Source organism: Barbus barbus (genome assembly GCF_936440315.1).
Source record: "Barbus barbus genome assembly, chromosome: 24".
Lineage (NCBI taxonomy): Eukaryota > Metazoa > Chordata > Actinopteri > Cypriniformes > Cyprinidae > Barbus > Barbus barbus.
In genome coordinates this window covers 15,367,297-15,511,475 of record NC_136752.1, presented here as the reverse complement: position 1 = coordinate 15,511,475, position 144,179 = coordinate 15,367,297, and the positions used below count along the sequence as shown (strand labels likewise).

General features: G+C 37.0%; 2 protein-coding genes across 6 annotated transcripts; both read left to right on the top strand.

Moving 5' to 3' along the window:
• Positions 1–26,039: 26,039 nt before the first annotated feature.
• LOC306844343 (mitogen-activated protein kinase kinase kinase 7-like) lies at positions 26,040–43,926 on the top strand. 2 transcript variants are annotated; one of them, XM_079376397.1, is made up of 17 exons: positions 26,046–26,833; positions 27,223–27,333; positions 27,472–27,537; positions 27,682–27,727; positions 28,971–29,109; positions 30,534–30,658; positions 31,824–31,952; positions 32,034–32,164; positions 32,273–32,354; positions 33,456–33,562; positions 33,648–33,798; positions 34,435–34,515; positions 38,350–38,417; positions 39,531–39,594; positions 40,189–40,250; positions 40,775–40,890; positions 42,011–43,926. In XM_079376397.1, the coding sequence occupies exons 1-17, from the start codon at positions 26,747–26,749 to the stop codon at positions 42,189–42,191; spliced, it is 1,746 nt and encodes a 581-aa protein (XP_079232523.1). In that variant the 5' UTR covers positions 26,046–26,746; the 3' UTR covers positions 42,192–43,926. The 2 variants fall into 2 exon arrangements, with proteins under 2 accessions (XP_079232524.1, XP_079232523.1); XM_079376398.1 differs by lacking the exon at positions 34,435–34,515 and having other exon boundaries at positions 26,040–26,833.
• A 10,977-nt stretch (positions 43,927–54,903) lies between these two features.
• LOC306844206 (transcription regulator protein BACH2-like) lies at positions 54,904–143,206 on the top strand. 4 transcript variants are annotated; one of them, XM_079376169.1, is made up of 5 exons: positions 54,904–55,188; positions 117,280–117,534; positions 131,410–132,897; positions 140,133–140,339; positions 142,180–143,206. In XM_079376169.1, exons 2-5 carry the CDS (start codon positions 117,292–117,294, stop codon positions 142,630–142,632), a joined length of 2,391 nt encoding a protein of 796 aa, XP_079232295.1. In that variant the 5' UTR covers positions 54,904–55,188; positions 117,280–117,291; the 3' UTR covers positions 142,633–143,206. The 4 variants fall into 4 exon arrangements, with proteins under 4 accessions (XP_079232295.1, XP_079232293.1, XP_079232296.1 ...); XM_079376167.1 differs by lacking the exon at positions 54,904–55,188 and adding an exon at positions 68,442–68,715; XM_079376170.1 differs by lacking the exon at positions 54,904–55,188 and adding an exon at positions 102,862–103,138.
• The last annotated feature ends 973 nt before the right edge of the window (positions 143,207–144,179 follow it).

The window sequence follows — 144,179 nt, the reverse complement described above, 5'->3', positions numbered from 1 at the left end:
CTCAGCTTTCAAATTTTGTGAATTTTATAATGAAATTCAAACAAATAAATGTGGTTTTGAGTGGCGTGACAACTAGATTCCTGTAGCTGCCTCAATTAAAAAAAAACTGCATTTAATTAAATAAATTAAATGTTAAATGTATTATTAATGTATATATTTTTAAATATATAAATTAGATCATTAAAAAAATATTTTTATTTAAAAAATAAATAAAATGATGATTGAATAAAATTTATTTTCCGTTTAGTTTTTTTGGCTAAATTAACATTTTAATTTCAGCTTCAGTAAAAAAAAAAATTCAGTGCATCAATAAAATAAATTTGCACAAATTGTAGATTTAGTAGGGTCTGTGCTAACTTTAGATCTGTAAAAATATTTTCTAGCAGCTGGTGTGGTTCAAATCCAAACTTTTTTTTTCCTTGGTATCCATGTGTTTTTGCATTACTTTGCCCCGCTGATGGTCAATAATATGCCAAATGAGCAGAAAAAGTCTGTGGTAGTGCGTTCCAAACAGGTCATTTATGAAGTTGCATGATGGTTAAGATGCATCTTTAGCGAGGCAGCTCATTAGGTTGTGAAGCAGAGCTAAGATATACAGCTGCTTGACAGCAAGGCAACACATTTATCAAATCTTGCAATGCATGTCAATTCATTTAATTTAGTGATGTTATTAATCTTTGGAGCATGACAAACAGCTTAATCTATCACATAGCTTGTATTTATAGATGCCTTGGATGGTCGCACCCATAGATGATATAATGATTCTCCAGGTCATAATGTTCGCATAATACCCATCTCAATGTGACAGATAAACTTTCCATGACATCTAGTGGAAAGTAATTACTTAGAATAATGCTAAAACAACTGAGTTTGCCGTTTTTGTTTAGAATTGATGCAGAATTGATGCGTTCACAGGTATGCCGCACGGTATTGTGGGATATGCACATTCCATGGGAAAGTGGCTGTTCCCAAGACAGACCTGAAATTTTAATTAGCATTGGTTTCAGTTTGGGTCGCTAACACAGACATCTATATGTGTGTGCTCAATATTTAATTAAATGGCTCTTGCTTTACAGCATCCTGCAACCCAACACCCAATTCCCACACAACACCTTTACAGCCAAAAGGCTTCTTCATTAATCAACCCAAATTAACGAGAGAGCCGCAATCAAACTCACTCTAAACAATGCTGTAAAAGAGATTTTATTAACCGCAAAGATTATTCAAATCACATTTGCATTTGTGAGAGGACCATTTGTATCACTGCAAATTACTACTTGTACTTCACAATACACTCTCTCTTTTATGGGGTCTTTACTTACCTATATAGATCATTCAATAACCAGAAGGCCAAGCAGATACAAAATTAACAAAACTTTCTAGACACACTTACCTGCACAAATTACGTTTTCTGCACTTCAACATCAATGTTATATTTATTTTAGTATCGTTTATGCTATTATATACTATTATTAATATTTTGAATATTATAATTAAATTCATTGAAATAATGAAATTATAATTAAATAGTAATTATTTGAATTTGAATTTATTTCTACACTCTAAAAAAAATGGTGCTATATAGCACTAAAATGGTTCTTTGGCTCGAAATCATAGGGGAACCACTTTTGGTGCTATATATTACCAAATCTTGGTGCTTCAGTGCTTCTTCAGCAGGTCTTCAGCGGTTCTTTGGCATGACTGAGGGCTATATAGCACCACTACCATATACAGAGCCGGTTAAACTCCGGTATGGTTCTTCAGTGGTTCTTTTGGGTGATTAAGGTGCTATATAGCACCACTGCTGTACAAAGAACCTGTTAAGCCCCTTTAAAGTTTCTTTACGAAGCAAAGAACCACTGTTGGTGCTGTTTAGCACCATTTTTGTTGAAGAAATACAATGCAATATGGCACCTCTTATGGTTCTACATAGCACCATTTGACAAAGATAATGATATGGTCTTTAAAGATATGGTGCTATATAGCACCAAAAGTGGTTCCCCTATGATTAGGACTCAAGAACCACTTTTAGTGCTATATAGCACCATTTTGTTAAGAGTGTTTTTTATAGTGTACAGTTTCAATTGCCATTGTAATTTAAGATTTTTTTTTATATGAGAATGTCCTTAGTTTTTTTTTAATATAATTTGTATTTCACTTTTAGTTTTAGATACTTCAGCTTAAACAAAAAAAATGTCATTAATTATATTTCAATTAATGAAAACATTTTAGTTTAGTATAAGTTAAATTTATGATATGTGACTGATTTATTTTTATTTATTTATTTATTTGTTTATTTATTTGTTTTTGCATTTAGCTTTTTTTATCATTTTAGTACTTAAATTTTATTTTAGTTAGTTGTCAAGACAATGCTTTATTCCCCGGTTTCACAGACAAGGCTTAAGCCTAGTCCCACACTAAAATGCAAATCTGAGCTGTTTCAATTCAAATAAACTTGCACTGACTGATCTTAATATACACTATATTGATGAGTTTTTGGCTCAAGTCTGCATTTAAAGTCACACCAGAGGTGTTCAGCTGGGATCAGGACTTGGCTTTCTGCAGACCAGTCAAGTTCTTCCACAATGACTGAATCAATCATGTCTTTTTGAACCTTGCCTTATACACAGAGGCACTGTCATGTTAGAATAGAAAAGGGTCCTGTCCAAACTGTTGCTATAAAATTAGAAGCACACAATTCCTTAGAATATCATTATATGCTTAAAAATTAAGATTTGAACTCATGGAAATTACTAAAGTAGTCAAACATGTTCATTAGAAAGGGGTGACCCAATACTTTTGGCAATACAGTGTATATCAGTGCCTTTGTGTTGTCTCAAGATGCACCCCAGTAATGTTTTTTTCTAAGCATGTTTATAAAAATTACTTAAATGTCCTAATTGAACTATGGCCTAATCCTGGCTTAGTCTAAGCCCTGTCTGTTAAACCGGGCCTATAAATCTTGTTTAAGCTTTTAAGATTTACCACCTAATATTAATATTTCAATTTAATTATAATAAATTTTTTTAGTCTAGTACAATAACAACACTGTTACAAATTACTTAACAGATTAAGAAACATTAGGGAAATAAGGTAAATAATAATAATAATAATACAGTTTTAAATAGATAATAATACAAGAAATACATTTTAGGATCAATTTAATCTTTTTCTTTCACAAATATATTTATTTATGGATCTAGCTATAGATATTTAATAATTCCCCAAAACATATTGAATTTTTTCTTGTGTTTTATCCAAAAGATGCCCTTACTCAGTAAGAAAGAGAGGTTTCTGTGAACATGTCTTGCGGTCAAGATTAGTGGATTCAAAATCCCACCAAGAATTGTATGATTCCTGCAGCCATATGATAAGGACCGCACACATAAACATAAACAGAGTATGGATGATGACTTCTGCTCAGGTTTGACAAGGACATCCAAGGAGAGCCATAAGTGTACATGTCACATTTCTGCATGCTCTTCAAAGCCTGTGTAGGAGAGCATGACCTGGATCCGGATCTTCTTTTGTGTTCCACTGCAAAGAATTACAGCATGCAAGTATAAAAATGAAAGAATTGTTATTTTTGAATGACTACAGTATTCCTTTAACAGATCACAATCCCATTACCTATCAGTTCAAACCACAGATAACACCCACTGTTTCTCTAAATGGACTACTTTCAGTTTTTCATGTCACAGGAAGGTGGGCTACTTTTATTGCAATGGATTTGGAAACACAACCGCTCTCTCTCCTCTGGAGCCGACCATGTTTCCGGTAAATTAAACCATCAGAAGTAGAAGCGCTTGAATTTCAACACTTTCAACTGCATCACCACAGTTTCTGTCTGACAGACCTGAAGCACGATGGTGACCGCAGGCCGAACCAGGAAGAAGCAAAGAGGAGAGGAGAGATTTGGGGGAAGGGATGCTCATGTAATAATGTTAACTTCTTAGATTTTCATCTAAGCTATGAAAATTTATACACTCAATTGGCCTTGACATGAGGTGCAGAGGATATGGATCTCCCAAACCATTAATATTAATTCCCACAATGACTGTGGATTATTATATTTATAGGAGGAAGGTGTGAATTTGTGTCATTATCACTTAGCGATCAATGTAATGTAAAAAATCAAATGTAAAATACTGTGCAGTCATACAGACAAAAAAAGGACAGTAAACTGTTATTATCAAAAACAATCAGTTGAGTTGTAAAAATGTAGTATAATACAATTACCAATAGTATATATTAATGTAGGCTATATATTTTGTATATATTAATCTTGTAAGCTTTTTTCAGTTCCCTTCCATAGTCCTGCATTAGTAAAATAATAATAATAATATTTTAATAAAATAAAAATGTAATATTTATCTAATTATTAATATTGTATTATTTTTTTAGTTTACTGTTATTTTCATTTAACAAATAATAATGATTAACTTAATATGAAAAAAAATATTTTAATACCACAACATTACATGCAGAGTCTCAAAACTGCATGATAAATACACAGGAATCTGATTTTGTTAAAAAAAAAAAATAACTTTAAAATAAAGTTAACTATACCATATCACATAGCAGGATAATACAAAAAAATAAATAATTTGCATATGCATGTTTACAGTCAGTAAGATATTATTGTTGTTGTTTTTGAAAGAAATTAATGTATTTTTCAGTATTAAATTGATATATCAAATTTATCAAAAGTTTATCAGCATATTAGAATGATTTCTGAAAGATCATGTGACACTGAAGACTGGAGTAACGATGCTGGAAAATTCAGCTTTGCATCACATATCATATATTAGAACATGAAAACGGTTGAAATAATATTACTGAATTTACAGTATTTTTGATCAAATAAATTTTGTGAACATAAGACTTTTTTTTTTCTTTTTCTTTTTTAACATTAAAAAACAGTAAAATTACAACCCAAACTTTAGTGTCTATTTATCTGGTCTGTAAACAGAGACTCTGCTGTCTTGCATCTCTCTTAGCTTTGCAGGCTTAAATAATATTGCTAGGCTTGAATGGGCTTGGTTCAGTGTACGACAGGGACCGAGCTGAGAGGGGCTGTCGTCCCATCCTCAATTACGAGGAATTCATCTCAGCAAGATGGAGGAAGCGCACCCGAGCTCACTATGTCTCCCTCCAGTCGGCCGCTATTCAAAGACACAACATCTGCTCTCGCTAACAGAAACGTTCTCCCTGCTTGTGTACTTTCATTTCAGGAAAATAAGACACTTTGCTGTCTTCCTGCTCTGTCAAAACACTACATAATTACTCTGAATAAGGCTCTGCAAAGCAGAAAAAGGAGAAGATGTTTGTTGCTATCTTTAAAGCCACAGCTGCACTTGTTCATGTTTTGTAAGTGTTTGAATTCGGATAGTTTCGCTAACGAAGATGCTTGCGGAACGGGTGGAAGCGAGAAAGCGTAATCTTAGTCTTGATTGGTTTTAACAGCTCTCTCTTCATCACTGAAGTGTGCAGAAAGTGGAGGTGTCTATTTTCGACTCTTGTGTAATGGAGGACTTCGATGCACATACTTTTAATCAGCTTCCTCTGTGCAAATGATGCTAGGGAGGGAGTCTATTTTCCCTGGCGTTGAGGAACATAAAGACCTCAGGGAATAGTTTGGTTATAAGATACACAAATTAAAACAGGAAATTACACCAAAAACAAACAGTTTGTGCTTTTGCTATGCTGTTTATCTGTTTGAACGTTAGCATGAAAGCTAAATTGTAATTGTAGATTAAATGGCTTTTAGTTTGTTATTTGTATACAAGAAACACAGCGGCAAGTTTTTTTTTATATATTGAATATAGGCTATATATTTTTTCAGCAAAGACGCATTAAACTAATCAAAAGTGAAAATAAAGGCATTTATAATGTTACAAAAGATTTCTATTTTAAAAAATGCAGTTTTTTTTCTATTCATCAAAGAATCCTGAAAAAAAAATGAGAATGAGAAAAATTCTGGAGGATCATGTGACACTGAAGACTGCACAAATGGCTACTGAAAATTCAACTTTGCCATCACAAGAATAAATTAATAATGGTTCTATTAAATCAGAATATTAAATCAGAAAATAGGTATCCTAAAGTGTGGTAATATTTTGCAATATTAATATTTTTACTGTATTTTTGATCAAATAAATGTAGCCTTTGTGAGCAAAAAAGACTTTCAAAAACAAAGAAAAATTAATTGTATGGAACTGTAGTGTATCATTTAATATACACAAACATATTCAATAGAAAATAATGTTTAATAAAATACTTGATTGTTTCTCTTGCTTGAAAAGAGAAATAGAGTTAGCTGTTGAATCACTGGAAAACGTTTTTGGAGTCTATAAATGGGTTTCCTTTAATCGACTTCAGTGGATATGATTTCCTTTTCATCAGAGGAAAAATGGCTACAGGTTTCCATGAGAAACTCTCTGATTTAGTCCCAAAATCTTTTCAATTAGAAAGTGCACTGCACTCCTTTTGTATCGCATTTCACACAGAGGAAGCAGCTAAGATCTGTTTCCTGTCCTCTAATCTCAAGTATCTCTTTACTGCCAGCCACATGATAGATGTTGGCTGGATCAGTGCAGTCTGTGGCTTTGAGAATTACCCAGGCCTGGCCCATGGTTCCCACCCCCAACCCACAAAAAAGTTGAGCAATCATGTCGCAAGAGCCCTTGCCATTTTTCACGGAGATAGTGTTTTGATTGCCTGGGAAGAAAATAATACCATTTACTTCTCTAAATTGCCAGGCTGGATTCCCATTGGCTGAGAAGGAAGCCCTAGTGTAAACACGACTCTCTCCTTGGCCTTTCACTTCCTCTCCTCCTCATCCAGGTGAAGCTCTATTTAGCCAAAGAGTGCTTGAAAGCTGAGATCTCTGGGCCTGAAAAACAGTCTTTAGGGCTAAAGGACTCCCGGATAGACGGGCACAGCGGAGTGCTCGCAAACAGCAGGTGTTTACAGATGTGCGTTGTGAAATGAGACTCTCCCTCCAGGATGAACTGAACAATGTCTGAGGAGGTTTAAAGGTTAAACTTAAACGTGACTTCAAATTTACTGTGCTTTCTGAATGCACCTTCGCATGTCTTGGCATGTGTATAGTAGCACAGGTTTTAAATTCCATCCTTCTTTTGCATTGACACTGGATTACAACAGGTTTATTTTAAGTAGTCAGTAATTAAAGGCTTTACCTTGCACAAGTACACAGAAGTTGCTTAGAAATAAGTTTTCACTCAACAGATGGACAGAGAAACCATACTAAACAAAGTGCCTTTAAAAAGTTATACTTAGAGAAAATGAAAAGTCTCTCATCATATTCTTTTGTATTCTGAAAGTCATACAGCTTTGGAGTGGCATAAGGATGAGTAAATGAACTCTACATTTAAAAAAATACATATCTTTTCATTTCCTATGTTGCCAAATAATATTTTGACTTCAGATTTAACACATTTTCAGGTTTCCTTACCATTTTTACACTGCATTCGCTACGAGCTTAATCACCGAGATTTCCTCTAGCAGCTCTGTGTTTTGTCAGTTCTGGTTCAGGGTCAAAGATTAGGTGGTCTTGTCAGAATAAGTGACACTGAGAAACTTTGGGGTCAAATAGCTATAAACAAACATCTCTCTTCTAGGTTCTTTCTGTGATAAAATGTGAAACATTCCATGTTCATTTTTGAGTTATTTAACAAAATATTTATCCGGTGTCATACTGCAACTCAATGCAAGCCTTGCAAAGTTAAAGGTGCACTCAGAATTTGTTCTTCATTACAAGGTCTTACACATACAAAATGAATATTGCTTTCGAACAAAAATGTTCACCCAGTTAAGATGAAGACTTCAGTCGTATCAGTAGCCTAATAAAAGGTGATCTATTTTACATGGAGCAGGTCGCCTCATGAGAGCGCCATGTTGAGTTCACACTATTCGCTCTCAGGAAACCCCTGTTTCCAGACACTGTGAAGAAATTAATAATTACTGAATGCTCATTGAATTGCTCATTTCTACGATGGCATCTGAGTTTTAGTGTGATTCTGCCTCCACACCAATAGGTGTCAGTACAACACAACTTCCATATAATATATACAAAAAATGGCTTCGAAAATGTTTCAACTACAATTTTTTTAACAAACCAATTAAGAGTAAAAAACCGCCCTGGAGCCAGTTTCATTGGTCATACTATGTCTGGTTATTTTAACCTAATGTCATTTTTTAAAACACAAACAAAATCCCACCTTTAAGCTCAATGTTAAAGGAACAGTCGACTCCAGAATGAAAACTGTGCCTTTGACTTCCTTGCATCTGCAGAATCCAAAAGAAGATGTTTTGAACAACTGTTTTTTTTCTAATGAAAGTCAAAGAGGTCCAAAACAACACTGCCCCGAAATTATTTCATTGTATGGACAGAAAAACACTAAGATATTTGAAAATGCACGCCATGAAGCAAGCCACATAATTGAAAATTACTTGATTTAATTCATATTTTATATCAGGGAAAACATATTTTACATTCGGCTCTGCGTGCTTTTCTATGCTTTTATCTGCATTCTGGCACTTGCCTTTCCTAAATTATAGCTCCTATCATTTTACAATGCCTGCAAACCAAATGAAAACAATATGATTCAATCACAGTTGTTCTTTTCCACAACATATTACGATATCGGTAATGAAATTGGTGCCAGTCTGGTCTGTCACAGTCATAAGCCCATGAGTGTGATCATATTTCATCCTGTAATTAGAATGTGCTCTGTCAAAAGGTTCCAGCAATTACCATCCAATCACCTACTTTAATAATCAATATCAATAAAGTTTGGAACAACCTTCCTGCTCCCACATCTCTGGTGAAGCTCCTCTTCCACTTAACATTCCACCCATGGAAATCAACCGGTAATTAATTCCTAATAAGTGTTAGAAAATGCCTAATTGCTTCTCGTGCCCATTCTAGTCAGCTGTAGCGAGGAAATGAGCTTGGTGCTAATGATGCATTGCCTCTCAACTATACGGCACAGTCGCTGGCTTTAGCCACTGTCTTTTAATTAAATAGCATGTGTAGAGCAACATCTTCTGCCACCACTGGCTCCTCTGCTCCCCACAGGTTTGGGGCCCCTAACAGCATGTGCTATCCCCCTCTGAGCCAAATTAATTCAAATATGTGGCCTGCTTCGAACCGGAGAATGTTACCGCTTCTGAGAGAGAGAGAGAGAGAGGAAAGCATTTCTTCCATCTGGCTTGATTACATTATTCAAAGCTCACAAATTTGTAAATGGTTTTGTATCAGCTAAAAGAAGCAGATGAGATAAGAGACGTCTGTGGTAAAAGCCTTTCAGGTTATCTCCCATGCTGCTCTAGACAGTACGACCGCGTTTAAACGTCACATATTGTTCAACATGTCAGGAATCACATCCTCTTTCTTTTGTCTCCTTCAACAAATCAACATGGAGCAGAATATTGATGACAGGTTGAGCAGTAATCCACCAGACTTGAACATTTTATTCATGATGGTTTACGATCCTTTATTATACTTATGTGAGAAATGATTTGGCCCTTCAGTGTATAACACAAACCATCTAAAATAAAAGAGAAAAAATGAAAATGAAAATCGCAGAAGGCAAAGTTTGCATTGTGTAATTTAAACACAATTGGCAATAAAACGCAGGTTTGGGGGTTAAAAACACTGAGAAAAATAGGACAAAAGTTTCTGTATGTGTGTTTTGCTGTCAAAAAAGATGAACTTACAATCCTTAGATGCTGGAGGTCTTCAATTGTTGAGCGTTTCAAACCACATCCACTTCAGTTACTGTCTTTTATTTCTGTTGACCAGTCTTTGCCTTGGATGTGGCGGCTCTTTAACTCCATTTATCTCTTTGACTCTCTTCTTCTCTCATCCAGCCATTCACCCAGCTCCAATATAATGAGAAGTGCTGTGAAATGTGAAGCGCAACAAACAAAAATGGCAGCCTTGCTGGGGTTTCTGTTATTATTATTTCACCAGCAAATAGACAGGACAAAGGCAGGGTTATGTTTTAAGATTTAGATTTAAACCACAGTATTTTCTCTTATTTTTGATATAATCCCATGAGAGATTTCTCTCTCTCTCACTGTTTGGCATCCTTAAATTTTCTTTGGAGCATAAAAACTCTTCTCTTTCACTTGCTGTGCTCAAACTTCAGTGTCTATATGGGTAATGTCAGCATACTTTAATGTAACCTATTGTGCAGAGCTAAAATTTTCCAGATTGAGGAAGGAATGTAAATGTCAGCTTTTAAAACAAGCAATTTACATTTCTCATTTCCAGTGCTGTACTATATATTGGGAAATTAATAAGTGTTTTGAGGCAATCAGAAAAGAGGCAATATCTGTTTGTGGACCTCATCTCAACAGTCTAGCAGCTAAAGGTGCAAACCACTGCACATTCATACTTGACTTTAATGTATAGAATTATCAAGGGATAGCATTACCAACCCCATAAGCTATTATCACCAGTATCAACCCCACAGGCCATTATCACCTATCACTCTGCTCTTTCTACATGTTTTTAACATTTATATATAACAAACATGTGGTTGGAATGTGAAATGTGTGAAACATTTATCTTGGTTGTAAGCCAAAATACATTATTGGACCATTCAACATGTAAGATATTTAACAAGGGTCAATAACATATAGGTTATTGACCCATATACAGAAAGATACAATTTTACCTCCAAAATACTTTAAGAACATTGCTAGTCATTGGATATGGGCATATTACAACACATTAAATGAAGATTCTGCTTGTTTTGTTTCCATTTCATTTGCATTACATAAAACCCTTCTGCAAGTTTTGGGGAAAGTCCAATAATCATGCATCAACTTTACTGTGCAGCACTATAATCCCTCCTTCACTTTTGGCTTCTAGCAGGTGAGGAGACTTTTTCATGGGCAGACAGTCAGGCAGCAGCAGCAGACGTAAGAGGGGGTGGTGGGAAGGAAGGAAAGCGCAGGGAGCTGCTCAGAAAAAGTTACCTGCAAGGACACGACTCATTTTTAGTGAGTGGGCACAATCCCTTAAAACTGCAGCGAATAAGAGATAGAGTTGTGAAGAGTTTGGCGGTTGCCTATACCACTTATATTATGATCTGCTTTCAACAAGACTTTTAAATCAAATCACATGGCTAACAGGCTTCTGTAATGATATTTTTTATATACAGATGGTCGTATGAGGTGTTTAGATTTTTTAAAGGGACAGAACAGCCAAATAACACATCAGTTTCTTTATACACTCCAAATATCTTATTTTGTATTCCACAAAAGAAAGAAAGTCGTACAGATTTCGGAACTACATGGGTGGAGGAAATTTAGCATTACATCATTTGCTCACCAATGGACCCTCTGCAGTGAATGGGTGGCATCAGAATGAGAGTCCAAGCAGTTATAAAACTACACAATAATCCACAAGTAATCCACACGACTCTAGTCCATCAATTAACATTTTGTGAAGTGAAAAGCTGTGTTTGTAAGTAACAAATCCATCATCAATGCATTTTAACATTAAACCATCACTTCTGGCCAAAATGCCAGTCCATAATCCATAATAACACTTCCTCCAGTGAAAATGTTCATCCCCTGTTGTCCTCTCACATCAAAACCCAGTGATGTATTTATTTAGAACTTGTAATCGGTGCTTGATCTGTGCATATTTCTCTCCTGATTCAGAAAAAAATGACTTTTTAACTGAAGAAAGCAATATTATCGATAGAAGGGTCTTAATGATGAACTTGTTTATTTCAAATGGAGCTTGTGGATTACTTATATTACTTGTGGATTATTGTGATGTTTTTATCAGCTATTTGGACTCTCATTCTGACGGCACCCATTCACTTCAAAGCATCCATTGCTGTGCAAGTGATGTAATGCTACATGTTTTCAAATATTTTCCACTGAAGAAACAAACTCATCTACATCTTGGATGACCTGAGGGTGAGAACATTTTCATTTTTGAGGTGAACTATTCCTTTAATTTCACCACTACTACAAAATATAAGTATTTTTTCTCTCTCATGGGGGTCCCAAATACCCCACTCATTTTGAACACTGCTAACTGGAAGATTCCTCTATTCGGGAGAGGTGTGATTGACTGCTGCTGCATTGCCCTGATTGTGATGTTCCACACATGTCTGGATGCAGAATTCAGAGTGACTGACAAGCTTCCTGGATAGGTCCCCACAGCAGAATATATTAAGACACTCTCCAAGAATGCAGAGAATGAAATCATCAGCAAAGATGGCAGTCAGTCAATCTACTTGTCATCATCACTGATGAAGAGGAAGAGAAGTTATTTTTCTCAGTTGCCTCACAAAAACACTACATGATATCACCAGTGTCAAAGTACCACCTGTCAATCACAGATGGTAAACTTAAATAATTAAATAATTGTTATGGATATTGGTTTCATAATTTGGATTCAATCCTTAAAGAATTAATTAAAAAAATATTCAGTTTATCCAATAGGATTCTTTTTTTATTCATTATTTGTTATTTGACACCACTAAGATTTCTTTAGAACTGGTTTCAAATATTTTAGAAATTCCATTCATTTATTCATTCATTTATTATTTAGATGCCAAACTTATCAATTGTTCTTATTTAAAACAAATGTATTACATTTTTCACACAGCCACAACATTAAAATGCATCTGCAATAAATACAAATAATGAATATTTACTTATTTGTTTGTTTGTTTATATTTATTTATGAATATTTATTCATTTGTTTATTATGTAGATGTCAAACTTATTTTTTCTTAAATAAAGGAAATATATTACATTTTTACACAGCCACATCACTGGAACAAATCTGCAATAAACAAACAAACAATTAAATAAAGTAGTTTTTTTTATGAATTTTATTTTTTATCTATTATGTATATGTAAAACTTAACAACTGTTAATTTGTAAAAAAATATAAAACAAATATGTTTAACACTGCCACATCACTGAAATGCATTTGCAATAAATATTAATAAGTAAATAAATAAATAAATAAAAATGAAAGATGGACTAAGTCACATTCATGTGCATGGAAGCAGACCTATTATGGCTCGATGTAACATAAAAGTGTGCTAAGTACAAACAATTAACGGCATCAAACGTGGCAACCATGGGCGGACTCTGAAATAAAATCAATTGACTTTTGTCTCTCTAGGTTGTACTTCAAGCAGATGACAAAAATTGGCTGAAATTAGAGCGACGCTCTGAAGTCTGTGACCTGAAGACGCATTCAGGATAGAACACTTCACAGATCCATCTGTGCTAATTGACATTTATTTTCCGTTAGCAGCAGGGTGAGATCTAATGCTGATGAAGCGGCCATATTGCCGCAATATCGCCTGTCTGTCAGGTTTATGTGTCAACGCCAGCACATATGGGACCCTGGGGAGGTTCATGCCGCAAACTCCTCTTGTTCTAAATGAGATTCATTGGCCTAATCTAATACAAAAACAGCTTTTTGACCAAATTACTCTGTCCTTAGTCTCCAGACAATCTTGGCGATCTTCTGGAGAATCAGCAGTGAGCTAGCTGCACTCTCGAAATCAATTAGTTGCCTACCAGGTTCACTGATGTGATTGAACCTGTGTGTAATGGAAAATTCAAGCTAATTAAATTGGCAAAGAAGAAATGAGGGTAAAGAGAAGAAAGGGCGAGAGAGATTTAGAGACTTTAGCATTTTAGTGAGATTGTGCCTCGCGGCGGCTTGTGCTGCGTATTGGCATTTTAAAACTGAGAATTATGCCAGCCATTTGAAACAAGTAAATTAGAGAAAGCCCATCGCAAAACACCACCATCCAGCACCGAGACCTTCACCGCACATTGCGAAACAATAAAACTGAGGATCTATAAAGCATGTGACTTCCGAACAGGGTGGATCTCTGCTAAATACCTGTCATGCATTTTTCAAAAGCACAGTAGCTCAATCGATTTGCTCTTTGCTCAGTTATCACAGTCATGTTTCTCCATGTTTGAAAGGGAGACGTAATATATTGACTAATAATATAATAATAGTAATAATATAATAATATATTGACTTTGTTACAGACTCCGTGTGCTGCCGATCTGACAGCTTCTTCTGAAGCGGCTGATTTATGGCTTGTGCAAATAGGGGGGAAATTCACATTACACCGGCCGCACTGGGAATGATGCATCTGGGTGAAGAACAAAAATAAGCAGTTCTGAATTACGCTCTGGCCACCCGAACATCGGCTTTCCCTTTATTTGACCTCTGTTTGGCAGTTTTGCTGATGTGTAAGCTGGCGCTGGCAGGTATAAATGAATCTCAATTTCCTTTATTAATTTTCCATGTCACTACAAACTTGTTTCTGAAGAGACCTCTCCAGGCGTTTATGCTTGGTGGAGTCGAAAGTCTATTACAAGTTTCTACATGAGTAATTTTTGAGCATTCATGTGCGTAGCAACTACTGTACTTCAACTTTTAACAGCAGCCTTTTTTCTATTAGTGAATGTATTCACTCTAACAAAGCTCTTCTGTAAAGCGTGTATCATCAGTCTGACAAATTCTTTAGTTTTTTTGGTTAAACTTCCAAAGCCAACAAAATATGATGCTAACCTCTGCATCAGCAATTTTTAAGTATTTGATCACTTCACAAAACATGACTTAGTACTTGGTGGCAAAACCCTTGTTGGCAATCACAGAGGTCATACGTTTCTTGTAGTTGGCCACCAGGTTTGCACACATCTCAGGAGGGATTTTGTCGCACTCTTCTTTTAAAGATCCTCTCCAAGTCATTAAGGTTTCGAGGCTGACGTTTTGCAACTCGAACCTTCAGCTCCCTTCACAGATTTTCTATGGGACTTAGGTCTGGAGACTGGCTAGCCCACTCCAGGACCTTAATGTGCTTCTTCTTGAGCCACTCCTTTGTTGCCTTGGCCGTGTGTTTTGGGTCACAGTCATGCTGGAATACCCATCCACGACCCATTTTCAATGCCCTGACTGGGTTCAATGCCCTGGCCCTGACGGTACATGGCCCCGTTCATCGTCCCTTTGATGCGGTGCAGTTGTCCTGTCCCCTTAGCAGAAACACACCCCCAAAGCATAATGTTTCCACCTTCATGTTTGACGGTGGGGATGGTGTTCTTGGGGTCATAGGCAGCATTCCTCCTCCTCCAAACACGGCGAGTTGAGTTGATGCCAAAGAGCTCGATTTTGGTCTCATCTGACCACAACACTTTCACCCAGTTCTCCTCTGAATCATTGGCAAACTTCAGACGGGCCTGTACATGTGCTTTCTTGAGCAGGGGGACATTGTGGGCGCTGCAGGATTTCCGTCCTTCATGGCATAGTGTGTTACCAATTGTTTTCTTGGTGACTATGGTCCCAGCTTCCTTGAGATCATTGACATGATCCTCCTGTGTAGTTCTGGGCTGACTCATGATCATTGAAACTCCACGAGGTGAGATCTTGCATGGAGTCCCAGTCCGAGGGAGACAGTTATTTTGTGTCTCTTCCATTTGCAAATAATCGCACCAACTGTTGCCATCTTCTCACCAAGCTGCTTGGCGATGGTCTTGTATAGCCCATTCCACCCTTGTGTACAGTAGGTCTACAATCTTGTCCCTGATATCCTTGGACAGCTCTTTGGTCTTGGCCATGGCCACTCCCTTTAAGAGTGTGCTCCTAATCTCAGCTCCTTACCTGTATAAAAGACACCTGGGAGCCAGAAATCTTGCAGATTGATAGGGGATAAAATACTTAGTTGACTCATTAAAACGCAAATCAATTTATAACTTTTTTGAAATTAGTTTTTCTGGATTTTTCTTTTTTTTTTTTTTTTTATTCTGTCTCTCACTGTTCTAATAAACCTACCATTAAAATTATAGACTGATCATTTCTTTGTCAGTGGGCAAATCAGCAGGGGATCTGTACTTAAAGAGTTAGTTCACCCAAAAAAGAAAATTCTTTCATTAATTACTCACCCTCTTGTCATTCCAACCCCGTAAGACTTTTGTTCATCTTTGCAACACAAATTAAGATATTTTTGTTGGCATCCGAGAGCTTTCTGACCTTCCATAGACAGCAATGCAACTGACACGTTCAAGGCCCAGAAAGGTAGTAAGGACTTTGTTAAAATAGTCCATGGTGGCATCAGTGGTTCAACCTTAATTTAATTAAGCTATGAGAATATGTAATAATAATAATGACTTTATTCAAAAAATTCTTCTCTTCCGTGTCAGTCTTCGACATGAGTTCACAATGGTTGCAGTTGCATTGCTATCTATCGAGGGTCAGAAAGCTCTCAGATTTTATCAAAAATATTCAGAAGATGAACAAAGCTCTTACGGGTTTGGAATGATATTAGGGAGAGTAATTAATGACAGAATTTTCATTTTCGGGTGAACTATCCCTTTAAACAATGGTTTTCTGAGCTCCCTACCTTTTTCTGTTCCAAAATCAGCATTAAATCAGCATATTAAAATAATTTCTGAAGGATCACATCACATTGAAGACTGGAATAATGGCTGCTGAAAATTCAGATTTGCCATCACACAAATTAATGGCATTTTAAATATTTAAATATATTAAAATTGATACAGTTATTTTAAATTGTAATAATATTTCACAATATTACTTTTTTTGTAGACATTTAAAAAATCTCGACCCTAAACAGCAGTGTACCCGCCGGTACTGCAATTATGGTTAAACTGCAGTACCTCAAATTTTTTACAGCAGTTATGGTTACTCTAATTATGAGCGTAATCACATTAACATAATTACAGTATTCTGCTTACACAAGCTTCAACTTAATCATAGTACTTCCTTAATCGCATTATGGCCCATGTAAACGTATCCACTTTCAGGTGTGCTTTCTTCATCAGATGATGAGTTTATGTATATTCCACAGATGTTTAGTGTGTCCTCCCATATTGCCGTGCGCTGTGTACCTGCATCTAGAAGCATCCGCTGTCACGCCTGCCTCCTTTGAGGGTTTTGTTAGCATCTGGTGTCAAACATGCTAACTGACTTTCATACTCAAACCGGGCATGCATTTTAATCTAGGTGCAATGCAAACACACCTGTTTACAAACAAACAAATAAACGAGGCTATGATAAGCAACCCTAGCGTTAGCCTGTGGCATCTGACGAGAAAATGCAGCGCGTAAGTGAGTGAGTGAGTGAAAGAGAGAGAGAAAGAGACAGGAGGAGAATAACTTTATTTGAGATATGATGGCATGTGTCCCTCAAGCAAGCAGGCTGCTCATTACAGGCACTTTCTTTGACTGGCTGCTCAGATGTCAGCTGTCCCAGTTCATCATGGTGTGCTGAGGTGAAGAAAAAACAAACAGCTGCCATCTCTCCCTTGGCAGGAACCATGCAGGTAAACAGTGAATAATAGTCAATTCCCCTTCACTGATGTGAGACTCCACAGATCCAAATACCTCCACACTGCATTGACTCCATTATTTTAAGAAATGAAATGCTTTTCAGAAAGGGAAAAAATCAAGCAGTAAGCGTTCCCTTGGCACAACGGTGCAGTTCAGAACAGAAACTGAGCTTTTCCTCAAAATGGTGGACAACAAATGTGAGGAAATGAGGAATCACTATCTGCACTTAAAACACTGTCTTAGAGAAGAAGTCTTTGGTTATCCTGCTGGGGATCCGCCAAAACCGTTTTTGTGGAAAAAAATGAAAAACAATATTAAGTTAACTTTAACCACTGCTAACAATAAAAAGCTTAAGTGCAGCTAAATGCTTCATTGCCCCTTTCATATTAAAATGCATTCAATGTACTGTACAAGTGTACCTCCAATATACACTCAATAATTATTATTTTTAATGATCTGCAATGTAAGCATCATAACATACGTATGTATAGTGCATATATTTAAAGACCAGGCTTAAAATGCAACACTACACTTTTTTGTCATGCAAGATCCTATCCCAGTTTCCCAATGCCTAACCAAAGGCTAACTGAAAGCAGAAAAGGAAATATTTATTTTGATGTTTGTAAACTGCAGCATAGTATCATGTGAATATATGATATGTAATAAAAGGAATACCATTCAAATGTTTACTGTTTGTAAGAATTTTTTAATGTTTTTGAAATCTCTTATGCTCAGTAAGGTTGCATTTATTTGATCTAATATACAGTAATATTGTCAAATATTATTACAATTTAAAATAACTTTTTTCTATTTGAATATATATTCAAATGTAATTTATTCCTGTGATGCAAAGCTGATTTTTCAGAAGTCATTACTCCAGCCTTTAGTATCTCATGGTCCTTCAGAAATCATTCTTTTATGTTGATCTGCGGCTTAAGAAACATTTCTTTATTAAAACGTTTGGTGAACATTTTTGTCAAACCATGATATCTTTCTTGATGAATAGAAAGTTCAAAGGAACACCATTTATTTGAAACAGAAATCTTTTAAACCTCCTAACAACAAAATTTGATCAATTTAATGTGTCCTTGCTGAATAAAAGTATTAAAATCTTTCAAAAGAAAAACATATTTTGAACAGTAGTGTGTATTTTCATGTTTAAGAATACGCAGTTTTCAGACATCAAATAAAATACTAATAAAAACTTGTGAAGAGGATAGGATCTTGTGTGATACCAGCTCTCCTCCAAGGTCTCCTTGGCCTAAAAAAGGCTGAAAAACCTTCATTATGGCATTTATTTGCTCAACCAAAAAAAAAGAGGTTAGAAGTAGAATAAATCAGAGCCTTTATATCACGTCCCAGCTGACAATCTTAGAAACAACCTTCAAACTCGGACTGACTGACAGAAAAAGCCTGATTCCCATTGATCACACCCAAACACCAAAGGCCAAGCTTTACCTCCAATACGTTAAACTCAGTGGTCAGCTGTATGGACTGAGAGCTAACGGGGTGGTCCTAATCCCAGCAAATCCCCAGTTTCCTCCACACCTGACCCAGTGGCATTGAAGAGAATTGAGCTGTCCTACTCTGCACTGATGTCTTCAGCCATATCCTGCCCCACAGAAAGCTCCTCTTAAAATCTCCTTTGAATCGCCTGCCTTTTTTATCACTCCAATCCTCTACAGAAAGCAGGAGAGGAGATAGCAGGAGGAATAATCGCAAATAACAAGAATGTCCTTTATCCCTGTCTGTCTGGTGCAGCAGACAGCCTATGGAGTATGTGAGAGCTCTTCCCCTCTCTCTTTCCCTCATAGCAGGGGGTTCTGCAGCAGATGCAGACATTAACCGACAGACTCTCCTTTCTCCAGAAAAGCCAGACACGACTCTCCTCTACTTCTCTCCACAATTTTTATTGCAGTTTTCTCCGGTGAGTGCTCTTACCCTCATTACGAATGCTCCTCTCTTCTCATCACAGAAATGGACCAATGCCTGAATAAAGTGCCAGGCCTTGGCAGAAGGACGCATTTCGGGCCACTCTGACTCCGATGTGCCTGGGTTTGACGGACAGCATAATGAGGGAGAAAGAATGTCATGGAGAAAAGCGGACAGTGGCACATTAGTGCTTGGATTTTTGTCTTCCATTTCTTCACATTGATAAACTTCAGACAGGCACATTTTGAAGATGTTTTGCATAGGTTTCATTAGTGTTTGGTCAGTATTTAAAGGGATAGTTCTCCCAGAAATTACAGTTATGTCGTTATTTACACACCCTCATTTTGTTCTGACACTAAAGAACATCTGAAGAAGATTTTATTGAATTTTTTCCATAAGATGAAAGTTAATGGTGTCCAACAGTTTCAAGCTCCAAACTTGGAGATAGTGTATTGTAATGTAATCCACAAAGCTCCAGTGGTTTAATCCAAGTCTTCGGAAGTGATTTGATAAACAATGAAAGTTAAGTAGCCTAGTTATTCATTCTCAAATCAAAATATTGCTCAACTAGGCTAAAGGCTTAAACATGGTTATTTAAAAATAAGTTGAAATAATGCAGGCTGATGGCTTTAACAAAAGCATATACTCCTGACTACCAACCTTGTAACTCACAGTAACCCTGTTTTTAAAGGTTTATAAGTTATCATTAAAAATCAGTTCCCCTATGGAGAAAATGAATGGGGTTTTCGCTTCCAGAAACTGAATGTTGCACTGTGTTGGTTCTTTTGTGTCAAAGTCATGAGGGCATCACCAGTGAGGCTTCAGAAGACTTTGATTAAACCATCAAAGTTGGATTGGTTACTTTTACGCTACGTTTATGTCCTTGGACCCTGTTTACTTACATTGTATGGACAAAAACAGCTGAAATGTGTGTTCTCCAGAAGAAAGAATCCCAGTTCAGAAGTGAGTAAAAAAAAGACAGAATTTTCATTTTGGCTGAAATATTCCTTTAATTAGTTATTCCAGAAATCACAGCAAATACTGAGCCACACGGAGTCAGAGAGGTTAGGTAAGTGCCTCGGCCACAAATCGTTTTATTCGAAGCTACTGCAGCCCTTATGCCACAATCACAATGAGTCATTTATTCAGAGACGTGTGACCCTGAAAAAAGAAAATGGCTGACCTCGGGGTCCCAAAAAAGCGAGTGTTTACTGGGCTGAATTCCTTGGAGACTGCTTTAAAGAGCTAATCTACTGCTCTGGACACCGTCCACATGGCATAAATCACTTTTTAAAATGATTGATTCTCTTTGAAATAAGATGTAGGCACTGCATAACAAATGGAGTGAAGCTAAGACAGAAAATAAGCAAAAGTGTGTCATAAAGAACAGAACACCGTGACTCTCAGATATTCAGCAGGCCTCTTTCTGTAGCACTGCTGATAATGGTACAGCTCTGGCCCCTAGAGCTCATTACCAGACAAATACCACTCCTTTGGTGCACAGCGTTCGTCTATATTCATGCTCTCATGAGATCATTGTTATTATTTTGTTTATTTTTGCACTTTTCCATTGCATCATTATGAGGTAGAGTTGCAGGACTTATACCTTGATTTCTCAAATGCAAATCTTTTAGCCTTTGGCTATAAATTCCAATGAAAATTCTCCATTAAAGGGTAGATTTAGTCTGCAAGGTTGTTGTTTTTGAAGATAAATGTAATTACACTTTAGCCAATTTTACATTACTTATTTCCTGAGAGAAAACATTTTGCGCTTAATAATGTTTCTTTTTTTTTTACCACGGACTGCTGTGAAATTCACATGACATTGTTGCGTCAGATAAGAAGTGGTACTCGCTCCATTTCTTCAGATAAAAACGTTTGAGATAGTCATAAACCAGGGCACTTGAGGATAATGGTTTCATCTACTTATATGAATCTTTTAAAGATTAATAAAGTCTGACGCCTTTGATAGAAAGCCCTGATTCTAAAGTGGCGATGCAGCAGCCACAACAGACAGAAAAGGTCATTTACTGCGCTTGTTTCCATCCTCTTTAAACTTTGACTGACAAATTATAACAGGAGTGAGACAATAGAGGTCTTATCACTGGGATCTGCTTGGTCTGAGCGAGGCGCTGGTGCGCTGCGGTACAGTCTCGGCCCCTGACGACCCCCCTTCTCGCTTGGCACTACTTATCAAGCGCAATGTCCCCCAGCTCGAGTGGAACAATTCGGAAAGGTCAGTCTCAGCTGGTCCCCATGCTCAGCAGTTGGTCTCTTTGGCTGTGCAGCTAGGCTCCAGCTGAGAGCAGCTGCAGTAACTCTGTCACCCAACACCCTGCAGGGACAGCCGAGCTCAAATTATGCTTTACGAAGAGAGAACAGGACATTTATTCAAATGCTGTTATGAGGCATTCAAATAACTAAGTTCGGTGTGAAACAGCAATATCATGTATTATGTGATATATCATAGTTTAGCTCACACTGTAAAAAATGTTCTTTCATAAAATAAATGTTTGGTATCATTTTCTTCAGCCAACATCACTACAACAGTACAGTAGGTGTCGGTAATTGACTGTCTTTAGAAGTAAGTAATTTGAATCATTCCTTCAATTGATTCTTTCAAAACATGACTCATTCAGGAATTAAACAAGTGACTTTTTATGTGTGAATCGCTGAATCAATCATTCAAGCAATTTGTTCAGAAGCACTGTTTTGTTCATTCTGTAACATAAAAAAAGACTGCCTTTAGGAGTAAGAAACTGAATAATTCACTCAGGAATTAAAATAAAAAAACTATTCTTTAAAAATGAATCACTGAATCATTCATTAAAACTATTTGTTCAAAAGCACTGACTCAATCGGGAACCAAAAATGACTGCTTTTATGAATGAGAAAAATAGTGTAAATAACAACACCCCTGCCATCCTATGATTGGCTGGTATGATATTGCATAGGGAGTGGTACTTGAGTAAGTAATTACTCTGTGATTGTTAAAGTATGTTCTAAGTATGTTCTATGTAGTATGAATCTTTGTAATATGAAAAATATTCATGCGGCTGTTCACAAATCCTCTCCCGTGTCCTCAAGTGTCCATTGGATGTGCACTTCAGATTCTTATCTGGAGTAGTAAAACATCCAAGTACTTAATTCAAACAGCACTTCTCTTCACATACTGTAGAGTATTTCAGATTTATGCTGTATAAAACGTATAAAATGCAGGAACAGCACTCAGTGAGCGTAGCAATATCTCACAGGGCTGTTGTATGTGGGTGCTCACTTTTACAGCAGCAGCAGTAGACTAGTACTAATCAGCTGGTTGGGTTTATTCTTCAGCTGATTTATTTTAAGTGTCACATAAATCCAGAGCAAATGAATGGAACATTTAGATAGAGTTCAAATTCTTTAATAAAATGACTGCACACAGTCCCCTGATGCTCTCTCTCTGTTTTGCTTGTCTGGCTGCAGCAGAGGGAATTGTTCTATTTACACAAAATGATCTGCATGAATATTTACAAAGAACAGCCTTTTCTTGCACCCCCTACCCCACACGCATACACACTCTTCCTACTCCAATTAAACATTGTTTGCCTTATTTGGGACATGGATATTCATAATGCCAAGCTTAAGAGCTTACGGCATCTAAAAAGCCATAAACGAAAGACAAATGTTTGTCAGCTGCAGAAACATTATGCAATCAATCAACTTATTAGAGGCAAAAGATTATTTCCACTCCAACAGAGTGCTGATACCGGCGTAAGGAAATTAATGAATTTATTCTAATTGTATCACAGCAATGCATATGGACCTACGATGTGTTCTGTGGCTGCTTCAACACTTTATCATATTGAAGGTAATGGAGCGCTTCCTCCTAGTGATGCAAACGTGATAGAGCACCAGTGCCACCATGTGGTGCGCCGACAAAGTCAAGGAGACTGCTTTTCACTTCTTTCTGTTATTAGTCCTTCAAAGAAGCCACCTATAGAGTTAGTAATAAGGCTCAAAATCGTGGCTGTGTTGATGGCAAAGTGCGCTGATGAACTCTCACCAAGGTTCTTGTTAGACAGAATGATGCCTGTTCCCACGCCGTACAAAATAACAAGCAGACGAGGGCAATGTTGTGTGTCTAAGGGCATTCTGCATGAAGACAGCCTAGCAACACAAGGTAAGCAAATATCATCTGTTCAGAGCGCAGATCCCACACCATATGCCTACCCTTGTACTCGTCTCAGACGAACGTGGATGAGCATTCTAATGAGCCATTTGGATTTATCATTAAGCCTAATTATTACATTGGGATATAAATGGTACCTGTGTGGCCGCAATTCAATATATCCGCTCAGCTTAATTACTATCACTGCATCATCAGAATGGCATTATGTTTAAGGGAATTGATTGCATTCATTAGAATGTACTGAAAAGTATATTTTGGATATTTATGAGGAATATTTATTGATTTTTAGATCTATTTTTTAGTTCTGTATTCTTCTAAAAACGTCCATAAGCAAGTTTTTTAATAACAGTTTTGCTGTGTATTTAATTGTTTTGTGCTTTTGTGTCATAATTGTATATGAAGAGCTCATTTACAAAAACAGATCATTTTCAAAAATCATGTTTTTTCATTGTGCATTCCAATTAATCTAAATCAAACTGCAATTGGGTTATTTTGATTAGGTTAAAAATACAGCCAACTAACAAAAAAACATGATTTTTTTTTAGTTATCTGTTTTTGCAAATAAACTCATATATTATATTGTAATCTATTAAATTATCAGAGCATCTAAATTATATAAAGGAGACATAACATCATTACTGAAAAGTCTATATATTTTGATATTTATGAAAAGTTTTCTATTTATTGATTTGGCTAAATTTACAAAACCTCCATAAGAAAGGCCTCGAGAAGAAGTATGAAGATTAGTGTTTAGGGGAAACCGGGGCTACATCTGCCTAACTAAGGGTTTGAATCAATATTTATTTATATTTCATAATTGTTTAAATTTTGCTGAAATAAATTACACAGATGTGTATCTTTTGGGGGGAATAATAGGGGATAATATTGATTTATTTACTATACACAAATTGTAGACAAATCAATGATAAATATATCCTAGCCCCGATCTCCCCCACTTCCTGCCAATAGTACTATCCAAATGAAATTAAATAGACAGACCTGCACCATTATTACTCGTTCCATGAAACCCAGAGTGGAAATGATGTCACCAGTTCCCCAGAGAGGACAGTGCACCGCTGGAAAGGTTACTTCATCTCAGTAACCTTGTTTGCATATGAACGAATGTTGTTTATAGTTTTCCAGTGTTTCTTTCCAATGATGAATAGGGATCATTTTCAGCTGTTATGAAATGATGGTTGAAATTCTGGGTTTATATTTAGCCTACCGAGGGCATGTGACCAGGTTGCTCAGCAAATCTGATTTGTTGATCAGTTTGATGTCATTCCAGTTAATGACACAACACTGTACAAATAGACTTGGATAGGTATGGATCACAAATGCTTTTTAGACAGGTGCAAGTAACAAAATGACTAAAAACATTTTAATGTACTGAATTCTTTCAAAACTCATTTTAGTGCAGCAATATAAAATTCTGGCTTTGGACAATTTAAGGTAAATGTTCAGCAGTGTTTGAGACTTATAGTCACTTACCTATACAATTATTTTCACTCAAGCCAGTAATTGAAGTCCAGTGGTGAAGTCTGATCAAAACATTTTCCTTATAGTAACCTATTCATAGAAAAGAACCTCATTAATGACATTACTGGTAAATTAAGCATCACGATGGTTTACCACACCTATTAATAATTTCTAGGTCTGTGTTTTTCCAGTGGTTGAACAAGGAGCAGACAAGGGCTGTTTGCCAACCACTAACTCACAATGAGAGATCTTCAATATTATGTTCTGGAAAAAAGAAAAAAAAAAAGTTTTAAACATCACTGCTGTGCCATACATGTTGTTTACACTGTTAGAAATGGGGTTGTTACACTGTTAGTTGTACACGGGATGGGAAAAATAATAAGCTTTTGCTTCATCCTGCTCCTTTTCGGATATTTTGTCATTTATAACGTCTTATGGGCATGTTTTTTCTTTGGTGTTGAAACACATTTTTGTGTTTGTATGTTTTGTTTTATATTGTGCTTTGTTCAAAATAAAAGAGAAAAAAGATAGGCCTACATTTATGAAATCTGGAAATAGTTAGCTTTTTCCATATTTCACCTGCTATGATTTCAAATGTCACATATGCTTTGATATATTTTATATTTATACTATAATTTCAAGTAATTGTGCTTATATTTTCTGTCACAACCCTGACATTTATCTCTGTAACATTATTTTATATAATCCCCATCGTTTTAACATATTATCTAATGTGCTGTGGTGACAATGGAGTTGAAAATCAGTTTGGAAATTCATGCAAGTAAATTCTACAAAGGTGAATGTTGCACAGATTAATAAATATATACTCCCTGTTTGTCCCAATACTCAAGAAGTTCTATGTAAGATATGTTTTAGCAGTTTGCTTAAATAAGACATTTTTTGTAGGCCTCCGTGCATGATGTTACCTGGTGCAGTAAAGATGCTTCTCAGTAATTAAATGTATCTTTTTTTCTTCTTCTCATTAGAAACACACCTCCAGATAAATATTATAACATGCCGAATCCCCTGATATAACGACTGGAAATGATTTTGGCAGGCCTTGCTTGACTCCAATCTTGAAGACGTTTCAGTTGGCATGGACTAGAGGGGGCATAATACAAGAGAGCGCACACTTCCTGGAGCCTAAACAACCCCCGCAGAAAACAAGAAAAACAAACGAGCCCATGGAGGCGAGTGCTGTAAAGTTCTAGTCCCGCGTCCGATGGCTCGGATGGTTTGTCCTGGTTAACGGAACACGTAAAAGCAGGTTTTATCGAGCGGCATCATCGGGTACATAGAAAGGCCGATGTGCGGAGCGGCAGAGGCGGTGTGGAGTGAGCGCTGCGCGGAGGAGAGATCCATCGACCGCACCAGCGCGAGCCAACAAGCGGCCTAGCGCTAACACGCAACAGCCGGCGCTTTTATGTCGATGGGATACCCTTAAGTGTACTTCACAGAGACCCTAGGGCGTATTCCCCCCCTTCTGGATGACATCAATTTTCCGTCGTTTGGCATGTCTGACATACTTTAATCTGGTTCGGAGCCTTTTAGCCGCCTGGCTAACGGATTAGATTGACAGGTTAGCTCGTTAGCCGCTAAACAAGTTTTTAAAGTGACTTATCATACACGTATATCTGTGTAATGCAGACCGTGTCGAGAAAAGAGGCTCTCCAGCTTCCGTATTTATTCTAAAACCGTTCGGTTGTGAAGTCTGAAGAGTTTTAGGACTATAAAGTCTGTTGTTTGTGTATTAATGATTAGCTGGCTAACGAGCTAGCGATGTCTATGTTCTCCGCCGAAATGCTGGAAACGCCACCTGTGTACCCGTTTGAGGAGATAGACTATGCTGATATTGAGGTGGAAGAGGTGAGTGGCATGATAAGCAGGTGATAAAGTTAATAAACATACTGTCAGGAAATGTCCTGCAAACGTTCCCTCTATAGCTAATACTATCAGTGGGACATTTGACATTGTAAATCAGTAACGTTATACATAACCTAATATTTAACTTAATTTGTTATGTTTTTCATAGTTTTTGTTAAGGCACACTGTGTTTGAAGTACTAATACGTGTGTTCTGTTGAATTATGTCTTTGCAGTTTGTTTTATGAAACACATTTACACTGTTGTAGGTGTTATTCTGTGTTATGTTTTCCTATGGACTTTTTTTGTGCCAAGTTTGTTTAGAGAAGTTCTGCACTGCTGTGAGTTTGTGAATTTGTGCTTTCATTCAGTGCAATGTTCTCTGTTGTGTAGGTTGTGGGCAGAGGGGCATTTGGTGTTGTGTGCAAGGCCAAGTGGAAAGGTAGAGATGTGGCCATCAAGACTATAGAGAGTGAATCGGAGAGAAATGCCTTCATTGTTGAGGTACTATCATATTCTGTTTCGCTTGTTCACATTAGTGACTGTAGTCAGAAACAATAAATTGTGCATTTGGATGGAACAGACATTTGGTCTATTTTATTTCAAAAATTGATTGAGTCTTCTGTATTCTCTCTTCTCCAGCTTCGCCAGTTGTCCCGTGTAAATCATCCCAACATTGTGAAGCTGTATGGTTCCTGCAGTAGCCCCGTAAGTCTCTACAAGTTTAGTAGATTTTGATCATGAGATCATGAAACTTGATGTTGAAGTGTTTGCTATAGTCAGACAAGTTGTATATATTTTTTGCTCTTGTGAAAAGAAGCTTGAAATAAGATTGTTGATCTTTTACTGCAGGTATGTCTGGTGATGGAATATGCAGAGGGGGGTTCATTGTACAATGGTGAGTAAGTTTTTAGTAAATTATTTGCAACATTTTATTCACACAGTAGCTTTACAAGATCTTTTGAAAACGTGCACAGAATTATTTATATCAAAATCAGCTAGAAGGGTAGTAAATATGAAAAAAAAATCTATATTTGTCAATGTACGTACTCTATCATTCTTAAGTTTGGAGTTAATAAGGTTTTTTTTTATATTTATGATTTAAATTGATCAAAAGTGACCGTAAAGATATTATGAAAAATAAGTATAAAAAATTATCATAAATGCTTTTTCTTTGACATTTATATTCATCAAATAAGCTGTTAAACATTGTATAATATTCTCTACAAACATATTAAGCAACACAAATGTTTTCAACATTGGTAATAAGAAGAAATGTTTCTTGAGCTCCAAATCGGCATATTAGAAAGATTTCGAAGGATCATGTGACATAGAAGACTGGAGTAATTACTGCTGAAAATACAGCCTTGTCATGGCAGAAATAAAATATATTAGAATAGAAAATGTATTTTTAGTTCTAATAATATTTCACAATATTACAGTTTTTACTGTATTTTTAATAAATGGTGAGCATGAGAGAAAGAAAGAACCGACCCCAAACTTATTACATTTACATTACATTTAGTCATTTAGCAGATGCTTTTATTCAAAGCGACTTACAAACGAGGACATTAGAAGCAATCAGAAACTTATGAATGGTTTTCAGTCAGGGTCTTGGGTCTTGGCAAACACTTTTTGGCTTATTAAAAATCATGCTTACTATTTTTGAAGGTCTTTTTTGGCTGCCATATTAGGTTTGCCTTTATAAAGGAACATAAAGGGAGTAAATCAAATTAAAATTGTCACTTAAAAACTCTGCATCTAATTTTGTATTTGAACAAATCAGATCATATTTAGTTTGTTCTGTTGTAGTATTAATTTGCATTGTTGTGCAAAATACTCTTTGCTGTTTATTTACAAATTTGCATACATGCTCAAAGAAGCTTAAGAGTCATGTCCTATACCTAAATATTTAAAAAATAGTTGGTTCGAAATTGCTCCCTAACCCCAGGCCTATAGTAATAGCAGCTGCTAAAGTTCTTTTCAGTGTCCAAGCACATGAGGCTGTTCCACAACTGAGTGAGTGAATGTTTTAGCATACATGCTAAACTCACTCAGTTGTGGAACAGCCTCATGTGCTTGGACACTGAAAGCATGAGTTTGAGTTTGTGCTTGTGTTTATGACTATTCTGTATTGACAGTGCTGCACGGTGCAGAGCCCCTTCCTCACTACACTGCATCTCATGCCATGAGCTGGTGCCTGCAGTGTTCTGAGGGGGTCTCGTATCTCCACGGCATGAAACCAAAGGCTCTCATTCACAGGGACCTCAAACCTCCCAAGTATGCACCTTCATCATTTCTCTCTCATTACACTGTCTTGTGTCATGTCACTGGAAATTGAAAATTCCTTTTTCTCCTCACCTGTATGCTTGTTACCGTTAGTTCTTGTTGTGTAAGGTCTCCATGTCCATAACTATTTGTTTTTGCTATTATTCAAGGGTCTTAAACACACCTGATTACATTGAGTCTTGCCTGACCCACTTGTGATCAAATCACCTGAGATTAATACCAGGTGTAAACAGACCGTTTGTTTTCACTCTACATGTGTTGATGTGTTTTTTTGACTGTGATGGAAACATTACTGGATCATTCAGGGCTGCCGTTAATCATAAATGCTGTCCGGTCCAGGTGTCAGAGGGTGTATGTTCTGGAGTCTTACGCTGCATCACTTACATCATGGCAGCGTATGGTGTTGTCCAGGCCAGGGCTGGTTATTTATGAGGCTCTGTTTGTAAAAAGCCCTGGCAGCACACCATGGAAATGGTCAGCTGGCTTCTCTCCCAGACACTGAGAATGAAGTTCTCAGGAAGAACTTCAGGTTATTACTAACATTTGATATATTACAGCTCACTAAATCTGGCATCAAACCCCCATGAACCGTTCCGAAGTGCTTAAACTGCGTTTAATAGGACTAAAGCACAGTTGGTGACTTTTTAACTGCCATCTGTATACCTCCATTTCTACTCAAAATATTGTAGCAGTTTCTAAATGAAGTATATTTCTTAAAATATGTGGTTAATATTTGTTCCTGTGCTGGACATTTGGGGATGAGAACTTTTTTTTTTTTTTTCCTCCCCAATTGAGATAATAGAAGGTTTCTGAAGGATCGTGTGATGCTGATGATTCGAGTAATAACTGCTGAAAATCACAGGAACAACACAGAAACTAATTACAAAAATATACATCTTAAGTATATATTCAAACATTAAATGGTTATTTTAAGTTGTATTAATAATTCACAATTACTATTTTTACAGTGTTTTTTAATCAAATGAATTCAGCTGTGGCGAGCATCTTTTAAGAGATGTTTCTTTCATAAACAACGCATACAAAAAAAATAAAAATCTAACCAACCACAAACATTTGAACTAGAGGGTATGAATTCTGTTAATGATAATCGTTTTTCCAAAGCAACTTACAAATTACGGGAATTGCAAGAAATGTATAATATAAAAACTGACAATATTAACAATGCCAGAAAATAAAGATGTTAGTAATCAGGTTGCACACTTTATTGCAACTGGCATTGCAATGAATGGGAATGGAAACAACTGAATAGACTAATAAGCAAAAAAAAGTTGCAGAATTTGGTAAATTAATCTAAAACCACTTTTGCCATAGTATTCCCATGTTCACTACATGTTTTTCTTCTTCCTGGAGATCCTTCCTCTGATTATATCTTTTGTATATTTTTTTGCTTCTAGTCTGCTCCTGGTCGCTGGAGGTACTGTGCTGAAGATCTGTGACTTCGGGACAGCATGTGACATCCAGACACACATGACTAATAACAAGGGAAGCGCAGCCTGGATGGCCCCAGAGGTGTTTGAAGGCAAGATTCAGGAACTATCCAAGAACTTTTGTTCAGTTTTGTACAGCCATTGGCTTATAAATGGGCTGTTTTTTTATTTATTTTATTTATTTTATTTTTTATTTTTTTCAGATGTTTTTAATGGCAAAACGTACTTGTACTTATTTTCACTTTTTTTCCTGTTTCTCATTAATTGACTTCTCATAGGCCATTCAGTCTTCACTATCACTCATACAAATATTTCCCCAAAACCAGAGTTGGTGGACGTTCCTGGTCTAGATGATGGATGAAACCATTATAATTTAATGCATGCTTTCGCAATCAACTGGTAATGGGTTTCAATTTTACCAAACACGTTCAGGGGCACTCGGTTGTCAGGGGGGTCGGAGGAAACATCAATTAGGAGCAAGTTGTTATCTTGTTTGTTTGGGGAGGAGCAGAAATCCCATGTTATTACTCCACTAGCAATGCCAGCAGAGGAGATGCAGCACTGCTCATTTGCCGCACTGACAACAGTATTATCAGAAGACCAGAGCAAGGCAGCTAAAGACAGACTAGCGTGAGGCGCTGTAATTTAAGAATAATAAGAGCAGCAATTAAGGCTCTCCAGGGCAGCATGAGAGGAAATTAGCTCATCTGTTCAAAAAGGGCCGACAAGATAAAGGCTTCCCCACCCAGGATGGCAGAAAATGAGCTTATGTGAAATAGCTTTCATTCTTTGTTGTATGGGACCATTTGCATCAATAATATTTTGGGCAGCTTGACGCAAATGTCAACCATACCATAAAATAATTAATTTACCATAGGAGCCAGACCCCTTGAAAGTAGTTCATTTAGTTCTTTACTGTGTTCAACATCTATAATTGCTAAAAATTAAATGTAATAAATGTAAGGAAATTTCATTGTTCATCTCGTGCTCAACAAGACTACATTTTATTTGATCGAACAGCATTCATTAGAAATCTTATTTATAATGTTACAAAATCTTTTGTAACATTATAAATATCTTAACTGTCTTATCTTAACTTTTGATCCATATAATGCATCCATACTGAATTTAAGTGTCAATTTCTTTCAGAAAAAATCTTACAGACCTTAAACTTTTGTACAGTAGTGACAAATAACTTGCTGTACTCATCCATGTCAATGTAATCCTTTATTTACTTTCTGTATTATTGTGCTGCAGGCAGTAACTACAGTGAGAAGTGTGACGTGTTCAGTTGGGGTATTATTCTCTGGGAGGTGATCACACGACGGAAGCCCTTTGATGAAATCGGTGGCCCTGCTTTCCGCATCATGTGGGCTGTGCACCGTGGTAAGTTTTACATTTGCCCCATCTAAGACACTTTGTCTTTTGGTTCAAGATTAGAAGCTTCAATCATCTTTCTTTCTGTAGGCACACGTCCACCTCTCATTAAGAACCTACCGAAGCCCATAGAGAGTCTGATGACTCGTTGCTGGTCCAAAGACCCATCGCAGCGGCCTTCCATGGAGGAGATACTGAAGATTATGAGCCACCTTATGAGGGTAACACCACACCGCCAGCATGTCTGGCAAATCATCCCAGTGTTCCTGACTGTCTATTCTGCATCTTATTCAGCCTCTTCAGCCTGATCCCTCTCTCCCTCTCTCTAGTATTTCCCAGGATCAGAAGAGCCTCTTCAGTACCCTTATCAGTATTCAGATGAAGGCCAGAGTAACTCTGCCGCCAGCACAGGTACAGAATAACATGATGGGTTTGAATAATAAATACTTGTTCATGGCTATTTCATTTTATTTTGTTCAAATCATTTTCGGGTGGTGTGGGTGAGAAAATAAATGGTTTCGATGATTTGACTAAATTCTTCCAGGCTGTTACACTACCATTCAAAAGTTTGAGGTCAGTAAGTTATTTATTTTAAATAGAACATTTATTGAATTTATTCAGCCAGAATGCAATAAATTGATCAAAAGGAACAGTATAAGCTTTTACATTGTTACAAATTATTTTTATTTCAAATAAATGCTGTTATTTTGTGTTTCATTAAGGAGTACAACTGTTCTCCATTAAATAGAACAACTCAAATGCGGTTGGAAATTTTTCCAAATTAGCATATTAGAAAGATATCTGAAGGTCAATGTGACACTAAAGACTAGAGAAATGGCTGCTGAAATAAAGTCTAAAATATATTAAAATAGAAAAGTCATTTTAAATTGTAATACTATTTGTGACCCTGGACCACAAAACCAGTCATAAGGGTCAATTTTTTTAAAATCAAGATTTAAATCATCCACCGAATAAATAAGCTTTCCATTGATGTATGGTTTGGTAGGATAGGGCAATATTTAGCCGAGATACAATTATTTGAATAGCTGGAATCTGAGGGTGCAAAAAAATCAAAATATTGAGAAAATCGCCTCCAAACGAAGTTCTTAGCAATGCATATTCCTAATCAAAAATTAAGTTTTGATATATTTATGGTAGGAAATTTACCATATATCTTTATGGAACATGATCTTTACTTAATATCCTAGTGAATTTTGGCATAAAAGGAAAATCTATAATTTTGACCCATACAGTGTATTGTTGGCTATTGCTACAAATATACCCATGCTACTTATGACTGCTTTTGTGGACCAGGGTCACATTTCACAATATTTGTACTGTATTTTTGATCAAAAAAAGCCTAAGAAACAACTTTAAAAAATCTTACTGCCCCAAAACTTTTTAATCGCAGTGTACTGTATATAGGTTTGTTGTTGTTTTGGATCATTTTAGAAGGGCACTGAAGTCAAACTTAAAGTTTGTACATTTAAATAACACATCTCTCTAATCCAGGCTCATATATAGACTACACATGTACCAGCAACAAGAACGATATCAACATGGAGCACACCAACTCCCCTGGCAGCAACGACACCATCAAGTTCCCATATAAACCAAAGGTACATCAATAGTCTACATAACCACACAAAGACAGTGTCCTCTTAGAAAGCTCAGAAGTTGAATTAGTATTTGTGTATGTTTCAGGGCGACCCGTTAAGGCCTGGTCACCCTCTCTCCAGAGGGGGCAGTGTAGAGAGTCTTTCTGGCAGACCACATTGTCTGGCTTCCTCCGACAGCAAACGAATGAGCACCGATCTCTCCGAACTGGAGCACAGATTGCCCTTTGCTCCCGCAGGTAACATTTGCCTCCTCCGTGCTAAAGCTTCATTCCTTGCCAGAAATTCTTTGAGACAATGACATTTTACAGTTCATACATACAAGTCAGTTTTATTTACCATTGATTTATTAATGTGGAGTTTTTTTCTCTTTTGCAGTAGACACAAATATTGATATATTGAGAGAAACTCCACACCTTTCTATTCCTGTTATCAATTTTGTCCTCAGGTTGACATGTTAACAAAGAACACACACCACTAACAGTGTCCCTTTTATAGACATTGGCCTCACTTTTCTGTATTTGCACTGGCTGAATAGTGCATACACTAGTACCCAGTGTACCGCTGAGCTCAGCCAGTGCGCCCAAACACACATCAGACACAAAGAGCTGCATGGCATCTCCATTCCTCCTTTGATCTGTCCTTCTGCAGTCACTCGTTCCAGCAGGCTTCCCGCCTCTGCACGGATATATGTGCTTTGTGTACATGTTTGTATGTGTGTTGCATGTATGTTCTGATGCAGCTGAAGAATGGAGCAACATCCCTTAACCAGTCTGCCTTGCTGTCTGCACCACCCTCTCTCTGTCTCAGTACACAACATTGTCTGCATGCCTGTGTTCGTCGCTACATGCGCGTGTCTATGTGTGTTTTTGCAGCACGTCCACAATTTAAGCGAGGTCACCGTAAAACGGCATCACATGGCACCATTCTGGACATTCCCAAGATCATCGTCACAGGTACCGGGAGTCCAGGCGCTCCCAACAAACAGCTTCTGATCAGAGAAGGGCGTCACTGTGACGCACAAGCAGGCATTGGTTGTTACTCCAGAGTGTCTCATATCCCCCATCACTTTTGACTTTGTGGAAAAGAGTAGAAAAAGTAAAGAACATTAACGTATGATCATTATCCAAATACTTGCATACACATGCATTTGTGCTATGGAGATGCATGTTGCAGTAATGCATAATTACTACTGTGGTAGAAACTCTTGATCAGGGTCATAACCTTATGGTTAGTTTAAACCGTATTGAAGCCATATACTCCAGTTGATCCACTGAAAAAATAAGTTTGCTATCCAGTGGATTGTGCAGTACCATATGCTACTTAATTATTTCAAACAATTTAAGGTTACACTTTATTTTAAGGTGTTCTTGTTACAGTAATTATACATGTAAGTACTGAGTAATGTTAATTAACTACATGTACTTACTATTTGGTTAGGTTTAGGATTAGGGTTTAAATTAAATTTGATCCTAAATTTTAAATCTGTATGCAGTCATCACATATGTCTTGAAATTCAGTAGTCAGAAAGTGTGGCGTAAATAATACAGAACTAATTGGCTTGATTTGTGCATGCTGGGAAATAATCCAGTGTGATCAATTAAAAATGAGTCAAAACGGTTTCATGACCCCTGCTCTAAATGATTATTAGATTAGTGTTTGATTCTGTGTGTCTTTGTATTTAAATCCAAAAGCATTCGGCTACATTTTCAATATTGATCTTATATCCAGCAAATATTTTCAGCTAATCTTTCCAACAAGTATGTTTTGTGTCAGATTTGATGGCGTATAGTGATCCTGGAGTAACAACCATTCCAATATCTTCTTTCTCTCTCTCTTTGCTCTTTTTGATTGTAGTGAACTGCAGGCAATGATTGTCACACCCCATTCTCATGACTGCTTCTGCCTCTTAGCACAAGAAGCACCTTGTTAATGCAATTTTTTTTTTTTTATCAAGAAAATCCCATAAGCAGTGATTTTAAAGTGATTCACTTGATCAGCAGGTGTGGTAAATGAGATGGGGATTGATTGGCTGCCTCAGTCTTCCTGTTTGGCTTTGTAGCAGGTGAAAGAGGATCAGCCAGCGTGTGTGTGTGTGTGTGTCTCTCTCTCAGTGGTCGTACACTAGCTCGCCCTTGTCTCGCCTGCAGAAAGGACATCGCCAAATGCTCTGCTTTTTGTTCTTCCCTTCTCCATACACACACGTTCATTAACTCGTTCATTAATTCTGTGGATGTGGTTGTGATAAATCTCCTTCATGATGAGGGTCATCGCTATTATTATCTTCATCATCCCTAATAAAGCTGAAGGAAATGGGGACATTGAAGGATTGCAGAGTAGGGGAAAAGGAGTTGCATGATGAAGAGGTTATTAATTTGGTGTAACAATGAGAGAATCTGATTTGCATCAGAATTGTATCCCTCCTGCATGCAAGCTCTTAACCTGTCAATCATTTTTGTTATTCTCATAATCATTTTGACATGGAATTGACCTCATCAGTGACAATCATTATTAATAATAGTGTTAAGGGCATATTAATTATAGAGTATTAATTTTTGTTGTAATATTAAATTTTTAATTGAGTTCTTCAATGGGCTGATATCATTGCTTAAGAGAGATTACATCTGTATTAAAGCAATATTACTGGTTAAATGCAAATTAGGGTCTATCAGCAGTATCTGTGGCATATAGCTGATGAATACAGACAATCGTTTTGACTCATCTTTCAGGTTTTAAAATGCATTTAAAGTGATAATCTTACAAGCCATGCAGAACCTGGAAGCCTTTTTAGTATTTTAAGTTATTGTTTTAATTGGCTTAATATTATATTTTATATAATATATGTGACCCTGGACCACAAAACCAGTCTTAAGTTGCTGGGGTATATTTGTAGCAATAGCCAAAAATGCATTGTATGGGTCAAAATTAACGATTTTTCTTGTGTGCCAAAAATCATTAGGATATTAAGTAAAGATCATGTTCCATGAAGATATTTTGTAAATTTCCTACTGTAAATATATCTAAACTTAATTTTTTGATTAGTAATATGCATTGCTAAGAACTTCATTTGGACAACTTTAAAGGTGATTTTTCTCAATATTATTTTTTTTTTTGTTTTGTTTTTTGTTTTTTTGCACCCTCAGACTCCAGATTTTCAAACAGTTGTATCTTAGCCAAATATTGTCCTATGCTAACAAACTATAAATCAATAGAAAGCTTACTCAGCTTTGCGGTCCATGGTCACATATATAAGATTCAGATTCGTCATAAAGGTTAACGATGCGATGCATCAATTTAAAAAAGTGTGCATCAGATAGAAGTTGACATTTGTAACGCAATGCATCATTTCCAACATATTTGCATTGGTAAAAACTGTTTGTTTATATATAATTATTAGTAGATGTGCTATATTATTTAGAAAATGACCAATAATTTGTGATCAATATTTTATTTGTAGATTGAATTCTCCTTTCTAAACTGTTTCTCAAGCGCCACTGCTGCTATATGGATATGACGTATCGCTACTGAGACCGAGGCGTTAGAAGTCAGAAGGCATTTAAGTTAATTTGTGAATTTCTGTCTGTCTGAACCAAAGAAATAAAAGCAAACTAGCTGTACCATATTGAATTGCATAGCATTATATTTTTTCCATTGCATCGTATTGAGTTAAAATCGAATGGGATCGCCCTGCATAGTAATAGGGGTGAAACGTACCGCATCAAATTGGTAGCTGCTTCATATTTATCATTAATGTATCACATTGGCTATGCATCACGATGCATATCACATCAGCCTTAGTTATGGAGATGCACATTAGATAAATATAGATATATTGTATGGATAGTTTTCTAGGTGGTTACCAACATATCTGCCTTGGGTGGCGTTTTGCTTTTTACAGATAGTTAAATCACATTCCTTCACTGTATCATTGGGAGAATATAAAGTGAAAGTAACGGTATACTTTTTTAAGGTTGGCATAACTTTAGTTGAAAGGTTGGATGCCACTTTGCATAGATCAGGTTAGTAAACGACTGTCACACCTGTCTTATGCTAACTTGTAAGACTATAGTTAAACTTTTAAAACCGTGAATTTAAAATTTTATTTACTTCATTTATTTACTTCATCACGAGCCTTAATTGGTTTCCTTACACTGCAGGATGAATTTATTTTTTAATCAGTCAACCTGCCGCAGATGTTTGTAGAGCTAAACATTTGCATCATGTATTTTTCTGTAATCATATTTAGTAAGTCACAGTCCATCATTAATGGTTATATTTCATTTCTGCTGGTACTATTCTAAATGTTCTATCTGAATTATAGTTTGCTTACCGCAAGATTTGTTTGTGTTTGTTTATAGGCTTTAGTAAACTTGTGTAATCTTCTAATAGTCATAATTGAGAGTACAGCTCCTATCATCATTGCTGCTTCATGTTCTATAAATACAAACTTATTAACTTCCAAACCAAAAAAACAAACAAAACAGTCTTCACTCTATGATAGGAGCTGTCCAAACATTGCAGGCCAAGTTGCTGTGTGATTCTGTTGGTGTGGTCTACTGATTTTGGGGTAAGGTTTGTGTGTGTTTTGCTGGGATGGCCTTGTGAGGGGTTTGGTCACGTGAAGGCCACATTAGAGGAGATGCTGTCATGGTAGTGAGTTGGGGATTTAGTCAGTGCAGCTGTCTGAGTGTCACATCCCTCTTGCTCCAGCCCTGGGGAGAGGGCTCATGCACTACAAATAAAACTTAACAGATTCTTCTTTTTCTTTCTTTCGTCTCTTTTTTTTGCAGCAACCTTTGAGCCTCATAGACGCAGTTCAGTGCAGGATCTTCCTGCCATTGGTACGGAGTCCAGTCAGGTAGGAGGCTTCAATTTTACACTTTCAGTGGTGCAATGTTTAAGGAAATGGGAAGAGTTTAGATACGACTAACAATCTTTACAATAGCGTTTTTGCAGCCAGGTAACTAGACGCTGTTCCATGTCTTCTGTGAAATATGCGCTCTCACATCTGATTATGCACTGGGAGGACACATTAGTTTATCAAATAAAAAAGAATGTAAGATCTGCTTTGTAAGAGAAGACCACGGAGGAGTTGTGGGTCTAGATTTTCCCCAGGGTGCTTTTGAACGGTCAAATCCTAACATCATCTAGCTCTCTTTCTTCACACTTGTCCTCAGTAGTCTTGAGAAAGCAGTGGAGTTGATGGTTGGATTACATAATTTACTAGTAATAATACAGTGTAACACTGTAGATAATACATTTTAATGCTTTTAAAAGGGTTTTTATCTCAAAGGCTATATTTATTTAATCAAAAATATTATTTTGTAAAATATTACAGTAAAAACAGCAATATTGTGAAATATTTTTACAATTTAAAATAACTGTTTTCTAGTTTAATATATTTTAAAATGCCATTTATTCCTGTGATGGCAAAGCTGAATTTTCAGCAGCCATTACTCTAGTTATATTATTGTCAATGTTGAAAACAGTAGTGCTGCTTTATTTTTTTTATGGCATGATTTTTCCAAGGATGAATAGAATGTTCAAAGGAACAGCGTAATTATTTGAAATAGAAATCATGTGTAACATTATAAAAGTCTTTGCTGTCACTTTTGATCATTTTAAATGGATCCTTGAATTAAATTTGATTTCAACTTGAATACTAAGAAATATTAATGTAAGATATAATTTCCTCTCTGAGTGTGTGAGAGCAATTAAAATCCCAGGTAAGACCCTCAGTAGTAGACCTTAGATTTTTAAATGAATTGTAAGGATGATGCACACATGATCGCATGATTGTAAATGGGTATATTGCTTCCTTAAGGTGACCATCATATGCACACTTTAATAAGGGCCTTTTATGAAAGGATCCGTAGCATCTTCTTGCAGTGCTCTTCAAGAGCCATTGGAATCTACAACATTTTATTGTCTATATATATGTATAGCTGACATATTGTTTGACCAATTACAGGATAGTAGGAACAACAGCAGATCATCCAGTCCCAGTGTGAGGATGATTACGCCAGACAGGACAGGTAGAGTCTACAGTTTTCCTCCTAACCATCAAACACACACACATCTACGTTTAAAAATGGATTGTATATACGTTTAATAACTGGTAATCATCTGGGGTTATAGTTGATACATTATTATATATGACAGCTTTCTGCATGTTTGAAATTACATCATTGCAGATTGTGACATTTTGTAAAGATATTTCTGAACACGCTGCTTATGTTCCCTCGGTGTGACCTCACAGTTCATGTCCTCGGTGTGTTTGTGTGTGTAAATCAGTATCTGTGACAGTAAACGGCTCAGGCAGAGCAGCAGACGTTACGTAAGCGTCATCAATGATTTAAGACGCTTTTCTGTCTGACAGTCACAGTCCTGGACTGAGATGAGACTCGGCTATTTATTGCTGAACTCTCACTCTCTTTCTGTGGATTACCAGAGTTTACTATCAGCAGAGTTTACTATTACACAACAAACTAAAAAACACTTATGGTTACGAATTTGGTAGGAGGGCTGCTTCAGGTCTACTTCAGGTCCAAATATTATTAATAACTAGATGAACTAAATCAGATCTTCCGGCCTCGATTCATGCTTTTGATGTTTCCTCATTCTTGTAGACACCAATGGCTCAGATAACTCCATCCCCATGGCTTACCTGACCCTGGACCATCAGTTACAGGTACACACTTCTAGGTTGAGGTATCAGAGAGAAAATTATAGATGTGAACGATATGATATACAGAATATGGTATGATTTTGGTAAAATTCTGAAATACTACACTGTAAAATGTAGTTTTCTGCTTCAGTTTTCAGCCCAGTCTGTCCAGAATTTACATTTTGATTTTCAGACAGGAATTTTCATTTTGGTGCATCACTAATTGTGAAGTATGACTGCACATGCATGGAAGCTGTTTAGTTTAGTCTGGATGGTTTTGTTTCCAGGGTGCTGTGGTATCCCTCCTCTCAGAAAAAAAATCCCAACATGTAAAAACAGCCCTCTAATTGAATCAAGTCTGGATTAAAGTTTTAATGCTATTTATATGGTGTAATTTAGTTATAAATACATGGCAGCTAATTGAAAGTGAGGCATTTTGATATTTTTGGAGTTCAGGCTATGACTGGTATAAATATATCTCTCTTGCATTTCAGATTAATTAGGCAAAAGCAGTGACATTTGATGAATGAATCTGTGTTTGTTTGCAGCCTCTAGCCCCGTGTCCAAACTCCAAAGAATCAATGGCAGTGTTTGAGCAGCACTGTAAGATGGCACAGGAGTACCTGAAGGTGCAGACAGAGATCGCTCTTCTCATACAGAGGAAGTGAGTGAGCAATCTGAATCAAGTCAAGTCATTAGTTTGTACAATATGAACCTGGGTTCCTTGGGGTTGTTATTGTTAACTAAAACTATTAAACACGTCTTAATAAATAAAATATAAATATTAGATTGTTTGAGTTGAGCACTGAAATTATTAATGGGAAATAACTAAAAAAAACTCAAATAGTAACAAAAATCTGTACAAATGTACATAACAAAACTTAATTAAAAGTACATTGAAAATAACAGCTTTTTTAAATATAAACTTTAATAGTATATAAATAATTATTCTGTATATCAGTGAAATTTTGCAATATTTGATACTAATTCTAATATCGCAGCAAAAATTAATACATGTAAAATGTTACACTGTTGTTTTAGAAAGTTAAATATGTAATCTATTAAATATTCAAATAATTCATAGAATTATTTACATATTTATACTCGTAATAATAATTCTTATTCAGTTTCTTAAATATTTAAAAATTTTAATCAAATTATTTATATAATTTGTTTCAAATATGGTGAAATGCATTATTAATTTATGTTTTGAGTTGTATAATGTAGTTTGATTTCGCTCCTCCTAAAACTAAATCGTTCCAAACCTGTATGAATTTCTTTCACACAACACAAAAGAATATATTTTGAAGAATGTTGGTAACCAAACATTTTTTGTTCCCATTGATTTCCATATTCATACCATTTGAGTTCAGTGGGAACCGAAACTGTTTAAATAAAGGGATGGTCCAACCAAACAAATAAAAGAGAAAACAGGGTTGATACAAATAGCCTAAAACAATTGAATAAAGATACTCATCTTTGGCCTTAGAAGCATTGCAAGTATCTAACAGATGTTTCAATTTTTCAAGTAGGCATTCAAAATGACATACAGAGCTATCATGCTAAATGAAGCTGTTGTATTATATTACACTAGAGTTATGGTCATTGCAACAGTTGTTGTTCAAACTCTTAGTTACTGTTAAATGCTGTGTGTGGTAAAGCAGAATTTAGCCTTTACTACAGATACTAAAACAACAATACCAGTATAATCTACGGCTGCACGATTAATCGCATCCCTACTATAAACTAGATACCAGAGTCTTATCTAATGTATATCTCTACAGGAAAGAGCTGATAGACGAGCTGGACCAGGATGAGAAGGATCAGCAGAATGCGTGTCGCCTCGCTCAGGAGCACAAGAAGCTCCTAGAGGAGAACAAGAGCCTATCTACCTACTACCAGCAGTGCAAAAAGCAACTGGAGCTGATCCGAGCGCAGCAGCAAAAGAGACAGGGCACCTCATGAACCCCTTTCATTAGGAAACCGAGCTAGACTGACTCTATAATCGCAGTCCCCGTTATCTTATCCTCCCCGATCAAAACATTGGGGTGGTTTATATCTATAGTTTGGCCCAGAAACCCCTGAAATCTGTCTGTTAACGCACCCCACCCCGGGCACCCATGAAACCTGTGAAGATGATAACCGTATGAAATGTGCTCCACAGTTCAAGCGACCATGGGTCATTTCCCTGCGCTCAACTGCACAAGCATGCTGCATTGCATGTGCCCGTGAATCCAACAGGATATGCAATAGCAGGGCCACAATTAAAGCCAGGTGGGTGTAAAACAGACTGTTGGCCGCTGATAAACACACGCAGTTCTTCAGAGATCTACAAGTCTAAACGAGCCAGCAAACGCATTTTATTTTCAAAAGAGGGCTTTTAAGTATAGAGATGTTTAAAAGGAGGATGTAAAATGAGGTCTTTTGGAATGTCACGTTTTTCCCCTTCCTCGAACATCCCAGAATTCTCTGTGGGGGTTGCCTCGTTCCCCTCGATTAGGTGTTGGTCCTTGAGAATGTGAAAGCAAAGTTACATACAAACGCTAATTATATCATTTTAAATTTAGATTTTTATTTCTTGCTTTCACTTTGCGTGTACGTTCATTTTAACCCCTTTTTTATGCAAAAAAAAAGTGCTGTAGATGTTTCCTCCTCTTGATTTGTCTGCCCTAAAAAGTGTTATAATGTATCGATTGAAATCGGGGGATGTATCTTACATATGCCTTGCATGTCAACCTTGTGTTTATGGACAAACAAGGGACGATCTGTGTGTATGTGCGGCCAATCCGCTTCCTTTAACATCCCGTTTGAAAACCATCGCTCCAAAAGAACGAAACAATGGACTTGAGTGTATGTGATTGTGAGTACAAACATTTTAATCATGACTTCAGTATTCTTGTGTTTCTTTGCTTTATCTAACTGTATGGTAATTTATCCAGATCCGCTTCATAGTCTTTGTTGCAAGTGTGGGAAAGTCGCTCTTTCTCTGAGCTTGATTTATGTATTTTTAGTTCACATGATGCCTTAGAGTTGAATCGTTTGCATTTTACTTGACTTTTGTTGCTTTACAGCATCGAGACCGCTCACACATGGCACGCTTAATACAATTAGGAGTTTAGAAACGTGAGTGAGAGTTTTAAAAGGCTTGCGAAGGCAACATGAATGAAATCGAGAGCGGCCAGATTGTGGTCTTGTCTGAATGATCTTGTCAATATGCTGCAGAAATCATGAAATTATGATGAGGGCAGTTGACCCACTCTGGTTCCTTGTAGTTCAGTTCCTTGTTCCTACCACTAGTTTTACATCCCTGTACTTCATTTAAGAGAAATCAGAGCCGTATTGTTACATTAGGTTTGAGTTTTTTAGATGTCACACTTTGTTTACTTTTTTGCCCCAGCACAACTCAACCCACATTTTTGCACAATCCCACCATGACTGGTTCTTGAAGAATGCTCACTGTACCGTGAAAGTCTTGAGCAGGGTAAAGACATTTGGATGTTCAAGTGAGTTCTCTGCTAATCTTTTTAAGAAGTGAAGTGGTGTATTTTTTTTTTTTTTCTTCGAGTTTAATGTTCATAAGTTTCTGTACTGTGTGCTGTAAATAAGATGTCTGATTTCTTAAGCTGTTGGGAACGGGAATACACAGGTGAAGGTCGCATCTTGAAATAAATCAAACAGGTAAACATGCCTCGGGACTGTCCGTGCTGTTTCTGGTCTTCACTTCAACGCTTTTATAAACAAGATGTTGTTCACAAACATTCATACATGTATACAAACATATATTTGACCTTGGACCACAAAACCAGTCATAAGTAGCACTGATATATTTGTAGCAATAGCCAACAATACATTGTATAGGTCAAAATTAATATGCCAAAAATCATTAGGATATCAAGTAAAGATCATGTTCCATTTAATATATTTTGTAAATTCCGTACCTTAAATATTTCAAAACTTAACTTTTGATTTGAAATATGCATTGCTGATAACTTCATTCGGACAACTTTAAAGGTGATTTTCTCAATATTTAGATTTTTTTAACCCTCAGACTTTCCAATAGTTGTATCTCGGCCAAATATTATCCTATCCTAACAAACCATTCATCAATGAAAAGCTTATTTATTCAGCTTTCATGTGATAAATTCAATAGTACATTGTGTTTATAATAAAATTGTACATATAAAAATATTATAATGTAACTATAAATCACTCAAATGGCAGTCGTGGCCTATATAGAGAGTTGGACTTGGAACCCGAAGGTCGTGTGTTCGAGTCTCAGGTCCGGCAGGGATTGTAGGTGGGGGGAGTGAATAACCAACACTCTCTCTACCCTCAATACCACAACTGAGGTGAGACCCTTGAGCAAGGCACTGAACCCCCAACTGCTCCCCGGGCGCCGCTGCATTGGCTGCCCACTGCTCCGGGTGTGTGTTCACTACTGTGTGTACACTTGGATGGGTTACATGCAGAGCACACATTCAGAGTATGGGTCATCATACTTGGCCACACACCACTTCCCTCTCCCTTTCCCCTTTCAAATTTAGAGGATGTATACAATGTATAAAATATATTTTGATATAAAGAAATAAGTTTGGTGTTCTGCAGTTACTGAATATGCTGTTTGATGGTTAAACTGTGTAACATAAGTTTTTAATAATTTTAAAGCAAGATGATGTAGGATTATAGTGTTTATATAAATTAAAAGGCTACTGTGTACATTATATGTACACTACTATCATACTATACTGGCAACTGGGTTTTATAATACATATTTCAGTAGTCATATTAAGAGTGGCAGGAGGATCCTTAAAAGGAATTCCATTCAATAGTTGTAAATATACAAAATCTAAATTAAAGATAATTTGATAATTTAAAATATTTTTAACAATATTTAAATTATATATTTAATAATATTTAAGGTTCAGTAGATAAAGTGCATTAAAGGGATAGTTCACCCAAAAATGATAATTTTGTCATCATTTACTCACCCTCGTGTTGTTCCAAACCTCTATGAGTACCTTTTTTATGTTGAACAGAAGATATATAACAGTTGATGGTTCCCATTGACTTCCATAGTATTTCTTTCCCTGCTATGGAAGTCAAAGGGGACCAACAACTGTTCTTCAAATTATCATCTTTTGTGTTCAAAGTAAGAAAGAAACATACAGGTTTGGAATGGCATGAGGGTAAGTAAATGATGACAAAATGACATTTTTGGGTGAAGTATTCTTTTAAGTTAATTACCACAAAAATGTTTTTTTTTTTTTTAAATAAATGCATAATTGTAAAGGTTTTATAAAGCAATAAAATTATTCTGTTAAAACCTGTGTATTATTTGCGCTGTAAAGCTGTTTAAATATTTTAGGATCATATTAGGATTGATGGTTACGTTGTCATGGCAATTAAAGGGATAGTTAAGCCAAAAAAATGAAAATTGTGTCATCGTTTAAGTTGTTCCAAACCAGAATTATGAGATTCTTTGTTCTGTAGAACACAAAAGATGTTCTGAAGAATGTCGGAAACAAAACAGTTGATGGTAGCCATTCCATAGTATGGGAACCAGCAACAGTTAATGACAGAATTTTCATTTTTGGTGAACTGTCCCTTTAAGAAAAAATGTAATTTCACAGATAATGTTGGTAAAAGGTTTCTTCACGTTAAAATTAATATTGTTTATGTCTTTGGCTTTTCTTTAGAAAGTGTGTGAATTGTAGTTTCTCAGTGCCTTATGGTAGCCGAGAATTTGACATTATTTAAAGGAAAAGGAAGGACAAGTGGAAATGATTTCTTGCGCATTTCTTGTAATCAACACTTTTCCGACGATAGAGTTTACCTTAGAATATTCCTTTCATGTTTTGACGATGTAATGCTTAATTCAACCAGAAGAGGCCGATAGAGCTCAAGCCATTAATTCCTCTTCGTCCGAAACAAAGGAATCTGTTGTGATGCTGATGAGACCTGTACTGATTAAAACACAAACACATGACAATGACAAACACAACAACGCACAACAAGTATTTCTTCAAAAATATATGAACCATAATTTCTTAAGTTCAAGAAGTAGTAAATTAAAACAAAATAATTAGCAAAAGAACTAGCCAATATCTTCATATAAAGAAACTTGAGGGAGGTGGTGTGTATTACAGCCTAGAATAACAAGTATTGTGCAAATTAGGTTTAAATGTTACCTGCGATGTACAGTTGTTGTCACGCCATGTGCTTGAGGTTGGAATGACTTGAATCAAACTCATTCAATCCACATGATGTCATTTCTCTCTCTTTTGGTGAAGTATTGTGTGTTGTATCTTCTCTGGCCAGTGTTAAGTGTTCAGGAGGTTGAGAAGGGGACTGGGGGTATTGTTTAGGGGCCGTCGGATGAGATGCTGTCATCCTGGCCTTTTGTTTTTTGTTGTTCAGAGCAATGGCGAGAAGTGACAAACAGACTATGGAGGGTTTAGGGTGACCGGAGAAACCCTGGGCTTCGATGAGGTCATTAGGAAGAGTTACACATTACAGAAACTGCAGGGTGGTCATGACATTTCTGTATCATTGTGTACCGGGTTACAGTTTGTGAATCAAATGTGATCGAAACTGATGCAGTAAAATCACACGAGTTGTTAATAGCTATTCCCCAGACAGCAAACTTTTTTTTTAATGTTTTGCACGCTTTATTAGCGGCGTTCCTTGGAAATGCTTGTCATTTTTAACGCATCATCATTCTCTTTTTTGTTGGTGACAAAGTTTCTCTGAAATTTGTATTAGATCTCTCTCTCTTTCTCATCCTCTCCCCCTCTCTTTCTCTCCCTGTAACCATGGTAACTGCCTGGAAATAGGCTAGGAATGGTAGAGGTGGTTGCAGTTTTTAGTAATGGCCAGAATTTGGGTCATAATATCTGTATATCAGTCTATAAATTCCACAGTGTTCCAGATAACTTATTTCATTAATCAGAATGATTCCCTGGCCAGCCCTTTTCAAATGTGGCTATGGGCGATTCTTTGCATGCTTGCGAGCACAGCTCCTCCGAGACCCTTCAGAGGAGACAAAGAGATCTTACTGCTGCTGATGCACCAGTCTGAGGTCTTTGATTTGCTTTTTTCCTCCAGCACCTAAAGGATGGAGCACATTCAAATGATCTTCTGGTATAATGTGAATAGTTTGCCACTGAAGTAAATTGGTAAATGGTTTATGTTTGCTGATACAATGCTTTAGATCTATTTAAAGAGCTACATGTTCCCTCTCACTCAAATCAGCACGTTTAAGATGTGAGATGACGGCCTAATTTTACCAGTGTCATTTTCACACATTGCAATTGTTGAAACTGTGAGTCCCTGTTGTTGATTTGAGGGAGCCTGTGACTTAAAAACCATACTGAGCAGGTTTCACTAAATAATTTACATATTCCCAGTGTCTTCAAGTACAAGACAACAAATATATGAACATTAAGAATCAGTTTTGTTGGAGCTTTTTGGCTCTCTCTGTATGACACAGTTTCCTCAGTGTAATATATGTGACCTTGTGCTTGTAAAAGGCACTTTGAAAGACTGACAGTGATGAACAATACTGAGCTACAAGTAAGAGTGCTGTAAAAGGTGGTAATTTGTTGGACACTTTACTTTTTTTCAAATTTAAATGTACGTACTTGTGATTTAGGATGTACCGGCAATAATTTGTTTTTCTTTTCTGGATGAATCAGTGTTGCTGAGTGAATTGATTGGCGGTGATTCAAATGACCTTTTTTTGCTAAATGAATTAGTGCTATTGAACAAATCAGTTGAGTAACTGATTCAATGCCTCACTCATAAACACAGTAATTTGTTGGATGCTTTACTGTCCCATGAGGCTGTTGGAGAGGATTAATGAATGGCAGTGAAGCAGGTTACGTGATAGTAATGACATGGCGGATGTAATACGTCTGAATTTCATTCATACTACTCATATTTACACTACTTTTTTAACAGTCAGGAAGTAAGTTCAAATTCAAATGTAATACCTACTCGGACAATACATGATTTAGGACGCATTGGTGATCATTTGTTTTTCATTCAGTACTTTAATTGGTTGACTGAATGATTGAATGACTCGCTCATAGTTCAAATGTTATTGAACGATTGGTTTGGGTAATAATTCAATGAGTTACTCATAAAGACAGTCATTTGTTTAATTCCTGAATAAATCTGGTTTGAAAGAATCGGTTGAGTTAAGGAGTTAATGATTCAAAGAAACTCCCTCTTTCAAAAAATAAAAAACAGTCACTTGTTTCATCCCCGAAAGAATCAGTATTAAAACAAATTTGTTGGCTGAATGATTAAAATGACTCACTCATAAAGGCAACCACTTGTTGCTATCCTCCAGCATAAAAACCTGCAGAAAGCCTTTGAAAAATCCCCACCACTAATGAAATGCTTGTTTGAAATGCTCAGACACCGAAAGACTGATGCAAACAGTGAAAAGTCCCATTCTGCTAGACTCAAATTAGAGAAGCAGATGACTACACAATTATGCTAAACAGTAAACACAAGAAATTAAGATCATCGTGGCTGTTTTATTATTCACAACCATAAATTCAGTGGACGAAAATGTAGGTGAGAGAGAATCTAAATGATCAAAAGATAATATGACCGTGAGAGAGAGATGGAGAGACAAACCGCAACCAGCTATTGTTGTGATCGCCTGTGTGTGAGTGGGTGACATGGCGTGGGTGGAAAGGTATGAACATCTCCCTGCACAACACAGGAGCTTCAGACTCTCAGCTTTAAAACTGATGAGTCATCTCGCACGCCCTGTTTGTTTCGTTTCAGTCAGACATGGCCCAGAGAGCGAACGGTAGCTGCTCACCTACAGAAATCTAATTAGAGAGTCTGGATGTACAGAATTTCATCCGTTTAATCCAGCTAACAGGGGCTGAATGCACACAGACACTACTACACGGTGAAAAACAAACCACATGGGGAAAAATGATAGCCTGAGTGCATTACTGCGTAGTCTTATCATCTTCAGGCATTATGAGCAAACAGGATGTTAATTTATGCACTTAGACAATCTCAAGGGCCTCTAACTTTTTAAAGGAACATGTTTGCTGTGGCAGAGGCGTTGATACTTTTAATTTGAGATTGAGTGTACGATTCATAATTGCCACAGCTCGTAGGGTGTCAGCGGTATCACAACACCACCTTTGAACAGCGACACTCTCACATGCCTCAGTGGTGAGGTGTTTTCAAGCTTTGTTTTCAACATCAGTGCTAATTCCTGTGGTTCTTCTTGTGCTAACTCATCAATTATAGGCATTTAGTGTATTTAGACATAGATATGCTTGCGCTTTCAGCTTTCAGAGCAAAAGCAGTTTAGTTTACATATTATTATTTTATAAACCGCACAAAGGATTTGCTTCAATGGCCAGCCTTTGCAACTCAGTCTCTGCACAAGTTGTTTTATGTGTACAATTGGATTAGATCTATTGTTATGCTGATCTTAGTACACTCATGTGCTGTAATTATTTATAGAATGCCGATCTGTTTCTTAATACGTCTATTAAGCAAGTGCACACATTTTGGAAGTGTTCTCCATTTTGAAGATTATTTTGATATCAAGATTCAAAGGGATTTTTCTCATGATTCATCACTGATAAAGGTGCTACAACTGTCGTTTCCTTTTTCGTACACTATCACTTTTCATCACTACGGTAAATAAGGCAGTAAACACGGCGCTGTTATTGTTTGACTGGTTTGCTCTCAGTACAAGATGTGGCTGATCAAGAAATGCAGTGTTTCTACTGCCAAGAACAAAACTATTGGTTTGGCTCAGGTTTGAACTCTAAAACAATCTGTAATCACCCACACATACACACATATACATGCATAAACTCCCACACTTGTCTTCAGCAGACAAATGCAAAGTAACAACCTGTCAAATGTGGAAGTTCTGTCTTTCATCTCAAAGTCTAAAGATGGTCTGCAAAGTAACAACTTTCTGTCCAAAATTTTAAGGAGAGGTCTGCCAAAAATGGAGCATAAAGGATTAGTTCAAACAAATATGACGGTTCTGTCATCGTTCACTCACCCTCGTGTCATTCCAAACCTCTATGACTTGCTTTCTTCTGAAATTTTTCAAGAATGTGCTGATCGTTCTTTTCCGTGCAGTCACAATGAATGGGGACTGAGGCTTTAAAGCTTCAAAACAAACACAAACGTATCATTAAAGTGTCTTAAAAGTTATTATGACCATTATAATTATAATTTCCCCTTCTAGTAAGCTGTTAACCACTGAAATCCGATCAAGTTGGTGAGTCAGTGTTGTTTTTGTTAACTAAAAAAATTAAAAATTGTAATTGTAAACTGTAATTGAAATAAAGACTAAATAAAATATAAAGTGAAAAACTGAAATGCGTTTAAATTGGAGTACTAAAATGACAAAGTAAAATATTTAAACTCAAATATAAATATTAAAATAAATTAGTATATGACAAAAGCACATACTAAAACAAAACTGAAAAATATAAAAATAAAAGCTAATTTAATAAATACTATAATAGTGTATAAATTACATAATAGAGTTAAACTCAAGGACTGAACTGAACAAATCAGTCAGACCAGTTATTCAAAGCATCTGACTCAAAATACTTCTGCAGACATCAATACTTCTTTTATGAACATGCCAATAAGAACTGACGCAGAGATCAAGATATCCAATTAAAAGTGCATTACATATCTCACAAAACTATTGTATGACTTGTGAAGATTCCGAAAATAGTGCATATGAATCAATTTTATTTTACTTTTGTGGCTATTTTGCAGCAGTCTTCATTGAAAAGAGTGGCCAAGATATTCTTCAAAAATTATCTCTTTGTGCTACACAGAAGTCAGTCATATGGGTTGTAAATGTAACCCATATGACAAAAAAAAAAATGAAGTTGAGTAAATTTGGGCTGAATTATCCTTTCAACAATTGATTGTTATGTCTTACCATTTTCAGTTCTAAAGCAAGTACACTCTCTTTTATTTATCTTTTTTGTAATGTGTGCAATACTCTTTAATCCTGCATGTGCATGCATGAGTGAGAGTGTGGGTGAAAGTGTACAGACCTGTGTGCACAGAGGTGTGCAGAGTTCTCAGGGGGGAAGTGTTACCTGTCCTGTAGGTAACCTGAGCCGTTGTTAGTATCTGTGTGGTGTCTGTGTTGTGAATGGCGGTTAGCCTGCTCCCCGAGGCTCTGCTGGGGAAGCAGCAATTGACGTAATCAAAGCATTTGGCTTGAAATGCAACGTTGGCTGGCCTCTGAGCATACGGCTGTGTTTACGTCTTTGTGCCTCTGTCGGGGCTTGTCTCGCACCTTAGCGAGCCAGTATATGGATGTCATTTGGCACCGTGTTGCACTGCAGCGACCGCAAAGTCAATTAATCTCCTTCGAAATGAGTCATCAAGTGTAGCCGACTGTTGTGCCTTTGACTGGTTCAGGGGGCCTGTTTTGATTTTACACCAGTCCTTACTGTTATGACTCATACCTTTCGGCAGCTTGCGGGATTTGACATGTCGTCTGATATTGCGCTGTGCTTCGATGAGCTTCAACCCAGAACAATAAAATCATTTATTTGGCCATTTTTGTGCAGCTGTTTTGCAATTTTCATATTTTTTCTTTTCCAGTATACAGTTCAGAACCTTTTTGCAAACTCTAATCTTGCCTTTCTATTTTTGGTGCTGGTCAGAGGTTTGCATCTTGCTGTGTAGCATCTGTAATTCTGTGTCAAAGTCTCCTGAGGACAGTAGATTGTCAGAGCATCACCCCAGCTTTCTGGAAGTTGTTGGTGATTTTACAGACACGTCTTTTAGGGTTCATTTTCACAGCTTTTATGATTTGTCTGTAATCAACTACTGTTGTTTTCTCAGTCAATCAGGTAGTTGTTGGTTGCTGGTGTCGCTGGTGGTTTCCAAACTCTTGATTTCTCCATGCCCTTTGTTTTTGCTATAGCTCTAACTGACTTCCTCTTTTCTTTTAGCATCCAAATTGCTTGCTTTTCTCTCAAAGTCAGCTCCCTCATCTTCATCCTGGTTTGTGTGTGTCATCATCGAATGCAAGATTCAGAATACAGAAGTAATGGATATAACTGATACGACACATTCCCTGATTTTAATATCTGAAGAATTAATGCAACAGGACACAGCTGATCACTTAGAAAGACCTGTGAGGCAACTGTTCCAATACTTATGCTCACATCAGATAGGGGGAGGAAACTCTAAAAGTGCTAAACTTCTTAGCTGGTAAAACATCTATGTGTTGAATCACCCAATAATAAAATGTGACATTCTGTATTTTTGTCTCATATTCATCTTTTAATCATATTTGACTCCACAGCCAACAGAGCAATTTTGTCTTTACTGTTCCAATAGTTTTGGAAGGCACTTTATATGCATGTATGAAGATATGCTTTCTAACGTATATGCATACGTATACGTGTCAGTACTTGTCCACTGTCTTGCTGAACGAGGTTCAGAGAAATTCATTCCACAAATGCTCTGTTTGAGCCTTAGATATGACAATGTGTTGAAGTGGTAATTGCAGAGGGATGTTTTTGGGCTTTTTGTTTGTTTAAGATACAGTGGGGCCACTTTCTCTCATTTGTAGGTTAGTTAGTAAAATATTGGTCCCGTCCAAAATGCAAAGTCTATTTTATATCTCACTTGTTCTCTCTATCTATCTACACATCTGTTTGTCCACTAGAATGGTGGTGGGAATCAGAAGTCCCATGACTTTGATGATCTGCCTTAAATCACTCAGTCACTCAATCCGATGGCACGGTGGGGCCCCTGAGAGAAGACCACAGGGAAAGGTCAGCGAGTGCAGGAATGCCTCTTGAACTCCTTGGCTTTTCATATGTGGACATTGAGTCCTTGCGAATGTTTCTTGTGCAACAGTCAACACCATAAATGACTGTTCTGATCCTTCAGTAAAAGCCAAATGAGCGTGATTTATATGCATATAAACTGGAACAGTGTAAGAAATTATTTTTAAATTATTTTGCATGTGACTCACTATAATAACCGTAATATTCTTCAGAACACTAGATATTGTTTTTAAGGTGTAAATAAAATATTTCATATTTTTCATATTTCATAGAAGTAGCAAAATTTGTTTGTTTTTTTATTTAATACATTTCTATATTTTCAAATTGCAGATTTGCTATGACTCTACTGGACTGTTTCTTGTATACACTTAATCCCACATTGAAACAGGGAGCCCTGAATTATAAAATAAGAAAAACAAATTAACTGTCTGTGGCTGCTAGATAATTCATAATTACATGCATGTTCCCGAGGGGAAGGATTCTACACTAGAAATGAGAATATTTTCAGCTGATGCTCTCTTGTGCAAACAGTAAGTAGGATGGTTTGGCACAAAGCTTGCTGAAATTAGGAGCTGTGTTCCCCAGGTAGGCTGCTTACACAACGTCATCTCAGCACTCTAGCTGCCTGCAAGTACTTAGTTATTTAAAACAATCAGTATAGCTTATTATTTTTGTTATTATTCATAATAATATTGCATTAAAATGACTATTAATGCAATATTATATATTTAAAAAAAAAGAATTATTATTATTATTATTATTATTTTGATGTTTTGAACACCTACTGTAGTTCAAAACCTGCAGTCCCCCAGATTAAAATATTAGTATTTTCATAAATGTGTACATGCAATAAAGTCACACAAACCATACATTAATTCAAAAATCAACTGTATAATTAAGGTTGATAACTGACAAGTGCATTTTTCATAAATGGCAGGACAAGTCACATTTGCTTTATCTTAATGTTTTGATTATATTTGTTGGCCAAAATATGTATTTAATGTTTTCAAATTTTTGTAAGTACATTCTTTTAGTTGCATGGTTTATTTCTGCTTTTTTAAAATCAAAAGTGTGTTTACTGGCAATTTTGCCAACACTTTAAGGTAGCCTATGTGTCAATATATTAATTAACTTTCAAAAAACTAAACCTACACTGAGAAATATTAAATTTCATGCAACTTTTTAAAAATAAAAAAAATAAGATTTTCTGAATAAGCTAATTTTATATTACAAAAATAAAAAACAATCACAACATAGTAAAACGGTATGTGCCTATACAGAATCTGACAAATATTTTTGTAAATGTGTAAAAAAAATTATAGAAACAAATTAAAAATAGCAACTTTAAACAGTGACATCAAAATCACAGCATAGTAGTCATATATAATTTGACTTAAAATTAACCTACACTGAGAAATATGTAAATAAGAAAAATACAAATATAAAATATTTTTGAATAAACTATTTTGATATTACTAAAAGTGAAACTGCAGCATTGTAGAAAACGATGTAATGTTCATACTAAACAGGTCAGTAGCCTGTTCGGTTCCACACACTTCAAACGGCCATTCAATTACAATCGGTATGTATTGTCTTTAAAAGTTTTGTCAAGACGTGGGTCTGAGTCGTCGAACATGGCCTGTGCTCGTGAAAGTGGGTTCGGAACACGCATCGGCTGTCCCCGCTACTCTAATTCGCGAACCGCGGCTGCGCACATATTTGGAGTAAGGTGCCTAGCCACTGGAGGCAGTAACGCAATGCGCAGCTCGCGCTATGTTGTGAATGAGAGATGGGATGACGTCAGCGCGCGAATGTCAACAATGTAGCGATTGAGAGTAGGCGTTTCATTCGAGTGTAACAAACAGAGGAGACGGAGCCGCACGCTGCAGAGATCCCCACACACACATTTACACACACATACATTTCTAGAAACATTTTCACAACCATAAACGTGCTTTTTTCCCAAAAGAGAAAGAAATATTGAAAGAGTGCACCGCAAAACGTGATCTCCCTGCAGCCCGGGGGCTTTAGGAGTCTGCAAGGAAGTCATCATGTGAAAAAAAAACATTATTTGCGAAACGGACAAAAGGGCTGGATCATAAGGAAGAAAAAAAACTAGGCTGAAGGTGAGTTGCATGATTATTTTTGCTCTATGCGTCCTGTGCCTTACATGTGATTCGTCTATCGTAAATAGAAATGGAGCGGCAAACTTGTGTTTTTGAGTGGGCTATTTCACAGCTACCAGGTGCTGGAGGCTTTGTGTCACAAAATATTGGCAAATACCACCGAAAGGGAAAAAAACTCGACCGCATACCTGGTTGGGTACACTTCAGCTGAAAACACACTCCCTTTTAAACGCACGGCCACCACATCCTGTTGTGCAGCAGTGACAATAGTTTGAGTGTTTGCTAGAAGTGGGATGCACTGCTATCCCGGGGGGAGGAGGGGTCAGGCATGGCTTGTTTTCGCTTAAAGAAAAGAAGTTGTCACTCGGCCTTGACCGATCATAACAACGACGGAGACCCCCGATGTAGATTCCCGCCTCCTTTTCTTCCTATTGAATGGATAGAGCGGGTCGCAATAGTTTAATCATTTTCGCAGCGGTTAATATTATTAAGGTCATATGATTTTTGCCGTAACGAATACTCATAATTAATATGGTTTATATAAATAAGCACGAGGGTTTAATCTAGAGAGCAGGGGCTGCAGATCAGCTCATCGCTGTTTCAAAGAGCAATCGGATAAAAATACACGGCAGGTCGGAAAAGGTGCTTACTGCAGTGGGTTGTAAAAATGGGAAGCAAGCTGTCTTTGTTCTGCGCAGCACATCTCTGATGTAAACCATAGCCATTGCATTACACACTCTGATTAATCCCCATAAAATCAGCAGAATATTTGCTGTGTAAGGGACGGCGAGCCTTATTTGGTTCAGCAGCCAACGCAAACTCTCGACTACCATTTAAAGGAACGAAGACAGTTTTCAGCGCGCGCTGGAATGCTGGATCGCTGGTCTTCATATAACACCGATGAACTTCCCTCAATGATGCAGGTGTTTTGCATTAAGTTCTGCGTTGAATAATATGACTAATTTAACGGACACCAGTAGATATGGATGTATAAGCTCGGGCGCGAGCGTTCGGGAATATGACGTTACCGTATTTTAGAGAGACATCCGTTAATAAATATTGGAGATTTGTAAACGTGATTTACTATAGCATATTTTTGGTAGCTATAGAAGTTTGTGGATAGGTTAGAAGTTGTTATGCATGACTTGGCTGTTTTATTTCGCAGAATTTTAAACTTTTTGTCCCGCTTATACATTAAAAAACACCTAATGATGATGGAATACTATAGCCTATATATATATTGGGTGATTTTGTGCTGGGAATACCAGACAATACTAATATATATGTACATATGCATATATTCTTCCTTTCGGGCATGATTCCCAGCAGTTAGTTCATTTAATTAATGTAGCCTATTAATTAATGAATTCCGGTAATTCAGTGAGTGAGCTGACAGGCGTCTGAATGAATCAATGTTATGAGGGCATTTGAAATGAGGTGATGCAGCAGTTTGAGCTGCGCTTGCATTCCTTTGTCTGCGGCGCTACAGAACCATCCAGGATATCTTTCCTTTGCCCCAGATACATGACAGACTGAAATGTTCAACCATCACCATATCGTTGCTGCGTATTTTTCCATTCATTTCGAATTAGAAATTAATTTCCTGTTGCCCTAATCGCCTATTCATAGAGTCGCTTTTTAAACACTTGTCCTTTTATGAAACTGTTTACTCTTGCCTCCTGTCCCTTCTATGCGTTTAAGGTAGACTGTAGCGAACCACAGCTAACAAAACCCACGTTATTGTCTTATTTGAAAAGATTGCGATTTTAGGTTTGTAAATCGATTTGAATGTATAGACACACGTGTATGATCTCGTGTTGCAGATATGACGCCATTGTTTTTATTTTTTTACAGTCTCGTGCGTTCAAACTCAACACTGTCCCTCCCCTGAAGGAGATCACAGATATACATTTTGCATCAGCAGATGCCTTAAAGTGACAGTTCTTTAAATGAATGAACATTTATTAACTGTCATCATTTACTCATATTATTCACTTTCTATCTTTCGTGGAACACAAAAGGAGGTGTTAGGAAGAATGACAGCCGCAGTCACCATTCATATCGTTGCATCTTTTTGCATCATACAATGAAAGTACATGGTGACCCAGGCTGTCATTGTGTCTAACATCTTCTTTTGTGTCTCAAAGAAGGAAGTCCTATGGGTTTTGATTGCATGTAAATGATGCAAGCTGAACCTTAACAAACCTAACTTTAGTAAATGTAATAAATATTTGTGTTGCCCTATATAGGTCTGTGGTTTAAGGTAATATCCCTAAAGTGTATATGCAGTCTATTAGAACTTATTTGCATGAATAGAAATAGGTGTGCTTTTTATTGTTTCTTTTAAAGCAGGGGTTTTCAATCTTTTAGATGTCACAGACCTCCAAATATGATTATCCTTTTTGCAAAATGTAATTAGCTACTGAATATGTTTTGATGAATAAAGCCCCAATTTATACTGTGAAAAATCAATATTATAAATTTGTGGAAAAATGACATTATTACATTGCATTATTATGTTTTTTTTCTACTTGTTGTAATACTGTACTGTTAGATGTTTTATTTATTCAAATTATTCAAATGTGACCCTGGACCAGTCCAGTCTTAAGTCGCTGGAGTATATTTGTAGCAATAGCCAAAAATACATTGTATGGATCAAAATTGTTGATTTTTCTTTTACACCGAAAATCATTAGGACATTAAGTACAGATCATGTTCCTTGAAGATATTTTGTAAATTTCTTACTGTAAATATATCAAAACTTAATTTTTGATTAGTAATATGCATTGCTAAGAGCTTCATTTGGACAACTTTAAAGGCGATTTATTTGAACAGTTTTACAGTATTTTTTTTCTAAAGCTTTTCATGGACCCCCAAACGCTATACAGCCAGACCCCAGACCCTATTCTGAAAACCCCTGTTACCATACATAAATCTCCTCCTATCCCATGTAATGTAAGCTGTCTTGATGAATTTGAACAGATGTACATTTTCTTTTATAGAAAGAAAAGGAGTGCAAAAAAAGCCCGTCAGCACTCATAATAAAATCATAATTTCAGGGAGGATGAGTCTGTCTGACCTGAGTCTGCAGCACAATTAACAGCTTCATTAAGATCCCCCTCATTACTAATATTCCACCCTCAGCGTGTTCTCTCTGTAAGTCAGTCTCTCATGATTTACTATCTTGCTCACAACTGATCAGCTAAATTTATTACAGAATTAGAATTAATTATTCATCACATGCAAATTCCGTAAATTAATGAATTGTATTTTATTTTTCTATTACCTTTTAAGAAAATGACCAAATATACTCCGTTCAAGATCATGTAACAGTTTAACAGCATTTTTTTTTTTTCTGTCCAGGCGTTCTCATGCTGATGATTCATGAACTGACAGGTATTACGAATAATTTTTCTAAAGAGCCAATCCCATTGTCGTTGATTGTTTTGGATGGCATTGAGTAACTAGAGTAGGAAAATATACCTATATTTCACATCAACCTCATTAATGCCTAATGATTGATATTGGATTAAGTAGATTTCAAACTCTCATGCATCATAGTACTGGAACAGCAGTGTTCTGGTACATTTAAGATTTTACAAGTTTTAGCATTTCTTCTCTCCCTCCTGTTTGAATAAGCCCACCAGTAAAGCTCTTTGCAGAGAATAAGAGCCTTGGGTATGAAAACATGTTCCCATAGCCGTCCCACGTCAGCACTAAGGCATGTTTGACCGAGTTCCAGCCTCTGAGAGGGAGAAAAAGGAAAAGAGCGAGAGATTGAGAGAGCAAGCTGAGCCATTTAAGTTCAGACAGCGCTTTTTTCTCTTCTCACATGGCATTTGGGTGGCAATAAGTGATTGGCATCGTCAGTCATTTCGTAGTGATGGCACACAAACCCTCAGACAGTAGAGGGAATCTCTCTGTGTGTTCGCCCTCATCTGTGTTTGTGCCAAGGCTAATCTCATTGGCTGTTGCCACAGGCCAAATCCTGATTGGACTGTTTTGTTCTTGGATTTTTGGGATTGCCTGCTTGTGTTACCTTAGTCAGACTATAAAGCACTACAGCCCAGTGAAATTGTCTCATTTGAAAGTTTTGACTCATCACTGTCATCCAGTGCTCTTAAACGGTGTTAAAATGCAAATAAACAAATAAATAAAAATGACTGACAGGCCGGTTCACATCTGGCCTGAATTGAGCTCCAGTTAAAAACAACAAGCGCAAGCACGCAGGAAGTTTATGGGTTGAATAGTGGAAGCGTTCGACTCAATGGAAGCCCATAAAAACCACACCAGGAATTCCGTAACAGTCAACAGTCTCTCCGCCCCACAGCAGCGTGCAGAAAGAGATTTCCACTCGGAGCGCTGAATTAACACAATTACAGTCACATTCGGATCATTGCTTTTTAAACTCCTTCTTCGTGGGAGTTCTGTTTTAAGCTGAATCGAGGGATTAATGTGTGGTTATTAATGGATGACGTGTGTCTGTCGGATTTTCAGTGCTTCCTACTGGCGGTGTCGGCTCTGAGCGAGCAGTAAACACACGGCACAGCTGCTGTTTTGATACTGTCAGTCTCTCGCACATAGGAAACCTCTCAAATTTGACTCTCTTTCTCATTGATCATTTTCTCAATGCACGCTACAGTTCAAAAGTATAGGGTCAGTAAGTTTTTTTTTTAAATGAATTAATACTTTAACTGAGCATGGATGAATTGATCAAGTGACATTTAGTAAGATTTCTATTTCAGATAAATGCTGAACTTTTTATCCGTCAAAGAATCCTGAAAAATGTATCGCCACACAAATAATAAGCAGTTCTGTTTTTAATTTTGATAATAATAAAAAGGTTTCTTGAGCAGCAAATCAGCATATTAGAATGATTTCTGAAGGATCATGTGACACAGAAGACTGGAGTCAATGCTGCTGAAAATTCAGCTTTGTTATGTAATCATTTGTAATAGCATTTCACAATATTATCTGAAGTTTGAATCAAATAAATGCAGCCTCTCTGAGCATAAGAAACTTATATGAACTTGTATGAAATGGTGTATATAAGTTGTTCTGAGACTCAAATAAAGTGACATTTGTCATAATCAGTGTTTTTATATTTAAGTCATGAACTGTTTCCTAATTTAGTATTGTGGCAATGTAGAAGCGGTTTTAGTGTTATTCTAACTATGTCAAGAGAAAAATGGAAACTAGCCATACCCGTTTAAATAACAATGAGGGGTGAAATGCAGTTTCATGTATTTTCTTTTTTAGATCAAGCTGATAAGTGTCATAGTTTACTCAGCTGTCGCTCTTTGTATTTACAGCGCACATCATCTGCAGCCATTTATTATTTTTTTCCTGTTTCTGTGGCAGGTATTTACCACAAAGTTGTTTGCCATTGTGAAACTATACTGTTTCAATTTACGGCAAGTTTGGTTTCACCGTTTGAGTGTGTTGCCCTGTAGGATGTAGATTGTGTGTGTGTGTGTGTGTGTGTGTGTATGCACACACTTACAGTATGTACATGTTTGATACTACTTCAAATGAAATTTTTTCCACTTGTCAGAATTTCCATATAAAAATGATTTGTATCTTTTGAAATTAAGTAGCAATTATTTTAGCTAAAAGAAGTTCTAGTTTGTGGCCGAAATCATGCAATCACATGTCCAATTGAGTCACACCTTTGGCAGAATATTTGCTTTAAAAAGAATGTCTGTCATCATCTACCCATCCTTATGTCTCTCCAAACCGGTATGACTTTGTCCTGTGAAAGAAAATTTCAAAGCTGCTTTTTGCTTACAGCAAATGGTGATCACTATATATTATTACAATTTAAAACATTTTAATATATTATAAAACGTAATTTATTCTTGTGATTGCAAAGCTGAATTTTCAGCAGACATTACTCCAGTGTCACATGATCCCTCAGAAATCATTCTAATATGCTGTTTTAGTGCTCAGGATATATTTCTTATAGTTTTGCTGCTTAATATTTTTAAATAAACAGTGATACATTTTCTTATGGTTGTTTGATGAACACAGACTTAAAAAGAACAGCGTTCATTTGAAATGGAAATCTTTTGTAACATTATAAATGTCTCAGCTGTCACTTTTGCTCAATTTAATGCATCATTTAATGTATCCTTGCTCAATAAAGGTATTACTTTCTTTCTGCCCCTATAAGTCTAAAACTAAATGCATCTCCTCTTGGAGATTTCTGTGGATGACTCGTCCTGTGTGCATTGGGTGTGTGTGTGTGTGTGTGTGTTTGTTCTGCGGTTAAATTTGGATCTGTCATCCCTGTCAGAATATTCATGCCTGCAGCTGCTGAGTCACATGTGCACTGCAACTGGAGAACCCTGGAGAACGGCAGACCACTATCACGCTCTTTTTCCATCTTTCAGACTTGTTTGGTTACTTTCACTGCCCTGCGCACACTAAATTCATGTAACTGCGCTTTATTCTGCAGTCTGCAACTCATTCATTCTCACATTCTCCATGTGCCAGACATCTCTCTCCTCTCCTCATCTCCTCTGCGTTCCCCTTAGAGTGGGAGTTGAAACCAATAGAAAGTTTAGATCGAAGTGAGGCTGACTCAGTCTGTCCTGTTTGATAGAGCAGTTTGGCGCAACATAGCTCATACTGTGCTGACTCACCGGCGATAGAGCGAATAGGTCCAACAGGTGGCTAGCTGCCATTAGAGCTATTATGTTCAACTGGTAGCCCTCAATGATTCCATATCATAGGAAGCGTATATGTTCAGTCTGAAAGACACTGCAACCGACACAGGAAACAAGTCTACATCTATCGCAAGGGGGAAATTTACTCACCAAACTTTGCACACAACCTACACAAAGTGCTACGCAATGTTTGGCTGGAGTAAATCTGGTGAAAACGAGTTGAGGGTCTAGTGTTTTTTTTTAATTAATTTATTAATTTTTTATCTCTATGCATTGTTTGGGGATATGAAGCCCTAGAGATGTGACTGTTACAATGATACATACATATTATAAATTAAACAAATTGTTTGACATGACAGTCATTTGTAATTTTTATTGATTCTTTGACAATTTATATTAATTATATTATTTTTTAATTATATTAAAATATTAACATTTTATTTTATTATATATCATCTTATTGTAGCACACAGATTTATATTAAGAATGTATATTTAATTACATTTAATTTTAAATGTTACATTTTGATATATATTTAAATGCATATTTTATATACATATATATATATATATATATATATGTACTACCATTCAAAAGATTGAGTTTGCAAGATTTTTTAAATGTGTTTGAAAGAAGTCTCTTATGCTCACCAAGGCTGCATTTATTTCATCAAAAAAACAATAATATTGTGAAAAATTGATACATTTTACAATGTTTTCTATTTTAATATATTATAAAAATTATAATAGTTTCGCAAAGCTGAATTTTCAGCAGCCATTACTCAGTCTTCAGTGTTACACAATCCTTCATAAATCATTCTAATATGCTGAATTGATGCTGAATAAAAAACAAAATCTTATTATTTGCTAAAACAGTTGTGCTGCTAAATATTTTTGAGTAAACCGTAATGTTTTTTTATTCTATGATGAAAAAATTTTTTTGTAAAAGTAAAAATTTTTTTAACAGTTTAAGAGATTTACTTTACTTTTTTATCAATTAAATACATCCTTACAGATTAATAGTCTTAAGTAATTAAATTGATTAATTTCTCTCAAAAGTCTTACTGACCCCAAACTTTTGAATAGAAGTATTTTTATATTATATATTGAAAAGTATATATTTTTTAACATTATATTAAACATGGCAGGCTATTCCAAATGAACACATTTTATCTAGTAGCGGTAACTTCTACAGTTTTCCCCTGGAAAGTATGCGGGGACGCAGTGTACACTAGCAGGCAAATCAGCTTGTGCAGTGTCACTGGATCTCCATTTGCAACTCTCCCTCTCTTTCTCACACTCTTAACTGTTCCAGCATTATTTATGCACTGATGTGCTGCTGTCTGCAGAAATCTCCAGGCCACCTTATCAATGCTTGGCTGCTCCGAAGCCTTAAGCTCAGAGTACTTGAGCGCTACTCTCTCCAGACACGACAAACAGGCAATCAGTGACCAGAGTGAAGCAGGCAGGACTGTCTTTACTGCCTGCAAAACAGCCACTCCAAGTGCTGCAGTGAATGTGGGACAGGCACAGACTCCGGCAATTACACAGACACACACTCATATATATATACATTACTGTATATACATGGACGCACTGTCGCGCGGTTTCACACCACAAAAGGACTAAGGAAACGTGCACAGGAGGGCAGGGGTATCACTGGCCTGTGTCGGTTCGGATGAGTCATATGCCGTGTGCTGTCAATATTGATGCTCAGTCTAAATATTACCTACACACCATACCTCAAAACTTACTAAAGCACATACACACACACTAATGCCGCCCAGCCTGGAAAATGTGTTTTTTTTTTTGTCTTTTTGTTTTTTTTTTTCATTTTTCCCCCATCTGTCAGGATGACGCTGTTGAATGCTTTCCTGCATATTTTAGCATATATGAAAAATCAAGCTTTCCAGGGAAGATGTTGCTATGAATGTTTCATGCCATGTTTACCCTTAAACAATTATGTGAATGATTCAGAATTGGGTATGTGTGCCCAGAAGTCTGATTTATACAAGTGTCAATGTTTTTTCTCCGCTCCGTAAGTGCGTCATTGGATGCTCTGTCGAGGCTTATCCCAGGTGAACATACCACAGCTATGCTGTCAAAACCTCCGCTTCACACTCTTCGTCAGAGAAATGGTTTTGAGCTGGACTGAAAAAAACAAAAAAAGACTGTTCCTGTACCTTGGCGACTTCATTTTCGGATTCCTTAGATTTGCAGCCAACCATAACTTGCAGAAAAATGTGGATGTTTTTTACCTTTCTCTCTTTCTTTTTCTCCATTACTCCATATTAAATTGCTGCATGGGACAGCTGTAATTTAAAACAATGTCGGCTGAGAGCCTGAATGAACTGTGTCTCAGGCATGCTAGATACTAAACTTCCTGCCAAGGTCAATTTCTTCCCCTTATGGCATTTTTTCCTTTTTTCTGGATGGGAAAAAGTGACTTGAGTCCGCAAAAGTGGAAGGTATTTAAAACAATCAGCGGATTCCTGGTAAGTGGGTGAGATCATTGTTTTAGAGAGAGAGAGCTAGTAAAAAGAGATGGGGAGCGAGGGATGGAGGGCATCGGGGGTGACCCCTGTGCGGCGAGTTTTCCGTTTGCCAGAGCGACTCGGCAGGCAGAGTGCAGTCGGAGGGAACGCTGGCTCTGGCAAAGGTCAGAATTCCTCCCAGACGGATTTATTTGTATTGCTTTGCACTTCAGAACGAAGAACAAAACAGTGCCATTGTGTGCGTGGAGGTTGTTTTACACCGCAGTCTATTGGAAACATCTGTGGATGATGAACGCTTGTATGAATAATCATGAATAAATAATAATCTTTCAGCAGAGGTCAGTGCAAACAAGTCAGCGGTGTTTAACACTCTAGTGATGGGTAGATTAACCTCAGCTTGAACAGCTTTCGTCACTGTTTTTGGTTTTAATACAATGTTAATTTCATATTTTGTGTGTGTATGAAATTGAAAACATTTAAATATTCAACATATCATTTCTTGGATTTACTACTTAACACTAGAATTGGCAAACAGATTCAACAGTTTAAAAACAGGGACAACCTCTGATTTTTTTAAGTTGTAAATTTCACATTTTAATGTTACTTGCCATTTCTTTGCAGTTTTTGTGAAATGTACTAGTGATTTCTGAGTGAAAATAGTTTTTACATCAGTCTGTTTTCAGTTTAACACCACAGATCTGGGGGGAAACCACGTATAACATATTGCAATTCTTTTTTTATGTATTTCAAACTGATCCTTGTAACTAATGAAAGTAAATGAGCCTGTGTCTGAGTACTTTATTAAACAGAAACATTTAATAATAAAAAAAAGAAATGTATGTTAACACAATTAGTTCAGTCTCATTTATTTATTAATCAGTTTGTTGATTCGGTTAAATATGTTGGTTGATGGTGTTTCTTTTTTTTTGCCAGTTAAGATAATATTTAGAAAAATGACTAATTTGATTAACGCTTTTAAAAATGTAATATTATTATTAATATTATTTTGTATAGTGTAATTAGTAACTGTCTTTTTGCTCATCATTTTTATAAATCAATAATAAAATAGATTTATAGAGAGTTTTTACTTTTTGAACTTCTTAATAATAATAATAATAAATATTATTAAGGGGTTTGTGTTATGTGATTTATGTATATGTTGATGGTATATGTATGTTTATATGAATGGTGAAGACTGTTATGTGAAAACAGACAATAAGTAATAAAGTATTTGAATATTTAAGAACGAGTGGTTTAACTCTATTATCTTGCAGTCCACACTTGCTTTCATTCGTTTCAGAATTGTATTGTTTTTGTCACATTATGATTTTAATACGCATCAGCGACTGTTAACTTAGTAATAGCTTTCAAAACAAGAGTTTATTGTCTGAGAGGCATTTTACGGTCTCTGGAGTGAATTAATGATTTGTGGGGCACTGAGGTGTGAATGAATAAAAACAAGTATGATATGTGGTTTTAATCTTTGTGCAGCTGGAGGTGTGTAAGTGTGTGTGCATCCTGTGAGACTCGCACAGGTGGTGAGGGGGAGGGGTAAGAGGCGGGCGTGGAGCAGCAGGGGTGGTGTGACCGCTTCCTGTCTCTATTGTACAGTAAATCGGTCTTGTCTTTACCAAATCAACACCGTGCACCGGTGGTGCCTTTACGCTGCCTGGCAGAACCCTCTTATTGGTTGAGCTCTTGCAGTGTGGCTTGCAGAACGCGACAGCTTTGCTTTGTTCTGTCTTTAATTGGGTAGAGATGTTTTCACAATGTCTTAAAGGAGAATGATAACAACAGTGCATCATTTGAGACAGAAAAAATATTTTACAGCAAAGGTTAGAAACCCTACACAAGCACACAAAAACACATTTGACATCTTTTTGCCGAATGTTGCAGCGGTAAACAAAAGCCTAAGGTCAAAGAAAATGATGTTTCTGCAGAATGGAAAAGATTAAACATGGTATTTGAGAGTTCGCCATCATGTCGAGGAGTTTGACGTATGGAATGCTGCTTTGACTCGCCTGAGGTGGGAAGTTTGACAGAATTACAGTTTCTTAAGCTGAGAGTGCAATGGTCATGACCACAGACCTCAAAAACTTTGAATGTTGTATACACCTTATAATACCGCTGTTAAGAATGCATTGATCCATAAATGGATCTCTCTCTGCACGCCGCTCAGAGTCAGGCTCCATTTATCAGGTAGCTGATAGAAGCCCGTCCACCCACCCACCGTTAGCTACGGACAGATTTATGGCCCTGCAGTCAATAGCTGTGACCTTAACTTACAGTCAACAGGTTTAAGTGCCAAGGGTCAATGAGTCCGAGATCCGCTCATTCCAATGATGAGTGTCTTGAAAGAAAACATGCTGCAGCCTTCAATTGTCTAGCTAGGACTCCACAAAGAATCTTGAGACTGCTGTAAGTGTTATAGGTGCTATCTTTGACTTTGTGCATATTATTTATATGCCTAAAATGTTTATGTGGACATTTAAAGAAATTGTCCGGATCTGCGTGATGTACTGTGAAATGATTGATATGATGATATGATTATTTTTTTGATTGTTGACTAGTAAGTAATCATTTATAATAATAATAAACTTAAGTATTTTCAATGCTTTTTTTTGTTTTTTTCAAAATACTAAATTATTCAAATTGTTAAATTGTTTTTGGTTAGTTAGACGATTTGTTTTAAGAACAAAGAAAGAAGCAACATTAATTTACAAATTTAAAAAAAACTGAAACTGTTTCAAAAATGCTTATAGACAATAGTTTCTGGATATTCTGGATTATTTCTGTTATGAATGTGGATCTAATTTTATATAATTTTTTTTTTAAACCTTTTAATTTTAATCTTATTTTAGGTTATAGCCTTTTTATTGTAACCTTTTTTTATTTTCTCAGTAATTTGTGGTTCTTGTTCTGTTTGGGATGTAGGTGTTTGTGTTATATTTTTATATGTGTTTTATATATGTTTGAAGGAATATTTGTAATACACATATTTGTACAGTTTGATGCAGGCAGTGGAACAGTTATTTGCAGATGCACGGAAGCCTGAGATAACTAGTCAGGGTTGTTTGTCTTCTCAAACCGACATAGACATAGACAGGGAAGGTCTTGAAGAACACGGCTCCACCTTTGCCTATAGGCAAATGCTTACAGCAAATAAAAAATAAAAAAAAAGGAAAAAGAAGCCAAAAATGTGGGGTGTTGTAAGATTTCTACAGTCTGACACATACCTACGTGGTTTTTAACATTTAAAAATGTTTCCATGAAACATGTTCTAAGCAATAGAAACAAGCATATATTATCACATGACCCTAACAATCTTTGTTTTTTAGTGATTTTCTGTTTTTATAATAAATGTACTAATTCTAAATAATATTTTAGATGTATGTAATAATGGAATGTAACCGTTACATGGTTTTATTTTATGCTTATTTTATGTTTAGATTGTTGTCTTTATATATTGTTCTTATATCTTTAACCATGACATTTTTTTACAATACAATCAATGCAAATTTATTTTACTGGTATATACATTTATCACAAACTGTGAAGATCTAGAATATACAGAAAAAACACTTTTACAGCAAAAATAGTTTTACAGCTAAATAGTATTAGACTTTAGTAAAACCTTTATTGAAACCTCAATTAAAGCTGACCAAAGAAATTTAAATAAAAAAGAAATAACAAAAAAAAAGACACAATAATAACAAAATAATTAGTGCAGAAATCAAGAATGTTCAAAAAGTCATGCCTTTTTTGATAATTTAATGTCAGAGATGGTGATGAATGTATGCACAGGGGAAATAAACCACTTGTAATATTTATTAAAGTTTAAAAAGATGTTACATCCATTGAAAGTTAACAAGTTTCCAACACCAGATCAAATGACAGCCAAATAAGGTCACAAGTGATTCTGCTTTCGTTCTGGCAGAAGATCATTACATTAATCATGTAGAATAAGCGCAATCTAAAACAGGTGCCTAAACCTGTCGGTTTTGCCTCAAAAGATGTAGACCGACATTGTTGTTGTGATTATCTGAGAAAGATGTGATGTATGATAATAAGAAATTCACTGTTCATTACAGGAAAGGAAGTATGACTGAGGTTTACAGTCAATGAAGTCCGAGGGGCGTGTGTTAGCGTGACAGAGGTGGAGCTTACTCCACACAGAGAGACGTTCCTCTATTAGGAGGCCTGTGCTGTCAACCCCGAAAAACCCAGCTGAAAACTGTTGCTGGCGCTGTACCACAACATGCGTCTCAATCCCACAGTCACACAGGAGCATCTCAGCGCATGCTAACACGCGGAGCTGTCATTGTCACCTCCTGTCAGAGCAGACAAACAATGGAACAGACCACTGTGAGTGATCAAATTTGAGTTGAATTTCATGGCTTTTGCTTTTACACCTGAATGCATATGCATAAAAGATGGGCGCCTTGGCTTGTTCTGTCAGGCTGTATCACCGGGTTTGGGAATTGCTATCTTGTTTTGTTGGATGTGTTTGCAAATCAGACTTGATTTAAGACGTTGTCAGATTTTATATAGACCCAAAGATCATAGAAGTGGATCACGTTCACACAGGTATCAGGTCAGTTGTGGGGCGGGTAAATGTTTGACAGGTGTCCTCAAACATCCCTACAAATGTCTGGTGGTCCCCTTTGAGAACTTGAATGAAACCACCTGCAACTTGCAAAAGATCTCCATTAAACATTGCGTATCTAGTGTTTAGTTTCAGTTAGGAAGTCTGCCATTTTGAAGAGAAGGCACTTCGGGTGCAAATTCGCACCAATAAAAAAAACTGATTTTTTTTTTTTTTTTAAAGTTTTGTTTTTCTCCTCTAGTTTACATACTTACATTTCTGAAGTTTCTTGCAAAGGAAATAAAGCTTCCTTTTCACAGTTTCCTCTCCAGGTGCTGCAAATATCAACTGTATAAATAAATATTGAGCCGCAAAGTGACTGCAATGTTAACTCTATATAGAAAAACAACAATTATGACAGCATCATAGTACCTTGTCGGATCCATTTTCTCTTTCTTTCCCTGAACGTTCAGTCATACATTCCAGTTTAATTTTTAATATGTTGAAGCGGATTTTGCTGCTGTCTGTGAGAGGAAAAGATTTGATCATTCTGAAATCCTCGAGTGAACGGCCTCACATGCATCTTATGTGTATGTAAAGTCCCGTCTTCAGTGGAGGACTATTAAAAAGGACAAAAGAAAGCTCTGTCTCAGAGTCATTAGACTCACTCACAGGCTTACATGTAAAGCTGCTGGTTGTTCAGCCTAGAAAGTTATTAAGCATGACATGTCGGAAAGCAGATTTTTGGGCATAATGCAGGCCAGAAAGGACAATCCCATGATTTTTGCTCGAGGAGAAGAATTTATGTAGATCTCCTGATCTTGTCAATTTCAGCCATGCCACACCTGACTATTATGTCTAAGTGTAATCCAAATGTCTGAGACTGCTAGTGAAAATGCTTCTGTTTTGCATTTTTCTAATTAAATACAAAATGTTTCATTCATATATTATCAGTATAACAATTTGAGTGAAAAGTTGTATTTAAAACATTAAGACAAATATGTTGTAGCTTTTGGTTCCACCCTCTTTTGCTTTCATGAGCTGCATGAACACAAGTTTGTCAATCCTAATGATGATCATGTTCTTCGGCATGATTTGTGATGATCCAAAGAACATCTTTTGCTGCAGTGGAAGAACATCTGACCATCTGTACAAAGAGCCACATGATCCATGTCTTTGATTGGTGACCTAGAAATACTACACGATCATTGTCATCTTTTTATGGCATTTTATGTCTTTGTTTAAAGTCACGATGAAACTGAAGTAGAGGCAAATCTTTTCTTCTGTATTATGACACGCATCCAATTGCAATAGATTTTTGAAAAAGAAAAACTGTAGGATGGGGACTTTATTTTAACCATCAGTTCTTGATTGGATTATAAAATGTGGGCATTGCTTGCAAGCTTACAGGGTCAAGGTTTAAGCGGAATAAATGATTGGAGAAGTCTGGTGTTTTCACAGAAAGGCCCAGCTATGACATTTTGATTCAAATTTACGAGGGCAAATTAGTTTAAAAATATGAAATGTATATATGGATGAAATGTTCACAATAAGATCCATATCCTTTTCTTGATCCCACCCCCTACCTCTCTCCCACTTCGATTCCTGTCAGTTCTGATCTGTCCTGTCATCATAAAGGCAAAAATGCAAATCTTTAAAGGGGTAATATGACGCGATTTCATGTTTTCCTTTGTCTTTGGAGTGTTACAAGCTGTTCGTGCATAAAAGATCTGTAAAGTCGCGAAGATAAAGTCTCAAACCCAAAGAGACAGTGAGTTAAGACTCATTCACACCTTCCTAAAACACCTCATTCAAACACACCCCCACAAGTCTACGTCACTATGTGGGAAGATTTCCATAACACCACCCAATTGCTGATATTCCTAATATGGTAAGGGGCATAACTTTTCTGTCACATGCCACCACATTGAGGTATTCAATCACAATGCACTAGATAGTTGGCCAATCAGAGCACACCGTGCTTTTAAGAACGATGAGCTTTGTAAAAATCGATGGGGCAGAGAGAAGAAACCGTAATGTACGGTATGTGGAAAATAATGCTTTTTTTTTTTTTTTTCTTAAACTGCGTAAACACATTGCATTACAACAAATACACAAAATAATGTTCTTTTTTAGCAACGTCATATGACCCCTTTAAAAAAACTAAAACTTTCCCGTTTTAAATGAGATTTCCATTCTCAGTATGCTAGCTCAGATTTTACAATGTCATGTAAAACACGTTGGCTTTAAAGTACATAGATTGATTTTGTGCATCTAAAGTTATCTCATGCAATCTTTTTTCGGCATATTCATAAACTGATCATTTACAATGTCTTAATAAAAAAAGTCGGTATTCAGTGACATGGCAAGTTTACTGTATATCCTCCATATATGGCTATCGTCTGTATCTCTCCTCAGTTTGTCCTCAGAATGTGCATACTGTGAGGCAGCGATCTGTCCCTTTCCCAGCGTGCTTTTCTGCATGTGCAGCATGGGATGAAGCCAGTGAAAGAGGACATTGTTCGTGTCGCAGTGAGGCATGTTGCATGCACTTATAAATCTGAGTGGGTGAAGTTTCCCCCATCATGCACCAGGAATGCCTTTTGAATGACTGGATTGTGTGGAAGGGAAAAGCAGCAGGCTTTCAATGCATTTGTTTTGATTTTTCGCTCTCCCATCTCTTTCGTAAACTCAGCGACACTGTTGCTTAGCCTTATAAAAGGAATCATTCACACAAAAAAGAAAATTCTCATCATTTACTCACCTTGATGTCGTTACAAACCTTTCTTCTGCGGAACACAAAAGATATAAAGTGCATATAATGAAAGTCAGCAGGGTCCAAAACAACATTGGACCCCATTGAGTTTCATTAAGGGATAGTTTTGGGGTGAACTATCCCTTTAAGTACTGTAACCGGGGAACATAACTCACTTTACGACTTTGTGTTTTGCATTAAGCCAGCCAACAAAGTGGATGGAGGAAAAAGAACATAAAGGAAAGAGTGATTTGAGTATGTTGTAATGTCATGGATTAAGATGCCCAGTGCAGCTGCATCAAGGCCAGACTGTACAGTGGTGTGTTTCTCATTCTCTCCCGTGTCCGAGAGCAATGACTCGTTAAAACGTGTGACTCAGAACAGCTTGTTTGTGAGCAGACCACCTCCAGAGTTTGATTCACAGGCTTCAGCTATTGATTCAAGTCTTCCGCTTGTGCCTAACAAAGAAAACAAATGGCTTTCACGTCTCTCCCTCCCTCTCATGCATTCTTTTCTCTCAAAGGGCATTGATTGATGAAACCACACAAGTGAAGGGTCCCGATGCCACAGGGGGCTCCCGGCTCTCAGTGATGTAATGTTTCTGGGGTCTGGAGAACAAGTGGCTTGATGCAAATATGAAAACAAAGATTTTGAGATTTCTCTAAACATGTTCTCGTTTGTTTTTGTTGAGTCTCAGAGGAGCATTCGCCCTCCGTGAGTTTTGGCACTTACGTCATGGAATTTGGCGACCTTTGTCCATTTAGCGAGGAAAACTTTTTGTGGGAAATCAGTCGGTAAGAATTTCCAAAGATTAAATGACACAAAATTGCCTAGTGATTTCAAAAAAGGAGCGCGAGCGAACATTTCGTCATATCCTACTGAATGAATCACAATCCCACCCTTCAGCGACACCCTGAGGGGGTAGTTGATATTTTGTGTGCTTTTTTAATATGACAGGTAAACCTTTGGAAATGACTGACGGCATTCAGTTTGTAAATGACCATTTTGTGCTGGCTTGTGTAGCTTCTTTTCAGCTGTTCTCTTTGGTTCTTTTATAAATCACAAATGTGACACCGGCCGCTGAGTTCATTTTACTGCCCCGTGAGAAACTTCGGGCTGTGACACCATCTCCTGTTCTGGGTGTGTTTGGGTTCGAGAAGTCTCCTCTGTGTCAAGGAGCTGCATGCTGAGGCTTCCTCCGAGACTCCGAGCGGTAAGGAGAGCACGAAGTGAAAGGTCATGGAGAACGAGTGAGAGAGAGAGAGAGAGGCTATTTTTAACCCTGCTGTATCATGTATCACCTCCTACCATGAGATTAGGTGAGAGAAGATATTTCAGGAAGCTCTTGGGTAACCATTTAGGCCAGGTGAAACCAGGTGCTGTTTTCGTCTAATTAGCTTTCTGAAGAGGAAGCATCTATATCAGTGGTCATCAAGAGGGTACAGGGTGGACAGTGGCACATCTGGTCAATGTTTCACACATAAACTTTGTGAGTAGTAGTGGATGGAGTGTTTATCACAGCTGCAGTCACAGATGCTACGGTACAGTAGCCTTGCAGTGATCTGAAGCTGGCGAAACATATGGGAAATAGTTGAGGAATGCTTTGCTTATGTCTGCAGGGTATGTGCAAATGAGGGCAGTCAACATTAATCTGTAAATGCACTTGATTAATCAAAAAATTTTAACGCGTTAATATTTTTTAACACAAATTAATAGTTTGATAAGGTTTGACCCCAACTTTTTGCCGTCATCACAGCGCGGAAGGAAATCATTGTCTGCGTCCCAATGTGCACACTATCCATCCTAAATTCTATTTGATATTAGTAATTTTCAATACTATTTAGGGCCGATAGGGTGTATAGTATGCACATTGGGACACAGGGATTGTGTGATTATGAGGTGCCGGTCTCGACAAAAATGAAGCGAACGCGGAGAGAGAGAGCGAGTGTCTGAGAGAGAGAGGGTGAGAGAGTGCGCCAGAGATATGTATACTCATATTTGATAAGGGTACAGCAAACCAGGGTTGTGGTTTCCCCACACAATTGGGCTATTTTTAAAATACAGTCACAGGAAAAATTACAGAGCCGTGGGTTGTGTTTTTTTGGGCTACTTTTATAATGTACCGTGACCCCCCATGTGATCGCAAAAGGAAGTTATTACAAACACTCGATGGTGGTTTAAAGTGAGTTCTGAGTTCTGTCACACTTTTGCAATGCACAATTATTAAAACAGCAAAAATGGATTTAAAATCTCAAATAATTTTGTCCGGTCCAACTTTTGTCATTTTAATTCATAACGGTAAGATTTTTGAAATATAAAAAAAAAAAAAAGTCAGTTATGCTTACCAGTGCTGCATTTATTTGATCAATACAGTAACATTGTGAAATATTTTTACAATTTAAAATAACTGTTTTTTATTCTAGTGTAATTTAAAATGTAATTTATTCCTGTGATGTCAAAGCTGAATTTTAAGTAGCCATTACTCAGTCTTCAGCGACACATGATCCTTCAGAAATAATTCTAATATGCTGATTTAATGCTCAATTAATTTCTTATTAGTATTACTGTTGAAACAATTATGCTGCTTAATGTTTTTCTGGAAGCCATGATACATTTTTTTTAATCTAGATTCTTTTTTTGTAACATTAATTCCTTTACTGTCACTTTTGAACAATTCAATGTGTCATTGTTGAATAAAAGTATAGTGTTTCGTGACAACTAGCCCCGCTCGCCTACTGTATATTATGCTGAAAACTGTCCAGCATGAACCTTATGTTTGTATTTGTAGCCCAAAGGGGGTTGCATTAATGAAAGCAGAGGAATCCCCAGTCTTCCTGGGATGTTTTGTGTCTCTTTTGTCTCTCTCTCTCTCCCTGGTGCTTTCTCACTGTCTGGACTTTGGGAAAAAGGGGGACGTTTGTTTCTGGAATCCACTTCTCTTAGCCACACTTGGCATCAGAACATCTTTGTTCGAAAGTGAGGGAGGAAGGTTTCGGAGTTGCCGTCGAGGGTTATCGGGGAGTGTTTTTTTTGGATGGGCTAGGGGGTAAAGCAGCAGCAAAGTTCATTCATTCATTCATCCGCTCGTCACGGGCCTCCACTTTCTTTTATTTTTAGCCAAATCCATCAGGCTTGACAAGCGGGAAATTTGAGCCAGCGCGGGGCAATGCTCCAGAACCCCCCCACTCCACACTGTCATTCTTCTCCCTCTCCATCCCCGCATTCCCTCTCCCTCCTGGGAAAAACAGAGCAGAGTTGAGGCTGGATTCAGACCGCCAAAGATGTTGAGTCATGTGAATCAGTGTACACAGAGACACCGCTACTTTATTACTGATAGAGGGAAGAAGATAGTGATGCACTGCAAAATGTCGTCTTCCTAATCAGTGTTTTTGATGAAAAAATGTTTTCAATTATACATTTATTTGCACTGAATTTTTTAAAATAAAAAATTAAAACCTATTTTAGAGAACATTTATTTGCATATATATATATATATATATGAGAAAATAAATGTTTTCAGCATAAATTGTTCCTAAACTGAAAAAATAAATGCAGAAACTACAATAAAATGTTAAAGTAAAATAAAATAATACAATAAAAAAATACTGCAATTTCAGTAAATTGCAGTATCTGTTTTAAGGATTGTTTTAAATATCTTTACTGGGAAAACACCAAAGAAATTGATTTAAAAAGGGATTGTTTGCAGTGCAGATGGAGTCAAGGGGTGGGCTATGATTAGGTTTGAGAGAGAGAGTTCCTCTGGTTCTTTTATAAGGTAATGTCTAGTGACTCTGGAAGGGGAGAGGGTCGAGGTGCCTGCCAGCTTCCTCTACTCATCTCCCTTTCTCTTGTCCTGCCTGCCTGCCCAGTCCAGCATTTGCAGCAGACAGGAATTAGTGAACAACTGACTACTGATGAGCTGGCATGATTCAACAAAACTACCAATGTAATGTCTGAAACGCAGTGAAATCTTGTAAAGCTTGTGGAAGACAACATTTTTTTTCCCCCAAAAGGCACATGTTGGTTCTGTGAACTAGTTTGCATGACTTGCGTTTGTATTAAAGTATGTGTATGAATTGTCTTTCAGCTCATGTATTTCTCAGAACAGTATGTCTCTAGTATGTGGGACATGTGCCACATCTGTGTCCCGCTCCATCCCTCTAGTGCTGGCAGTGCTGTTCTCATTCACAGTACCTCTCAAATCTAATTTGATTATTACGGTGTCAGGATCAGCCCGGGGCAGGGTTCAGACCGTGGTTAAGTACAAGCTCCAGCAGGCGCTGACACGGCCCTGCTGTACCCTCAGTTATCTGTCTGTTTCTACATCCTCTCATCCCATGTGACATCACCGCACATCAGAATGTGTGTGAACATGCTGTCTGATTCTAGCGCACTTTTTTGTTTTTATAGGAAATCTTGTTGCATTTTTTTGCAACCACGAGCAATGTATTTTTAAGATTGTCAAGTGAACTTTTAAATATAATTGATATAAATGTGTCTTGAGGAGCCAGTGTTCTTATCCATTGCTCTGCACGCTGTCTAGCTGTTTTTAAACTCAAGAACGTTTATGTAAACGCCAAAACCAGACTAATTACACAGGACTAGACCATTTAGCCAACAAGTTGTTCACGGAACCTACGACTAGCCGCTTTTCAAAATATGTATATTTTATACATAAATATAGTTTTTTATAGTTAATTATGTAGTAATAATGTATGTAATTATGTAATAATGTGGTGTATTATTTTATTATATAGAAACTGTTTTTTTTTTATTAAGAACTATTTTTCCAAATTATTACCAAATATCCAGTACCTCCAACCTTAATTCTCATGTTTTTTTTTTTATTTTATTTGTCTAAGACATAACCATTGTAATTCAAAATCTATTGGATTATTTTATTATATAAAAAATGTTTTTTAAATTAACATTTTTTTTCAACTGTTTTATTTACCAAATCATTTCCAGCCCCTCTAACCTTAATTCTCATCTTTATTTTATTTTATTTCAAGCTCACTGTCATTCTGCCTCTATTTCACACCTATTGATCAGATCGCTTGCTGTTATTGGGATTTAGTTAGATAGTGTTTGATTGAGTGGGTCTTGTGAAGCATGTTGTTAGCGGCCAGCTCTCCACTCTTTTATCCCGCTCTTGCTTTATTTGTCAGTCAAGTCCAAAAGAAACAGTGGGGCATTTTATAATGTATGTGTGAAAAATAAAAATAAAAATCAGTTAGCTCTAACCTGCTTTCAAATGTGGGTTGCCGAATGACAAATATTCACATTAAAATTACCTCCTGCGCTATATTTCAAAGGGAAGACCCCTGTGGGTTTCAAACAGGTCCAGACATTGTAATTCCTCTCTACAGCTTGATGGCAGCCATTTTACATCAATATACTCACCACTGGGAGTTTAAGACATTTAATATGCACTTGTTGCATAATGTCTCAGCTGAAGTGACCATGCTAAAGATCTGCTGAGGCATATTAAATCCCACCGTGTGCTGGAAACTGAAAGTTGACTGAATTCCCATGGGAAACTATAAACGCCTCGGGAGCTTGACCGATGTGTGAGGGACAGAAAGCTCAACGGCACATGAAATGTGAAGGAAAGACTACATAACATCATTCACGTGACTGGAAAAATGTTAAATTCTTTCTATATTATTTAAAAATACATTTTCCACCGTCATGAAGCATACAGCTTGTTGTCATGAATGTTGAAAGTTTGAATGGCTTCCTTTTCCTTTTCAAGTCACGATCGCCATGGTTACCGCTATTATGGGTAACTGGAAGCTGAGCGTTTTTGGCAGATTGCAAAGCCTGGCTTTTACATGCAGTTTGCTTAGCTTCCTACATGACTAACATGGAGTTATTCACAGCTCCTTTTGATATTGATCTTAATTGTGCATTTTTAACAGGCAAATGAATCATCGCAGGTTGATGGTAATATTCACATTTTTTATAGCTCTCACTGAGAAATGTCCACCGTTGCAATCAAATCCCCATTAAACGAAAGCGTCGATGACTCAAGTCAGACGTATTGACTGAGAGCTGAGCTGAATACTAAGGCTTTCAGTCAAGGACTGGTTGCCCTTCACAGAGCCGTCTGAGGAATGTGGATTTGTCAATAATCTAAGATGGCCGACTCCGCTATTGTGGACTTAACCTAAGCTAAATCTTCTCTAATAAATGACTCTTGAAAATGTATTAAGATTAAATCCTGTAATCGTGTGACAGGACGTGTCAGGACAATTAGAGATTATGTTGATTTAAGTAGTGTGGATTAGCAATATGCAAAGCACTGTTAATAAGGTTTTAAGTAAGGTGAATAAGTTATCCCAGCACTTTTGACAATAGCTGCAATCGCAAAAACAAAAAAAAATCTCCATATTCTCTTCCATCTGGCAGAGGTGATTAGCTGAAGTTGGGCAGATAGCGCCATGGCTAGGTTCCTCGTAGCTTTGAGGGTAATCTACACATACTTCCTTACAAGGCCAGTTGGATCAGTGCGTTCTGTTAGCAGAGCTCATCGCCACTCAATCTGCATTCACAGGATTTCACAACGCTCTGTAGATTAGTCCTGTATTCCAGTTAAAATAGCGGAAACAACCTTTAAACAATAGACCGTTATTTGAGAAGCAGGAATGTATAGGATGATAATACAGAAAATGTCTATTTTTTACATAATTATGCTCACCAAGGCTGTATTTATTAGATCATAAATACTGTAAAAACAGTAATAATGTGAAATATTATTGCAATTTCAAATTGCCGTTGAATATCTGAATGTATTCTAAAATGTAATTTATTCCAGTGATGGCAAAGCTGCATTTTCAGCAGCCATTACTCCAGTCTTTAGTGTCACATGATCCTTCAGAAATCATTCTATGTTGATTTGGTGCTTAAGAAATGTTTCTTATTATCATCAATGTTGATAACATGTTGATTAGCATATGCTAACGTCAATACTGTATCGCTCACAAAGCCCCCGAGTCATTGTTTCCAGAAGAACATCCTTTTTTCTAGCTAATAACACATTGTCTGGGTCTGAGCCTGGCCTCGGCTCAATCCCTGTTTCCTGTAGTGGAGCCCTGAGCAGGCCTGGCCCTCAGGATGTTTTTGTTTGGGACGAAGCGAGAGGGGCGGGGGGGGCTGTGTTTCTATTCTTGTGTGGCAAACGCAACAAATTAAAAATGCCGTGGTCAGTGAGCGGACCTGGCAGAGAGTGAATCTGGAAGTGTTGAAATACCAAGAATGAGGAAAAGAAAGAGCGAGAGAGAGAGAAAAACGCAGGGATCACCCTGGAAAAAAGGCACGAGGGGTTGGGCGGGCGGCTGTTAGGGGGGAAGGGAGCGCGGTGAATCAAGGCTGTGGAATGCACTCCGTTTAGTCACATATTCACTTGCTAAACACCAGGAACTCCTGAGTCAGCGGCTTCCTCATCGAGTCAGGGACTCGTCCTCTTTCCACCTTGTCTCTCTATCTTTTGTCACTCTCTCCGTAGTCCCGTCTTCTCCTGGTCCCTACCCCCCCTCATCGATCGCGACTCAAGCTGTTGCTGTGTGATTGGCAGAACTCAGTGTGAAAACAACCCCCCCCCCCCCCCCCCCCCCCCCCTCCTGACTCCGCCTCCTCTCGCCCTCCTCTCTGGGCTGAGGTCAGGATGAACATGCTGCAAATGGGTGAAGAAACATCTACGGCAATGGGACTCTTGGTTGTGGTGAATGTGGAACTCATAGTACATATAAGAGCGATTAATAACATTAGCAAAAAACACTCTTGAGCTAGACTTTGGAGTGATTTTTGTTACCATGATTATCGTTATCCTTCTTGTAGGCTGGATAATCTGTCTGTTGACCTTCTAAGACACACATCTCTCTCACCCGGATGGTCTGAAGTGCTTCACTGATCTTTGTTTATCTCTAATGAAGAGCTGTGTGTTGGTAATCATTGCACATTCTGTCCTAAGCTGTCATGTACATCAGTGCTGCTATGAATACAGCACGTACGCAGGGATTCAAGGGGCCAACAATAAGAATTAATCTCATTAAAATGAAATGAATATAAATAAAATATATAGTGTAATTTAATGTTAAGTTTCCTCGAATAATTATGAATAATTTCTTAGGTTTTTAATTTGTAATTAAAATATTAAACTTTATTTGTGTGTTCAAATGTTGAGGTTTGAAAGAAGTGACTTTTATTGGATTAAGGCTGCATTTATTGGATCGAAAATACTGTAAAATTGCATTAAACATTAATATTTCCAATGACATTTTTTTCCCAGTTCCAAGACTAAAAAGAGAGATGAATGAACCTGTTTCTGTGGGTGTTGGTAATCCATGACTGTGTAGAAATGTCATGGATGTCATCCTGTCATCCTGTCAATCACTTTTACTCTGAAACATACAGTGACATGTGATCACACAGATGGTTCACCACACACGTCTCAAAGTATTACAACATCACTAGTAAAGTGAGTGCAAAATATTTTCTTTTAATATATAAAATACCATGCATGAGGCACGATAGAATACTCATTCAGACTGAGCCATGATGTTCCTGAGTCACGTTAAAAATACCGTAGGTCTGGTTTTTGAATTATGTGTTTGAAAATATTAAGCTAAATTAAATAGAACTTGGACTGCATTTCTGAAAAGTCACCTCTTGGCACCCAGTGAGATAGCGTTGTAGCAGAAAGGATTTACTTTTATCAGCTCAACATGATTTTACAGCACTTCTATCCAGGAGCTCATCATATTTTCGATCCAGTGATGTGTAAGTGTGTGAGTGTGTGCTTGATTCAGAAGTTCTTTAGCTCACTGTGTGTGTGTGTGTGTGTGTGTGTGTGTGTGTGTGTGTGTGTGAGTTTGAGCGTGTGTGGGTGTGATATAGTAGTTGTAATGTCATTCTGCAAACCTGTGCTGTGCGCTGCTAACTGTGGTGGGAGAATCTATCTTTAGCTCTGAGGGGCATTGTGAACAGTTGGTTTCCAAGGCTGGCGCTAACTCCGCTCGCTCAATTAGCACTGCAGAGCTGCTAAAACATGCCGAGAAATGTGCCTGTTTGTGCTGCTGTGGTTTTCACAAACAATAAAATTAGTCCTTTTCCCTAGATAATGCTTTTTATAAGATAGAAAAGATGTATACCTGTTCATATGATTCAAATCCAGAATGGATGTGGCTTTCAGGAAGGCAGTGTTATAGCGCCATATATATATATATATATATATATATATATATATATATATATATATATATATACATACATACATAATTGACAGTAACTTTGGAATCTCTTTTTACAATTACTATATGCTGTAATATTATGTATGTTAAATGAAAAATTAATTTACTAATTAAATTATATAATTTTTAATCAGATTGAATACATATATTTAGAATGAAATTATCATACTTTATGAAAATTATTCTATACATTTGAATAATTTAAATAATTTTTAGAATTTAAGTAATGTCTTGAATGGTTTATATATTTTTAGATATTTAATGAATAAACATATATTTATTATTTTTTTCTAATTGATTTTGAGCATAAATCACCTTCAAATCTAATAAAATCAAATTTTGCATTACTTTTATAATTAAGAAATCATTTAAGATTGAATTTGCAGTTGCATTTTACAGGTCATTTTTTGACTTCTATGTATGTGTGTGTCTAGATAGATGTGCCAAAAAAGACGTTGTGACTTTTACTGCTACCTAGTGGTGTGAGTGTGGTATTATACAAAATTTTTCAGTATCCAATTTCATATACAAAATGCATTATTTACAGTCAAGACATGATATGTGTTATGTGCTGGTTATGTGAATGCAACATGGCGCTTTCCACTCCACGTGAAATAACTACTTCGTAATATTCTTTTTGTGCATAAAATTTGGAAGTGGGTCAGTGAAATATTGCCGAAAAAGACAAAGTATGAGACAGCACTTTTACACAAAAGCATACATATACATACACACAAACGGAGAGAGACCTCCTGTTTCAGGAAGTCCGCTGAACAGGAGACGTTAAGCACTCAGTTCCTTTTTGACATCTGTTTCCATCACCCTCCATAAGACGAGAGCAGCAGGCATTGGGGCCACACACACTCATACTCACACACACACACAATCCTCACCCTGTATTTCATGAGGGCAAAAAGAGGCCACCACCGCATTTCAGTTTAACTGTTCTTTTAGCCTGTCCCCTGGAAACTCTCATATACTGGTGACTTGTCTATCATAGAAAAACAAGCAGGGCAGATAAGATCAAACCTAACAAGATCCTACACAGTTTGGTTGCTCCACCGAGAACCCACAGACCTGACAGCCGTTTGCCAGGTGGATTTGTGGGAAAAGTAATAGCTACTTCTCTCTCACCAGATATAATAATAAAGACCTTCTGAAGTGTTAGTGTAAGAAAAATTTCCATAACTTTATAAACCATAATCTCTAGCTTAGTTTTGACTTTTAGATGAATTCTTTGACATCTAATGCTCAAAGAGTATATTTAATTCAATTAAAAATGTAAGTTAACCCTCTGATGCATCATGGTCACTACAGTGGACAGCTATTTGGAAGTCATTTTGACCATTTAGGATGTAGCATCATGTCCCAACCACCAACTGGCGGACCGCCAAAGTGTTGTCTACAATTCCATTTAATTCTTGTCTTTTTATCTATTTTTTTGTTTTGAGATATTGCATAATATATTCAAGATGGCTGTGGGAAAAGGGGATGCACCATGGACCTTGGGAATAAGTGTTAAATACTTTTATTCTCAGAGAACCAGACAGGTACAAAACATATTTTCAGTTAAATAGGATGTCAGAAATAGATTCATCCAGATTTTCACACTATTTTTCTTGTACATTTTTTTTCTGTGACAGAATATATATCGGTCCACTACAGTGGACGTCATGCACCGAAGGGTATAATTCTGGGCCTATATAGCTTCTGCCTTATTTTTTATGTTTTATTAAAATTATTATATAATTTACACTTAATTGTTTTTATTGAACAGAAATATTAAATAGTCTTCAGATTTGATCATTTATTTCAGTGCTTAGAGTCTATATTTATTTATTAGGTCATATAAAAGTGTAGGCATGTATACTGCATGATTGCGTTCGAGTGTGTGGTGGGAGGGTGTGTGTGCTTGTGTGTGTTTGTATTTGTGCTCACATGTGTATGATTAGCCCACCACCCCCACACACTGCCCCACACACCCCTGTCCCATAGACACATACTCTTACGTTTTGTTTGTTACACTTCACATTTCTGTGCCGTCATGACATAACTCGTACTGACTGAATGTTCTTATGTGTATTCAAACCATTTTTACGTAGTAAATATTTTAGAAACGTGTCTTTTTAAGAGTTCAAAAAGTTTCACATTTAGTTCAACTGATTCACTTTTTTAATACGTTTTAGGCATGGTGTCCATTACAGTGGACATATATGTAACGCCCTCAAAATATAATATATTGACAAAAAAAAAAATTGGGGGCATGATTTTTTTAATTGTTTTAAAAGTAAAAACATGTGAAAAAATATTACTTTGATTTAAAACACTTATGATAATAGTAATAGTAATAATAGTGAAAACATTAATAATAACAATTTTTCGAAAATCTCAAAATGTGTTTTTTTTGATGCTGTACATTTTAATGTTGTGGTTCCTAAATTACAATTTAAAATGATTAATTTAAGTTCCAAGTGTTTTATTTTTATTTTATGTTGGCAAAATATTCCATAATTCAAATTGTGAGCCCTTTGGTTATCAGTTTTGATATTGTGCATCCCTAAAGTGAATAAAAGAGCAGTTCTACAGGAATAGTTTGCATTTCTTTCTGATAAAAGTAGAGCGTTTATCGTAAGCCATAAACAGCACTGTAATTTCACTCCATTTTCATCCATTAGCCCCCTGTAGAAAGATGAGGTCAGTCCATTGAGAGACAGTGTTTTGATGGGTAACTAAAGTCCGTGAGAAGGTAACCTGATGTGTTGGCCTTTTGAGTGAGGCGTGTAAAAGCATAAATCCATTCCTCTTCCAGACCTCCTCGAGTTTCTGGTGACGTCAGATCTGCATGTGGGAGCGTTCTCATCCCTCTCAGGTCGCCGCGGATATGCATCTTATCTGTCTTTTTCCGTTATCAATACTCAACGAAATCCTTCCCTTCTACTGTTTTCGGGGCTCCCGTGCACGAGTCAACGTGCACATGCGGATATTTTTAGAGACGCAGATAGTGTGTCCTACCAGACGGCCAAAGACCAATTAAGCATGTCGTACACCTTCCATTACACGAAAGAAGAGCTGGAGATGAATGAAGGAGTAGGAAGAGCAAGGATAGACGGAGAAAGGTGGAGATGCAAGCCTCGGGCCTGGATGATGTCATAGCACAATGAAACCATTTCCTCTTTGGCGATCATCCTTTATTTTGCTGCATATTATCTTAATGGATGTGTGCCATATTCAGTTTGTGGAAAATGATCCTGTAGCGGGAAAGCCACTCATTGAGAACTTCCAGTCATGTCTGGCTCTCTAATGGATAAGAGAGGCAGCAGAAAAACACTCGGCTCAGTCATCAATACGCTCTTTAAACCACAAAAAGGAGCGAATTACTCTCTTGTTTAATCAGATTTTTTCCCGACATGTTCTGCAGATAAAAGATCATCGGTTATGATGATGATGATGATGATGGTGATACAGAAAGGACAACATTTCTTACTTCTCTTCATGGAAATACTGAGGGAGAGACCCAACCTACGATTCCTTTCCTTTTTTAATTTCATTAAATGTTACAGTGGGTGGCTCAAAGTTTCCATCATCGAGGCCTACAGTGCATTTTGATATCTTAGATTCTGAGTCACTTTTTTCAATGCACAGCAGGAGATGAACGTTTTCTACTGTATTTATATTAGGACAGGGTGATGTACTTTGAATTGAAGTATTAGAGATGATTTTGCTGTTGATGTGAAATTAAGCAACACTGTGAGTATCTAGATCATTTTTATATTGCTATTACGTTTCTTAAAGTTGTGAGATTCCTTCCTTACCTTACAATTCAAAAGTATATCAATGTACAGACAAAGATGTTTTAATAGCATCTTGGATTTTAAATTTAGTTATGTTGTTTGTATTTATTTCTATGATTCAGTTTTTTTTTCATAAATTAAAATGTTTAAGTAAAAAATATATATGTAGGTACATGTTACAATATTAGTACCTTGAGTTATACTGGCTCGTATGTGAAAAATAGTATTTCCTTTCGTTTATTTGGTAAATGTTTTTTTTTTTTTTTTTTATAATTATCTATCTGTATATACTGTATATATAGTGAATTATCATATTTTTTAGCTATATCAGCAGACACTTGAGTGTCCCATTTCATTTCTGATTTCTTTAATGCTTTTAGAATACATTTTATGATATTTACTTGCAATGGTGTTTTGTTGCTGCTTTGGACAATTTTAGATTTTCATATGCTGTGACCTTACAGTTTTCCCCACTCTGCTTGAATTATATTTGCATGAGTGGTTGAATCTATGCTGTTATTAATGGCATGCTTAATGTCAGGGTCACCAAGGCAAGTTCTGGTGATGTAAGGCGAAAGAGAGACAGAGAGAGACCACACGATTACTACACTCCCCCCTCAGGCTGAGATCAGACTCATCAATAGTATAGGGATAATGTGGAGATGCGCGCTATGACATCAATATCAGGCGCTGAAATCTTGGAGTTCTATTGTGTTTCCAGCACCTTCCTCCCCCCTCCATCTCCATGTTCAGACACTGAGAGACCCATGGGACACTGACAGCCATTGATGGGACTTGCAGCCTCTCAATGACTCTCTGCATTGTCTAAGAGACTGCACGCTTGCTAAATGTGCTCTTGTTTGCCTTATTTTCTACAGCCTCACCTAGGGATGTCAAAAGTACTCTGGTACTAAGTCAACTCAATACAAAAAAAATAAGATTATAATTTAAATAAAAAAACTACATGGAGCTCAATTGACTTGCTGGTGTCTATTATGTTAATAATTAGTATAAAATAGTGGAAAAATGTTGATTTATTTATATTGTATATATTGTATGATTTAAAATTATTAATTCAAGTTTAAGTGTTTTATTTTTTTTAATTGTATAGAATTTTATTATGAGCCATTGGTTATTAGTTTTCATGCTGTGCATCCCTAAAATGAACAAAAGAGAGATTCGATAATCCAGCCCGATCTCATGGCAATTCGTACATATTTTACGAGGTGGCTACATTTACATTTACATTTAGTCATTTGGCAGACGCTCTTATCCAAAGCGACTTACAATTGGGGAATACAACAAGCGATTAATCTTGAAGAGGCAATCAGACAGAGGAAGTGCTCGTAACACCAAGTCTCAGTCATTGTTCAAATAAGTACAAGCTAGTAAGCGGAGAGAAAGATAGAGGGAAAGAGTTTTTTTTTTTTTTTTGAGTTTAGGATGAAGTCAAGTACTGCCGAAAGAGATGAGTTTTCAGTTGTTGCTTGAAGATTGCCAGGGATCCGGCGTTCCGGATAGGGGTGGGAAGATTATTCCACCAGCCAGGAATGGTGAACGAGAATGTTCTGGAGAGTTATTTTGAGCCTCTCTGTGATGGTACCACAAGGCGTCGCTAACTAGCAGATCTCAAACTTCTGGAGGGGATGTAGGTTCGTAATAGTGAGTTGAAGTAGGAGGGTGCTGAGCCTGTGGTAGTTCTGTACGCAAGCATCAGTGTCTTGAACTGGATGCGAGCTGCCACTGGTAGCCAGTGCAAGGAGATGAAGAGAGGTGTAATATGCGCTCTTTTGGGCTCGTTGAAGATCAGTCGTGCCTCTGCATTCTGAATCATTTGTAGAGGTTTGATAGTGTTTGTACGACCTCACTCTTACACATTCATACGATTTTTGCTAAATCATCCGTATTTTACGAGTTGCCAATTCGTATGAATTTGTACGAATGACCTACAACTAGCCCCGCCCCTAAACCTACCCGTCACTGGGGTTTAGACAATTCGTTAGAAATCGTACGAGTGAGGTCATATGATTTCGGACAAATTAGCCACCTCGTAAAATACGTACGAATTGCCATGAGATAGCGTTGGATAATTAATGAAGCAGACTACACTGCACAATGAATGTCTTTATTTAAATCACTTATTCAAAACTGGTATTTTGATATGTATTTGAACTCATTTCTTCAGCACTAGTACACTGAAAAAAATTATAAAAAAATTTTTTTAAGGTAAGTGGTTGCAAACGATTTATTTTATCTACATTTTAAATTAAAAAAAATGTTGAAAGTTAGTCATCTAAATTTGTTGATTTAAATGTAGCTAAAATAAATTGACTGCAACCACTTACCTTTAAGAAATTGAGTAAATTCAATGAAGCATTTTTTCAGTGTGGCTGATTTAATTAAACACCTGTGCTTGGCCGTTACAAATATGTACTCATCTGTGATTGGCTACAAAGCTCATGGCTGCAAAAACATTTTGTAAATAGAAACCTCTGATGCAGCTGAAGATGATAAACACACCGTTTTTGCTGACTTGAAGAATAACTTGGAAAGGTTTCTAGAGATGCTAGAGAATTTAATATATTTATATTTATAAAGTACAACTAAAAAGCATGCTCAATAGCATATTAGTTTTAGCTGTGGTATTGAAATTGGTATCAAAAATCATGAAGTTTTACTGATATTGATTTTGCTATCATAACTGCGCTAGATCCATCTCTGGTGTTCAAGCAGTTGAAGATGACGCATAAAGGAGGGTTCAGCATTTTGATCACAGTTAAAATGATGATCTCAGAGCTTTTGGACGTTGATTGATTGTTGCGAGGCTTTTGTGCAGCAATTTATTGAATCATAAAATAAACATTTTGACTTCTGCCTCCCCTAGTCGTTGTATATGAGGTGAATTTATTGTTGCTCTCCGTGGGTTTATTGACAGCCTCCTTCCTTTGGACATCAGAAGAAGATGCACACCACCTCTTAGTGACAGTGCAGCATAAAGTCTCATAAGTGTTGTGACTGTAAATCAATATTTATCACTGTAAGAATAAAGCTTGCTGGAAGCCGCTGATGGCATCTTGCGCTGCAGGCTAACCCAATAAAGCAAGCAATAAATCAGACTGAGTCTGAATATTCCCTCTCCATCAATAGAGATTACCACTTCTTAATGCTCAAAACAGCACCTGTACCTTCACCATACAAGATCCTCAAGATTTGCCAATGGAAGACAAGAGAAATATCCTTTTCCCCATGTTTAGTTTGGACTATTTCAGGAATGCGTGCTCCATCGTAAAGTGTCTGTCTGCCCGAAGAGCTTTGAAACAGACATACATTGGCTGCACACATGGTTAACGTCTCTTCTGTACAAAAGACCCCTTTCACATTCTCTATATTTTTTTTTTTTTTTTTTTTGAGGCTCCGTAGCCCTGCGACAGCTGAATAGCCTGGCAAAGTTGACCGCACTTCAAACGTCGGCGCATGGGTAGAGGCTCTGGAGGTTTGATGAATGGCTCTAATTCCTTTGAGGCTCACATGGTAACAATAAATGTGAAGGAAGAGGCACTCTCTCGTTTCACGAGCCGGGAACCCACGCTTTGTGTCGCAGGGCTTCAAATGCTAATCCTTTCTTTTGCCTGCTCTGGGAGACGAGTGGCTCAACCTCTGCTGAGAAACTGTAGTAGTACCCATAGGCAAATCCTCCTGACGCAGGGCTGTCTTTGTTGGGGGACAAAAGTGGTAGATCTTGATATATTATGATATTTACAGTAAGATTTTTTTTTTTAAGAAATTCATACTTTTTTCAGCAAGGATGCATTAAATTGTTCAAAGGTGACAGTAAAACATTTCACAAAAAATCATCACAGTTTCCACAAAAACATTAAGCCGCAAATCAGCATATTAGATCATGTGACACTGAATAGTGGAGTAAAGGCTTCTAAAAAGTCAGCTTTGTCATCACATGAATCAATCTCATTTTAAAATATATTAAAGCAGAAACAGTTCTTTAAAATTAAAAAAATATTATTTCACAATATTACAATTTTTACTGTATTTTGATCACTAAATGCAGCCTTGGTGAGCATAAGAGACCACTTTTAAAAACATTACAAAACTTTACTGACCCCAAACTTTTGAATATTAGTGTAACTTTTTTTATCTTGAAAAATATATAATATAATAAAAAATAAAAATGAAAGATTTGTACTTCTTACAATATTATTTCATCTTGAAAAGTACATTTACATTTTTATTTTATCTTATGGCCATTCAATATGTAAACGCAAGCTCAAACGAGCATGCCTGATGTGAGAACCAATGAGCAATGTTTTCACGCATCAAGCACACACACATCAGGTAAATGTCTGGCTTCAAAAGTTCACCATCAAATCTGAGGAAGCATACTGAGATAAAAAATGTTTATTCATTATTTGTTCTGTTTTGATAGAGCCATTAGCTGTCTAATATATTAGCTGAATGCAAATAAGATCAGTGGTGAGAATTTAAACACAATTCATATTTTTGTAAAAATATTTTGTAATTAATTAAAGTTTTTTTTAATAAATTAAATAAATCTCCAAAAGTGTTTAAATAAGCATTTTGTTAAATTAAATGTAATTCATGTTTAGTGATGTTCTAACCAGGTAGGAGATAAGTTGTATTTATAATATGTCATTATATGACAAATTGAGTAGGAACTAGGACTGTCAATGATTTAAAAAAAAAATAATAATCTTAATAATCACATGATTTGCTCATTAATTTATCTAATTAGTCACAAATAATTATCAATCTGAACGCAAGCAAATATTTTTAGTCCAGATAATGCAAGGGGACAGAACCACATCAGAAACCACACAAAGTGAACACGACGTCAAGTTTAAAATATTAGCATTCGTATCCTTCTTACATATGTCTATTGTTTTCCTTAAGAAGACACTGATTCATTAACGGATTGCATGAGTTACTGTCACATTCACGTTGTGTAGTTTTTGAAGTGTCATTTTTGGATGTCCCATACATGTCCTATTTTTTTCTAAAACTCTTAGTTTGTGTTCATCTGATAAATGAAACCAAACTTCTGAATGTCTGTCAGATAAGAAAGTACTTCTACTTTTTTAATACTTGAGTACAATTTAAAGTTGTACTTTTTTACTTTTACTCAAGTATGTTTTTGACCAGATACTCGTACTTTCACTTGAGTAAAATTTTTGAGTACTTTTTACACCGCTGATAAAATCTTAAAAAATGTAGACACTTGTAATTTGTCGTTGTTTCATTTAAGCATCTTAGAAGAATGTACAGTACAGTCCAGGGTTTCACATTGCCACCATCAACATACACACAGTCGTGAGCGAGAGCCCGACATTCTATTCACAGGAGGCTTTCCTCTGCGCCCCACTTCAACCAAGCCAAATGAGATCATGTTATATATTATCACATGCTTGTGTAAGTGTGAGGATGGCTGCGGACCGGCCATATTTATGCACAGCTGTCTGGATAATCCATACAATGATTTGGGCGCTCCCCCCCTCGCCGTTTTCGGAGAGCGCTTTCATGACTGGAGCCGTCTAGGGAGAATTATTGAATTCATAATGAGCGGGACCCCTCTCTGCCACACCCTTCTCGATTAGAGGCCCGCTCTAATCGAACTTCCTTTGATGTGATGCATGTTTGCTAAGCCTCCTTATTCAAGACTCATTTAACAATACATTTCTTTTGTAAAGCCTATTAATTTCTCAAACGGAATTGAATTTCAGAGACAGCAGATGGAGGGAAATAAAGCACTAATGTCAAATTCACATTAAGTGATTAATGCAGTGTACCATAGTTTTACCATAGCTGTGTCATTTTCTTTATGACCTGATATACAAGAAAACACCTACAGCATAGGAACGCTGATATGTTGAATCATTGATGAATATGTGATCATTTAAGTTCAAGTAAAGATATGAACATAAATAGGAAAGAAAAATGACTAATGCATTCCAAAGTCTTATTTACACTTTTGTAAGTTAGTCAGAATTATTTATTTTTTTTTTACATATAATTATGTAATTGTATCCTGGATTTTTGAGGCAAAGCTTTCAATTTACCCAATAGCCTTTCACATATTTTACCACACAACATTATTTGCTTAATTTAATAATTATTTACAAATTTTTATTCAGAACATTTACATTGGCATGATGATTATGTATGATAATTATTTTTAGTAAAGCGAATGCTTTTATAAAGTAATCTGAGTAAGCTTTTACACAAAATTAGATTTGCATGTAGAAAATGTAGATTATTTTTACTTTTAACTTTACAGCTATACACTCAAAAAATTTGAATGGTTTTGAAAATATTCTTCGATTCACTAAGGCTACATATTTGACCAAAAAAAAAATGAAATTTTGAAATATTTTTAAATAATTGTTTAAATCATCATTTTCTATGTAATACATTTTAAAATATATATATTTTTCATGATTATTTGATGAATAGAAAGTTCAAAAGAAGAGCATTTACGTGAAATATGAATTTGTGTAAAAGTCTTTACTGTGACTTTTGAACAATTTAATGCAATCTTGCTCAATAAAAGTATGAATTTCTTTAAAAAAAATTAAATCTTACTGAGCCTAAATTTGAACAGTATGATCTGCTCTTTCTAAATAATATGTCATATGATGTCACGGCAAACATTATGCAGGGTTCACTGTCATATCTTTCCCCGCTCACCTCTACTCTTGATGCAGTTTTGACACGTGTGTAGAGCAATAACTGCTGCATTGGCATGAAATGAAGGTTACTTGAGGTGACGTTACACCTGAGGAGACGCCTATAATATGTCATTATAGGCTGTTTATTCATTCAGTAAATAATAGCAGCACAAATGTGGTTTGTTTACCTAAATGTGGACCGAATATGAAAAGTGTGTTTGGAAGTCATTCAGGCGTTTCTTGCGAGTCTACTATTGGGCTTGTGGAACATTCTATGACTCATCTCTGGCACCCACTGAAAAATTGTGACTCAGAGGAAGTAACACACACATCTCAGAACATTCTTTGTGTTCTGTATTTATGTGAGTGTATGTTCAGGGTGAGAGACGTTTCGTTCTTGTGAATTGCGTGCGTTGTTAAGAATATATGAATCAGAACAATGTGGCAATTGAATTGTGAAACTCTTTTTGTCTATTAAAACATTTGAAGATTTAGGTTTTGCACCCTCGTCTCAACCGCATCTGTTCGGTTAGTGTGTGTGTTGCATGTATGTGTGTGTATTCTGCATGTGGGTGAGCGTGTATGTTCATATGTGGCATTATTTTTATGTGCAACCTCGGCAGCATTTTTCCATGCGAGCATGAGCATGTTTACGAGCGACTGTGTCGGTGGGTGTGCGTGGAGTTTATGAGGCTCTTTGAACGAGAGCTGTGGTCCCAATTATCTGTTAGACCCCCTCACCCTCGGTCACACAATCTCCTTCCTCATCTCGTCTCTTGCCCCTACCCTCCTCAACCTGTCATTTTCCCCTCTTAAAGGGGACAGCACCGCCTCGAGAGGTAAGCAAGAGGGGATTTCTCCACATAAAGTTGAAAAGAGGATTATCCTCCTGTAGTAGACTTCTTCCCTCAGGTGCAACGTCTTTGGTTTTGGTGCAAAGTTCAGAAAACTCACATATTTTGTACATGCAGCACCGTCTTGAAAGGTGCACCCTTTCATGTCAAGTATGCATGTGGGTTTGTGTAGTGTGCAGGGACCACACGCTGTATCTACTGTATAAGTTATAGTAGTTACTTTATCGTGGATTCAAAAAGTATTTGGAGACCTATGAAATTCTTAAGCAATTTCATTTTTATGCAACTGATCCAAAGGTAAATTTCCCCCCAAGTTTAAGTTTTTAACTATTTTAATTTTAGACTATTTTTAACAATATTATTTCCTATATTTTTTTTGTTTAGAATATCATGGCACTGCACAGTTCTGGAACAAATGAAAATCTCAATTTTTTCAATAGGGATTATGATTCTAAAGAAAAACATATTGTATTGTTTCACTAAGCCTTTAGGATACATTAAAAATATAAACAGATGTATGAATTTTTCATTTTTATATATACTAGGGATGCACGATATTATCGGACTGATATCGAAATCGGCCGATAATGACTTTAAATGTAAATATCGGCATCGGCCTGACATGCAAAATTATGCCGATATGTCTTGCCGATAAGGGGAAGGGGTTAACTCACATGTGCTCAGGGTGTGCTAGCGATTAGATCACGTCAGCAATGTGGCTCATTCTTGAAGCAAAGTTTTGTCTGAATGATGAATAGATTGACTGTTTTGGATCGCTGCATTTAATGTGTGAAGGCATGTACAGAATGACGCGTTCGGTGTGGGATAGAGTAAACCGTTATAGCACAAGCAGGGGCAGCAGTGACAGCCTCCCCCAGGTCCTAATGCCCGTTCGGTAAGTAGTTTTAATAGTAGGGGCGCAGTTGGCCTACTTCTAATTAAATTAAAAGTAAAATAGCCTACACAAATAACATTTAGACTCTGTTTCTGATTAAATAAAGCAGTAATTGATGTAATAAAATAAGTATGTTTTGATTTAATGGTCAGAAGCTATAGCTTACATGAAAAAAAAATCACAAACATGACACTTGTAAATTAAATAATTTTATATATACTGATTTATTCATTAATGTGTGACGTTTTATTTTTTAAACAAATCATGAGCTCTAAAAGATTTTCAGAATTTTTACAACTCTTTTGTTTTAGACCATCTACAAATGTTAAATCTTAAAATAAAATATTAGGGTTAACACTGCATCTTTCTGGGGGAAAAAATGCAGCGATTGATATAGTTGATTTATATTTATTTTCAAAGCTTCAATGTACTGTTAAAAAACCTTTATTATTTTTTATTTAATTCTAATAAATAAGTTCTTGTTAAAAACTAACCAAAATTAATAATATTTTGCTTATAATTTCTGCACAGGAGAGACTTGGTGTTGTTTCCAAACAAAAGGAAATATATCGGTATCGGCATCGATATCGGCCAAAATGAGTTGAAAAAAATCGGCATATCGAATATCGGCAGAATTCCAATATCGTGCATCCCTAATATATACATAATAAATATACACAGTACACACACACATATATTATATAAACAAAAACTTTTATTTTGGATCCGATTAATGGCGATTAAACATGGCCTAGCACTAATATTTAGTTTACATCATAATATGCCAAACCCATTTAAAAACATTGTTAGTGAGGGGAGAAAAATGATTGAGAGATTACTTAAGTATCAAAATAGTCATTCATCAATTAAAAATGTACAGTCTTATTAATATATTTACAGTCTCTGCAGTTTGAGTCAATTTATAAATTAATTGAGTTCATTCATTGAATTTTTGAACAAATTCTCCACTGACTTACTCACAAGGACAGTTGATTTGTTACTGAATGAATCTGTGTTTTATAAATCAGTTGAATAAATGACTCATTCGTAAAGTCACTTGTCGGCACCTGCTGGTGCAACTATGTATGTAACCTGCAAAAAAAAACCTTATTGGCAAATCTCCACCATTACTACACAGAAGCAATCTAGGAACTGGCATGCTAAGAGTTGAATAGACTTTTATAATGATTGTTTTGTCATAGATAATTAGTGATTATTATTACAAAGACTTATCTCTGTGTGTGGGAGGCCTGGGCTGGCCACTGGAGAATTCCTTGACTAATCAGATTTAACATCAGTACATGCTTAATTTTTGGGTCCACTGTATGGCAAATATACAATTTTTATCCATATTTTTCATTAAGAGCTATGCAATCTAGCCACCTCCAGCCATGGTTGCTGCTAAATAGGTGCTCTCAATTTTTGTGTAGCAAAGCCTATGTAAACAGGAAACTGATTTTGTTTTTGTAAAGTTTGCTAGGTTACTTTGGGTCAGCGGTTGAGCCTGTTAGAAGGGGAAGGGTACGTGTTACACACAGGTGTTTCAGGCAGTGCAATGCATCAGCGCTCCCCTTAAATGACCTGCAAGGTTTCTGTAACTGAGTCACTCTGCAGTGAGGTGATGGATGCCTGGTGAGTCATCACTCAAGATCGCTGGCAGGTGGAGGTCTGTGAAAAGGCTTTTATCAGCCTCAATGATTACAGTATAAGAGGCACAGCTTGATGCGTGGTGACTCATTTAGGGATGAGTATGTCTGTACTGAGCATTCTTATTCAAACTGAGCAGAATCTGTACATTGACACACATTGTCACCTTTACAGTGATTCTAATCTAAAGAGGTTAGCGTTACCATTCATTTCAGTATAGCGCTTGTAACCCTATATATTTGTTAGTTCCTTATCTAGAGTTTTTTTTTTTTTCTGAGCTGTGTATGCCACCTGACTAATTATACAGCTCATTAGTGTACATTTCCCATTGACGCTCATGTGAGGCGTCTATCACATAGAATATAACTGCACACATGCAATGAAAAGAATTAATGGTCGGGGGTTCACACGAGGTCTGTTGAAGCAAACGCATCGAGCAGATAGAGTGACACGGCTGTGCATGACCACACTAACATGCTGAGAGAGAGCTTGGTGTTGTGAGATGATTTTATTAGCTGTGTTGGAAGGCTGTGGAATATAGCTGGATATTGCTTTCAAATCAGTTCTTCAAATTTCAGCAAGTCAAAAGTCCACTAAATTAGATATTAGATAAATTCAATATCAAATACATATGCAAATTCTAAAATAGATATATTTCTATCAGTTGTGTACCGTACCATTCATATTGTAAATATCGTTTATGCTCACTAGGGCTGCATTTATGTGATTAAAAATACATTAAATTCACTAATATGGAAAGCTGAATTTGCTCCAGTTTTTTTAGTGTCACATGATCCTTCAGAAATTTTATAACAATATGCTGTTCAAACAGTAGTGCTGCTTAATCTTTGTGGAAACCATGATACATTTTTATTTCAGGATTCTTTGATGAATTGAAAGTTCAAAAGCATTTATTTATTTGAAATAGAAATGCTTTGTAACATTATCAGTCTTTACTAAACATTTAATCAAATTAATGTGCCCTGGATTTAAAAAAAGAGAGGGGCATGAACTGTCTCGCTGTCTGAGCAAGATCCTGTTACTGCTCCCTGAGCTGGCTAAAATCCAGAGAGAGCTGAGAGTTTGTTTTGCACTGAAAGATGACGCTTACCTGCGTTTCCTCACAGTTGTGCAGTGAAAATAGAAATAGTGCCCCGTTTCTAATCTGTACAATGGAATAAGCTGCAGTTTTTTTGCTGGCCAATGCATCGTCATGCAAAATCAAACATTCAGTTATAGATTCTAATGTATTTGTGAGTTAAGGTAAAAGCAGGTCTACCAAGATAAAGTCTGTAGTTTTCGGGTCATCATGTGACCTCAAAATAGCCGTCCCCATGATGAGACCCGCACTGTGTAAATTTGAAAACTTGTATTAAGCTAATGAAATGACTGAAGTCTTCATCTTGCATGAGTTTACAGTGAAAAAAGTTACTGAGGGCCTCTATCAGAAGTTATTTGTCTTCCAAACAGCAATTTATAATAAGCGGGTGTTTTTTTTTCTGTAGTCTCGTCAGAGAGTTGAGATGTATTCATATTTCATTCCTGAACACGATCCACATTTAGTGTGGGAATTCACATCCCTGTTTAATAAAGAGAGCAGATTAGCCAGCTTTCACAGAGCTTTGTGTATCTGCAGTGTAAGAGTCACAAAGGGATAGATGGAATGCCACACAGACGGAGAAGATGCTGATTTATTTTCTTCTCTTTATGGCGGACAAAATCCTGACCAGTGTAGATTACCCATGTCCTCTCCATGTAGTAATCATCCCTGGAATAGTTATATGTTGGATAGTATGGCTATAAATCTAAATATGGTACAGTTATTAACCTAAATGTGGCACTGGAAAATACTGGAAATGCAGGTTCCAGGTGGAAATTTTTGCCCAGAACATAATGAAAGATCACAAAAAAACCTCTAACATGCGTAGACATCATCTTTTTTATCCTACTCATTCTTTTTGCATATTATTCATGTTTTTTCATCTATGCAGTCTGAGCCATTACAAATCCATTGAAGGATTAAAGGCACTAAAAATAGGCACTTACGCAGAGCGGGACTTAGTCCGTTGCCTCCTTATAAACAAACAAGCGTGGATCTGCGCCGCTGGCCTAGGCGGGCCCGTCTGCCCAGTGCTACAGGGAGTCATTTGCGGCCTGTGGGAGGCTGACCTCGGTCAGACGCTGTCAGATGCATGAGTCCCTCTCGCTCGCTGCCTCAGAGACACACGCAGACATGGAGGCTGGTGTCCAACGTGTGGGAGTAGTAACACCACAGACGGGCTAAAACGCTTAATGATGCTAAACCGCATCCGTGGCTAGCGGCACGCACCGGCCCTTGCTTTCTGAGAACTCAACTCAACCCAGACTAGACCAACCAAACTGGACCGGACCGACAGTCTCAGACGTGCCATTTCAAACTGCTGAACTGCTAAATGGCCCATCTGCAAATAGAAACAGCTTCTGTGAGCATTTTCACTACGAGGCAAAACTAGCAGGGCTGTTACCGAGTTCAGGGACATTTTCTATTCTCTCTTGCTAACTGTCTGTCATCCGCCTCTTTCTTTCATTCTCTAGGGCAAAGATTGTGCTATGAAATCTTACTGGGTCTCTTTATTACTCAGCACTTGAAGCATCATATCATAAAAAGGGAGGTAAATCATTTTTTTTTTAAATGGTTGATTTGTGGTGGACAGTTGTGCAGTGGCACACAGTTAAAGGGATAGTTAATCGAAAATATTTTCACCAATATGACTTTATTTCTTCTGTGACATGCAAAAGAAGATATTTTAAAGAATTTTGACTGTTGTATATACAGAAAAGAACAGTGAGACATTTCTCAAATATCTTCTGTTGTGTTCTGCAGTGGAATGAATGTCATACAGGTTTGGATTGACATGACGGTGTGGAAATGTTGACAGAACTTAAATTTTTTGGGTGAACAATCCTTTTAAGCTCTTTCAAGAAGCAGTTTCATTTAGTCAAATGTGGCTTCCAAAGAGGGGCTCATTTTTACCTGTCCTCACTGTAGTACTAAGTCATTCAGATTGACTCAAGACTGTAACAGACTCTGTCTGCATTTAATTCCCAGTTTTAATCTGCCACTGAATGACTAATCCAAGCCCGAGCTGAATCATTCTAGTATAATTGTTCTTCTGTTGTTTGGAAATGTTCAATTTCATGTAATATCATGATCACTTTATGAATAAGATACTGTATCATTTCTTCTCTTTCTTATAAATCCACCTCTTTCTTACAAATTGTCTTTGTACGTTTTTCTTCAGCTGGTAATAAACATGTGAGGCCACTTGTGAAAATGCTTCTGTTTTACCTTATTTTTCCAGTTAAATACAATATTTTTATAGATTGTTATCAGCATAACAATTGAGTAAAAAGTTGAATTATCACAATTTTTTTTTTTAAGATTTTCACAATCTGGAAATGTTGTGTATTTTTAGTTTTAAAAAGACATTATGGGGTTTAACACCCTGATCGTTGGTGATTTTATTTATCACACCTTGAGTTCAAACCTACAGTCTTTCAGTTATAAACCAAGATATTTAACCTCTAAGCCAAAGTGTTGCTTAAATGCTGGCTGCTATATTGACATGCACTTTACAAAACTCTCTAGGTACTTGCTGTAAATTAAATGCACATAAAGTACATGTGGAGCAACACTGGGTTAAGACAACAGCTCTACAGTTCAGCTGGTCAGTACACCCCCAGAGGGGCCCTTGGGCCCTTCATGTAGATGTATGTGTGAATGCACCCTGCATCCCTCGATTGTATAAGTACTGATGGAATTCAGAAAGATCTGCATTGCTGTTCTCCCAGGCTACACACCGTGTTAAGATTCAGTGTTTTCATCAAGATGAAATCAATATTATGCAAGATTCGTATTGATCTCTCAATGCTGCCAGTGACCCTATATCGGCTAGCAAAATTCTGTGGCATAATCAGTATGAAAACAGATGCTACATCTTTATTGACACAAAACAGGCCCGAAGTGTACATGTGTGTGGGTGGATATCAGTGTGCAAGAAAAAGAGGCAGATTGCTGGCATTTTAGAGCCTCTCAGTGACTGAAATCTTGAGTTTTGTGAAAGCCTTGTAAAACAGTTAACGGTTAATATTTGAATAGGTCAGCAGCAAGATTCCCACATCCCAAATGTCAGATGGCTGATAAAGGAAACCCTGTCACCAGCACAAAGCAAACAGTGGGCAGAAGCCTCCCACAGTCTGACATCAGTTACACACTCCACAGGTTTAAGCTGATCTGAACATTTCCATCGTATGTTTATGTGTGTGTTCAAGAGAGAGAGAGAGAAATATTTGTCCTCTCGTTCTGAGTCAGCCTCATATGTGTTTAACCCCAAACCCACAGCAAGTCTCAGTTGCATACACTTGGGATCATAACCTTTAAAACTATGCTTTATCTGAAGGAGCATATACGCACTCAAACGCACACAGCCAAATACACAGCCGTTTAGAGGGGAAAAACATGGGTTATGACTTGAAAGGGGAAGATGAAAATAATGGCAATAATATTGTCTTAAAATATTGGTGATTTCTCACATTGTCTTGACCTTTACCCAAAGGTCTTTTTAAAGTCCTGAATTTTAGTTGAGGTAGCAAATTAAGCAATTAGAACTTTAGAATTAGAATTATATAATTCTAAGAAGTTTATAAACCAGTATTTTTAATTATAAAAGAAGTAAATACTTTATTAATATTTATGAAAAGACCAGTAAATAGACAGTCAGACAGACAGGCAATGATAGATAGATAGACAGACAGACAGACAGACAGACTAATTCAAATTTATGAAAAGTTAATCAATATTTATGAAAAGACCAATAAATAGACATACAGACAGACAGAGAGAGATAAATACACAGACAGCCAGGCAGATGATAGATAGATATTAATATTTATGAAAAGACAGATAAATAGACAGTCAGACAGACAGGCGATAGATACATAGACAGACAGACAAACTAATTAAAATGTATGGAAAGTTAATTAATCAATATTTATGAAAAGACTAATAAATAGACAGACAGACAGACAGACAGAGATCAATACACAGACAGCCAGGCAGATGATAGATAGATAGATTTGCACACAGATAATAGATAGATATGCAGATGACAGAAAGGTAGACACAGAAAGAAAAATAGATTGAGTTTAGCAAATTCTGCTGCAAAAAAAAGGAAATGGTGTTTTGACATGCTAACATTAGACTATTATAAATAGTTGCGAGGGGCCCTTGTGAACAGTTTGCGCTGTATGTGCAGGGGGGACCTGTGCTCTGCATCTTCAGTCCATGTGGTCTGAGGCCTTTGTGGCCCTTTATAGTCCAAGGCTCACACAGGCCCCATCCATAATTCTGTCTTCTCTGTTATTTTCAAAGGAATCATGTTTTCACGCCTTTATTTTCTCGTTTGCTATATTTATCTCTCAGCAGCTGAGACCCATGAACAGCAAACTGCCGTTGATTTGGAAACCTATGTGTTCTTACACACTTGCTAACAAATGTACACCTCTATGTGCTTATATTAGCTTTTAGCATTTTGTCACCAGGGCTGCCAGCCTGTTATCTGATCCTGAGGGAGTCCGTTCTCTATTTCTACCGTGTAACTTTTCTAAACACATTCAGAGACTGCATTTTACTCAAAGGTAAACAGCATGTAGTTGTATTTGGAGTACTATAGTTTGACAACCTCAGCATAAAGACATAGTTCCCTTTTGAATAAATAGTTCTTTGAATGAATTCTGGACAGGTTTGCAGAAGAGGAACAAGCTACTTTATCAATGAAACAGCCATTGTAGTGGCTCAAAGGTTATCTGTGGACACTGGCCGATACTGATGTCACCGTTTCCATCAAAAATGAAGGAGAAATATATATTTCTCACATGGGAGATGCAATTTAAATGGACCCAAGAAGTTTTACTTTCTGTGTGTGTCAGATAAGAGAAAGAATGTGCAAAAAGAGTTGTGCAACATATATAATATATGAAAATGTTCATATTCCATTTCGACCCAAACACACTCATGACACAGTTTGTAACACACTTACCCTGAGAGTGCAGATGTGGGTGGCGCTAAGTGTCACTTCTTTCCTATGGGGAGATTTTCCATCAGTCTACATTTCCTGCATTGGGTTGAGGTTTGTTTTGTGCAAAATAAAATCCTGGCAAATCTAATATGAATTTGCTTTGTACAATTAAATTCCAGTAATGCAGGTGTGCATCCCATCTTCTAAAATGGTCTTCGGACGGGTCTAACCATTCCTTAACTCGATTTGTTGTTTCAACAGTGGTCAGGTTTGTGTTGATGGTGTGTGACACTATATCTGTGTGTGAATGGATTTAAGAGTATGTTAAGTGCATGCATTTTGTAATTTTATAAGTCATATCTCTGATGTCTTCGGTGAAAACCTGTACAGGGCAGCTGCAATAATGCATTCAATGATTGATTGACACTGGCTGAATTGTGTGTCTGTGTGTTTTTGTCTGGCAATGCAAAGAATTTGCTCGAGGTGCTTGAGGATTATCTTTGCAAGATGTTATGATTCTCTTTATGTTTAAGACAGGAATACCTGTTTTTTTTCTCTCTCTCTGAGAATGTGATCACAGCCTGTCAATCTGCTCAAACGTGACTATATATGCAGTGTTGGGGAAAGTTACTTTTAAAAGTAATGCATTACAATATTGCATTACTCCCTAAAAAGTAACTAAATGCATTACTTAGTTTCTTTTTGTGGAAAGTAATGCGTTACGTTACTTTTGAGTTATTTTTTTAATCTGGGCAGGTCTTGCTTGTTAGTTTTTAATATAAAAAAGTTATTCTTTTACAAATGTAAAAGCCTTTTCACACCAAAAGTGAAATGAATACACCTCAGGCTGAAGGAAATGTAAATTCACTCCTGTACAGTAGAGGGCGTAGCTCAAACAAATCACATGAAGAATATGACACAGTAGAAGAAAGTTCAACACTATTCAACAAAAAAAAAACTAAACACAAATGTGTTATTTTTGCTTAGTATGGTAGAATTGGATCATCGAAGGTCAGTAGCAAAGGTCAGTGGAAAATTATTTAATAAAATGGGATTAAATGCTAATGATATTTTACATATTTAATTATTGCAAGTTTGTATAATATTCTAAGTTTGCATTTGACTATTTTTATTCATTTTGAGGAATACCGAATGCGTTTCTGTGCAGGTGGGAAGAGTAAATACATGTTTATATTTAGTCTAGATTTACAGTAATATCGTTCTCACACAACGCCTCTGCACTTACTCCCGAGAAACAAAGTAACTGAAGTTACTTATTTGAAAAAGTAACTCAGATATTTCCTTCTAAATTTAAAAGTAATGCATTACTTAGTTACTTGAAAAAAGTAATCTGATTACTTGTAATGCTTTACCCCCAACACTGTATATATGTATGCATGAAACTTCGACATCTGTTCGATAGATAGATAGATAGATAGATAGATAGATAGATAGATAGATAGATAGATAGATAGATAGCAATCCTGCTAAATACAGTTCTGTTCACACCCAATTTGTTTATAAACTGGAGTGACAACTCTTTTCTGTAATCGAACTGACTCCTTTAAATTTATAGCAATCACATCTACTTTTTTTGAAGTGAGTTGCATCAAACAGGTGTTTTTCACAGCTTTCCCAAGAATATAAAAGGTGTTTGACTTCACTTCTGCTAGCTTAGGGTTAGGGAAGTGTGAACAGGACAATTTGTGTGTCACACCTGTTTGTGAATATGGTTATAACTGGCTGTTTTTTACCTTTTACCTTAATTTTGCATTTTACCTTGATTCTTGAAGCGGTTGGGTTAGATTAGTTATGGATTAGTTCTCTGTATCAGGGTGTTACGGTTGTAGATCAGCAGCAGAAATCTGCACCCGTTCAGGCGTAACACAGTGAGAGTGTGCGCGCCTTGTCTGTTACCATATAAGACTTGCTCATGACTCATACTGCTTTGTGACCTGCAATGTGGGAAGTCATCATTCATACAAGCTACATTTAATCAACCTCAGCTCAAAATACTCCGGCATGCATGACCCTCCTCCCCTCCACTCCAACACACACAGGAACGATCAGCTCCCCAGATGCCGCTACACTTGTGTCATTGTGCTTGCTGTGGCCTGAGTTCAAAGTTTGGTTATGTAGATTTGAAACAACATGAATGTTATTTATTTCAGTGGAATGGTTTTGTTTATCTTTGGAATTTCCAGACTATACCATCATTCCTTGCACTGACATGGTCTGCTGTGACATCATTCAGAGGTAACGCTGCTTCCATCAGTTCACGTGCTTTCTGTTGTGAAGGCATTTATGACAGGAGCAACTGATTTAATTAATGTGTATGTTCTGTTTTAATCAACTAGAATTTGAAAAGTAAAAATGTATCATGTTTGAAATGTCCTTTTTGCTGATGGATTCTTTTTTTAAAAATACATATATTTTATTTTAAGTATTTTGAAAAATAATATAAAATAATACATTCTTTAATGTTCATAATTTATATATATTATATTATATCATATATTTATGTAGACATTCTGACATACTTGACTGTTTTTTTTCTGAAAATGTTACAGCATATACAAGTATTAGGTTTCAAATTCACACAAAATCTTAAGCAACCTGCATAAAGCAAACTGATGACCCATTAAAAGAGTAGAAAAGATGTGCTAAATGAGTGAATCAATCCTCTGCGATCAGCGCATCCCAGAATGTGACCTCTGAGTGCCCTGTCATACATCATGAATGTTTCATATTTTAGCCCAGATAAACGCTGTCATCTTGAGCAGAAGCCAGGCAGACATTACAGGTTTTTTTACTGATTGTTTTTCCTAAATGGCTGATCTCATGTGTGTTTAGTATTGATTTATTCAAAGAGGGTTTTAGTCTGCGTCTACCTCAGAAAACGAGTCCAATGGTAAGCGAAGAGTAGTTACAGTGACTCAAAGCAATTGATTTCTCTAGCTGCTCCACCAAAAATATGGTACTCTAAAAACATCTGAGGGTCAGTAATATTGTCCATGTGTAGTGTTGTGTTGTCGCTTTTGTTATTTTTGCTGTGCGATATGTCGGCACCACACAGACCCTCAGGCGGTAGGGGTCATCAGAGATTGATGATGATGGGATCTGGGCTTCTGTCTACCCCAGCTGTACAATAACTCAAGCAAACCGTGCCCCCTCTACATTTTCCATTATGAATAAGTCGCACTCACACACAGCTGGCAGCCCCAGTCATGAATAATTAACAGTGTCTTCAGCGTACTCCAGGAAAGAGAGAGAGAAAGGGATGATGCATTGCTTTTTCTTTCCCTAGAGGTGCAGCACAAGCAGACAATACTATTGATTTCTGCCTGCGCAAGAGGCACTTGAATCCGTTTAGAGATTGAGCTGGGGTTAATGAACACAGACAACCAGATCACCATCCTCACATTTGTAAAGAGCTTTATGTTGATGACAGTATGAAATATATGGCCCCTTCATCTAAAGTTATAATATTTCACTTTTTATTAGCCTGCTGAACACTTAAAATTAAAAATTAAATAAATTAATAAAAATAAAAAAAATTTGTGTGATCCAGAGTTATTATCGTTAACTAAAACTAAAATCGTAAACATAATTTTTATTACTTGAAATAAATTAAACATTAACTGAATTAAAATAAAAACCTAAAATATTATACAATTTAATCTACAATTTAATAAAATAATATTATACTTAAAAAAACTATATATAATTTTAGTGCTGTCAAACGATTAATTGTGACTAATCGCATCCAAAATAAATGTTTTTATTACATAATATATGTATGTGTACTGTGTATATTTATTATGTATATATAAATGCACACACGTGCATGTATATATTTCATAAAAAAATTATTTGTATATATTAAATGTTTATTTATAATATAAATTATCTGTAAATATAGACATGTAAATACATGTAAATATTTTCAAAATATATACATATGTGTGTATATATACATAATAAATATACACAGAACACACAAATATGCAAACAAAAACTTTTATTTTGGATGTGATTAATCTAAATTAATCGTTTGACAGCACTAATAATTGTTTTTTTGTTTTTGTTTTTTTTTCATATCTAGTGTGATCCAGGGTTATTAACTAAAATTAAAACTGTAAAAATAAATAAATAAAATACAAAAAAAATTTAAACTACTAAAATAAAATATTTTTTAAAAAACCTAAAAAAAATGTAGGCGCCATTTTCATTTAGTTTAATTTGAAGTAAAGTAAATAAACTAAAACTGTGTGTGTGTGTGTGTGTGTGTGTGTGTGTTTTATTATTTTATAGTTTCAAAAATAAGAAGGAAAATTCATTGATCTTAATCTGTAAATCTATATATCATATACGTAGAATATTCTTATTACGTCTGCTGTGGCTGGCGCTTGTGAAACTGTGTAGTTGGGTTGACTTTAATCTGATAAGAGTTTCTGAAGTATGACTGAAGTGAGCTCAAATAACACTTAGTTGCGTGTTCAGCACAAAAGAGCTCAGTCAGGATGCCGGTCAAGGGGTCATTAAGGTATGTCTGCATCGAACAGGCACATTCCCAATCGATACAAAGATCTGATTAACTTCATCACTCCATGCAGGATTCCATGTTATCGTCCCGACCTGGAATCAGTCAGATTCTATCTTAAAACTGAACAGCCAAATATGTGAATGCCAGGTATTCCCAAACAGAAGTAAAAACATGTCTTTGTTAAAGGTTTGGAAAATACTATATGCAGCTTTGTGCATGCAGACGCTGAGGTCACCAGTCCTTTATCTGCATGTGGCTGAACTGGAAAGCCCCAATGAAAGAATAAAGAAAATCCCTTCTTCCTATCCTCTCATTTCTAAGACTGTTTCTGTCGTTTCACACTCTAGTCACCTGCTTTTTGCAGTTTTCTGTCTGCTTGTCTCTTTGTCTGTCAGTACCTGTCATGTTCATGTAAATCACTGACAAACCTATTAGTAATACTGAAAGAAGTTTGCTGAATGGAGCGGAAGGCAAGGATGAGCGATTTGGTTTCTTACACTTTCACGAAACCTAGTTCCTCTTGTCAGATGTTTGGGGTGGTATGCTTTTGACCCAAATCTACACTGTGTCAATGCCACTGTGTCCTTATTAGACCTCTGACATAATGCAAAACACCAGAACTCATTGACTTCTGCTGACAGCAGGTGCCCTGTGCCATACTTATATCTGTGGTCATTTGTGAATTATTGTGTCAGATCCAGCCGAAGTTAAAGAGGCTTTAATTAGTTCTCAAGTAGATTTATTGGGGATGAAACTCTCCTGTGGTCCCAGACAAGGGCAGGATAGGAGTTAAGTGTTCTGAGCCATTATTAGCTTTATAATGATGATAAGGGTGATGTGAGCCGCCCGGTGAGAGAAAGTGAGGACAAATGAGGGTGAAAAATGAATGGCTAGGGTTGAAACTCCAAGTCAGGCTGATAAAACAATCAAAACAGAATGGGTTCTTGAATTTCTAAAAGCTAGAAAGCAGGCATTGAGTTGAAACGGAGCTTTTTAGAAGTTTTATTACCATGATGAAGTATGTTACTTAAATTTAGCTGAGTACTAAAAACTACATGGACAGATTATATTAATATCACATAAAATCATTTTTGTGATGGCAAAGTTGAATTTTCAGTCTTCATTGTCACATGATCCTTCAGAAATCATACTGATTTGGTAATCAATGAACATTTATTATTATTATCGTTGCTAAAAACAGTTGTTCTGCTTTTTTGTGGAAACAATCATTCATTTTTTTTCAAGATTTTTTGATAAATAGAAAGTTTGAAAGAACAGCATTTATTTTAAATAGAAATCTTTTGTAACATGAATGCATTTACTTTCACTTTTGAGTAATTTAATGTATCCTTGCTAAATAAAAGTATTAATTTCTTTCTTTTTTTTTAATCGTAATTTATATAGCCTAAATAAATTGGTTGACTGTATGCAACTAAGATGACAGTGACAAAATGTTTGAATATTATTTTGCATGTTAACTTGCTATGTTAAAAAATTTACTTTGTGCAAATGTACGTTGCCCTTTTTGAACTCACTTTTTATTATACTGTATTGTATTCTATTCATTATAATTAGATACAGAGACAGTACAGAGCAATATCTTGGATGTGCGCTCAGATCATCACATATCGAACGTTTGGCACCCACACACAAAAACTAGACTTCAGCTTCTGCATAAATGATGAAATTGAAACGAATTTAGAGGGAAAGTGGAAATTTTCTGTTCTTGTCAGTAATAAGAAGTGAGCTGGTAAAGTCTCTTGACCTTTAAGAAAGAAAAAGGTGCATTCCTCTTAAGTGCGTAGGAGAGCCACAAAGAGAAATGATAGACTGATTATGTTTGTCACTAATGAAGCATGATTATGTATCCTGGATATGCAGTTAGCATTGAGAATAGTAATTGCATTCCATTAGGAACATCACTCTGAAAGTATAAGTATTCTTATCAAGAGCTTATTACATGCGATTGTCCAAGGTTAATGTTTTCTACATGGAGCTTGGAATAGCTAAGAGCTTTTTCTCCCCTTTGTATTATATAATCCATAATAAAATTGGCAGTAATTATTGCAAAATAATAACAAATAAATTAATAAATAAAGTGATTTTGTATTACTCTTAAGGGCATTTTGCTATAACGACTATCTGAATGTGAGGCTGTCGAGCAGTCTAAGAAATCAGCTGCCTTGGATGGTTATGCAGTTATACAAAAATATTTGACCACAGAATGCTGTGACTAAACAGACCAGGTGGATGGTGTGGATACACAGAACATTACAAAATCTTACAAAAATCTTTCAAAACGTACAAATTGCAACACGTAATGCTTGCTTTTTAAATCTTGTGTTGTTTTGTGATATTTCCCAGAGGCTACAGTTAATCATGTAATTATTTCCATCACATCCAGCACCAATTTTCCCTTAGTCAGTAGAAGTATGATTAAAAAACATGACAAAATCCACATTCATTCAAAGCTTAATTAAAAACATCTGGCAGAGACTGCAAACAGGTCTCCTGATGATGCATTTGCGAATGTGTTTGTTTATATGGTTTTCATTCATTGAATGTCTAGCAACCCTGCAGTCCCATGCGATTATAGCAGAAAATAAAAAAGTAAAACACCTGTAGAAGAAATGTTTCATTCTTTAAATCCAATAAATAAACCATATCATACATGTGGCACAGTATAAACAAAAAACACTTAGTAAGCCATACTCTGCCAGAGGCTTGTTTACGCCAACCGCACCCAATAATAATTTATTTTCTCAGATTAATGCACTTTGCCTAACACTAAATAAGATTATTAGTGCTTCATTTGATCTTAATCAAAGAGACCTACAGGATCAATAGTAATGAGTGGAATAAATGCGAGATGCATACTTAGATTATCATTTTGGAAACACCCACAAGCCTTTGATGTTGTTTTATGCACCAGTTTTGCATGCACAACTGGAAAAGAGCAATTGCCGCTGAGGAAGCAAGTGGATGATCTCCTTCAGACAAGCACACTCGGTGCCCGGAGAGAACTAGAATGACTTTCCTTTGAGGGACTGAAGTACCATTTACCTTTATTACTGTAGTCAAGAGTGTGTTTGATGGAAAAAAATCCATCTTCAGTCAAGTAATAATCGAGAACAACAACAACCCGTGGCTTGTGAGAAGGTCCAGAGAGTACTGTTCCCGCACTGCTGAGTGTGAATCTAAATGAGAATCTGTAGCCAGTGGGTAATTGTTTCAACAAAGCAGAGGAATTATACTCATTCCAGGCGCTTGTCTTTACACATTACCCTCTATAACAAGAGCTATTTACTAGGATTCCTACCCAGTTAGGATAAATTATTCTAGCAGAGCTGTTAGAGTCCAGTGCAGTAACAGTCGAGACCGTCCTCTGCTGCGGATGAACACTCTATCAACCGCTGCTCTAAATGTCCATTATTGTCATTCAGGCCCACTGAGACAGAACCATTAAAAGGGCTCCATTAGTGAGTGTGCACTTTTGCCAGCGTATGCGCATGTGGAATAGTAGGATTAGTCATAGAGGCTGATGATTAATACCCAACAAAGCTGGAATGTAATGAGCCATTAAGTCTGTTTCAGTGTCAGAGGGTTGAAGGAAATGTACTACTGCATGGAAGTCTCAGATCACAAGCCTGTACGAGATTGCGTGTGTGTGCACGTTTGTCTTTTTGTGTGTTTGTCCATGTGTGTACTCTGATTGCATAAGGCGAATGGGCTTTTAACAGTTAATAGCCAATAATTAGCTAGCAAACCTGTCAAACTGCAGGTTTGGTTGATTGGTGTCATCCCATGTAAAACCGCTACCTAGTTCATCGGAACATTTGCTGAAATGAGAGAGTTGAATGTAAATCTATATCGTGCTAGGATTAACGTGAGGATTAGCATAAAGCAAATCAATTGCTTTTAACACTTCATCTGCAGTAATGGTAAAATGAGAGTTGGTAATGATGATGCAATCTGCTATGCTAGTAACTGCCGCTAATGTTGACTACATTAGTGGATTGAATCTATTGAGTGACCAGCAATTTGAGAAAGGTGTCATGGCACGTGCCTTAGAAAAAAAAATGTGTATGCTAACACTGTTTCACTGTAAAACCATCACAAATCAATGTAAAATATAATAATTAAAGTAAAATAAATAGGCCTAAAATAAATAATACAACACATTGATCCTATTAGCAGCTGTGATTCAAATTTCGAATAAATTACGCACAGAAAGTAAGCAATGTGACAAGAATGCTCTTTTAGAATCACTGAATGTTACTCAGTCTGTCAGTGTAGCTGTTTATACTGCACAATAAATATCTTATTTACACCTTGTTTGCATCTTGTTGATTTATAGGGGAAACATTCTTTGCACGTTTTTGAGAGAAGGACAGTAGATCTAAATAAATGCTGTAATGGATGCTTTCCATGATTAATTCATGTCTAATTGTAATCTTGATAATTTTTCTGATTAATTGTGTTACCCTTGTAGTAACAGTCTGTGGTATCAAGTGTATTTAGAGCTCTCTCTGTGTGGAAACTATCATTTTTGTAAGGGGTGTGTATGGAGATGGTCACAGGTGACTTGGGTGTTTTCTGTTGACGTATAGCAGCACCGACGGCTTTATTCTGTCAGAAGTGTTCTGCTCAGCAACAAAGAGTGTCTGTGGAGACGGGGAAGAGGACACACATCACAGAGCACATCATATGCTGTGGCCCCCCCAAACCGGCATGTCAGGCTTTCCTGCAGAGTGAGGGAGCACAGCTGCAAAGCCATTTCACACGTAGCATGCTCTTCTATGAGGACTGAATCTGAGCTGTTGTTTACTGATGTTAGCTGAGATATTTAAACTAGTTTAAAAGTTGACAGACATTGAAACACCCAGCTCTGCTTTGTTGGCATAATGAAGCTGGAAAGAAGGCCTCTCGTGGTTTTGTTTATTTTTAGGGTCTCCAATGAGTTCGCCTGAAATCTGAAGCCAAGTGAAGAATGTTTGAGTGCTAATTATAAGGACATTAGGTCAGTGCCCTTTATATCATGGAAATTGCTGCTTTGTTCAGAGTGGCCAAAAGCCAGGAAGAGAATAAAAGAAACAAATAGACAAAGACGAAAAGGCCTTCAGTTAAAGATAAAATGTAATCATGTAGATAAGAGATGCATTCTTCAGCATCTTAAAACTGAAGTATATAGAGATGTCTGACTTGTGAATTGAATTGTTCTACACAGCCTCATTGAAAAAAAACCTACATAGTCTATACCCACATTTTTCAAAATTTCAAAAATGTACCTACACATACATGCAATTCACTGTAGTGTAGGAAAGAACAACTACTTTTATTCTTTTTAACACAAAATATGACTGCAGGGGCAGATTATTGATTAATAAGGACTTATTTTAGCATGGTTCTTTGCACAATATTGTGTTATGACCTGAAAACACTTTTACTGTAGTATGCGATTTGTAAACTAATACATATTTACGTTTACATCACACAACCAGTTCCAATATCTATGCCATTTCTGATGTATAAACTTGCTCTGCAGCTCATCTGGTACAGTTTTGCACTTACAATGCAGAGCACACGAGTCCTGTGAAATTTGAGTGACAACATTCGATAAATAAGCTCAAAGACTTGCAAAAGCAAGCTAAAATGGCATTGTTTTGCATTTTTATCTCATGTTTGCTTTAGTTAAGTTTAGGGTTAGGGTAGAGTTTAGTATAGGTGGTATAATGTTTTCAAATGCATTCAAATTGCTTTTAACACCAATCAATGCAAGACCATTAAAGCCATGGTGAGCGCCACTCATCAGACATTTATTTTCCGGAGTGCCAAGATATGTACAACCAATGTAATAAAACACTGCCAGATTCACATTCTGTGCCAGATCAAACTGAACACCCGTTGAGCATGACTGAATAGACGTTTCACTTTGAAAGTGTTGCAAACGTTTCTCCAACAAGCTTGGGCTGTTCTTTTGAGTGAATCAGATGAAACTGTTCACCACACAATTCATTCACAAATCAGGTTCTCAAGTCAGCACAGATCTCAAGTTAAACACATAGCCCTGCTTTCCATCAGAACACTTTGAACATGTTGTTTATGCCAGTAATGAAACGAGTCTGCACTGCTTATTAAAAAGTTGGATGCACAATCATTTGTCTTTGTCTTGGGGGTTTCGTCTCTGAAAGTGAGGCTTCATACTCAGTCTAATCGACTGGTTTTAGATTAGTCTCAGTGCTCTGGTAGTCTTCCAGCCCCTGGAGCAGGCAAAAGTAGAACGCCAGCGACAGCTGTCGGAAACCCATCACGGAGCTCTGCTTTTGATGTGTGTGGGAGTGTTCCTCGCAAAACCAGTTAGCTGCCACGGTTAACAAGATTGAGAAAGGCCTGCAGAATAAAAAGAAGAAAGGGAACGGAGAGAAAGAATGAGACGGAACGCAAACCCCTTGCATCCCTCAGCAGTTCTAATTGGTAACACGGCCGAGAGTAGTCATTTGTGGTGAGTTTGTGCGCATATGCATCATCCTTTTGTGCACAAAATGCACACATCTGAAAATCCCAGCATGGAAAGAAAGCACATTCCAATTTTGAAATAGTGTGTTTGGCATCTTATGAACCTTGCAACCACATCTGGAAACATTATTCTTGGAAGACAGGTCATTATCCACCAAAGGCAGCATAGAAAACATATTTAGAGCGAGGAAAGGAAACAAAATGAAAAACAATAATTGGAGTGACCAGTTGGACTGTTGCTGTAAATGTCTGGGAATGTAGGACATAAACTTGCTTATACTTAGGTACAGTTCAGTCAAATAAGGGGGAAGTCATGGCCTAATGGTTAGAGAGTCGGACTCGTAATCGAAAGGTTGCGGGTTCGAGTCCCCGGCCGGCAGGGATTGTAGGTGGGGGGAGTGAATGTCCAGCGCTCTCTCCACCCTCAATACCACAACTGAGGTGCCCTTGAGCAAGGCACCGAACCCCCAATTGCTCCCCGGGCGCTGCAGCATGGCTGCCCACTGCTCCGGGTGTGTGTTCACAGTGTGTGTGTGTGTGCGCATTTGTTCACTACTCACTGCTGTGTGTGTGTGCACTTGGATGGGTTAAACGCAGAGCACCAATTTCGAGTATGGGTCACCATACTTGACAATACGTCACGACTTTACTTTACTTTAAATATCACAGTTTGAATCAATGTTTCCTGCACTACTTTTCAGCGGTGGCAATCCCCCGCTAAATAACTCATAATTTACCTGAGATGTGAATGTGCATTTTGCAGTTTGTATTGAATGTGATGCAATAAAAAGACCATGTGCTGTGTAATAATGCAGAGAATAAGTGTATTTTAATGGAGCCGTCCTCATGGACTGCGCTGTCAACAACATGCAACACAACCAGCGCATTCTGATTCAACAACAACAACTCTTATGAACCGGTTCTTTAATCGTGAATCAAAAACAAACGAAACTTCTTGTACTGAATGTTTCTGATTAGCTAAAAAGAACCAGTTCATGAGAATATTCATTTCATCAGAATCAGACTAAACAGCTTGTGCTGTGTGTTTCCTTATGTACTGATTCTTATAAACCGCATGGTTCTTTTAGCAAAGAAAAAGATACAGCACATTCAATAACTATGTCTCCATCACCCCGTTTTTATGCGCATCTTCAAATAGCACATCAGAAACGAGTGATGGAAATGGCAAATTTCAATAAAAATCCCTTAAGTCACAAAAACTTTTACCCTCGCTTGAGGGTTAATGGGAATAATGGGAGACATTTGCCAAATAAATTCCTCCATAAGCATCAAAAATATCATGTATCTTTGCACTATGAGACGGCAAAACCTGACTAACCAGCAGACCGATCTTGTTCCATAGCATCTGAAATGTTGTTATGGTCATTATGAAATGCCAGAGGCCCGAGCAAAGTCTGTCATCAAAGTATTTCTGTATAATTGCCTCCCAGAACCGTTACACGACTGCGTTCCCAAACAGCAGGCATCACTGAAAGCAATGGCTGCATTTATTTTGTTTCGTCTGCTCAGGTGCAAGTAATTTATTATATATGAAAATTATGATGTTCAGTGTCTTCTCCTACTTTTCTTAGTGATATATAGTGTCAGGAAGTGCTGATTTTGTTCTCTTTGACTCATTGGATGGAAACGGTGCTTATTCACAAATGTTAAATGCGATAATCCAGTTTTGCACATAAGTTAAATTCGCAGCTGTGAATGGAAAACTGGCAAATGTAACCTGATTCCCAAATTAATGGCTCTCATGCAGGGGCTCTTTGTGGCAGACAAACGCGTTCAATAAACGTAATAAAATGATCAAAAACAAAAATGATTCTTTGCTACATAAGGATGTGATTGGTGCTTTGCACAGATGCATTACAGCCACTCTCTACCTATCTTTGGCTTTTGTTTTCTTCCGTTTCATGCTAACCACAGTGTCCCTCCCACACACATACACATATACGCACGCACACTCACACACTGCAGTATAGGATCGCTGAACCCACATGCTGTGTGGTTTGTCTTTTCTCTGAGAGTAAGTGAGCGATATAAGAAAAAGAGAAAGAAAGAAAGACAGGGAGGCGTCGGGCCCACTGATTCCATTCTCTTGGTTGAGGAGTTTCCATTTACACACACAGCCATTTCCAATGACCAAGGACGACTTTCCGTTTTTACATTTTAATTTGGGCAGCAGTTAACCGTCAGCGTTCATCAAGATTCACAGCTTCTACAGGCTCGCTCTGACTGAAGGAGCCTTTCGACGGTAATAGCCGCATGCAACCTGCTTCGAATGGAGTCCAGGTTTGAGGGCTTGTGCCTGTCTGCATCGTCTGTATGGAGTACACAAACTGCCTTTTTTGCCCAGTCAGGAGTTAAATCAAGATGACAAGGGTAAGAAATTTCAGGCCTGTGTCTCTGCGGGTCATAGTGCAGTCAGTGGTGGTTGTGGGAGCAGGGAGGAGTGCTGGCTGCACAACCCTCACCGCAGTGGGGCAGACAGGGGCAGCCCTGGCTTCGGGAGGGATGGAAAGAGCAGCATTGGCTGCCACTGGAGCTCTGTAGGAATTGTTTAGTCATGCACCGATCATTCCGCAAGCAGAAGTTGGCCCCGGACAACTTAAATAGCTCAGTGTGTTGTGGAAAAGACTGCTGGCAGAGACTGAAAGTAGATATTGTGTAGTTTCAAAACTTCTGATTCAGAGCTTAAGCATCCTCTCTTTCTATGTGTCTTTTCACGCTGTGTTTAGCCTTGGTTTATCAGCTTTTTAAACCCCAGGCTAAAGGCACTTTAACCTTGGGCAATGCAACATTCACACTTGTTATTTCAAAAGCTTCTGACCATGCAAATCTGTGCCACAAAGCACCATGGCTTTTTGGAAAAGGTAACGTAAATCTACCATCTTTTTTAACATGTACAATGGTACTGCCTTTTTTATCTTTAATCATGGTTCATCCATGTTTTTGAGCATGTACTGTGGTATTCTTGGAAGTACCTCAGAGTACCATGAATTTTAGTACCATGGTAAATATCAAAGCATCTATATTATATTATATTATATTATTTAATATTATAACACAAAAGGGTCATCATAATTTTGGTGCCAAATATAAACCAGTGTTATTTTGCTATTATTTACATTTATCAATATTTTGAATTGGCTTTAATTTTTATATTGACAGTGTATTTTCATGTGCTTTTGTTTTTTTTTTATAAATAACAACACTGATGCAAACCATGTAAAGTTAAATTTTCAGCGAGATGTTGTAGCATCAGACAATCAATCATAAATCAGACAGTGCTAACCTTATTAATTATGCATGCGCTTTTCATCAAACTGTTTACATACTATTTCGTTTCAACACCTGAGAAAAAAATGAACAAACTGTAGCAAAAAATGTTTATTAATATAATTTTTGTTGTTATTATATATTGTATTTTCATTTAGTGATATAGGTCATGTGCCCATGGCAAGCTGGATTCATCGTAAGCTATTGACCTTATACTAGAGTTTAGCACGTCCCTGGTTAACAATTTCAAGTGTGAAAAGCCCATCTCTCTTTCCGTTCTTTTTAAATGAACGGATTTGCCTGGCCTATTATAGGTTCAGAGAACATATGCACACCTTGCCAATATTGCAAATAAAATTCCTTAAGAGGATCATAAGGTTATGCTTTATGCTGAGGTCTGCTCCTGACTCGTCATATTCAATCTGCACTTATTCAAATCAGCAGCAGGGCTGAATGCTAATTTGAGGTTAGTGATATTCACTTGGCAGCCTATCCAGCGAGAATCCCTGATGAGATTAAACGTGGCGGAGTCATTGAGAGGAGCGATTGTCAAAGGGTTCTGATACAGGACGTGGGGTACGGGGGCAGGACATGTTTGTGTACACAGAGTTGATCCAGAATCCAGAGACACTTAAGTCCCTAATCACACATGCACCGGTTGAGCCGCTTTGATGAGTGAAATAAGCGGAAAGGAAAAGGAATAAGAGCTCAAGGCAATCTTTGTGACTGGATGTCTGAAGATCACATGCACCATGTCTGTGTGCCTCCTACGTAAGGACCGATAGCAGAGACCCCACTGTTTTGACAACTAAATCACCTTCCCCAGCTAATCTACCACTGTGTGTGCACAGGATCATTGTTTAAAGTGTGAATGCGTACCTGCTTACATGGGGGTGTATGTTAAATGAGTGAGTGTGAATACTGCGAGAGCAGCTGATCCCCGCTCTGGTCGTGTGGGAGGGTTTGGGGCTTTGTTTGTGCTGTTTCTGTTTTGCTTTGTGTGTGGTTGTGTGTTTACTTGCTGTAGGTGGAATCTTTGAGGAGGTGGTCACAGTGAGTTTGTTCTTGTAGCCAGATGCAAAGCAAAGTGGAAGTTTTTGTTGAGGTTTCTGTTGATTAGCATTTTTTAATTCATAGGTATCATGAACTAGCAATAAATTATCATTTTATAGCATTTATTAATCTAGGTTAATGTTAAGTTATATTATATATATTAAATATATACAATTTATTATTTAATGTCAATGTTAATTCATGTCAATTCATAATACATTAATGTAACATTTCATGTTAGATATTGTATTAGCTATTGTTAAAATGTAAAAATATAAATTTCATATTTTTTTAATAACGTAAATTTGTGTTTCTATAAATTAAAAAATATACCACATATACAATTTCCATAATTGTAATAAAAAAAACGATGTTAAAAGATATTGTGTGTGCGTGTGCGCGCGCGCGCGCGTGTGTGTGTGTGATATGCATATATATACACACACAATTAAATGATTTGCATGTTTATTTATTTCATCAATCACATGTGGCCACTTCACTCCTTGTCCTAGCTAGATTGTTGATATCATTTAAAATCATAATGCAGTCTAATCTTAATTTAAGATTTAAAACAGGAAGTTTCTGTAATAAGGGTAAAAAAAAAAAAACCTGAATCTGAGATAGAAGATGAAGATGCATAAATTGTGACTTACAAGCAGAAAGAAACACTGCTTCCAGAAGATCAGAGAAGTGTTTGCAATGGAAACACAAGCACCATTGTTATAATGTATTACTTCAGGAGCGCACCTGTCTTTGATTTCATTGGCTTAAATGACTTATCAGATAAATGATTGTCCTTGCTATTTAAACCATTTTGCTGTTGTTCTGTAACCCCTTTCCTCTCTAGTTCATTTTATTTCCTCTCCAAACTTAATTGTGCTTACATTTGGGGTTTATAGAGTGTTCATTTTGGACCAGGTTTGTGATGCACTTCTGCTGTCACCTGGATGGCATAAGTTGACCCGTCTATGTCTGTCTGTCTGTTTCTGCGCAGGGTGTGAGCGGTATGTCCGTGGATGAGAAGTCTGAAGCTCCCATGTACGTGTATGAGTCGACGGTGCACTGTACCAACATCCTGCTGGGTCTGAATGAGCAGCGGAAGCAGGGCCTGCTCTGTGATGTGACCGTGCTGGTGGAGGGGAAGGAGTTCCGCGCACACAGGGCTGTCCTAGCGGCCTGCAGCGAGTACTTCCTACAAGGATTCGTCACCCAAAGTGACAATGAACTGGTTCTCAGCATGCCAGAGGAGGTATGGCTAAGCACATTATTATCATGCACATTAATGGTCTAATAAATTACTGAGAGGTTGCCAGGTCACTGGTGAATACACTACCATTCAAAAGTTTTGGGTCAGTAATATTTTTAAGTACTATTTTTTTTTTTAGCAAGGATGCTTTAAATTGTTTAAAAGTGACAGAAAGAAATGTATAATGTTACAAAAAATAACTGTCTATTTATCAAAGAATCCTAAAAAAATTATTAAGGTTTCCTTAAAAATATTAAGCAGCACAGCTGTTTTCAACATGGATAATACCGTAATTTAGATTGATTTAAAAAAAATATTAAAATAGTAAATAGTTATTTTACAGTATTAGTTTTACTGTAATTTTACTGTATTTTTAATAACGTAAATTAGACTTCTTTCAAAATACATTACAAAAACATTAAAGACTACAAACTTTTAAATGATATTGTATGTTTTAGGTGGGCCTCACAACATAGCTTTTGAAAGTATTTCTAGTAAAAATAGTAGAAAATTCCTGACATGGTTTTTCACGCATCACTTTTCCAGTATACTAACGTTATGCTGTACAGTAAAGCATGACTATAATCACCACTCATCACCTGTCTACCTACCATATGGCAGTGGCCATTATTTTACTCATCTTTATGAGCAATAGCCGTGTCTCACTAACACACACTAATACACATACATGAGCAGTAGTTTGTTTTCTCTCACAGCCCAAAATGCACATTTAATGAACTAGCATCTGTTGCATTAACCCTCCATCTCTGCTCTCCGGTTCATGGATCTAAAATTAAGATGCAAAGTTTCTCGAAAGCAAAGCATTAGCATTACAAATGGATGCATTTATTATGGTTTCTGTAACGTAGCTGAGTAAGAACATAGTGTGATTTTAATGAGACGTACTTGATTCGTTTCCTCCTTTTAGACTGTCAAGTAGCAATTTAGTGTTTTAATGACATGTTTAAAGTTTATATCAACTGAACAAAAACAAGGCAGAGATTTCAATGGAGGTAAAGTTGGCAAGCTAGTAAGCATCAAGCAAGCAATACAAGTAGCTGTTAGTAAACAAAGCAAAACTATGAAGATTTTTGTCTGAAGAATTGTCTGTAAGCATTCTTACTTCTTATTATGAAGTGAAGTGACATACTGCCAAGTATGGTGACCCATACTCGGAATTCGTGCTGAAACACACACACACCGTGAACACACACCCGGAGCAGTGGGCAGCCATTTATGCTGCGGCGCCCGGGGAGCAGTTGGGGGTTCGATGTCTTGCTCAAGGGCACCTCAGTCGTGGTATTGAGGGTAGAGAGAGCGCTGGACATTCACTCCCCCCCCATCTACAATCCCTGCCGGCCCGAGACTCGAACCCAGAACCTTTGGATTACGAGTCCGACTCTATAGGGAAATAGATTTTTAACAATAAATGAACAGACCTACTGTGGCCTACAAGGTTGTTGAAGCCACCCGTCTGCATTATTTTTTCAATGTATTTTCTTATATAATCATCTTCAGCATAGGAAATTGCTGGTGGGAAAACTACATTTCCCATGGTTCTGCACTGAAATCTCCACCAATAAGAATTAAAGCAGTCAAATCATGCCAGAAGAACACTGTAGCATCTGCTCACTCAAAACGCTGTGAATTTCCCTATGATCTTAGTATGCATATTGCAATAGACGTAAATTACAAGGTTTCATTTTATATAATTGCTACCTTCAAATCAATATGATTTTAATTCATTCAGAATGTAATTATTTTTCATTCGGTTATCATTATATTATAGTGGAACTATAGTTTTTAACCAAAAATCGTACAAAAAGATGGTTTTATTGAGAATACATTTGTGCTTTAAATCAAAGTTTGTAATGTTGTGATTGACCTTATTGCTGATTGGTATGGTTGCTTTTTAAAAATCTTATGGGACAAATGAATGTGAAAAATACTTCCGAAACCAAGGCTTCTGCACTCTTCCACTCCAGGTATGATAAAGTATGATAATGATGTGAGTTCCAATGGAACTGAACAATTAAAATTGTAGTTTAGGGCTTGCTAAGATTTTGTGGTTGCTGTACACATTAGCACAGAAATGCACATCCACACACACCCCTGCTTTCCATGCTCTGGAGTGATTGAGTTTTCCACAGAGGTGTTAATGTGGCATAAGAACACCTCCAGTCATGTATTCACACCTCCGCTCATACATTCATCTTGTGAGCACGCACATGCACATCTTCAGAAGTGGGACACTTGTAGCGCATGGGACATGTGGTTTGAAGTGTGAAGTGAAGTTATTGTTAACAATTAAAATTTAATTGAAATACAGCTAAAATTAAATATGAATATGAAATTAAAAAGTAAACTTAAAACTGAAATTGGAATTAGACATTTTGCAATGCAACTGAAATAAGTAAAGTAGTAGTAAAGTACTAAAACAGAAAATAAAATGCATTTAAAGTAGTGCTGTCAAACGATTAATCGTGATTAATCGCATCCAAAATAAAAGTTTTTGTTTAAATAATATATGTGTGTGCACTGTGTATATTTATTATGTATATATAAATACACACACATGCATGTATATATTTATCAAAATATTTACAGGTATTTATATATATATATATATATATATATATATATATATATATATATATATATATAAACATATACAATATATTTAAAATATTAAAGCTATATAAAAATATTTTTTGAAAATAATAAAAATGGCAAAAGCACATAATTATAGTAACAAACATATAGTAACAAAATTACTAAAACTTTAAAGGGATACTCTTACTCTTATCTTAAGACTTCTCTCTATTCCTTAGTAAAAGTTTGTCTCAGCAGCTCTGTGAATAGGTTTTAAGAGAAAACTCTTAGCTAAAAACTTTTACTGCTATTTAGGAGAACTCTTAGTGATAAGGTAAAATGTTTTGTGAATACAGGCCCTTGACATATATATCTTAAATTGTGTCCCGAAGACAAACAAAGCTTTTACAAGTTTGGAACGACATGGGGGTAAGTGAATATTGACAAATTCTTTATTTTGGGGTGGAGTATCCCTTTAACATTGAAATGAAGACTGAAAATATAAAATAGATGCTAATTTAAAATATTAATAAGTACTGTAATAGAATATACACTGGCTACAACTACATTATTGTTGAGAAGTATGTATTTATTACTCATAATATGCCAGTGGAAGAGTGTTGGCATTGCCTTTCTTTCTGTCTTTGAGGAATGTTAAAAATAAGGAAGCGATATGTCAACAGGTTTGTCTGTACAGAATTGTGATTTAATATGATTTAAAGGAGTTGTAGAGACTTCCAACAAAATGTAACGCTTCCTTCATTCACATCTTGCCTCCTTCATCAATTATTCATCAGTCTTTCACTCAGATAGTCAGGTGTGAGTGTGAACGAGGAGGGAATTATATCTTTCAAAGATTAAAAAAAAAGAGTCTGAGGATTTGATAAAGCGCCAATCTTCACCTCAGATGTGACAGAAAATGTGTTACTGTCTCTTACTATTAATAGCAGTTAATGTCATGCATATTCCAGATAAGTTTCATTTAATGCTTTTTTCAATAGCACAGAAAATTGAGGAGCATTTCATATTTCAGTTACAGAGCCTTCCGTGTTGTTTTGTAATATGATGAATGATTTTTTTTATCATGTTGATTCAAAGTCTGCAGCTCTTGAAAGATTCAGGCGGTGTATCTGCTGTGCTGTAAGTGTGTGTAGACTTTGTGCTCTGTGTGTCGCACACATACGCAGCAGCATCCAGTGATTTCAGTTCAGCATTCAGGGTTTACTGAACATCGCCCCCTATACGTCTCAAGAGGCAAGTGACGGTGGAGAAAGAACGGGAGGGGGGGGGGGGGGTTTGAGCTGAGGTGGGGGTGTGCTGGTGGGGTGGTTGATGAAAAAATTCACTGCAGATGAAATGTGAAACAAAGAGCACCGCCACCTCCTTCTCTTTCCCTCCGCAACACCCCCCCACATCCACCCCACCCCTCCCAGATGACCTTGTTATTGTTGAGTCGTGGGGACCGCATCGGGTTAGTGACATCATCTGTGTTAGCCAGGGAATGTTGAGCAGAGAGAGAGAGAGAGGTCCTTAATCGGCTCTTTGTTGGGAATCAGATCATGAAGAGAGACAGAAAAACAGCCTCCCCCTCAACCCCCTACGGAGATGGAAGAAACACTGTATTAGACTACCAGGATTCCGATAGGCCTACCAAGAGATCCATGAAAAATTTGCTGTCTGAATTTTTTTATGCAAAGAGATTTTCTTTAAAGCTTTTTAATGCCTAAAAAATAGAACTTAATGATACATAGGGGTTGGGTGTTTTTTTTTTTATGTCTTGAGTGTGATTATCAGGTTAATTTGGTTATTAAACCAGTAGTGGTTATTATTTAACTTTCATATTAGAGGTTTTGCTTTGATGATGATTTTGGATTCCCTCCAGCCACAGTCATTAAGAGAGAAAACCGCATGTTAGATCATTGCGTCCCAACTGCTTTTGCTCCTTTATAGATTTTATATTGGATAACTAATGGAAACCAACAGAGTACTAAAATTGTTATTGTAGAAAATTGACACTGAATATTTTAAATTTATGGAAATTACTGAAGAAGGCTCAACAATATGCAAAATTATTAACATGATACAAGATATAGACTGAGTAATTTATAACTCATTTGCCAGCCTAACGCATGGAATAAACACTGGGCCAAATATTTTCTTAGTATTAATCATGCTACCAAGTGACAGATGAATTTGCCCCAAAATACCATAGAGGTTGATTGCATAGATTTTGACTTCTACAGTAAATGATATTGGAAGCTTTTTCTCCATTTTTTTAGTTAACTTAAGTTTTTCTAGAACACATACACATTGCCTGAATTTTTGTAACTATTGTCTGATTTTATTACTGATTTGAAATATATGTAATCTTGAACACTTTCAGAAATTTTGGGTTTTGGCTGCCAGGACTTTGGCTGCGATTCACCAGTTGAGGTCCGCTGCGCTAGATACACAGACGGGTGTGAATTGGCCTTATTAACTAGCGCTTTAGCAGTCGAGTGCTGTCAGCATCCAGTATGAATGGCCATCCGTCTCATGATGAAATCGTGTGTAAGTGTTAGGCTTGTCAGCTTATATCTGACCCAGATATTTGCTTTCAGTTCGCTCTTCATCTGTAGACACAGTTCAGCATAAACAGTATTAAGTGTGACTAATTTTCAAAGGAAGTTGATTCACCACTCTCTTTCTCTGTTATATTCCTTAATCATATAATTTGCCATACCATTGTAACCTCTGCTGATTCAAGTGATTCTCTCTTCTGTGTTACCACCCAACGGCTCAAGATTTCATCCCAGTTTCCTTTCCTTTCCTTCACAGCTGCTGTTGTGACTCATGCATTACTTTTAAGAGTGGTCTTGAGGCTGTCATGTAATAAAACCATCATTCAGCGCTCTATACCATGTTAATTCGTGATTCTGATTTGTCAGTAGCGTATTTTTTAATAGAGTGCAATAGTCAAGTTCCAGAAGTAAATTTCTCATTCATTTTCTCCACAGGGAAACTGATTTTAAATGTTAACTTTAAACCTTCAAAAAAAACACTTACTGTGAGCTACAAGATGTATGGTTTTAATGAGACCATCAGCACAGATTATTTAATAATAAATCTACATTACCCATGATTCTGCAGAAAAATTCTACATTTGAATTGCTTCATGGGATTGTAGTTCGTTCCCTCATTATTACATTAAGTACACAAACTTGTACCTTTGTGTTTTTGTCTTATTTTCAAATACTTTTTTGCCTCAAGCCGAAGTTTGTAATGTTTTGATTCACCTTGTATCTGATTGGTTTAATTGACTTTATTTTAAAATCTCTATGGGGAAAAATGGAAAAAAATACTTCCCTAAGTGAGGCTGCTGAAAAATTTGGCTGGCTATTTCACTCTATTTCCTAATATTCACCATCGTCCATGGCAACTCTATATATAATTCCGCTTATCCGGGTAAATAAAACCGCTGCTACTTTCAATGTCTTTCGTGTCGCACAAAATGCTACTTGCGCCATCTTGTCTCAGTTATTGTTTTGAAATTTACTTCAGATGACTAATGTATTTATTCTTACTGTAATATTGCTGCTGTGTTGGTCTAAAGCTCAAAGTACTCCATTCATCCGAGTTTCGATACTTCGTTGTACATTGTAATGGACTATGTTGTTCTTAGCGGGAGCTTTTAGATAACATGTTCACTAAAACAAATGCTTGAAGTGTACTTATACGTGTATTTGGCGAATAGCCGTATAGCACATGTGAGAAAGTACATATACATTTAGTCATTAGCCCATCATTACTGCAAGAAACTTCTGCAGAGAACTGTACAACGTATCTGATTTTGCACAGAGTACAATTTATTTTAATGCATTACTTCAGAGCTTGATTGAACTTGACTATTGATGTATACCAGGGAGTGTGTGTGTGTGTTGTGTGGTATTTATGAGTGTGTGTATGCATACTCGAGTCCCGCAGCTGTGCTCTGCAGCTGTGTCACTGTGATTCAGCATTGCTTTAGACAGCCAGCGTCATTCTGTGTCTGTATATTTATGTATGTCTGTCTCGGCGACTCTGATTCAGCACTAGTCTGTACAGCAACCTCAAACCACCTCCTGTTATAAAGTTTACAGTCCTCCACACGGAGCCACTTGTGAATTGCAACCACATGCGATTCAGCAGCATTGCAACACTCTAAACCCCAACACACACATACACTTCAAAACACATATCTAAACACACCCCATACTACAGTGAATTGCAAAATATCCTCATTCCTCAAAATACTAGCTCTGTGAAACTGTATTTCTGAAGGGCCTGTTGGGAGGGTCGCTTTGGATTGCTGAATTTAAAGAGATTTCCTTCCCATGAGCTCTACAGAGGTTTAGCATGTCTGATGTTCCTTCAGTGTTTTGCCCAGTACTATGATATATTATGAAACGTTCATTGTTCCTAATAAGCAGTAGATAAATCGTTGAAGGTTAAGTAATTTAGGTAACACTTTCCAATAATGTTCAATTAATTAATATTTTGAATGCATTAGGTATCATGATGAATTAACAAAGAACAATACACTATCATTCAAAAGCTTGCGCTCAGTACATAAATATATATATATATATATAAAATTTATTATTTTTATTCGGGTGCATTAAATTGATCAAAATTAACAGTAAAGACATTGTTAAAAAAGATTTCAAAAAAAGAAAAAGAAATCTGAAAAAAAAAAAATTAAGTGGAACAACTTTCGTAACTGATATTAATAAAAAATGTTAAGATCTAGAGGTGATCGAGCTTTTGCCATAGCCGCACCTTAACTTTGGAACACGTTACCAATCCATATTAGAACTGCACCAACATTACATATTTTTAAATCCAAGTTAAAATCGTATCTCTTCACTATAGCCTATGACTTGTAATGTTGTTTATTGTCTGATGTTTTGCTTGGTTTGTGTGCATGTTTTTATAAGTCTTTTACAACATTGTACAGCACATTGGTCAACTGTAGTTGTTTTTAATTGTGCTTTATAAATAAATTGAGACTTGAGACGTGATTGGTTGCATCACATCATAACCACATATACAGAAAATGTCTCATTTGAGGGAATGGCTAAAAGTTTAGCAGGTGTTACGGTTAATTGTTGATATACCCAAACATGGTGAGAGGCTTTCAAGCAGGTCAGTCGAGGGGTAATCCTGAGGGACAGAGCAGGTCAGAGAGGAAATAACAGCAGACTACATGAATGCTAGCACGAGACTATCACACATTTGCAGCCGATCATGCAGATGGAGGGAGATCTGTCTTCTATCACAGCCAGGGGGGTTTGGCTGAGAGGGAAAGTCAGCAAGAGAGGAAGTCCGTCTGTTAAATGGAAATCTGTGTAAGAAGAGAAATTACTCGAGAAGGGAAACAAGTGAAAAAGTCTTAAAGGCCAGACGACGCAGCGATGTCCAGCTCTTAAGGACGGCGAGGTCATGTCCTTTTCTCTGTCTGGTTGTGTACCATAAACCTCACTTTGAGAGGATTAGCCAGTAGAGTATCTGATTTAATCTATCACACTGGGGAGGGATAACTCTAAATCTGTCAAGCGTTTACCCATCTGAGTGTCTGCTTGTGACTTAGTGTGTCTACGTGTCTGACACATTATACAGTGGACCCAAAATTTATTTGGCCACTTTAGATAGACCTGTAAATATCTGAATGGCAATGGCATTAAATACCTAAATCTGCATCTGAAAACAAATGTTTCAAAATAAACCTTACCTTTTAGCCGTTTTTTTCCTTTAAGTAAAAATTAAAAGGAATAAAGGGCAATGAATTTAATAAATAGCTAATGAAAATTCTTAGAAATGTATTGTATTTCTATCAGAGAGTATAATTTACTGTTTTGTTTAGTTTTTTGTTATTTAGTTTTTTGCATGCGATTTTGTGGACAAAAGTTTTTTTTAAAATATTAGTAAGCATTGAAGCACTTTTGGTGAAATATCTTTTTTTTCTGAAAAGAAAAGAATATGGAAAGTTAGAATTTTTTCCCTTCATTATGACTTTATGCATCCAAAAAAAAGAAAAGAATTTGCTTATCATAACATTTTGACATTCACATCAGTGTATGTGTACATTGAATTTTAATGTATTTTCTATTTTCAATAATAAAATAAACTAAAATTAGCATCACATCATTATATAAACCTTAAATTAAATGTATAAAAAACAAAAACATAAAATAGTGATGATACTTTAAATGTCTAAAATCTCCTTAACTGTAAATATATGATTTATCCACATGGATAAAAAATGTGACCGGGTTAGTGTGATTGGTCCGTGCAGATGACCCTAGATAACCCTTTTCATATTTTATTTATGGAGTGCTAAAAAGCTAAAAATGATGAGCTGCCACCTTAAAACATGATATTTATGGTCATTTTGAAGGTCTGTGTTTCAAAACCCACTGATCTGCCTTCTCCAACTTTGTGTACGAACCTTCGAATTGCCCATGATGCTCAAAAATGCTGTCTCAGTAGGTTTTGAAGCACAGCCAATAAATGCCCTTACTGTGGCCCCGCATATTTGCGTTCAGCGTGAGCCGTGACTTTGTGCTGCAGCGTGGCTCGTTTGTCTGTCTGCGTTTGGAGTTTAATGTCAGGTTAGTCAGCAGATTTCATATCGCAGGCGTCCCGTCTTCAGTAGAGGTTTTGTATTTTTTAGACACCATGTAAAGCGTTCTCTCCATTGTCATGCGGATCTTTGCCTCATTAACATTCATGACATGCAGGAATTTGCTGGAGCGAATTTACATAAATTAGCCGTCTATGCTACTGAGAGGGGAAAGGCAGAAGATCAAAGAGAGGGGGAATGAATGAACGAGAGGGCAGGTGTGAGGGGTTTATAGCATTCCGTGACCTTTTTATGCAAGGAATCGCTTGGCACAATTCCCGAATAGTCAGGAGTTGTCAGGATGTATGATGTACAATTCGTGTAATTTCCTGCTTTGTAACAATATGACCCTTTTTAGGCCCAGTGAGGGAGAATAGTCTGTAGTCGGAATTAGCATAAATGGCCCAGATCTGTCGTAGAGATAAATTTGCTCCTTTGTCTGTTTCCCACATAATAAATGTTGTTAACAGGTCCAGTGGCTCATATGTCAAAGTCTGTCCCTTAATGAGCTGCAATACTGCTTTATATTTCCTCTTCTGTGAGCACCTTTTGTCTTCTCTTTTGATGTTCGTCTTTGTAGTGCTACACGGTCAAAGGGATCGTTCACCCAAAAATGTTAGAATCATTCTTTTGAGTTGGATCTTTTCATTGAATTGGTTGAAACTTTCAGAATTATTTGTTCATAATTGATCACTTCATGAATCGGACTGAACCAGTTCTGATGTCTCGCTGATCCAGTCACAAGAGTAAAAGGCATACTTCATCCAAAAATTACAATTCCATCATCATTTACTCACACGCATGTCGTTCCAAACCTGTATGTTTCAGTTCCATTGACTTCCACTGAATGAACAAAAAAATACAGTGGAAGTCAATGGAACTGAAACATACAGGTTTGGAACGACATGCGTGTGAGTAAATGATGATGGAATTGTAATTTTTGGATGAAGTATGCCTTTTACTCTTGTGACTGGATCAGCGAGACATCAGAACTGGTTCAGTCCGATTCATGATCAATTATGAACAAATAATTCAGAAAGTTTCAACCAATTAAATGAAAAGATCCAAGGAACTGAAGCTTTTGGGTTACCAACATTTTTCAAAATATCTTCTGACTTCTAGATAGTCAGTGAATAAATGTCTAAATTAATTTGAGATTTGAATCTGTTCATCACACAGAGAGTAATATTTGGATTATTATACTGTTATGCTGACATGAATTTATATTTTTAGGGTGTTATCCCTTTAAGCCTTTGTCTCGGATCATATGACCCACCCCCCACCCCATTTTAATTCGAACCCTCCATCTTTTAATTCTTTCTCTTTGTTTTCACATTTCCATCGCTCCATGCTCATCATTCCCTCACTTACTTTCCATCCCTCTGCCTTCCTTCTTTTCTTTTGTCTCCATCAGGCTAATGGGTGCTTGTCACAGAGACACTTGTAGTAGCAGTCACAGATGGCGCAGCCGATGCTGCAGCCTGTGTCTGCTGATGTCAGCTGAAAAACACATTTCAGCACTTTTTTCCCCAGCAGAGAGAGCTGTTTGTCAGGCATAGCCTCTCCATACCTTTACACCTCCCGACATTACTGTCTCTTTCCACCTTCTGTCACAAAACTTTGGGAAAATGTAAAAGGTTTTCAGGTTTTTGATTGATATTCATTTTATTTTTTAGATATCTATTGAAATGGTTGATTTCCAACCCCCTTCTCATAGTTTTCTTAACTAGTGTATCAATTCTGGTATTTATGTTACAAGCAATGTCTGTATTTGGGGTTCTACATTTGTTCTTTTTTTTATTATTAGAACCAAGTACATTTAAAATGTTAAATTTGAATTATTTTTATTTAAATGCATCAATATAACAACAGCAATATTCAGCCACATATCTAAATTTTACCGGAATATTTTAAAATATGATAAGGAAAGAATTTTGATTTATTTAAACATTCATTTCAATCATCGATTTAAATAATGTATTTAATTCAACATTTTTAATTGATTACTGGATATGAATTGAATACTAATGCCATTTATGCTACTGAAACATAAATAAGAGAGGTAATTAAAACATCTTAGGAAACTTGAATGAAAAAATGCATTAAAATCATTGTACTATTCACAATAATGTTTAATTTTATATCTCCCACAAATGATCCTGAATATTCACTAATTCAAGGGTCTTTATTAATACTTGTATGATAAGGTTACACTGATCTTGCTTTAAAAAATCCAACATTTGTTTGAACGAAATCTCTCCTTCGTTCTGTTTTCTGTTCCTTTCTCTCCTAAGTGGACACACTTCCTATCTAAGAGCCATGATCATCCCCTTCAGACACACTCTACATACAATCCTCCCCCACGCCCGTACACTGTACACACACATACAATACACACACTAGCACACACCATCCCCCACAAAGATTACGAGTCAGCAGCTTCCTCTCAACAGTGACTGATTGGTGCTGTTGTGTTGCCAGCGGGCAGATGAGCCTCTCTCTCTCGCTCTCTGTACTATAATGCGTCTACTGGACACAGACAGCCCCGGATGACTCAGAGTCGGTAGTCATCAGTTTTGTTTGTGTGCATATTTGTGGATGCTATAGAATCCTTTGTTTGTGTATGATGGATGAGTATGACATCACTGAAGGAGATGGAAAATAAATGTCATCTATTATTCATTCAAATCTGTCGTAGGAAGATTTGATATGTTCTTCATTCTGCACATTGCAAGAATTGAAGTCTATAGATTTGCACATTATCATACATCATTACACACATCTCTGGAATGCTTGATTCTGATTGGTCAATCACAGCATATCACAGTCGAATATTCTTGTATAATGAAAACTAAACAGTTTACTGTTGTCCCTGGCAACAAGTCTCCTACACTGTGCTGGGTTTCATGTTTTTGCATCATGTCTTTCATCTCACATACAAAAATAATGTAACTGAAAGTATTTCATGTCCCTTTTTTTGGAAATTAGCCATACAATTAGGGGGATGATGAACAGTCAGTTGATCATTATCACAAAATAAACCTCTTCAGAAAGATTCTGATCACACTATCGGGGTTTATTTGGAGATAATATCCATCTGACTGTACATTTATATGTTATATTTTAAAGGAGGGAAACCGTTTCTTATGTAGTGTCTACTTATTATTTGCATTTAAGTTTCAAAATATAACCAAAGTCCAAAGTCTGTGCATGTTCTGCTTTTCAGACACTGGTATTTCCTTTTGAATATATTCAAATATAATTGATAATTAATACAGGTAACATTCAAATGACTTAAAAATATCCTCAAAAGTTTGTACAGGAAAAAAAGGTTTGAAAATATACTAAAGAATGTGTGCTTTTGTGATTTTTACTGTAATCAAAGAGACAACAGTTAGCTTAATCCATAGTCTTTGACTCATTGACTTCACGCTTTGACTCATTGTAACAGACTTATTTAAACATAAGCTTGGGATTTCCCTCCATGCCTTTGCCCTGACTGTAAATACAATGGAAATATCTACAAAACAAATTATTTGGTTCTGGTGTTATAGTAGGAAAGAGGTTTTCTGAACTCCCTTCTAAACACAAGTGTGAGGATAACATCTAGGAAGACTTACTGTAGCAGTTTGTCCCTATCAACAAAACAAACAAACCCATGGTCTTGTCTCCCATTCATTGAACATAAAGAGTTGATCTAATTCCCTCCCATCTATGAGCACAAGTTCACTTGTGCTGTTAAGCACTTTACATCATTGAGGGAGAAGAGAGAGGGCTTTGTGGACTGAACAATGCTGGCCCAGATCAAAGTCCAGCCATTGTAATGTGTCTGAGAACGAAGAGCACCTACATTGATGTCTGTCCATGACGTTTTGACTCTAGCATAGCACAGGCAAAGTCTGACTCAATGGCAGAGAAAGAACCAGATCCAAGGGTTTTGAAACATTTTAGTACTTGTTTTGACTTGAAAAGCTACATTTACTGATGTAACGGTAATGTAATAATTAGTTTAATATGATTTCTCAATCAGCATTCAACTAAAATTTCTCTAGTTTACAAGTGAGCCTATACATAGAGTTATATAGAGCCTGTGTTTATAGATCTCACAAGGTGGGGGTCTCAAAACATGAAAAGCTGTGAGTCTGGGTTATTATTTTCTCCCCACCTAAATGCACTTACTCACATGCGCTAACAGCGCAAAGGCCACAGTGGGCCTGCCAAGCTTTTGCAGGCTCAGGCATTTATCTAGCATTAGGCCAAATGGAAGGCTTCCATATCTGTCTGTATAGATGTGACATTATGTTTACAAACCCACAAGCTTCTACCTTTTGCTGCAATACCATTTGCAACAAACTGGGGGAGCTAGGCAAGCTTAACCTAGAGAGGGGAATGTCAGATGTCTTTGTTACATAAATGAGGTTGGTCTCTTGACCTTATCAACAGCCTACCCCTTTTCACTTTTTATTTCCCGCTGTATAGAACGTTCGGTGCTGACCTGATAAAAGATTAACTGCCACTTTACAGTGTTTGTTTACGGTCATTTGAGCTGTCGAGTTCTCTCAGCACACTCCAAGTGCCCTGAACAATGACAGTGCTGATGGTAACATTGGCAATTTCCCCTGTGCTTTCTGTGTGTGTGTCCGCAGGTCAGTGCCCAGGGATTCGCTCCATTGTTACAGTTTGCCTATACGGCTAAGCTGCTGCTCAGCAGAGAAAACATCCAGGAGGTCATCCGCTGTGCTGAATTCCTGCGCATGCACAACCTGGAGGACTCCTGCTTTCGCTTCCTGGAGGCCCAACTGCGCAGTGAGGAGGATGGCCTGGTCCTCTGTCGCAAGATGGCGTCTGAGAGCAACCACTCGGAGGATGAGAGCATGCAACCTGAGTTGCTGACAACAACGCCAACTGCAGTGACCCTGTCTGGCTCTCCACGCTCTCACCGTGAAAACGCCCTGAACTCCTTGCGGCGGCCAGACCATGAGCGGCTGGCAGCGACAGAGGAGTTTGCTGATGGACAGATGGACTTCGAGCGACACGGCACCTCAGACCTGCCACGATGCCCTAAATACAGGAAGTACCAGTGGGCATGCAACAAGCACAATAACGAGACATCCTCACATACCAGTACCTCAGGTTTTCCAAGCACATTCAAGGAGATGAACAGGCCAGCTGTGATGCAAATCAAGCAGGAGCCACGCAGCGAGGAAGAGTCCATCTCGCTTTGCTTGTCAGGGGATGAGCAGGACGGTGGTGAAAAGGACGGTGTGGCTGAGATGGAGCTGGATGGTTCCATCGCAGTGGACCAACCAAAAGGCAGCAGCAAGTCACCCACCTGCCTACGAGCTCTCTTTAAGAAGGACCTGCCTAGCGCACCCCAGCAGCTCTTCACTAACAGACTCGTCAATGCCCAGGATAAAGTAACCACTCAGGGAGACCACAAAAAAGACTACAGGCCTTCGCTTGGCAATGAGCTTGGCGTGCCTGTGGCGTTCCCCAAAGACGCAGATGGTTTCCCGCCAGGGCTTTCGTTGAAGTCAGTTCCCTGCGATGATGTGTGCAAGCTAGAGGTCGAGCCAGACCGCCGCAGTGTCATCTTCTCCTCAGGGCCCTGTGACCGACTGGGTACGCCCACCCACTCCCATCCCAGCGGGAACTCACTGGAGAAGGAGCTCTCAGAACACATGCCAAAGGGACTGTGGGCCGGCGCCAGCCAGTCCCTCCCCAGCTCCCAGACCTACTCCACCAGCACAGCCAGCGACCCACCCCTGCTTTGCCGCCAAAGGCCCAATACCAGCTGCCCAGTGCCAATCAAGGTATGCCCGCGATCGCCCCCCTCAGAGACCCGAACTCGGACCTCCAGTTCCTGTTCGTCGTATTCTTATGCTGAGGATGGGAGCGGTGGGTCCCCCTGCAGCCTGCCGCAGTTCGAGTTTTCCTCCTCGCCTTGCCCCAATGTGACACGGTGTCTCACGACTGACCCGCAGGAGGCAGGCGGTGGGACGGATGCGCTATTTGCACGGGTGCGGCCCAAGATAAAGTGCGAGCAGTCGTATGGAACCAATTCCAGTGATGAGTCAGGGTCCTTTTCGGAGGGGGACAGTGAATCTTGTCATGCTCGAGAACAAGGCCCTGAGGTGAGTCTTTCAGATTTCTCTCTCGTGTTTACCAGTTGTCCAACAGTCGTCCTTCCAGAAGCACACTATGCATCTCATACCCTGATGTCCATTCATTCAGAAACCAATTAGATTGCTCATTCTGCCCTCATGCTGTTAGAGACTTCCCCTTTGATCCCTATTCATTGAATAGAGCTGCAGACTCCTAATGGGCCAATAAACACTGTAATAATTTTCATGTATTGACCGACATGAACGTGAATAACTGCAATGATATTACTCTGACCTTTTGTGTGTTTCCTGGAAAAGGTTCAGCGTGTAGAATAACGTAGAGAGGAGCAAACATGATTTGACAATCAAGTTTTGTATAGGGAAAGCACAGTAAGCTGTGACTGAAATCGGGTCTCTTAACAAATGATCTGTCCATTGACAGTAGAGTTGGGCTGAGATTTGGAGAAAGTGATAAAGGGATAGTTCACCTAAAAATGACAGTTTAGTCATCATTTATCACTCTCATGCTATTCCAAACCTGTACGACTTTCTTTGTTCAGCAGAAGACAGATGTTATTTCTAAAAATGTCTCAGTGTTTTTTGTCCATATAATGAAAGTCAGTGGGTTCCTGTATTATGTTTGGACCCCAGTGAGTTTTATTATATGGACAAAGCAGATGAAACATTCTTCAAAATATCTTTCATGTTCATAGAGCAAAGAAAGCCATACTGGTTTTGAATAATATGAATACAGGATGATAGAATTTTCATTTTTGAGAGAACTATCCCTTTAAAGTTGATCATATCAAAATTCAATCAATTTTGAAACCATTTTCTCAGTCTCTGTGTTAACATGGCAATGTACAGTACAATGGAATGATGAAGATTAAAGAAAAACAGGGCAAAATAGGGCAGCTAAGAATAGGTCAAAAATATATATAGCCGTACATACTGTAGGCAAAACAGTAATATGTAATGTAATAATAAGCTACAATTCACAGCCTCAGAAAGTTGAACGCGAGATAGAGAATCAGAGCATATGTTCACACACATACAGTACTTCTTAAACTCAAGGTATATGAGATTTCTCACCGCCTTCCTAACGCAACTGCCCTTTGATGGTGAAGGCGAGACATTGATAAAAGACTGTTTATGAGATTTGATATGAAGAGAAAGAATGGATAAACACTTACAGTATGTGAAGTTGCTTAGATCATGTTGTCTGATCTGAGTGCGAGTTGAGCGAGATTTCACTAGGGATGATGTTGTATATTTTGAAAGAGTAAATGACTATAAAGGAGAATGGGAGATCTTCATCTTTATAGACTGGAGATGAGACCTTTAGCAATGCATGTAGGGGCCATGATGGAGAAACTGGTCCGTTGCCATGGCAACACTGAGCACTCAGGAATGAATTGGCTAGTTTTCAGCAGTTTATGCATTGTTTCTGTGTTGTGCTTTAAAGATGTGAGACACTGTGCACAGCATCCAAACAGCTAGACAAGCCAGATGTTAATGTCAGAACATCTGACTCTTCATTTGGCTTTTCAATGGAGCTTTGTTGTTCAACTAATTTACTCTCTCTTTCCAGTTTTCATTCATCAACAGACCAAAAATCACTTAAAGATTACTAAATTCGCTAAATGGCTTCATTTAGTTTCAGGTACAATGGAGTTGGAATTGTATCTCCAGATAGTCAAGATCTCAGATAGCTTCTGATGCTGAAAGCTCTCATGACACTAGTATCTGAAATACCATTTCATTCCAGAGTTCATTCTTCTTCTCAGTTTCGTTCTCACTCTTGTTCTACAACCTGACCGTTTCTTTGAAGCTAGGCTGATAAAAGTCTTTTAAAAGAACTGAAAGTCTCGCTTCTTTTATTCAGAAACTTCATCGAGAGCAAGCGCTACCTTTCATATTTCATACTTCATATGCTGTAAATTGGCTTTTTTTTTCACTCAGTGCTCAAGAAACATTTCTTATTTTTATCAGTTGAAAACAGTTATACTTAATATCTTACCAAAAACATGTTTAAAAATTATTCGTTTTTATAAAAACCCATGCTTATAGAATAGATAAACAAACTCCCATCTTTCTGTCTATCTCTCTAGTGATATGACAGCATAAACATAATATAAACACAGACTTTTGAGGGAAAAGACTCTGTCCTTTCTGTGGTTTTACAGCAAACGGCAGGTGAGAGAAAGAGCATGACAGAGAGAGCAGGATCTGCACACAAAGAGAGAAACACAGTCTCAAAAATAGCTTCAGCCTGCTGCTTGACACAATGAATTCAAGGGAGGAAGAAAGTTGTTCAACTGTAGGCTAATCATAGTGCTAGTCTAGGTCTGTCTAGATACTGGAGTTAAACCAGGTCTTTGAACTTCTCTCTCCTTCATGAGGCATAGACAGTATCACTTACCCTCTGATCAGGACCTATTCAAACAGGAAGAGCTGAGGTCCAAGAGCAACTGTATTCCCATATCATTTGATCCGGCCTTACTTGAACCTGTTTCACACACAATAATATATACTTTTTGAGGTTCAGTTGACACCAAGAAGATACTGAAGGAGTGAAATCTTAACCACTTTTTAACTCACTCTGATAGTTAACTGAAGATTTCACTGTAGATTGACAGCAGAAATTTCAGGAGAGGGGGCAAAGAAAGGTCCTGAGGAAAAAAAAACTGTATTTTTTTTTTTAAGGGCTGTAATCATATCTTGAGATCTTTGAGAAGATTTCTCCACCATTTTCTTTATGCTTTAGTCATTCGGTTACACTGAGTGAAGTATTGATCTCGAAGTGAGTGGGTGTGATCAGAAAAGCCCACAGATGAAAATCACACTCTTTTTTTTATTCTCATTCTTCAAAAATCATGGTGCAAAAATCATTAACCCTTTAGCTACATGCACCGCAGGAAGTGAGGAGTGAAGTCAGAACCATTTCTGTTCCTCTCATTCCGTCTTTAAAGCCAAGCCGCTCTCTCAATATGAGCCGATTGTGGTCTATGAATTATTCGTCAGACGTTGCAAACTGTAAAACCGCACGACTGAAATGTGCTCAAGGTGAAAAACTGAAATATTATGAAAGCTCACTGTTTGTTTGTTCAAGTAGAATCGGATATTACGTTTCTGTTTAATGAATGGATGTCTAGTCAGTCTAAAACTCGGTTAAATGTGAAACTTGCAGATATTAAAAAAAACATAAATGGAGTGTAAATCGTTTGTTATATTGGAATAATGATTTATAGTCAACTTTTTTTTAGTAAACATTATCAAAGGTGCCGATTTAAAACATTACCATGAGAAATTTCTGCTTCTTTTCTCAGTTTTATTTAAATTAGTACTAGATTTATATATCAGTCAAATAACTGTCTGCTATTTTGAACTTTTTGTAAAAAAAAAAAAATAATGAAAAGAAATTAAAACAAATGCTGTTCTTTTGAACTTTCTATTCAGCAAATAATCCTGAAAAAAAAAAAATCAGTTTCTACAAAAGTATTAAGCAGCAACTTTTTCCGTCATTGATAATACTAAGAAATCAGCATTTCTGGAAGACTAGAGTATGGGCTGCTAAATATTCAGCTTTGCCAAAACAGGAATAAATAACATTTTAAATTATATTTAAATATAAAATTTATTTTAAATAGTAATAATAATTTCTAATAATTCTGTATTAGCAAAAAATAAATAAAAAAAATATATAGTTTTTGAGTTATAGTAAGAGCTATACGTTTTTACACAATCTATACAGCTCAGATAATTTGGTTTTGGGATAATTTTTTAATGAGAAACTTATGGTCACGATGACAATTCTAGGAATTTAATTGGTATTTTGGCAAATCCAAGTACAGTTTAAGACGCTGTTGAGCTCTCCTATGAAACCGACTGATATTAATAGAGTCTGTTTCTCAGGAGAAAAATTTGAGAAGCTGGAGATTTAAGTCTCTATTAGCTCTTCATTTAAACTGATTACCGCCTAAGAGAAAATAATTTCATTCCTACAGGTTTTTGCTTTTTACTCCAGATGTGTTACATTAGGAATTTACCACTGACCTAGACAGGCATTCATACAGGCCATTTGTCTTAGGCATACACATACACGCTTTGGTCCTGATGGGGAGGAAGCCCCATGGTGACCACAGACAGGCCCATCACTCCATTAGACAGAGTGAGTGTGTGCATGTGTGTCTGTCCTGTGTCTTTGAGAGGGGGGATGCATGCAAGTGTGTGTGTGTTCATGGATAGCTTTCCCCCATTACTCAGCCCCTGTGGAGAGTTCCAGTAATAGCAACAGGGCTGAGAGAAGAAAAACAAGAGAAGAAAGGAGGGAAGGAAAAAAAAAAAGAGGAATATCTTAGGGGTTGTTTCAGACTGTTTTCTTATCTGTGTCACATGGTGTCTCATTACCGAGACATGTGAAATGAAGGGATGCATAGCAGCACAGTAACGATTCTGGGAATGTCTGAAGGACAGTAATGATATTTAGCAAATAGATTTATATAATTTTAACATTTAATTTAAAAAAATTAATTAATACAATTTAAGCATTTTAACTGACCAGACGGCTAACTTCGCTTGTTATTTGCACATTAAAATGCATTTCCACAGTTTTTACTCACATTAGACAGGAAATTAAGAACTCATCAAAGAGCTGGTGTGCCGATAATATTGCTAAAATATCTGTGACCTCAGGCATTTGGCCTCTCTCATTCCAGTCACCTCTTTGTTCATCATCTTCCCACAATTCCCTTCTGCAGATGTCCATGCTAAGAGAAAGGAAGCAAGGGACAAAAAGAGTGGGGCCACTTTGCTCCCAGTAACAGATGAGTCCTACTTTTCACTCCAGACCCATTTCAAGAATAATGACCTATAGAAAGAGTAAAGGGACAAGAGAAGAGAGAGAGAAAGAGAGACAGAATCGGGATCACATTTGAATTCACAAGTGCAGCTGGTGTGTGTTCTGTCATCTCTGCTGGCTTTCTAAACTGGTTCTGGTGGTAAGACACTAAATATAGACATCACTCTTACGCTACTGCCACACTCACACACACACACACCTCAAACCAATATACCAGAGAGGGGAAGGACACATGAGAAGGTCATAGAAAGAAAGTGTCTCCTTGGACCGTGTAAAAACACATTTCCCTCCGACTAAAAAATCTGATCATTAATACAACAAAAAAATCATACTGAGCATGTATGCAGAGCAATTCTCGATGTCGGCTGAGCTGTGAGAGTAGAAAAAGGTCTGTCCATCATTTATTAATGATGCCGTAGAGACAGAACGGGCCGACCTGCCAGTGCTCCGGGCCCCCTGCTGCTCTGCACCAGACTGAGCCAGATCTACACTTTCATCTTCTCTCAGTCTCAACCAGAGTCACCGTGGGCTTCCCAGCAGAGCGGTCCACTTCACATGGAAGAGTAGCTGCACCGCTGTGGTTCAGGTTTATGGGGTCATAATCACACAAAGCCCATGTGAGTTTTTAAGTAGGGCAGTACTATAGTCAGTATACTGGTTACACTATGGTTGCCTCATTCATTAACAACTCTAGTTTATGTGAGACTATTTTCATGTTATGGCCAATAACCGATATTAACATTTTGTAAAAAAAAAAAAAATCTAAATAAATTGAAAATAAAATCCCAAAATTAAAATCGGTCATTTTGAATGCATCAAGTGAATTTACGCATTTGATGTGCAGTATGAAAATAGATATACATTTTGAGATATCCATTAAAAGTGTTTTAAACATGAATTATTAGTGTTTTAAATTGTGTGCATTTAAAGTGTGCATTAGATGATGGCAAAGATCATTTTAAAGGCAAATATACGGGAAATGAACACATTGCAAAATCTAATATTGACCAATAAGATGTAAAAAATCTTTAATGTCAACTGATTATTGATAAGGTACCCATATATTGAATCATTTTCAATTATGTACCATCTTTCCATGTGGTATTTTGAATAAATAATAAAAAGAATACATTTATTCAGCAAGAATGCATTAAATTGATCAAAAGTGACAGTAAAAGTTTCTTTTAAACTTTCTATTAATCAGAATTCTGAAAAAGCCACAAAAAGCACAAAACTGTTTTCATAATTGATAATAAGAAATTATTCTTGAGCACCAAATTAGCTTATTAGAATGATTTCTGAAGTTTCACGTGACACTAAAGACTGGAATAATGACTGCTAAAAATTCAGCTTTGCCATCACAAGAATAAATCACATTTAAAGTATAGAAAAATAGAAAACAGTTATTGTAATAATATTTATTATTGTTTATATGTAACAATATGTCTGTTTTACTTTATTTTTGATCAGATAAACGTAGACTTGGTGACTTTTTAAAATATTAAAGTCTTACCAACCCCAAAACTTTTAAAATCGTACAGACAGAAGTCACCAGAAACATAGTGTTAAGCAGGTACAAAGACAAAGGCAATCTCTCTCTCAGAACCCTGATAGATGTTGTATACCACCAGATTTACCTACTACTTTGTTAACCTGAATTTTCCTCGCCTCGTGACACTCATTCCTTCATTTATCCCTTGTGATAGCTCACTCTGACAACAGCAGGGTGTCGAAGTATGACATGCCCTCAGAAAGCCCTCCAGACCATGATGGAGAGAAGTCAAATGATGCTTTATACTGTCAAACGCTCATCGTACACGAAGGAGACATGATTTCCTACTCCGCTGAGTGAGTGTATGTTAGCGGCGATATGTTCAGAATCCAGTGACAGCTTAGTTCGTTAACACTTGTTATTTGCATTCTCATGCCCTCTGGTTATCACCTGACAGGAATGTGAAACAGAGGAAGAAACGACTAAAGCAGCTGAGGGTTTTCATCTCATTTCTCAGATAGAAAGATGCTTTCTTGTTCCTGTCTTTCTCACTCTTCGTTCTCAGTCTTTGTTCCTGTCTGTCTTTCTCGCTCTTTTGACCTCTTTGTTAATAAGTGATGCTGGTAGATGTTGTAAGCTTGTGATGTTAGAATTCATGAGAAATGCTCTTTGTACTTGTGAAGAACTGTGTTCTGCCTCCATCTAGTGGTGATGAAATACATTGCAAATTCTGTTACATCTTTATTTCATCAGAATTCACAGATCATTTTCCTAGAAGGATGATGTTTATTGTGTCGAGTTCCCTTGTTCTGCCATCAGCCGTCAATCAGTTGAGCTCTGACGTAGAAATGCTTTCAGGAAGAAGAACAAAAAGGTCACAGAATAACGCTTTGCTCATGTATGTCTTTACAGGTCAAGCTTCCGTTTCCAGTCGATCAAATTACAAATCTTCCACGCAACGACTTCCAAATGATGGTGAAAATGCACAAGCTGACCTCAGAGCAGCTGGAATTTATCCACGACGTGCGCAGACGCAGTAAGAACCGTATCGCGGCCCAGCGCTGCCGCAAGAGGAAACTTGACTGCATCCTGAACCTTGAGTGTGAAATACGCAAACTGGTAAGCACGCAAACACCTCGCTGTCTCTGTCCTGTTGTATGTGACACAACATCTTTATTTTACACATTGGCCTTCAGGTTGTTATCAATCACCACAAGCGGCAGGGGACCTTATCTCGTAGGCTGTCACGTTGCCATGGCAGCACCGCTACCTGTCAATCACAAAGCCGGTCCCGTGCTGTTTCCATGATGGAGGCGGAGCCGACTGACTTTGATGTGTGATGCAGTGTATGTGCATGAAGCCTGACAGCCTGCGCTTTGATGCCACATGTGCATCCTCTATATAATCTCGCAGAACAAGGCAGGAGAGATGCCTCTGCTCCTCTTCTTTTCCTCCTCCTGCTCTTCCATCCTCTTATCGTCAGAGTTTGACAGCTATATTAAAGCTCAACTGAAATGAAGTTGTAGCATGAATGAATTTATGAAGACGGGAGATGTGTGAAGTATGTAGATCTCCATAGAGATTGAGAGCGGGAAGACAGTGTTAGTGCTGCAGATATAGATCATTGTACATTCATAACAAAGTGTGTATGCATGTGTGGAGCAGGTTTTGAGGACCAAATGTTGTGGGGACCAAAAATGTTCCTGCAAGAATAGCAAACCATGAAATCACCTCATTGTGGGCATCAGGCTTAAAAGACAGTAAATAATGTTAAATGAAAACCTACATAATATGATTATGCTCATTAAGTTTTTATTTTACTGTAGAGTCCCTACAATTAAATAACTGTGAATATGTAAATATCAGGGAATTTTAAAAGGTGATTTTTCAGGCTTGGAAAAGTCATTTTAGTAAAATCTTTAAAAGTCATGGAAATTTCTATTTTTTGACTAGTGACTATATTTATGTCCAATACAAATATAATGAAATATTTCAGTGCATTTAAAAAAAATATATACAACATTATTAATGTGCCGTTCAAAAAGCTTGTGGTCATTAAGATTTTTTTAATGTCTATTATGCTCATCAAAGGATGCATTATTTGTTTAAAAATACAGTATTATTTGATTACAAATACTGTTTTACACACACATATATACTGCCTTGCAAAAGTATTCATTACTTATATTAAAAATTATCATTTTTTTCACATTTTGTTATGTTGCAGCCTTATGTTAAACTGCTTTAAATTACTTTTTTTCCCACATCAATTTACACTCCATACACCATAATGACAAAGCAAAACATAGATTTTTGACAACTTTGCAAATGTATATTCCTGTGTTGGCAATGCTGAATTTTCAGCAGCAATTTCCTCATCCTTCAGTGTCACGTGATAATTCAGAAATGATTCTAATATGCTGCTTTGATGCTCAATAAACATTTCTTATATTTATATTTTTCTGGATTCTTTAATGAATAGAAAGTTAAAAGAAGAAAAAAAAAAATTGAAATATTTTGTAACATTATAAATCATATAAAAAACTTTTTATCCATTTCATGCATCCTTGCTGAATAAAACTATTACATATCGTATGTATATACATATAGGATTATATTCAATATGAAAAATATTTATATTAAGTATAGTTATTTTTACGCTGCACTGAAATATTGATATATTAAGAGCGTAAAAACATGACACATCAGATTATCAGTTGAGGGTGAAAACACTTATTAGATAAAGTAAATCTAATCATTCAGAAAACTGATACTTGACACACAAATTTACAAGTAATGTGCCCAGCAGTCTCTGCAAAAGGATGTCTAAAAATACTTATTCGTACTCATTAACAACTCCGAAGGTCATGCAAGATCATGGTTATTTATTAGTCAAAAAGTGTGTGAACTTTGCTGCACACATGTTTCAAATGTGTGTGTGTGTGTGTTCACCCTACAGGTGTGTGAGAAGGAGAAGCTCTTAACAGAGCGCAACCAGTTGAAGGCGTGCATGGGAGAGTTATGGGAGAATTTCTCTTGTCTATCTGAGGAGGTGTGTCGAGACGTGCAGCTGAGCCCAGAACAAGTCCATCACTACTGCCCCATTCTGCGCCCCGGCAACCAGGCCCTGCCCACCGGCAGCATCGACCTCACCACTTGCTCCACCCCCGAACAGAGCTTCCACAAATCAGCCACCGCAAAAGGCGGTCAACCGCGACCGGCCCAGTGGAAGACCGGAAACGGGTCCGAAGATGCAAGCAACGACAGGGAGGAGCAAGAACCCGGCTCCGCCTACCTGGAGGCAGGGCTATCCCTGGAACAGTCCAATCAGACGGTGACAGTAGACTTCTGTCAGGAGATGACAGATAAATGTACAACCGACGAACAGCCCAACAGAAAGGACTGTACCTAATGACGGTGGTTTCTCTGTGTTGATTTGTTTTACAATGTTTTTTTTTTATTATTTAATTTAGTTACGTCTGACAAACCCTCAAAAATCGAGGGCTGTTGAGATGGCCAGCCTCTGCCAGTGTTTTTGATTTTTTTTTTTATATATATATTTATGTCTTTTTATTGTCTTTTTTTAAACAAAGGTTGACACTACAGTTGTCTTAACAGCAGCAATACTGTTCTCCAGGTTCTGTCTTATTCAGCCATGGCAGAGTGGCTGAGACCTTCTCACAGAACTTCACGATGGTGCTACACCTTTCCATGACAGTGGCAACACTGTCTGTTTCCAGTTACAGTCCATTCAGATGGGATGGGCTCTGACCACATCTCAAATTCAGACCTCTACGGACCTAGCAGCAGCTTTTTGCTCTCTCTATCTGTCTCTCTCTCTCTCTCTCTCCACCCCACCTCCATTCACTATTCCTGCCCTCTACCTCTAAATCTCTACCATCCTTCTCTCTTCTCTTTCTCTTTGTGGCCCTTGTCACAGTAAATTCAAACTCAGGAAATATTCTGAATGTTCAGTATAACTCATGAAAAAAAAAAAAAAAAGAATACAGATTTTTTTCTACAGCAGCTAGACTGTAAATGTCCATATGCAAAAATGTCTTCTGCATCATACGTTTGTAGTGTCTGTGTTCCACAACACTTAATTTGTACAGATGGTGGTATCTAAAACATTCCTCCTTTACCTTCCACAGCACTGATACGAAAGAATGACGGAAAGACAAACGATACGCATTGTAGTTTCCCCATCTTTTGCGTCAGCAATACTGTTACCATTGGATGTTTTCGAGAAGTGCTTGCTCGGCAGAAAGCGTATTGTAAATAGTGCAGCGCATGGAGACGGTTTCGGTAATATTGTACAGGTAGAACTTTTAGATGGCTTTTTAATTTTTCTTTGCTTTCTTTTCTCTGGGGTTTTATCAAGCACCTTTTTGTCACGAAGGGAAAATTGTTGCTGTTTCCTGTCTCAAATGAATTCCCCATGACGATGGGTGTGCTTAAACTCAGGAAACTAGCATTCTTACACTCATGCATGCACACACACGATCGCATACGAACCCCCTCCCCTCCGCCGGTGCAGTGCACAGAGCCCCTTGCATGTAATTTGGATGTAAATGGTGTGCGTAGTGGTGAGCTGTTCTCCTTTAAATGTGAAAAAGTGCTCTCTGAGGAAACCTTATTTCTTATCAGTATTTACAGTGTGTTCACGGACACCTCCGAACAGTGTTATCTAAAACAAATGTCACACAATCCCACTCCCTTTCAGTTTTGGCCCGTTTTACAGCTCTGACAGGAACAGGAAATGATGTTGAAGTTAATTAAAGGGCTTTGACTTTGGCTTTTTTCTTCTCTCAGCACTCTTTGACCGTCTAGCACTTCAGAAAGGGTAGATTTCTTTTTCAGGACCCTAAAAGTCTGAAATTGAAGCACTTAACGCGGACACTTAAAAGTGTCTTTTCAGGCAGATGATCTTTAACAACTTGGTATCTTATAAAGAACATT

Bases quoted from the DNA above. Each gene is read 5' to 3' on its own strand.
- LOC306844343 (XM_079376397.1), top strand. From the start codon at position 26,747: ATGTCTATGTTCTCCGCCGAAATGCTGGAAACGCCACCTGTGTACCCG. The intron at 27,334-27,471 runs GTACTATCATAT...TCTCTTCTCCAG, and splicing joins GAAATGCCTTCATTGTTGAG to CTTCGCCAGTTGTCCCGTGT. The intron at 27,728-28,970 runs GTGAGTAAGTTT...CTGTATTGACAG, and splicing joins GGGGGGTTCATTGTACAATG to TGCTGCACGGTGCAGAGCCC.
- LOC306844206 (XM_079376167.1), top strand. From the start codon at position 68,650: ATGCTAACACGCGGAGCTGTCATTGTCACCTCCTGTCAGAGCAGACAA. The intron at 117,535-131,409 runs GTATGGCTAAGC...GTGTGTCCGCAG, and splicing joins TTCTCAGCATGCCAGAGGAG to GTCAGTGCCCAGGGATTCGC. The intron at 140,340-142,179 runs GTAAGCACGCAA...TTCACCCTACAG, and splicing joins AGTGTGAAATACGCAAACTG to GTGTGTGAGAAGGAGAAGCT.